The following is a 122,799-nucleotide window of genomic DNA, read 5'->3' as shown; positions in this document are numbered from 1 at the left end:
TCAATACACTTTAGACCATTAAATTTGGACTAGTCCAATTCAATATATTTTATTGATCCATCCAATCTATCCAAATTAATTTTGATTTAAATGATTCCAACCCAAAATTGGATAATGCACAAAAGTTAGAACTCCAAAAAAAAATCTTCATTTTGTAGGCTCATGTCATTCTCCAAGGGTTGGGATTTGGGAAGAAAAACAAAATAGCCAGCTGGGTGGCTCAACCTTATCCCTAAACAGTGCTCATGGGATAGTGAGAGGATACTGGATTAGAGCATGAGCCGCCTGGTATTGCTCAAATTATTTATTATTTTTTTTTGTTTTTATATCAGAAAATGGACAGTTCTTCTGAATGGGCCAAGAGACTTTTAGATATAAGACAATCTTTTTGGAACACGGGAATGAAATAATGGGCCCTAAATTAGGCCCATTTTATAGCTTAGAGCCCACCTCATGGCATCAAGGCTGTCCCCCTAGGCCTGGATCATCATCACTCTTTCCCTTGTTATCCTCTTTTAATTTGGTAACTTTCTCCAACCCTTTATGAACATAATCTCACACCGCACATTTCATACATGGTGGGTTCCACTTTATGTGAATCCCATTTGATGAAGGAAGATTTGGCCCGACCTCTTAACCACTCAATACGTGGCAGAGGCAACAGCTCGGCACGGCAGTACGTTCAAGGCGTGAGCTCTGAAAGGAGGAACCAGTGGTTCGAGCTTCCTAAAAGGAGTCCGAACTCTCCCTTTGACCCCGAGCCTTACGAGGAGCGCAAAGGGCAACAACCCGAACTGGCCCGCCCCAGGGCAGTTCGGGCCACACCTCTATCCGAACTCAAGACTTCACCTCGCACACCACTCCAGCACTTCGTCTCCAAGACGTCGAACTGAACGACCGTACCTGACCTGACACCAAAGGAGTCCGTATCCTGAGGCGGCGCACCTGACTGATTTAGGATCTGACACTTGATAACCGCACTTCAACGGCCACCTGCCACCGCCACCTCCGGTCACAGAGACGGCTCCGACAAAGAGAGTAGTGGCGGTTGTCTGCCCCAACAGAGGTGATGACACCCAAACTGGCAGAAGTGCTGAGGTAATGATACCCGACTTGACAGGAGCTTGCGAGTGAGTGCGCGAAGTGGTTATAAAAGGCTCTCTTCCTCCCCAAGAAGGAGGTATGTGATAACTTTGCGCTATCTGATTTTTTATCTTGCCTTTGAGGAAATATTAACTTGAGCTTCGAAGCACTCTCACCAAGTTCCTCCCCGGAGATTACTCGCTTTCTTCTCCGTTTCAGGCACTTTTTGCTCCAACCAGAGGCAAGACCATTGACAGCTAGGACCGGTCAGATTGCGCTCCATCACCATTCTTATAGTAAGATATGTGGTGTTAGATCAGGTTGGTGGAGGGTTGGAAGGTGTTTAGTTTGCAGAAGATCTCAACTCCTATACAACACATCAGCAATTCAAGGCTTATTATATTCATGGAAGAGAAGCCCTTTGTCAGTGGCCTTTAATGCACAGACATTACACTGTTCCATTGCCAGATGGACTTTGGAACCCCTCCTCCAGAAGATGCTTTAATGTGGCAAGGTTTAATTTACCACCTCTTTCGGAAAGGTAGGGAATAATGAATGTAGGTGGTTTTGATAGTGGAAGATGCTAATTTTTAAGAATTTGACATATCGATCAAATCGCCCATAAATTTTGATGAATTTTCATTGGTTAATGTACATCTTAGTACAAGACATTAATGCTATGTTTGGTTTAAAGGAAAAAATAGGGAAAGGAAGGAAAAGGTAGGAAAACCTTTACAAACCTTGTATAGGTTTGTACAACACAACAGCCTAAGTGTAAGAGATCCGAACTCTTCAAACATTCCCAAAGAGTGATGTATATGAATCCCAAAGCATGTGGTCAATGCTATGGATCAGAAAAAAATGATGGTCCCTTGGGACTGGATTAGCATTACAGATGATATATCATTTGCTATAATGCATCAGCAGCAACAGGAGTGGAATTAGGTAACGATGTGCATAAGAAAGCTATATTTATGAATATTCTTAATCAAGCCTTATTATATATATGAGTTCAACTACGATGCATTCACTAATATTCGCTATGTGCTAAATCTAGATCTCAACCAATCACATTAAAGTCTCGTTACTTTTCATTGATTCATGTTTCATAGAGTATATTTTCATGTTTAACAAGATGTAGTTACTATCGCATTCAACCCAATCACGTTTTTTGTTACATAGTGTATCGGATATGCACCATAGATTCTGCCTATATATAATTCTATAATTAATTGAATTCATATTTTTCCAAACACGCCCATGGAGTGTGCAGCATTTATAGAACTTCCTAAATGAGACACTTCCAAGTTCAGTATATTATCACTTCCTTATTTTTCTTTAATTTTCTCAAAGGACCTTTTGTTTTGACACCAAGTCAAACTAAAGAGATATCTAAGTAATCCAAAGGGAAAATTCCCGATTAGTACCTTGTACTTTGGGCCTAGTGCCACTTTGGTCCCTGAACTTTAAAATGCGACAATTCAATACCCGAACTTTCAAAAGACACAAATGCCCTTCGAGTGTCATCTAATTTTCTTTATCACCCATCCAAACATTAACAAAAAATTAATAGTCCTAAATCCTTACTTCTTTTATTCAAGAAATTTGGGGTCCAAAATGCCCATTGAGACGTGTGCCCAACTTTCTTGAACAGAGGAAGCAATGATTTGGGATTGTTAATTTTTTGTCAACTTTTGGATGGTTGATAAAGAAAATTAGATGACACTCAAAGGGCATTTGTGTCTTTTTAAAATGCCACTTAACGGCTGGTTAACAGCTGGTTAATGGTAGGTACTGGATTGACATGTTTTGAAAGATCGGATACTGAATTGTCACATTTTAAAGTTCGGGGACCAAAGTGGCACTGGACCCAAAGTACAAGGTACTAATCAGGAATTTTCCCTAATCCAAAATACACTTGAAAATTTTGAATTAATTAATTACTTCAAAATTGAATTTGATTATCGTCCATGGATTGCATTATTGCATATTTGTAGATATGTTTAGAGTTTAATTTTGTCAGTGGTACATTTACTGTGGTATAGCCCCATTGTTTTGGAGCTATTTAGCAAGTCTTTAAGGTAGATCTTTCAACATTCTAGTAGACAAGAGACGCACTAAGCTTTTGGGGTCTTGTCTTTAAAGATCACTGTTTGGTTTTGCATCATGGTCTAATGGGCTATTAACAACAGTTGAGAAGGCTATTTTCAACATAGAAAGACGAAAAGCTTCATTTAAAGCTTCCTGGTTTTTGGATTGATCTTTCCATATGCTCATCTTTGCGTATTTCGGTCCATGTGATACCAAACGGAAAAGACCATTTTTTCAATCTTTTGAACTTCCTGCACATGGTTTTCAAAATCGGACCGGACCGGATGGTCAGACCGAAAAACCAGGAGCCAGTCAGGTGACCAGTTTCATTTTCTAGGGCTGCAAGTCGGGCCGGGTTAGGACGGGTTGAGGCCAACCCTAGCCCAACCCTAAGTTCTAAACCCCAACCCTAACCCTAACACTAACTAAATCCCTTCAACCCTAATCCAACCCGAAGCCAATTTTGGGTTGGGTTGGGCCCAACCCAACCTTATTCTCATCCCTCAAAACCTCATAGGATTTTTCGATTTTTTATCTTAACTCAACTTTCACTACCCATATTAGTCCTATGTTTCATTAGTATTTGTTTGTTGATGTTTTTTTGTTCTTTTGGTACAAAATTCAGAAAAACAAGTGTTAGAAATAACTATAGTTTATTATGAGTTATGACTTACGATAGATCTTTCTTGGGCGGTAAACAACATAAAGGAGATGAATAATAAATTTTTCAAAAAACATAAAATAATGTTATTAAGGTTTTAGTCTTTCTGATTAGGATTAAGTGAAGTGATTATCTTAAAAGAAATACATGATACTATGTGGTGGGGGCTATACAAATATCATGCATCTAAACAAATCAATGTATGCTATATATTACATATAACATATATTTATATTTGAAATGTACTATAGAGTCGGGTTCGGGTTGGGTGGAGTTGGCTAAGGGGTCAACCCTAACCAACCCGAAGTAAAGTCGGGTTCATGAATTTTAACCCTAAGCCTAACCCGAACATCAACCCGCCCAACCTAGTCCAACTTTTTCAGGTTAGGTTAGGGTTGGGTTCAGGCCAAACCGTTTTTCCCAAAAATCGGATTTCCCCCCAAAACCGTTGATTTTGGTCAGCGAACCGTTGAACTGGGCAGTTAACTGTTCGAATGGTTTTGACCATTTTTTATTTTGTTGTTAGAACGGGCTGAGCATTCGGTTCAAATGGTCGGACCATTCGACCTGGTAACCGAACCCCTGACCGATTCGGTCACCAGGTCGGTTTTAAAAACCATGTTCCTGCATATTAAAAGATACTCCAAAAAGACATGCCAAACACCACCTTTATCTTTATCTATCATAAATTATCAAATACTAGGGGTGCAACTTGGGCAAACTCAATTTAGGCTTATGTCAAAACTTGAATGGGCCAGACTTGAAAATATGAACTCGATCTGGTGTAAAATGCCAACTTGGGCCAAATATGCTAACCCAAGTTGCACCCCTAGCTATCAAATATATATTCAAGGGGGCTCCTCTCTCTGTGGAAAATTAATGGGGTCGGCTACATGAACCCTATTCTACCATTGCATTAAATCTATTTGATGCTCAGAGATCTAGCAATATTAAATACAAAGAGGTCCATCCATGGCCTGAAAAGAAGGCAAGTGAGCAGTAGTGGATTATATGATCCTAGAGTTTCCACTTAAGTAGTAGGTTATTCCATTGCAAAGCTGGCAGCTGGACCACTGACCAAGGATCGATGGTTACGTGACCTAGCTTATATGTTGGCTCGTGTGGATCAAGTACTATTGACACATATATGCATGCATATCCACCATTACCATATAAGTGTATGACTCGCCATCATGTTATCTTTTAAGTTCACTTGTTTTTTCTCATGAGTAGAGATGGCAATTTGACCCGCACCCATGGGCCCCACTTTGATCGGAGTAGGTTTTTTGACCATTCATCAGGGTTTGGGGAAAACCCGAAACTTTGGGGTTGGGGATGGGGTGGGGGTGGTATTTGTCCATCCTATTCTGACTATATTATAGAAATAACATATATAATTATTAATAATTGGTAATATATATTATATTATAGTATAGTATAGTATTATATAATATACTATACCATATTATATTATATAACATAAAATAGTTTTAGGTAGGTTTCAAAAAAAGCAAAAAAAAAAAAATCATAAGTATACAAGTAAGAATCACCAGGGTAGGGTAGGGTAGGGTAGGGCAAAGTTGGGGATCCCTGTTCCGTGCAGGGTGGGGATGGGGTTAGGATTTTTAGCCCCATCGGGGTTCAGGGCGGCGAGGAATTTGAATTTGGGGTTGGGTACGGGATAGGCAAAACATGGCCTTGCCCCGCCCCGTTGTCATTCCTACTCATGAGGTGAGGTCATTTTGGAGCTCCGATCTCCACCAAGCAAAAATTCTATCAATATAGCATCTAGCCATACATTGGGAATATCTCTCATACATGCATGTATGTTAAATTTATGGAGAGATATTTGTGTATTCCCTATATGATATTAGATTTTCAAGCTTTGAGAGTGTGTATAGAGTTTTTGCTTGTAGAAAATCCTATTGTCACATCATCTTGCGATCGACCACATCTTGCTTTCGTGTTTTATTCTTGGAAACTTCTAAACATTATGTACATGCTATTATCGACATCTTGACCGAATGTAACTTGTGTTCCAACATGCAATTATGCAAATTTTTTATAAAGGAAATTGTAGGCAAGGATTAAAGTATCAATACATATTCTGCGCATTGCATCTATACCAATGGACCCCGAACCGTATAGATGCATCGATGCAAATAGGGTTGGGGGTTTTGAAAGTTTGGGATTAATAAAAGTTATATATCCCTAGCTCTTTCTGGCATTTAAAATAAAAAAAAAGACGAGTATCGATGATATTGATATGCACTGATACCCATTTTTAGGTATTGGGTGTATCGATATTTTGATTCTTGTTAATTGATGCCAAGAAAACTTTAGCTGTCTATCTATGCAGGCAAGACAGCATGGACTACTATCAACATGAACATTGGTATCTTCTTCCGATTAAAGCCATATCAAATTCCTTGCTTTTCACTAATGTTTGGTTTGAAGTGAAAGATAGAGAAAACCTATACATGGTTTGTAAAGATTTTCTTATCTTTCTTTTCCTTTCCCTATTTTTTTCTTCAAACTAAACACAGCCTTAAAATTAAACCAACTCTTAACATTCAACTGTAGACCTGGCAAAAAGTTGACCCAACCCGTAAACCCAACCCAAAAAAATAGGGTCAGGGTCTCATATTTAGCAACCCGAATGCGAAAACGACCCGACCCGACCCAAAAAACTGGGTTGGGTTGGGTCATGGATCAACCCGTTGACCCGATTGTCAAGTCTAATTGGAACTATTTATGTATTGTTAGAAGTTTTCACTCTTTAATTCTTTTCTAGTTAGTCTTTACTTTTTATTGTTTACTCTTTAAATTGTTAAATGTTCAAGTCTTTATTTTATATTTGAAATTTTAAGGTTAATTCTTTTAATTTTGACATTTTTCATATAATTTTTTTAAATTTCAATTATTTTTTGGGATGACCCGAATTGACCCATGGGTCAACCCTAACCCAAACATTTAGGATTAGGGTCGAGCACTTGACAACCCAACCCGAAATTCAATCCGACCCAAAATCAACCCGAAATATCTTGACCCAACCCGAACCCGACCCACCCAACCCGATTGCTAGGTCTATACTGTATAAATAGGGCTATCAATGGGATGGGTCTAACCAATAAAACCAAATATACCAAACCGGTTACATCGGTTTTGGTCCTGTGATTTGTATCCCGATTAATAATTAATGAATCAGGATAAATTCCTATTGTCATTCTGAACTGATTAAAACCCAAACTGATCGTATATGCATACACTAATTATTATTTTTATTAAGATTATATTGTTAAAAATAAAGTTCTAAATTGATATTATCATAACTAATTATAGATGCCGGGTCAGCCCAATTAATTGGGTTGAGGACTGGTTCAATTTGATCAGGGTCTAACTTACAGATCTGATTAATAATCGGTTGAGGACTGATTCGTCGTAGCCCAAGCACCCCCTACCCATGAAAGAAGAAAGCCAACAGGACAGAAAGAAATTGGCTCAGGATAAAACCAATTAAAACAAAAAATGTACAAAAAACATCTCTAAGACACCCTAACCCAAACAAAGAAGGAATTTAAGGCTGTATTTGGTTGCAATGCAAATATATCCGCACTGATGCAAAATTATGACAGTGTAAATGATTTGAGTGTAAATTATGACTTATTTTTGTTTTAAATTTTAGCTTATTTTGTTTGATTGCAGTACAAATAACGTAAATTAAGACAGGAAGCAGAATAAACTAAAACCCAAAACAAAGTTGAATGAGAATTTGCATTTTTTTTTTCATCTGCACTCCCATGTTTTTATACTAATGCTGCAACCAAACACTGCCTAAAGATCAGCAATCAAACCAAATTCCTCTCCCTACTTCCTCTACCTCTCTATCTATGCCTTTTGTACTCTTACTCTCTTAGCACCTTTTCCTAGCCTAAACTACTTTATCTACATAAAAATTTACAAGTTTCATACTCGTCAGCAGTCATCTTCACTAAGCTCCTCCAAACCAAACCATACCGGGAGGTTGCTTTCCACTAATTCTCATTATAATCTCCAATTAGTTGTTTTATAAGGATGGGATTATATAACCTATATGGGTACTAATAGGGTACGGTATTAGACTAAACCCAACTTTCCCTAATCCAAATATTGTTGGAGAGCATAGTTTATTTATTAGGTGTTGATTTAATAATATTTTAAATTTTATGTAAAGGACAATTGATAGTTTATATTTTTTTTTTTACATATCTTAATCAAATAATTAAAATTTTGATACTTATTTATGATATTTTACTTATAACACAAAATAATAAGAAATTAGATACGGGTTTAAACCCAATCCACCCTACCCTTGAATGTAGGTTTTCAAAATCCAAAACTATAGTTCTTGGACAGATATAGATTGAGAAATTTAGGAAAAATAAAATCTAAATTTATAAAATCCTCATCAAACTCGCCCTGTTGCCATCCTCCCTTAATTATAACAATATCCTTGCCATTTTGGGAGGAGATATACACAATTTCCCACTTTTAACTAGAAGAAAATTTCCATTGCCATTTGTGGTCTCCAATTATCATACCAAAAAACAAAAAAGCACAAGTACGAAAAAAGAAAATGGTTTTGTACTTTTGTTAAAAATTCTTCAAAAGCGCCAAATTAAACTGGAACATGCCTATAGGATTGACTGATTAGGCTGTTTCTTTGTGCTTAGATATTTTCTCACGTGGGACCCATCAAGTGGAATTTCTTTGTTGGATCTTTTCTGGGGTGAGACCCATCAGCTAATTAGAATAGATCTCTTCTCAGCCATAGGAATTTCACCTTATTAAGCACTAATTCCCTCTTCGGATATAGGGGGTAAAATGACAGTAAATTTATGTAAAGTTAACATAAATTTATAAATTTAATAGTAAAAATAAATTTATCTAAATATAAAATTCAATATGACTATGTTTATAATATAATCTTATAAGATCAAATTAGTCCTAGCGGATGGTTTAGCATGATCCAAATTCAATTCAATTAGTAAATGGGTCATGTTTTCAGATCCCATTTGATCTAGTACTAAATGGATATTTTAATCTGACTTGAATAAATCAAATTCAAAATTAAAATCAGATTAACTAATCTGATTCATTTGCAACCCTAATAAAATTGGAGGTTAATGTCATCATGCTCGACCCAATAAAAGAAGTGCTCTATGTAGAGAATAAGTGCCTGTTTGGGAAGGCTTTCGCATAGCAGCTTCTCGCATTTCAAGATGGGCCTCACATGAAAAATGTAGAAGTTATGCTTGGTAAAAATTCGGAATGCAGACATGAGCATTCCGGCCTAATGCCATTTTTATGATTTTTGAGTGAAGTTACCCTAGGTATAGCTCATCTGGAACACTCACGCTCAACCATTGTCGGTTCTTATAGCAGTTCAATGAATGTAAAAGCTCTTTCAACTTAAGCTTTTAGGTTGAATGGTTCTTTAAGATAGTATTAACAACGTTTGATTAAGTGGTCCAGTGTTCTATCCTTGTTAATTAATTACCCCATTATAATTAATTCGATTTTAACATAAGGTATGGATGGGTTGAACATTTATTTGAGACAACTAACATGCAAATGGGTGGATTGATTATTGTGTTTATCTCTCCTTCACTCCAAAATATAGTTGTAGTCATGCGATTGCTTTCTTCTTCTTCTTCTTCTTCTTTATGAAAGGTTCTTTTTATCATCATTACTAGTTGGATGAAGATGTAATCTCTTTGAAAAGCCAAACCCTAAAAGTAGTATAGTAGTAATGGCTATTGGCTAACCCATAGACTGAACTATTTCCATACTAGGTAGACTACATTTGTCATCATATACAAGGGATATTTTAACAAGGCAAGTCTCTTGAATATATGAGTCTCAGCCCCAGGATTTCAGCATGATAGACTAAACGGATTCTTGCTCAAATAGCTCTCATCCAAATGTGGAAGTTTCAGCCCAACAAACCACTTAATTATCATCTCCTATAATCTTATTATTGCTTATGGGTGTCTCTCAAATCACTCAAGATTTGAGAAATCAACAGCAACCATTGCTTTACAGTAGGAGATGATAGGGTTGAATGGAACTAGAATTAACATCTTTTGATCATATCTAATGCAAGCCCAGCGTATGATAGATGGTCTGAAAGAGCCACATCAGTATTATATTCCACCCAGGAGACTGTAATAATAGATAAAATGGCAGTACATGCAGCAATCTAGTTCATCACTCATCAGCTGACATCTTTAGGGAGCCTTCCCCATAGAATAAAATAAAACTGGTAGATGACTAAAATATATACAAGAAAGGTTGCGTGGTCATTTCACAAACACTAATCATATCTTGTTAAAGTCAACGAATGAGATACAGAGGAGCAGACGAGGTGGAAAGATCTTTACAGATCTCAAGAAAGGACCCAGTTGGGGTTTTGTTTGTTGGTGTTTATTACTAACCTAAATGATCAATCTTGCAATGAATTATATATATGTAGTTCAATTCATTCTCCCATTCATTAAATGATGGGTGGTCAAAATTAACCAAATCAACCCTCCACATGGTTGAAATGAGAAAAGTCTAAGGTCTAAAGTCAGTCAGTCTAGTTCTAGCTCAGTAATTCAAAGTGGATTTACCCATTTAGATTATAACTTCCTCCCTTGTGAGAAGGTAAGCTTAGTCAATTGATGTGAATCTCGATGGTACTTCCATGGAGTCTAAGTCAATGGTTAAAATTTATAACTTGAGGAATATCAGGGAAAAATGTTTTAATACAAACCCAAATAAGCAATGGCCTAATAAATTAATTATTTATCACAACTACCATCCAGCTCCTCTCCATATAACTCTATATATTCCTCTATTTCTCTCTGATATATATATACTACTTTACAAGCAGTGAAGCCACTTTGTCAGCAAAGGAGTTGCAGAAGAAAATTCTTGCAAGAGCGTAGGAAATGGAGAGCAGCCAGACCCAATATAAGGCTGCCAATACTGTGGAAGGAAAAGGGGGGATTGAGAGCGGAGGGAAGGGGACTGAAGTGGCTAACCCAAGAGGTGTGAGGTCGTCGGACTTCCTACTTCGACTACTGGCTTTGGCCACAACCCTGGTGGCGGCCACCGTGATGGGTGTTGCTAGGGAGACTAAGGTTGTCTCTTTCCCCCTCCTCCCTAACCTTTCACCCTACAAAATTTCTGTTACTGCTAAGTCTCGCTACTCCTCTGCTTTGGTGTAAGCATCCTTCTCATTATTCTCCCTCTTCTTTTGTTATTTTTGGTTTGAACTCAGATACCTTATCTTCTTCCCTTTCCCGTTTACTCAAATCTCATTTATTTAGGCATTCATCTCAGCTTTGCTGAAAACATAGCAGATTTGGTATTTATAGCTTTTGGGCTTGAAGATTTATCCCCCTCTCTTGGTTGGGCAGCTTGGACATGAAACTTAATGTCTATATATGAACCCAGTGGCAAAAAGAACAAACAGAAGATGCTTTGATATAACTATATATATATATATATTTATCTTTATATGTAGTGGAATTCTTTGCTTGTCTGGATAAATTTTGCAGCTAAGCTTGTTACTGCAACCCTTGACCACCTTAGCTTGATTCACCAATTCACCTCATAATTAACTGATGTTTGGTTGTTGAGCTTTAATGAGTTGCAGTAGAACTGTTTTAGAGTAATTTCTGGTGTCAAGTGTACAACAAAATGACAACAATATAAAGCATGGTTTGGGGAGTGTTTTTTTACCCAGAAAACACCCTTGATTAGGGAGTAGTGTTCTAAACTTCCATGGCCATCACAGCACCTGGTGTGCTTTGTTCCCTGCTGCCCTGGCACAGTGGTCTCTGTTGGGAGGAGGGAGCACTTCTGCACCTAGTGATCACTGGTTAGTGCAGCACATATTATACACGGCTCCTCACACGAGGGCCCATTGGGCTTGAACTGTGAAAAGCACAGCCCACCCAAATCTTGATTTGAAACTTAATTAATTATAATGGAGGTAAGGAGGAGAGGATCGAACACTAGACCACATCACCACCAACAACAACACAACATCATTCATGTAAATAGACCTCCTAAAAGTACTACCCTTTAGTTGATAACTTGTTATCCATTGGTTGAGATCACTAAATTAACTGGGTTTTATTGATTTTTCACTTTTGTCAAGATACTTCCTGGTGTCGAACGCCATAGCCTGTGCTTATGCAGCGTTGTCTCTGCTGCTATCACTTGCGAAACAAGCCGGAACCGACGCCTTTTCATTGGCCATCATCGTCCTCGACGTGATGATGGTGGGGCTGCTCTTCTCCGGCAATGGGGCCGCTGCGGCCATCGGCGTCGTCGGCTACGAAGGCAACTCGCACGCCAACTGGCAGAAGGTTTGCGACGTGTTCGGGACCTACTGTCGCCAGGTCACGGCCTCCATCGTCGTGTCTCTCATCGGGTCCCTCCTGTTTCTCTTGTTGGTGGTGCTCGGCGTTTTGAACCTCCGCCGGCGATCTTATTAGATTACAGCAGCTTAGTATTATGAATCTATTGGCTCTTCTGTGTTTGCCATGGCGCCGTTTGAGCTATATGGTTATGGGCTTGTGTACTACCGTAAACGTGCTGTACTTGGATGTTGACTGATCGGATTTCTGATAGGTTTGAGACCACGTAATTCATTAATTGTGCATTCAATGTTGCTTCATGGCTACGGCGGTCTGTCTACGTACCAGTCAATCAATGGTAAGCACTCATTTGATTGACCTGATCATCTGAGAATCTTACCGGTCCAGAATTCATTGGTTTTCATTTCTGTTCGGGAGATAAATGAACAACGTAATAGACAGGAGGGTGAGAAAGGTCCCATCTCCCCACCATCACTGTATTTAACTTACCCCTGAAATTGATTGACTCATCGTGAGAAGCCCCTCTTACAACTTTGGTTGCAGAGGGCCCATCAATTCAAACACGAGGAAACTTGGTATATGTTTGGCATCGATGCTGCAGTTGCAGCACGGATGTCTGTCGCTTGGAGCATCATTTTCTCAGAAAATGGTCTTTATTTTTGTTTAAAATTATTGTTATCCCGTGGGATGTTTATGGAGCAACAGCAATTTTTTCTGTTTGGTACCATTACTCCAGGAAACGTTTTCAGCACTGGTACCCATTATCCAGTGCCACATCACTGCCTTATTGGAAATGCCAAATTTAGCGTTGGTCCAAGTCGTGGCTTCCTGATTTTCGAGGCATGACTTGGAGCACAATTTTTTTTATGGAAAAACGGTTCCAAACAAATGTCTATTTATTGAAACACCATTTTTTTCCGATGTGGCGCTGATGTGGCACCGTTGCTCCAAGAAATGGCAACGATGCCAAACAGCCACTTAAGAGCTTGTTTGGTTAGGTCTAGAATAGGAATCGGATGAATGACCCATTTGGAATATTCCAATTGTTTGGTTGCTAGAATGGCATTTTTCATTTGAGAGAATGAAATCACTCCAATTTTAATTTCAAGAGATTTTGATTCGATTTTGATTCTGATTCTAACAACGAACCAAATGGACCCTAAGAACAAAAGGGTGCAACCCTTTCGGCTTGACATTCCATCAGTGCCCTAATTTGAATGTTAATTTTTCAAATTTGATCATCAAATTCATGTACCAGTAGGTCCAGTACCACAAGAATTATATGTTGAGACTTACAAATTAAAACAAAATGATCAAATTGTTGTTTGGGCGATGAAACTCGATCCCAGCTTGTCCCTTCCTTCTTAAGGATGGGTTTGGTTGCAGTGGGTGCAAAATTAGCACCCAGTTCAGTTTGGATTTTGTTTGTTTGTGATTATTATTTGTGTTTCTATATGATATAAAATTTGTATATTTTGCCTATGTTTGATTGCAATGCAAATAAATTTGTACTGATACAAAACTATGGCAGTGCAAATGATTTGAGTGTAAATTCTGACCTATTTGTTATTTCAAATTTTAGCTTATTTTATTTGATTGCAGTACAAATGAAGTAAATTATGACATGAAACAAAATAAAGTAAAATCCAAAATAAAATTAAACAAGAAATTACATTTTTATATTTGCACTCCATGCATTTATACTAATGCAAATAAAATTGCAGTACTGCATCCAAACAAAGCCTTTGTACTGCAGTGAAAATTTTGCATTCCAAAAATTGATGCAAAATTTGCACCACCTTCCTCTTGCCTCAATTCTTTCTCGTATAAAATGGGGATGACATCTCGCATTTCCTGCGGTTGTACAACAATTCTGAGACCCCTCAATAAAATGTAAATACAGCGTTTGCAATAATTTAAGGCATCACATCAACTAAACTTTTATTTCAAGTGTGTTGGTTACATTAGGGCAGAATGAGATCTGCTCCTCACACAGGGGCGCCTCACATGCACATCCACTGCGCATTGGGAACGTCTCCCGTGAATAATAACTTATAAGTACGTGAGATGTTCCCAATGCATGGTACGATGTGCGTGTAAGGCACGAGTGAGACGCCCTGTGTGAGGAGCAGATCCGGTCTCCATTGGGGCTTGCATGCTGGAAATGTCTTCTCATATTTTTACTGCGCTATTTTACTTCTCACAAACCAATAAGGCAAAGTCAAATCTAAATCAAAAGTAAACTAGAATTTACAACCCTCCTGCACACCCATGCATTTTCACTAGTGCAAATTTCATTTATGCTGCAACCAAATATTGTAGCCTAAGTTTTGATAAATAAATCAAAAACACAGAGCCAATGGTCTCTTGCTTAATTCCATGGTTTGGTGTGGTGGCGAATTGGGCCATATTTGGTTCAACTCTCATTTTTATTCATTCCAATAAAAAAAAAATCTAGAATGGATAAGAATGGATAGAAATGAGTAAAATGAGAAAATGCTACTATGAACCAAACATTTTTTTTTTTTTTCAAAAAATGAATTCTTTTTGTGACAAGATAGAGAATAGATTTTGAACCCATTTGGCTTCAAATTTCATTTCCAATAATGTTTTAATCAACCAAAATAGTAATATAGGTATACATACAACACTCATTAGCAAATATATAATGAAAACATGCAAACAAAACACCGATCAACCATGTGGGCCCTACAAGCTACAGAAAAGAAAAAGGACAAGAAACTAGAAAAGCTTTTGCATTTGGTTACATAGAGAAAATTTAGAAGAAGCAATTCACACCTATTTAAAACTAATTAAAAGGAAATTATTTTGTTGAATTGATTAGGCAATTGTACAAAAGAAGAAAAGAGCTTGGAGCTTCAAAATAGAAATGGAATTTAAATTTTTTAAAATTAAAAAAAAATTAATAACATGAAAAAGTAAAAATTGTCTAACAATTTCATCAAATAGTATATTAAATAAAGATAATATATTAAATATGTCATAAAACATAGTAAAACATCATAAAATAGAGCATCATATTGCTTAAAAACCACCGACAGATGGCCAATAGACAATGTCCGTCACCACAAGTTTCCACGATAGACTGCTGGGCATCCATTGATAAAAAATTGCATATATTGGTGGGTAAAAATTCTATGACCGCTAACATAGAATTTGTTTAAAGAATGAAAATGAGCAATATGAGACATTATTATTTTTTATGTTGCAAGTTGGCTCAATTTTTATGCTAAAACTCATTTTTTCAATCTAAAATGAATGAGGTATATGGTGAAATTTTTGTAAACAAACATTTAGAAAAAATGAAAAAATGTGATTTCATTCTTACCCCGAGTTTGTTTATGATTGTTTTCATCCTTTCGTGCATATTTTTTGGATTTTGGGTGAATTTTTGTAAATCAAGTGTTTTGAATTTTGAGAATGGATGATGAAATTTGTATTAAAGAGTCTATCGACTTAAAGCAAAGATGCATTAATTTGTGATCAAATGTTTTGATTTTTTTTTTTTGTAGAAAAAAATTTTGAATGAAGAATAGACTTTCAAAATTGCATTTGTAATTGATATTTTGATTTTTGTATTTCATTCCAATTTAGATGAATGTAGGGAAAACATGTTATTTGAAGCAAATCAGGAATAATTTAAAAAAAAAATAGGTTATATGAAAACAAATAAAGATTTAGTGGCAATCACGACTGCCACTAAAAAAATCACGTCAAACTTATAGTAACAGTTGTTCATCCTTTAATAAAAGTAGTTTCAGCGACAATCAAAGGATAAATTTCTTAAAGTACCCCCATGGTTTTGGAAATTGACTAACTCTATCCTTATTATTTATATATTGTCTTAAAGTACCCTTAAATTTTTTGACAATTGTCTTTAACTTTCCATTGGACTCTGTCACATGTGACATCACGTGATTAATATATTTTTATGAAAATTTCTAAAATACCCCCTTTTCATAAAATCCCTAGTGCATCACTTTCCCCTACTCCCCCAAACATATACTGCCCCACGATTCCTCCAACGCCATGGTAGCGTGGCCTGGCCCTAAACCGGCACCCCACCAAGTTCATCAGCCCCACACTTACCGACATTGAAGTCACCGAAACTCACTACAAACATGAACAATGCTCAGTAAAGCTCCTCCGGACCTCCCAAAATCCTCAAGTTTAGAGCCAAACCACCCAAATCCCTTGCACTTTCAGAGCCTCATCAAAGGAAGAATAGAAGCTCTCGGGTAAGAAATAAGCCACCAACTTCTGGATTCTGTGTTGGATCTACAAGAAACATTTTAATGTTGAAAAGTCGGTGCCAGGCACATCGGCTTGTGTTCCTTGGTTACAGTGCTATGCATAAAGGATATCACTGCTACTTACCCTCTACAAGTAGGATCATTGCCTGGCGACATGTTTAGTTTGATGAGAATCACTTCCCATATGCAGATGTCTCTCTATCACAGTTCCTGTTACTGCAACTCAGACACAACCTCACTCATCTGGGACCACACTACAGCTCTAAGGGATGACAACTAACTCTCCCTCTCACTTGGTCTCTCTAACACTGCACGTGACACTCATCAGTTGGCTACATCTACATGTGCTGTGGACGTTGTGGGGGGCTGATTTGAATTCCACATTCCATTATAAAAGCAATGTTCAAAGCATTGGCACATGAAAATTTGATTGCATGAGTTCAGGGATGATGGGTTCTTTGCCCCAACTCGTTCCCAATAATCCAACACAAAGAATGGAAACAGAGGTATACGTCCCAACCATGCCTTCACTTCTCCAAGTGGATTCTCCATCGGAGAAATTTGGAGGGAGTTCCATACAAGTCAGATGAAGAAATTGAGAGTGGGCTGATATTACAGCGAACTGACAATTCCAGCAGCAGTAGCAGCCAAGCTCAAATTTATTCGATCAACACTTACCCGATCCAATTAACCCGTTTGGGTTTAAATACTCTCATACTCTGTAGCTGACATCAGATGCTTTGGGTACAGACAATAAAATACTAATTTGGGGAATTATTGCGAATTAAAAGCTTGAATTATAGAAAGTGAGAGAGAGAACAAATAAGCAAATAAGAAGAAGCAGTGAAAATGAGTACAAGAGAGAGAAGGAATGGTACTTTTGGAGAGGAGTGGTATTTCTTCAGTGGCAATGTGGCATATTTGGATAAAGGCAGTGGAACACAAAGGGATAATAAGAGGGAGGTGGCGCCGGCGGGTCTGGTGGTTCTGGTGCCTAAGATTCAAGTGGATGCAAAACATCTGGTGGTGGACCCAATTTTGATATTGGTGGTGGCAAAAGGTGGTGTTTCGATGTATTGTTGCCAATAAAAATGACCGATCAGATGCCAATGCGGTGGTGGCCGAGTTAAGCTGTATTCGAATTGTACACAAATGTTTCATTTTGAAAATTTAAAGAAGAATAATGGGCAAAATAGTCTTTATCATCTTTTTGTTAATGGACTTTAATGGCAAGGAGGATTAAGTCAATTGTCAAAAAACTTGGGGGCACTTTAAGACTATATGTAAATAACATGGTAGAATTGCTCAATTTCCTAAAACTTATGGGATACTTTAAGAAATTTGCCCTTTGTATTTTACCAGCAGTGGCAAAAACTGCCTACAACTTCTAGCGACACTTCTTTTAGCGGCATGTTGCTGACTGCCGGTAAATCTTCTAGCGGTAGTTTTAAGGACCTTTAGTAAAGTCACTTTTTCCTGTAGTGTCTCATGTTATTCATTCCTGCCTAGAATGAACAAGAATTAAAAGAATGAAACCCATAACAATAAACCTAGCATGACCTTAATTAATTTCTACACTTTACAGCATTAGTAAAACATACACCCAAAAGCAAACAAAATGTCAAAATCTCACTGGTCCTAAGAAAGGTTAAAGCACTCAAAAGTGAAGAAGATGAAGTCTCCATCCCCCAATGGTGTTGAAGTAGACTTTTGGGAAGATAGAGTTGCCATTCTCCCTTTTTCTTCTTAGCCCTCTTAATTGTTTCCAGTATTAATGCATAACATTGAGCTCTCTTTCCGTTCTCCTTCTTTCATGTCTCTATCGTCTTTCCCTTCCTAGTTTCATCTCTCCACATATTTAATTTTAATGGCAACAGAGATGAGATGGCGACCAATACTATATCTAATGGAATCAATCAGGTGGTTTTCATCACAATTTACGGAGGATTGTGATTGGTCAAAGCCTTTCCGATATCATATCTTTCCAGTATCATAGATTTTTCCTTTATTTAAACTCAATAACGGACAAGTGATTAGGTGAAGAGGGTATTCAATAATAATCTCACAAAGTGACATTGGCCTGCACAAGTTAACTTTTATTTTATTTTTTTAGGGGATTAAAAAATATCTTTTAGTGTGATAAATTAAGTGTATATATAAAGTGTCATTTTCTAAATTGGTGAAAAATCAATGAAATCAAAACTAGGAAGGGGTGTTTGGTTCATGATTATTTTCATGTGATTCACAAACACGACCAGCGAGATAACTATTTTTTTAATTGAGAACAATTTTTTAATGGTGTAAGCATGACATCATAGTTATATGGTGTGACACATACCAATATTAAGAGTTTACATCTCCGCCCCACAGTACAACATCTCCCAATGATAATATCAGTCCCAATGGTGTCATCATCGAGAGATGTTCTCAATACACGACGGAGATGTACTGTGGGGCGGAGATGTAATCTCCAATATGAAACCCATGATAATGCCACTACATATGATGGTTTAGGGGTCGAGCAAAAGTCAATAGTGAATGTTTATGTACACATGCATGAACCTGTTATGGTCCCGCGCGTAGGATCCCGTCACGGGTCGGTCCACGGTACGAAGCCCTGCTTCCCCTTGCGCCTTCCCTTGCGTGCAGACCCTATTGTGGATCATAAGAATGTTGTACAGGGTATGCTTACAGTAGAGGACCTCAAGAGTGTCCTTACCGAAGAGGACCATGCGTTTTAAAATATCCTCTCGGCCTTCCCCATATATTTTTTCCTCAATATTACAAAACATAGGGCTATCCATGAACACAAAATCTATGTCATCAATATAAGCTTGGAAAAAAATTACCTCTATATCCTGCCCCTCCACCTTACATCTCTTGCGCACTCCTGTTTCTTGGATTTCTGTATAGTTACCATATGTTGGTGCCGCAACCATAACTTTATGTCCACGCTGAGCCAAGGCCTTCGATAAAGCCCCAGCAACATTGCCAAGCCCACCTGCCTTCGTCAAAGGAGCGCATTCAGCAGGTTCTACTATAATGTTCGTGTCATCGTCCCTGGCCAAAAGAGGAGACTTTACAGTTTCATCCTCCGTGCGCTGATCCTTGGAATTAACTACGGCTGTAGGGGCAGCGATCTGTTGTTCGCTGCATGCCTCTGCCCAGTCCGAACGGCGTCTATTTGTGTTGGCGATTCCCTCCGGACTCATTTCTTTATTGGAGAGGAATGCTTCCAGCAGGCGTCGCATCTCCCAGACGTCTTCCCTGACTTCACGAACCTCCATGCTGGTTTCTGCAAGTTGGTGTTCCAGTTTGTGGACCTTGGAAGACAACTTCTCCATATCGCCCATGACGTTTGGCTCTGATACCAATTGTTATGGTCCCACGCGTAGGATCCCGTCACGGGTCGGTCCACGGTACGAAGCCCTGCTTCCCCTTGCGCCTTCCCTTGCGTGCAGACCCTATTGTGGATCATAAGAATGTTGTACAGGGTATGCTTACAGTAGAGGACCTCAAGAGTGTCCTTACCGAAGAGGACCATGCGTTTTAAAATATCCTCTCGGCCTTCCCCATATATTTTTTCCTCAATATTACAAAACATAGGGCTATCCATGAACACAAAATCTATGTCATCAATATAAGCTTGGAAAAAAATTACCTCTATATCCTGCCCCTCCACCTTACATCTCTTGCGCACTCCTGTTTCTTGGATTTCTGTATAGTTACCATATGTTGGTGCCGCAACCATAACTTTATGTCCACGCTGAGCCAAGGCCTTCGATAAAGCCCCAGCAACATTGCCAAGCCCACCTGCCTTCGTCAAAGGAGCGCATTCAGCAGGTTCTACTATAATGTTCGTGTCATCGTCCCTGGCCAAAAGAGGAGACTTTACAGTTTCATCCTCCGTGCGCTGATCCTTGGAATTAACTACGGCTGTAGGGGCAGCGATCTGTTGTTCGCTGCATGCCTCTGCCCAGTCCGAACGGCGTCTATTTGTGTTGGCGATTCCCTCCGGACTCATTTCTTTATTGGAGAGGAATGCTTCCAGCAGGCGTCGCATCTCCCAGACGTCTTCCCTGACTTCACGAACCTCCATGCTGGTTTCTGCAAGTTGGTGTTCCAGTTCGTGGACCTTGGAAGACAACTTCTCCATATCGCCCATGACGTTTGGCTCTGATACCAATTGTTATGGTCCCACGCGTAGGATCCCGTCACGGGTCGGTCCACGGTACGAAGCCCTGCTTCCCCTTGCGCCTTCCCTTGCGTGCAGACCCTATTGTGGATCATAAGAATGTTGTACAGGGTATGCTTACAGTAGAGGACCTCAAGAGTGTCCTTACCGAAGAGGACCATGCGTTTTAAAATATCCTCTCGGCCTTCCCCATATATTTTTTCCTCAATATTACAAAACATAGGGCTATCCATGAACACAAAATCTATGTCATCAATATAAGCTTGGAAAAAAATTACCTCTATATCCTGCCCCTCCACCTTACATCTCTTGCGCACTCTTGTTTCTTGGATTTCTGTATAGTTACCATACGTTGGTGCCGCAACCATAACTTTATGTCCACGCTGAGCCAAGGCCTTCGGTAAAGCCCCAGCAACATTGCCAAGCCCACCTGCCTTCGTCAAAGGAGCGCATTCAGCAGGTTCTACTATAATGTTCGTGTCATCGTCCCTGGCCAAAAGAGGAGACTTTACAGTTTCATCCTCCGTGCGCTGATCCTTGGAATTAACTACGGCTGTAGGGGCAGCGATCTGTTGTTCGCTGCATGCCTCTGCCCAGTCCGAACGGCGTCTATTTGTGTTGGCGATTCCCTCCGGACTCATTTCTTTATTGGAGAGGAATGCTTCCAGCAGGCGTCGCATCTCCCAGACGTCTTCCCTGACTTCACGACCCTCCATGCTGGTTTCTGCAAGTTGGTGTTCCAGTTCGTGGACCTTGGAAGACAACTTCTCCATATCGCCCATGACGTTTGGCTCTGATACCAATTGTTATGGTCCCGCGCGTAGGATCCCGTCACGGGTCGGTCCACGGTACGAAGCCCTGCTTCCCCTTGCGCCTTCCCTTGCGTGCAGACCCTATTGTGGATCATAAGAATGTTGTACAGGGTATGCTTACAGTAGAGGACCTCAAGAGTGTCCTTACCGAAGAGGACCATGCGTTTTAAAATATCCTCTCGGCCTTCCCCATATATTTTTTCCTCAATATTACAAAACATAGGGCTATCCATGAACACAAAATCTATGTCATCAATATAAGCTTGGAAAAAAATTACCTCTATATCCTGCCCCTCCACCTTACATCTCTTGCGCACTCCTGTTTCTTGGATTTCTGTATAGTTACCATATGTTGGTGCCGCAACCATAACTTTATGTCCACGCTGAGCCAAGGCCTTCGATAAAGCCCCAGCAACATTGCCAAGCCCACCTGCCTTCGTCAAAGGAGCGCATTCAGCAGGTTCTACTATAATGTTCGTGTCATCGTCCCTGGCCAAAAGAGGAGACTTTACAGTTTCATCCTCCGTGCGCTGATCCTTGGAATTAACTACGGCTGTAGGGGCAGCGATCTGTTGTTCGCTGCATGCCTCTGCCCAGTCCGAACGACGTCTATTTGTGTTGGCGATTCCCTCCGGACTCATTTCTTTATTGGAGAGGAATGCTTCCAGCAGGCGTCGCATCTCCCAGACGTCTTCCCTGACTTCACGAACCTCCATGCTGGTTTCTGCAAGTTGGTGTTCCAGTTCGTGGACCTTGGAAGACAACTTCTCCATATCGCCCATGACGTTTGGCTCTGATACCAATTGTTATGGTCCCGCGCGTAGGATCCCGTCACGGGTCGGTCCACGGTACGAAGCCCTGCTTCCCCTTGCGCCTTCCCTTGCGTGCAGTTTTCCAGCCAAGAAAAGAGTGATGAGAGTTCGGGTGGTCTCTTGGACAAATCACCCCAAGGGAGAGTTCGGGTGGCCTCTTGGACAAATCACCCATTCAGTTTCCACAATAGGATCTGCATACAAGGGAAGGCGCAAGGGGAAGCAGGGCTTCGTACCATGGACCGACCCGTGACGGGATCCTACGCGTGGGACTATAACAGAACCATATAATCAATGCTCACACCACCCCCTTTTTTAGAATATTTAACTGAATGCCATGGAAGTCATTCATGTTGTCTGTGCAGCGAATCGAATTTGTGGACATACTGCTTGAAATGTATATTATTTGTAAATTGATTGATAGCATTGAGGTTGTGACGTATGATATATCTGTCAACTTGAAATGCTTGATTTGAAAATTAAACCAGCAAAAGACCATTAGGCAACTGTTTTTGGTTTGTGGTGTGATAATTTAGGTTTTAAAAACCGGATCGGACACGCAACCGTTTTGGGGACCGTTCACAACCCATTCTGATTAAAAAATAATAATTAAAATGAAAAGCCAAAAATTATTGTTTGGATCAATGGATCAACAGTTCAACCACCTGAATAAGTAGCTCGCTAACCAAATCAACGGTTTTGGTCAAGGAGCGGTTTTAGGGTGAAACAAAACCAGTTGCTAGACTTATTATATTTTTGGGCCAATCGGTCCAACCATCAAGTCTGGTCCAGTTTTTCAAACCATGATGATAATTTAAAACAACCTAAGAAGAAAATGATTCAAAACATCATTGAATAAACCACAGGAATAACGTGGTTATTTGCCAGCAGATTGCATAAGTTACAACTCAAGGTTTTTAAAACCGACCCGGAGAACAAACCAATCAGGGGTCCAGTTTTCAGGTCAAACGGTCCAACCATTCAAACCGAACGATCGGCCCGCTCTGATAAAAAAATTAAAAAACAATCAAAATGGTTTTAATGGTTTGAACAGTTAACCGCCTGGGTAAGTGGTTTACTGACCAAAATCCGGTTTTGAGAAAAAACAGACCTGACCAATTCCCAGTCTTTCCAGTCTAACCGTCCAGTCTAATCCGGTTTTGAAAACCATGTTACAACTTAAAAATTAAGGATGGAGTAGAAAACATAAGTGAACCAAAACACACTTCATGGTGATCATTCTCACCTTATCTATAACACACCACCCTTAAGTTAATCAAGGGAGCTAACTATGAGCTTATCATGTGTAGAAGCGAGTGACATGCAATGGTTTAGTGTAGAGGTGTAAAACGGCGTGTGCAAAGTGCAGGCCGTGTCGTGTTGGCCCGTGGGTCATTTTGGGCCATGCCACCCTTCCTAAGGATAATTTGGGGGGTTGGCCCGGCACAGCCCACAGCCTAAGCCCGTGTGTGCCCATGCCATGTCGTGTTGTGTCGCAAGCTTAGGCCAGGTAGGCTGCAAGCCATGCAGGGCCTTGGGCGTGGGCCAAACCAAGTCATACTGGTTTTTGTTTTTTCTTTTTGACTTTTTATTTTTTTTATTTCTTTGCTAAGTAAAACTAAAATATTTAACTTTCCTTTGAGAACTATTTGAAAAAAATAAGAAATCTAACAAAGAAATGAAAAAAAAAACACTTAACCAAATAAGAAGTCAAAAAGACAAAGTGGAAGAAAATAGGAATTTTATTTCATTTAAATTTGAATGATACAAAGCATACAATGGTTGGATGAATAAAATATGAAAATTAGAAAATGGAATAAATTAATAAAATATAAAATAATATAATATAATTACAAATTGAAAATAAAAAAAAAAATTACGTTATTAAAAAATATCAAATAAATTAAAGAAAATTAAAACAAAATTTATAATAATTTGAAAAAATGCTATACAATTAAGTATACAGAAAATATTGAATTCATCATTTTCTCTTATTGTTCTTGACTTTGATCATTTGCTTCAGATGATTGTAAAGTTATTTATCACTTTACCCAAAATGCCCCCCATTCTAGCAGTTATATAGCTATTAGGGGGCATTTGAGTCATTCTTTCTCCTCCCCCCCACAAACCAAAATACATAAATACCCCCTGTCTAGTTGTTCATAGCTATTGGGGTGTATTTTTGTAAACCCTCCAAAAGCTGAAGGCTCGCTATGGGCCCACGGGTCGTGCTGTGCCGGCCTATGACGGGCTGTGTCGTGCCAGCACATGGACCTAGAATCTTAGGCCCAACACGGCCCAGGCCATCATGTCGAGCCTGGCACAGCCCACGAACCGTCATGCCAGGCCAATCCAGAGTATCGATACACCCTAATTAGTGAGAATGTTAATACATCACATGCTTCCCTTTTTATTTTTATTTTTTCAAAAAAAAAAGCAAAATAAGGCTAAGAAATAGATTTAGACATGGATTAACATATAAAATAGAGGATTTGGGGATTATTCTTAACAAAAGGCATATTCAAAACCTTGCCGATACGATATGATATACACATTTCATATGGGGCATATTGTGTCGATACTTTAAACCTTAGCCAAGGAGACAAACCTAACTTCCAAAAGACAACATTGAACTTTGTCAAGCACAAAATGAAAATCCAACTTCATGTGTATGGTTTCTAGTGTGTTGAACAGGATTGGAAGCCAAACAGAAAATGCTTCATTTACATGGTAAAACATTTTTAGATTTGCATACTCTATTTGTAACCATGATTTGCACTTGTTGTGGCAAAGCAGATTTTGCATTCTAAAAACTGATGCAAATTCTGCATCACCTTCCTTCTACCTTAATTCTCTCTCATGTAAAACAAGGAATGCATTATTTTACTTCCTGTTTACTCCTTCCAAATTGAGAGAGCATATCTTTCACCTTCAAACAGGGACTTGTTCATGGGCCAGGCCAAGTTCGGGCTGGGCTTTATCTATTTATGAACAGAAAATATTCAGGTCCGAGCCTGAGTTCAGCCCTTATATAAAGTCTAAAGCCCAATCCAAGCCCAAAACCCGGTCTATACATAAAAAGTCCTATTTACAATGTAATTTAATAAACTAATAAATTAATTCCTATTTCCTGAATTATAAGTTAACATTTGGTAACAATTTAATAAATTAATATATATTATTAATTATTAATATATCATTTTTATCATTATAATATTATCGGGCCAGGCTTGGGCTTTTTCACGGGCCTAAAATTTTGTCCACGCCCCATAAATAGCGGGCCAAGCCAGGCAAGGCCACTTCGTCAGGCTACCCCTGCACTTGAACAGGTCCACATCATTCTAGTTCCCATGTTGCTCCATCAAGAAGGAAAACAAAACAAGGTCAAACATGAAAAAAAAAAGAAGAAGAAGAAGAAAAGGCCTTTTTATAGTCCATTCCCCCTCATAATTGTTTTATTAAATCCCTAAAGCTGCATTCGGAAACAATGCAAATAAGTGTGAATGCAAATATGTAAAACGTAAAACGGTTCATATAAATTGTAAAAGTGGATTAGTTTTGCACTAAAAAATTTACCTTCTTACCAAAACAGACATTTAACTGTAATGGATGCAAATATGAATTCCAATAAAGTATATGCTTTCTTTTTTATCAAAAGCCCACTTGAATGCAAATTTACTTCTTTTTTTTATTCACGTACTTTTACATCTTATTATCAATGTAAATATGCATTGATCTGTCATTTGTCAATGCATAAATGTAATGTTGCCAAATACAGGCAAAAGTGAACCAAGTGCAAATTTATCCTGAACGGAGATTTACACTTCATTTGCATTGTTTCCAAACACAGTCTAAATGTATTTATCCCAGCCCCCCATAAACACCATCCCCGTGAATTGGGAATCTTCCCTTAACACTAACCCAAGTTGTACTATTGCATTAAGAATTCTGAGATGGACTGAAGTCAATTACCCCCAAGAAAAAGAAAAGAAAAGAAAAGAAAAAGTGAACTAGATTTTACACGTGACTAAAATTTATCTTTTTTAGAGAGGGGGCCAGTTGGATTGTGGAGTAATGACATGCCCTGTTGGGGCATATAAAAATAGACATGGCCCCGTTTTAAATGGGAGAGAATGAAGTAGAAGGGTAGAAGGATAATTAAAATCAAAATCTTAAATCAATGTTTTGGATGTTCATGAAGATACAAATGATCTTGTCCTGCCATAAACTTTCCCTAGTGGTGCAAAAAGTAAACCTAATGCAAAAGCTCCTACCGCACTTTCCATTAATCATGACTCATTACATTTAATTAGACGTGCAACTTGGGCTAAGTCGGTTTGGGAAATTGTGAAATTTGAATGGACTAAATTCTAACCTAAGCCCAATAATTCAACTTTTTCTTTTTCTTTTTTTATCCATGGGGACTTTTTCTTTTTTTTTTTTTTTTTTTCATCCATGGGGCTACACAACGAGTTGGGATCATGAGATGTGCGGTGTAGGATCATGTTAATAGGGGTTGGAACATATTTTGTTGGCTGATGATATAAATTAAGGTTTTTAAAATCAGACCGGATGGAGAATCTTTTTGGGTTCAGTTTCTAGGTCGAACGATCCAACTATCTGGTCCGAATGGACAACCACTCTGACAAAAAAAAAAAGCGGTTGAAAACCGTTTCCAAACCGAACAGTTCGATGGTCTGATTGCCCGGGTCAGCAGTTCACTAACCAAATCAACAGTTTTTTACCAAAAGAGGTTTTGGGGTTAAACGGAACCAGTAAGGTGACTGGTGACTGGTTCCTGGTTTTTTCTGGTCGAACTGCCCGATCCAGTCCAATTTTGAAAACATTGATACGAATTCCTACAAAGTGGGGGTAGCCCATCCTCCAAACCCACATAATCCCCCAACCCTGGTGTGAGCGGTATTTGATACCAAGCCTTCCCTACAACACACCAGTGGGGAGACCTTACCAACTAGTGAATTGGCACCTCGCAATCAAGAATTAATGTTTCCCCATGACAAGTATATATATATATATATATATAAAGGAATTCACATCTGCGCCCCACAATGTTCCGAAACATCATTGGGAGATATTTCCAATACAAGACGTTGTGGGGCGCAGATCTGAACTGAATATAAAGAGGAAAGAGAAGAGATAAGGACGTCTCACCAAAGGCCTCCCACGGACTCCTCTCAATTTTTATACAATGCACGTGTGGACTCAAAAAGTAAAGATAAAATATTAAAAATCATAATTACTTCTTCTCCCGTTACAATTAGACACCGTCCTATTTAATTCCCACAACCCATTAAGTTCACTTTAAGTGTTATCTTTCAAGAGGCAGCCAATGCACCAATTTCTTCATTGTGGTCTGCTCCAATTTGCTACAAGGAGGTCTATATTGATCCATCCATGCACCGATTTGGAATTTATAGTTTTTGTGATAATATGTTCATTTAATATAATTTCTTTGGTACCCCTAATTTAATTTATTTTATGGGGATGGTTTTTATAGGGTGTGGGCATAAATACATTTGGAAAATCAATCAAACAATTTTCAAAGGGACTGAACTCTAAAAAAAAAAAAAACATTTATTTAAATATTTCATCTATTAATTTAAATATAATAAGTTTGATTTAAATATTTCATCTAAAAAAACAATATGTTCAGCTTGTCTGCTTTCATGACCACCATATACATTTAATTATTTCAAAGAAATTCCCATTGATTTACTCAGTGATGGGAGTAGGTTTCCCAAAGCAATCTAAGGAAGCATATCCACAAATTAAAATTAAGCCAACGCTCATGTTCAGCCTTCAGTTTTGTAGGTGTTTGGCAAAAATGCTTTTGGAACAGAAGTTTAACTAAGGTGGTACTTGGGGATCGATGCCGAGTGCCACATCAGCACTCGGTTATTTTGTTGTTTGGTTGGCTATTAATGTTAGTAAAATTGAGCTGAAAAGATGAATCACCAAAAATAACGATTCCTCTTTTTAGACCAATGATATAACATCTGACATGGATAGGGTCTAAAAACAAAAGTCAGTGCTGATAATCACTACTACCAGATAAACTCATATATAACCTATTTCGAAATTAAATCAGTGATCTAAAATATCAGACGGCCAGTAAATGTTCTTGTCTCTAATTAAATGACCATTACCATTAATTTTGAGCCAAGCATATTGAAAAGAATTTGGGTTACATCCTTAGCATATATCAGCTCAGGAAAGAATTGACGCGAGGTTTGGTTTGCTGAATTTATTACCTTTTAGAAAGTGAATAAACAATCTAGTACTCTTCAGCTCTCCTCTCAAATGTTCTCAATGTACAACTGTAGTGTCATGTGGATAGGTATGGGTAGGTTTCTTATGGGTAGGAGATCCGAACACCTCCCCTCTACTCTCTTTCACTCTATATAAGGACCCTTCAACTGTCATAAGACAGCAATAGGATGCAAGACCGATGGCTGGAATGGAGGTGGCGGAGAGCGGAGGGAAGGTGGTTAAGGCGGAGAACCCAACAACTGTCATAAGGTTGCCGGAGTTCTTGCTTCGACTGCTGGCCTTCGTCACAACCCTGGTTGCCGCCATCGTCATGGGAGTTAACAAGGAAACTAAGATCGTCCCTATCCCTGACCTTCCTCCCTTGGAAGTTGCTGTTACTGCCAAATCTGGCCTGATCTCCACTTCCATGTAAGCTCTCTAATTAATTACCTTTTCCTTTTATTGGGTAAATTACAAAGACTCCCCTTGTAATGACAAATACTCGACGACCCCTGAACTTTCACTTTGCAACAAATAGTCCATTACCATTAAGTCAGATGACAGAATGTGTTAAAATTATCAAAATGTCCACCTAAACTTTCCTTATTTTCTTTTTCTTGTCCTTTTTCTCTGAAGGCTATGTTTGGTTTGAAGGAAAAGATAGGGAAAGGTGGGGAAACCTATACAAGGTTTGTAAAGGTTTTCATTCCATTCCCTACTTTTTCCCTCAAATCAAATACAGCCTAAATGCTAAAAGAACAAAAATACCTTTGTTTTCTGCAAACAAACGAAACCAGCTAAAATAACAAGTATTTTTCATTGACATGTAAAAAAAAAATCTTTTTTAAATTCTTGATTCATTTCACTCACATAAATGCCTCTCTTCATCTTAAAATATAAAAATTATCCACTCCTTTCTCCAATAAATCAAGAAAAAACAAACAAATTAAAACCACATAAATTTATATCCATCAGAAATAAATCTGCAAGAATCCATTCGAGCAACCGCATGAGAAGGCATCAATGTTATGTTTAGAAAACGAATGGAATCATAAATCATTCAAATAAATAATAAAAGGGTAATTCGGAGATTTGAAAAACTTTAAACAACTAAATAAGAATATTTTTTTTTTTGAAGTTAACTGATGAAACTCCAAGGCTATATTTGGTTTGAAGGAAAAAGTAGGGAAAGGAAGGAAAAGACAGGGAAATCTATACAAACCAAACATAACCTAAGAGAGTGAAAGTTGAGAAGGGTCTTTCTAATTTACCCTTGTGTATTAATTTGTCCTCTGTTGATCAATAATATATTAACTGACTTAATTTACTTGTTAAGATACTTCGTGGTGGCAAACGCCATAGCATGCACTCACACAGCGTTCTCTCTGCTGCTGTCAATAATCCCCAAGCGAGTCGGAACAAATGGCTTCTCGCCGGCAGTTGTGATCCTCGACGTGATAATGGTGGGACTGCTTCTCTCCGGTAGTGGAGCCGCCTCTGCCATCGGCGTCGTTGCCTACAAAGGCAACTCACACTTGAAATGGAACGAGGTTTGTAGCGTATTTGGGAAATACTGTCACCAGGCTGCAGCTTCCATCGTGGTGTCTCTGCTTGGATCCTTTGTGCTCATCTTGCTGGTGGTGCTGGCCGTTTTGAAACTCCATAAGAAATTTAAATAGCTTAGTCTGTTTATTGATGTTTATCGATCTGTTAATCAAGTGTTCAGACTTGAAATCATGTATTTGTGTATGGTAATGGGTTGGTGGGAGAATTGGGCTATGGTGTAGTTTAATATAAATAAAATAGCGGGATTTGTTAAGCAAAAGTTAAATGATAGAAATACATAAGAGTATACAATTATTTTATATTTTTTTATTTTTTAAATAATATTTAATGATTATTTATATTTTGAGTTCGACAATGATATAGAAAATATATGATATCTGAAAAAACTTTGACCAATCAATTGGTATCATAAACATGGTAGCCAATAGGATTCAACTCAAACTGATACAACCCGAGTTGGGCGGATTCACTAATGGTTAGTTGGTTTCGGGTAGGGGTGCAAATGGATCAGATCATGATCCAATCCGAAGTCCGATCCTATATTCTTGGATTCAGATAGCCCCATTTTTGAATCTTCGGATCCGATTAGAAACTAGGTCAAATTTAAATCACTCGACCCCTATCTGGTTCGATAAGATTCGATCCGATATATATGTTATTTATTTATATATATAAATATATATATAACACCTATAGATATGTTACTTATTTATTCATTTATAAATATATTATTTATATTACATTTTGTAAATTTGTTATATTATTTATTTTTTTATAAAAAATATGTATATATATGATGAAAAAAGTTGAAAAGATACTTGTAGTTTTTGTTTAGCACGTGCACGGCATTCAACGCGTTGCTGATATACACGCTGGAGTTGTTCCCAACGTGTGTGAGGAACTCAGCATTGTCAATGGTTAGGCAAGCACTGGTGTTCGGTGGGGTGTTCAATCCAGTGTTGGTGGCCACCGAGAGGAAAGATGGATTCTTATCTTACGGGGTGTTTGGGTTGGTAATTGGGTGTTATGAACTGTTTGTGGTTTGCTTGCCAGAGACCAGAGGTGGGACCCTCTATGACATGATGGAAGTTTTTATTTATTTAAATTGTTATATTTTATTTTCATTTTAATAATTTATTAATTTTTTAAAATCAAATTAGATTCATGTGTATAATATCCGAGATCTGCAATTAACAGTATCGGGTCGAATTTGGATATGCCCTAATTCGAATATGATCTGATCTGTTTGCATTCCTAGTTTCGAGTGACCAACTCTCCAACCTAACCAGGTTGATTTGGTTGACCAAACAACTAACCAACCCGTGAACTCTCCTAATTTTAGCTAAATCCATAATCTAATCTCTAATAAATAAAAATAGTTCTTCAATGACTATTGAAAATTTATAGCAAACATACACAATTATTGAAAATATTTGGTAATAAAAATACAATAAATAACAATAAAAATACAATAATTAAAAAAATAAAATAAAACTAAAAAATATATTAAATTAGTCAATAAATAGTATAATCTCAAACAATAGTTTAATCTCTAATAAATATTAATCAATAAATTATAACAAAAATACAATAAATATAGTAAGTATAATAAATTAAACTTGAAAAGTTAAATAACTGTAGTTTAATCTCTAATAATTATTGAAAATTTTCTGTTAAATAACAAAAACAAAAATAGATTTATACATAACTATTGAAAAAATATTTATCACAAAAAACAATAAATAATTACTTGAAATACAACAAATATTGATTTTAGTATATAATAAATATAGATTAAGATTTTAAAACTATTATTAATAAACTTTAACTTTTTCTGAAAGTTATTGTCTAGAATTATTAATTTATATAAGTGAAATTAGTTATTTAGAAAATATCATTATCTAAATTTTAAAATATTAAATATTTATTGAATTTAATAATCTACAAAATTATAATTTACACTATTATTACATAATTTCATTATTAATTTTGTAAAATATTAAATTATTATTAATTTGAATATTATGTTATAATGATTTTTCTAGTTTTAAGAAACTTTTTTAATTTCTAATAATTATTGAAAATTTTATGTTAAATAACAAAAAAAAAGATTTATACATTTATTGAAAGTACATTTATCACAAAAAACAATAAATAATTACTTGAAATATAACAAATATTGATTTTAGTATATATAAATATATAATAAATATAGATTAAGATTTTAAAATTATTATTAATAAACTTTAATTTTTTTAAAAGTTATTTTCTATAATTATTAATTAATATAAGTGAAATTAGTTATTTACAATATTATTTAGTTTTTTGAATAATATCATTATTTAAATTTTAAAATATTAACTATTTACTGAACTTAATATTCCAAAAAATTATAATTTATACTATTATTACATAATTTCGTTATTAATTTTAGAAACTATTAAATTATTTTTAATTTAAATATTATGTTATAATGATTTTTCTAGTTTTAAGAATTTTTTTTTAAATTTATTACATAGTTTCATTATTTTAACCATTTAATATCTAGTTATGTTAAATATTTCACTAGTTAAAATATCTACTCATTTAAAAATTTAAATAATATATAAAATATTTGAAAATTTTAATTATTTGACTTTTATTTATTTTAAATTATTACATAATATTAAATATTTTGTTATATAATTATTTAGCTATTTTTAATATTTTTTATTTTAGATATTTAGTTATTGAAATATTTAAGCAATATTTTACTTTTTAATGTTAAATATTTATTTATTTGAATAACATTTAAATCAAATAATCCAGAAAACAACAATTTATATTTTTAGTACATAACTTATTTGAATTACATTTAAATTTATTAATCTGGAAAACAATAATTTTATAAAAATATAAAGTTATTAATAATATGAATAATATTAAATCTATTATAACTATTTTTTGTGTTTTTAATAAATATTTTAAAGTTATTATATAACTTTGTGAGAATATTAAATAATTTTTAAATTTTTTAATCCAAACATTCTTTAGATAAATATAGATAAAAAGTGGGGGAGAGGATAAATTGGACTAGAGATAATTTAGGAGAGAAATCTCTATTAAATTAGAGATAATTTAGGAGAAAGTGAGGGATAGTGGGGGAGGTAGTTTAGGAGAGGATATTATTTTAGGTTATTAGGAATGTGTGGGGAACAGAAAGAGAGAGTATAACTATTTTTTTGTGTTTTCATTAAATATTTTAAAGTTATTATATAACTAGAGAATGACCCCGTACTAAGTACAGGGTAACTAAATGCATGTATAATTTAGTTTGAAGTTTACTATTTAGTTATCAAAAATTAAATTAAAAAAAAAAACTAATATAGGTCTTGCATCTTTGTAGTTGACAATCTATTCTGACCTATTTTATTTGAAACCCACTAATTTATATTTTTTAATTTGATTTAAGATATAAAACGAGATCTTATTAGTAAACAATAGCCCACTTTATTTGGTATTTACTATATATCTAATAAATCTATTTTGAGTTATTTATTTTTAAAAGTTAAATTAGGTTGCTTCCTAAAAGTTAAATCAAGTTTGTAATTAATAAAGTATTTTCTTTTTGAAAAAAAAATCATTTAAAAACAAATGTGGGTTGATGGTAATCTTTTAATGGGTTTCACCATTTGTATTTAATATACTAGATAAACATGTGTTAAGCAAATAAATAATTGTCTATTGAGAATGTTTATGAGTGAAATTACCCACTTTTTGAACCCTATTTCTTGAATTAATAGGATGCCACGTGTCTAAATAGTGGTAGTGGATTGTGGGCTTTAGCAGCAACTTCTTAGAAAATGCCATGTGTCTAATTTTCCAGAAAAAATGAGAAGGCCACATGTTTGAATAGTGGAGGACTGTAGCATGGTAGTGGATTGTGGGCTTTAACAGAAATTTCTCAATAAAATGACACGTGTCTAGCTTTCCAAAAAATGAGGAAGGTCACTTGTGTGAATGGTAGTAGTGGGTTGTGGGCTTTAACAACAACTTCTTAGAAAATGCCACGTGTCTAGATATCCAGAAAAATGAGAAAGCCACATGTCTAAATGGTAGGGAGCTATAGCTTAAAGACCTTCCTTTAATATATATATTAGATTTCGTGAGAATATTAAATAAATTTTAAATTTTTTAATTCAAACTTAAATAAAAAGTGGGGGAGAGGATAAATAGTATTAGAGATAATTTAGGAGATAAACCCCTATTAAATTGGAGATAATTTAGGAGAAAGTGAAGGATAGTAGGGGAGGTAGTTTAGGAGAAATTTTAGGAGATGATATTATTTAGGTTATTGGGAACCCGGGAGCAAGAGAGAAAGAGATTTTATGTAATTTTTATGGGGAAGGAGAGCATATCATTGGTTGTTTAAAAATGAGATGAAATAAAAAAATAAAAAATTCAAAAAAGGAGAAAATTTCTTCACTGTTGTATTTTGGTCATGAATTTAACATTAATTACTATTAAAAAAGCACTAGTAACAATCAAAAATAACATAGTTATTGACCTAACTCTAGATAATGTTAGCAAACTGTTGAGTATCAAAAAAAAAAGTGTAATGGATCGGATTTGAATCTAGATAACGTAGGCAATTATTGTAGTAATTAATATAATCAATATTAATCAATTACTGTTTACTATATAATTGGAATAATTTTAATTATTTACTGAATTTCATTAATTATTGAAATACCTCATGATGTAATCGTTTCTGGTTACGTACCAATTTTTTTGTGATGTACCAATTTTTTGGCTAAGTACCTCATCATTTGACCTACCCCCAGGTGGCCTATGACTCAGAGGATGATGGAGCTCCCTAGTGGCGAACTGCCTGGTGATGAGCTACCTGGTGGCGAACTCCCTGGTGGTGAGCTACCTGGTGATGAGCTCCCTGGTGGAGAGCTACCTGGTGACGAGCTCCTTGGTGATGAGCTACTTGGTGACGAGCTCCCTGGTGGTGAGCTACTTGGTGACGAGCTCCCTAGTGGTGAGCTACTTGGTGACAAGCTCCCTAGTAGAGAGCTACCTGGTGACGAGCTCCCTGGTGGAGAGCTACCTGGTGACGAGCTCCCTAGTGGTGAGCTACCTGGTGACGAGCTCCCTGGTGGAGAGCTACTTGGTGACGAGCTCCCTGGTGGAGAGCTACTTGGTGGCGAGCTCCCTGGTGGTGAGCTACTTGGTGATGAACTCCCTGGTGGAGAGCTACCTAGTGACGAGCTCCCTAGTGGTGAGCTACTTGGTGACGAGCTCCCTGGTGTAGCGCAACCCGACTGCCCTCTGCATGAGGTGATCTCCTCTCCTTTGCAGGCGGCGAGAGCTGAGGGACCTGCGAGAATTGAATCAGAGGACTCGGGGGTATTTTCCCGGCGGGGACTCTCTGATGCCTAAGTTAGCATTCTGATTGTAGGGAGCTTGGAGAGAAATGAGAGAGCTAGAGAGCAAGGATTACCTCCATTTTTTCATTATCTCCCCCTTTTGTTTGGGGGTCGGAGTCCTTATATAATGGTGTCCTGTCAAACCAGGCATAACAGCCTCTGTCAAGTCAGGCGTAGCTGCCTCTGTCTCTCTGTTGCAGCCATTACTGCCAGAGCTGAGGTGGCGGGTGCAGGCGGCTGCTGCAGAGTACGGCGCTGCCAGTCAAAGGACAACTCTCAGGACTGGCAGGCACGACGCCGCCTAGCGAGAGACGTGGGCACAGACCTCCGAATCTGTCAGGTACGGTTGTCAGGCAGGAGATCTTCCTGCGATACGCCGAGCTGCCCCTAAGTGTCGAGCTGCCCCTAAGTGGCGAGCTCTTCGTAAGACGCCAGGCTGCCTGCAGAGTGGTCAACTGCCTGTGGCGAGCTGCCTATGCCGAGTTGCCTGTAAGTGCCGAGCTGCCCCTAAGTGGCGAGCTCTTCGTAAGACGCCAGGCTGCCTGCGGAGTGGCCGGCTGCCTATGTCGAGCTGCCTATGTTGAGCTGCCCCTAGCTATACCGAGCTCCCCGAGCTATGTCGAGCTGCTTGTGGCGAGCTCTGCCGAGCTGCTTGTGGCGAGCTCTGCCGAGCTGCCTGTGGCGAGCCATGCCGAGCTGTCTATAAGTGGCAAGTTGTGGCAAGCTCTGCCGAGCTGCCCAGATGTCAAGATGCTGCACTTGGTTTGCATGAGGTGACAGGTGTAACAATTTCACTAGAGGGCCAAATCCGCCCTCATCACCTCACTAATTTCATTAATTTGATTAATTATTTCAATAAGTTTAACAATTTCATGAATTTCAGTAATTTCAATAATTTCACGCATTAATTAATTTAAATAATTTCAGTAATTATTTAATGACAATAATTATCAGCAATTACTATTGATAACTATTAACGATAATAATTGTTTAGTAATTACTATTAATTATATAAAGATAATAAATATTTCAGTAATTATTATTGAATTACTCAATATGAAGTTAATGAATAAAATAACTATTGAATTATTCAACTATCTAGTGATTTGGATTGTTGGATGTTGTGTACCATCGTTTGGATGTTAGAAGTTGTCTCGAAAGCCAAATTCCAACATTAAACCAGCAAAAAATAGCATATTAGATAAAAATGATCTCTATTCTATAAAAGAATATTATGACAGATTGCGACTTAGTAGTGATTTACAACATTTTTGGCCCAATAGGACCCCATTCTTTAGTATGAAAACAATATTATGAATCATGGTTTTTAAAATCGGACCGAACGGTTGGACCAGAAAAACTAGGAATTGGTCAGGTGATCAGTTTCGGTTTTTCCCAAAATTGGAAATTTGTCCAAAACCGTTGATTTTGGTCAGCAAATCGCTGACCCGGGCGGTTAATCATTTAAACGATTTTGACCGTTTTTTCTTTTTTTTTGTCAGAATGGGTTGACCGTTTGTTTCAAACGGTCAGACCGTCTAACCCGGTAACCGGACCCCTGACCAGTTCAACCTCTGGGTTGTTTTTAAAAACCATGTTATGAATCCAAAAGTTATAATAAAAGAAGATGAACCTGAGTGAGATGTAAGATAAAATTATAATAAAAGAAGATGAACCTGAGTGAGATGAAACCCCTGATTCAAATGAAAGAAAGCCATAAAAGTGTCTACAGTTCAAAAAAAATGATGTAAGATAAAAACACAGAAAAAACTTATACGGGTATACAAAGTTGGCAACACTCTTACCTGTTCAATGCATTAGACGCTTATGCTCTTTGATAGTGAGAAGACTCTGAAATTATGGAAACTCTGAAACGATAGAAAGAGTCCTCATAAATATTGTATGTTTGGAAATGTCTCGATTTCTTAGGATGATACAATTAGAGAAGGGAACGTTAGAAGGTCTAGGTCAACTGGCAATTTTATGGGCTTTTAGAGGGAATCTTGCATTCTTCTAGAATTGCTCCTTTGGGGTAATGGAGCACAAAGAAGCCATCTGACGTGGCAAACATTGATTTAGTATATATATTGGTTCTGTTGTTGAGTGAAAAAAAAAAAATCTTCTTACCCAATTTCTAGGTCAGGTTTTGGGTTTTATGCAAAAAATGGGCTCCAGCTCAAGGTCTAGGTCAGGCTTGGGTTCGGGCATGAATGTATTCTATTAATAAAAAAGCAAAACCCAGCCCAACCCACACACACCAAAGACCCTTTATTTCTCTCTAATAAAATTATACAAGTAATTTCTTTATTTTATAAAGGGTTCATTTATGATATAGAAAAGATATGATATGGGAAAAACACCTGACCAATCAACTGGAATCATATACTTGATAATGAATCAGATGTTATTTATCAAAATTCATGAGTGGGTTTGATAACTGATTGGTCAAAACTCTTTCCATACCATATCTTTTTCATATTATAGATTTTCCCTAAAACAATTCAATTAGATCTTATTTAGATTCGGATATTCAAATAAAATTGATTGAACTCAAATGTTGGAACATTCAATCAATTTTTCTATTTGGATATTGAATCGAATCCAAATAATTGATCTTTGGAACCACACAATGCCAAAGAAGATGTTTGATTAATGGTCCATTTTCATTACCATGGTATGTGAGTATGGATTGAATGATTTAGGGTAGAAGACTTAAATCTCCCCTGATATTTCACCTAAATAATGAAAATTCCCCTCATTTTTCAAATCATCAGACTTACCTCCCCTAAAAACCTCCCATTTGTTAACTCTCGATTCACGTCTGTTAGCACATGATATCATATGCCGTTTGAGTTTTTTGAAAATTCCAATTTTGAAAAACCTTCCCTAATCGAGAAAAAAAGCAACCTTGAACAGATTCTGGTCATTGGCATCCAACCCACCACTGCAAGTGATGATTTCATCAAATGATAAGAAACACAAACCAAGGTTGTGTTTGGTACCATAGCCACCTGTAACATTTTAGGTCGGCCAATACAAATTTTATGAGAATATTTTTGTTATCACAAATGCTTTGAGTTATCAATACATTTGGTACCATTTTTGTTTATCGAAGAAACATCAAATTTGGTATTTTTACCATAAATGTCAATACCCAATCTGATGCTTATATTTTTTTTAGTGGAAGCGGTTATCTGATGTGATATGATAAGATAATTTCTCTAAAATTTGTATTGATCAACCTAAAACATTACAAATAGAAATGACAACAATACCAAACACAACCCAAATCTATGTAAACAACTGATGTATTGAATGTTTGATTCATCATGTGTTGTTAATTGCAATGCCTAAGCAAAATAGGGAACTGATGAAGGTATATGGGCTTAGAAACTACCAAGCCAAAAGCCATTTACAGATCTATATCATATCCATGAATTCTGGATTAAACATGAGGCATCTTCTAATGAACGTCTCTTATCAAAAAACAAAGCGTGGAGAATCGAAAATGGTGTTTGATTAAAATTTTATACTAAAGATTTATTTTATTAAACAGGAAGAAGGTTAGTTGATGGTCATTTGTGGCTTTGACAAATCTCTACAGTGCAAGAGTTTCCAATGCTTGAGGTTGGGAGGGAATTAGATCAAATCATTGGGATTATCCAATTGATGGGTTTAGAGTTTAGACCTAACCAGCAATGACGGGTCTCCACTCATGTGGCACAAAGTTGCTATGGATTTTATTTTTTCTTTTTTTTTCCGAATGATAATATTTCTGTAATATACAGTTGCTTAAGAGAGAGAATTAAAGTTCTATTATTTGTTCATTTGGTCATTTTGGCCAAAGGATGAGTGCAAATATTCAGTAGAAATACAAGGATGATATTAACAGGTGGTCGGTCAAGTTTTGACTGTCCCAAGGTTGATGAAGGGGTGTCAATTGGATTGGATTTGGTCCAATCCGATCCAGACCAATGTGAATCCATTAGAAATGGACCAGGTCCAATTCAATCCAATGAATATTTTGGATCATTTTGAATTGGTCCAATTCAATGTCTAGACCATCCAATTTGTTCAAATTCGTCTTAATTTAGATTGGTTCCAATCCAAACCTGGTCCATTGACACCTATATTCTTATCTCCTATCAATAGACCAGATATTGGCTCAATCCAACCCAGTTCAACATAAATCCCTTATGGATGGAGTAGGTCCAATATTTTGGACCATTAAGTCTGGACCGGTCCAATTCAAGGTCTTGTTGGTCCGTCCAATCCGTCCAAATTGATTATGGTTTGAACGGGGTCCAACCCAAAACTAGTCCATTGACACCCCTATTGATGATGATGGTTTTTTTTTTTCTCTAAATTAATTACAAATCAATTCAATCTCAAATTTGACCCAGGGATGTTTCAGTTTTCACTTTAAATTTCGGTGTCATTTTGGAAACCTTGCATTCAATTAGTGCATATGTAGGCACCGAACCCAACATCATGTTTGGACGGAAAATGTTGTTTTAGCGCTTAAACTTTTTTTCCTCACACTGATTTAAGCACATCTTAATTTCGATAAGAGCAAATTCCTTTGGAAAGAGTTCTATGGATCCAACATATTATTACCAATTCTAAGAGAAACATCATGTTTATTAAGCACATCAACAAGGAGATTTCTTACCAATTGGACCAAATGGCACCTTTGAGGCTTTGATAGATAATTTGTTGTTAGGCCTCCAACAATTGTTTATTAATCAAGTAGGATTAAGAATAAGATAATTTGTCCTCTTTTTTGATAGGTGTGGGATCGAGTCGAGCTGAGATGAACTTTGGCATGTCTTGGTTCGGTCAACTCAAATACTACTAGGTTTCAAGGTTCAAAATATTGATAAATATCAGCCCGTATCGGTCGATATGTATCGTACCGGGCGCTTTCCGATACAGAGAGTGTATCGGGGTTTTAACTGGTTCAGGGAGTGGACGGACCATCTTAAACCAGCCCCCATTAAACCAGATTTGAAGGAAAACACAAAAGAAAACTACCGATACGCCTCTACCGGCATATTGATATTTTGAACCTTGATAGGTTTGGGTTCGATATTCACAATACACGGTTGAGATGTGCTCTGCGACGCATTGTCCGGGGCGCCGATGCAATTTCGAATAGGAGATGTTGCCGTGACTTTTAGTATCCTGCGGGTAGGAGATCTGAACTAGAATCCCCCCATCTTTCTCTCTCGAGCCAAGTGGCCCAAGTTCAGAAAGCAAGAATAAGAGCAGGGAGCACAAGCTTTGTTTCCTTGACTGTGACTAGAGTATGGACCACCATCATTTCTAGAAGACCATGTCAAACACATTGTTTACAGTTTGCTTTATGGTTTGAGAATCGGAGTCTGCTCCTCTGACCTCTCAGTCTCTCTCAACCCAGAAATGGAGGAAAAGAACGCCATCGGCTGAATTATTTCTACATCTTATGGGGAATTGCATCGATTCCATTATTCTTCCCTTGTCATGATTTTCTAATGAGCCAGAAGCTATGAAACCTCGTTAGCATTAGAGAGAAGAAAGCAACAGCTTCAACAATGGATGTTTGGATCAAGTACTTCCTAAGTTCAAACCATGGTTCCCAATATCTTCCCTAATTAAGTTCAGTCAATTCTTGGTTTTCTTTCTGAATTTCTTCATCATTTTCAATAGGTTTCCCGAAACAATGCTTTCATGTCAGGCTTTAAATGTGAACAAACACAGAGGATAAGGATCAAACCCTAGACCACTTCGTTAAACAAGCTCTGATACCATATTAAGATACCTTTAAACCTAAAAAACTTAAGCTGTCAAGTGAGAGGTTTTTATTTTCTAAACAGTATAAGAGATACTCAAGGCAATGTTCAAAATATCGATACAAGCTGATACACCTGTTGGGGCGTATCAGTCTGTCTTTGCTTGTTTTTATTATTATTTTTTTTTTCAAACTGATTCAGAGGGATCAGTTTGGCCTGACTACCCTGAACCAGGTCAAACCCTGAAACACCCCAATACGACAAGTATCGGCCTATGAAATTTTGAACATTGAGTGAAGGAGATGAAGGCACAGGGAGGGGTAATGGCGAGCACATCAACAAGATCAGAATTCTTCAGTCGACGTGAAAGGTACACTGTTAAGTCTGAAATTGGAGCAAGTGAAGAATTGAGATGTAACTGCCACTCTGTTCTCACTCATCAACAAACAGAATCGAAACGTTATCATTGGTTTCCTCGTACACTACTCATTCTCTTTCTCTCTCAGGAAAATATTCCATTTGCTTCCTTAATCGGAACCCAGCACCCGCCATCGCCATCGCTCGACCATGCTCCATTTCTAACTTGTAGCTCAATAAATAATGCCTCGTATGCCCCCTTTCTGTGTGCATGACTCTCTCTCAGAAATGGAAGGAACCCAAGAAGACAAGGACGTCTCTAAGCTGTTTCTAAAGCTCATGGAGGGATATAGCGACTCTGTAATTGCCCCATTATCTGAGTTTTCTCCGTCCAGGGGAACCGACTTCAACAGAAGAGCTGCTTCAAGTTCAAGGCCACCTCATCAGCAAGAAAGCAGCCGACGAGTCCACATGAACAGACTCTTTGCAACCCTTCAATCCATGGTTCCCAATCTCTTCCATAAGGTTAGTACTGGGATCTCCCCCTTCTGCTTCTTTACATCTATTCTGCAATTTGTGTCAGAATGGTGAATGAGGACCTAATGTTATCAAATCAATTTGTGGGTCTGACGACCAAATGCAGGACACAAAGGTGAAGAATCTGAAGATAGTGGACGAGACAATTGCTTACATAAAAGAGCTCGAGGAATGCTTAGAAGGGCTAAAGCAACGAAAGGCAGTGGTAGAAGCGGCTGCAGTATGCCTGCCCACCCATCGGAATGCATCATCGTCGGTGGACGTTACGGTTTCCGGCAAGGTGTGGTTCTTCGGGGTACGCTCGAAGGTTGTTCGACGGGGTCTGGTGAATGATATTTTCACGGTATTCAATAGGCACGGGGCGGAGGTATTGGGTGCCAGTGTTGCTGTGCATGAGCAGGAGCTGAGGTTAACGGTCACCGCTCTGGTTGACAATGACACCATTAATGGAGCAGCAGCCAACTTTGTTGCAGACACAATCAAGACAGACCTCATTCTCTTACTCTTGATTCCCCCAGGTATCTAAACCTGTACAGAAAGAAGAAAAACAAAAAGAAGAAGAAATACTTTAACCCACCAAACTCTCCTATATGTAGCTTCTGTTTAAACATGAAAAAATCACTTGAAATTTCTTATTATAAATTGGTTTCTCTGGGTTCTTTGTAGTAGTAGTAGTAGTACACCTGCATTCCGTTATTATTTATCCTACTCTGTTTTTGAACCACGATTTCCGACTGTAAGGATAGAGCTGCAGAGAACTTTTCACAAACAAAAATGGATAATCTTCTCCAAACCTACCAACCCTTATCTTCCCCAAAACCTGTAACAGATTGGATTTTCAGAATCGAAATCCTCTAATTTTAAGCAATAAACAAATAAAATAATATGAACAAACAACAAAATTTTTATTTATTTGATTGAAACATGTATAAAATGCACAATCTATCAATTATATTTCACATGAGATTCAAAGCATTATTAATTTCAACACATAAAACACCATCACTAGCCACTAGGGTTATGTATATCCCCTAATATATTGGTATTTCAATTATAAACACTAAGGATATTTTAGTCAATTTAATAAATGAGTCAAGGAGGGTCAGATTCAGTCTAATGCTGTATCTTACCCATACCCATAGTTGTAAGGAGGTGGAAAATGTCATCTCTAACCTTACCAATCAATCCAAGCTCGTTCCCACAAGTAGAATATGCAGCACAGAGAATTAGTTCTCAATTCTAACAAGGATGGCCAGTAATCAATATGTGGTTAGTTCTGTGGGCATTTATAGATGGAGTGTTTATTGTTTTGTTGGGCGTTTCAGGTAACACCCCAAAAATTTACTTTCCACCTCAGCTTAAAGTACGTCACACGAGCATTTCATTTCAACAAACGCTGGGGCGTTGGGGGACGCCTCATGCACACAAATCCAAGCATTTCTATTTTTTAGTGTTTATTTGATAAGCATTAAAACCTAACAGTGGTTTCATGCATAATAAACGAAACGCCTATGTGATGCTGTTATTTGATTAGCAGTTCATGTCTTCATGAAATTTTAAAGGGCATTCTCTTAGTAAAGAAATACATAAAAATGAATATACTGATTACCTGTTTGTGTAGATCTGTTCTCTAAAGAACTCATCTAGCAATGGCTGTACCATGCTGATTACCAGTAATATCTGCCACAAAACAAGATCTGTTTCATTCTCACTACAAACCCAAAGAAGGTCTCAAACTCATCCCATCTATGTTGCAATCTTACCACGCATAGGTATAAATCTTGAACTCTTTACCCAAATATGCATTACCATGACCATGAATGATCATGGTCTGTTTCTTACAAACTGCAACTACTGCCACTACTTGACTTCAGATGCTAATATACAACATAAAACCAAAGAAGAGTATAGAGTGCACCAAAATAGATCTAGAAAAACCAGGTGTAGAGTTCCTATTCACATGTTAGCTAGTACTTCAGTCATTAGCCTTAGCAAAACGCCCCTTGATCCTTGTCCTGCCTTCCGCACGAACATTCCGGGATTCATACCAGATGTGTTTGTTGTATCTGTTTTTTCCCAATTATAAGAGTCAGCTCGTTAAATATAAATTTAATAACAACAAAGATGGAATGTACTGAGATTCAGGACAACAAAGATGAAAAAATTCCAGACTGACATGGACCTAGCCCAATTTTGATTAGGTTAATAACTAAAACTTGCGATTAGAAAAATGCTACCTAAAACCAGTGTTCTGTTTAAAAGTTACTTGACATCAAAATTTCTTGAGATTATGGGCCCCAACATTCATGAGTGAACCTCCCTGTATTCATACTGTTAAGGCTTTTAAATTTGAAAGAGGGGAAATGGTGTGATTACCTTCTTGCTTTCTTCTTTTCTTTGTACCGTGAGATCGCCAAGTCCCTGTCAATTCTGGTTGGTTCATGCTGACCAACTTTTTGCAAGCCTTGCAAGCTCTCTCTGATGATGAGATGCTGTGACTGCTCTTTGCAACCAACATTAGTATGACTTCCACTGCTACCATCTTCCCCAGGTTCACCAAGAACTAGAAAATTTTCCTCTGAACGGTTATCTGGAAAGGTAATCAAAATGGGAACCTGATCTGCTGCCTCACTATAGTCACCATGCCATTGAAATGCATTTACCTGTCATAAAGATAAGTCAAATACTTGGCTTCACTAGGCAAATATCACTTCTATTTCTAAATTGAAAAGACGAGAACATTACATCAAGTCAACCATAACCTCAGAATGCCTCAGAGCAACCATAAACATCCAAATAGTCAAACCAAACCAAAGGCTGAAGTAGAAATCAAACAACAGATTAAACCCCTACAAATGGACCATCTACATCATTACCCCATAAAAGAGTATAAAGAATTCCTTTATACCAAAGAAAATTTAAATGCACAATATTATGTAACTGTGTCATAGAAACATACACTATTAGGAGTTTGGAATAGTGGATTAAAATGAAAGCTTTATTTTAACCTTTTCTTCACCAGAATCCTTAAGCCACTAGAAGGTCAATCAAGTAACATTGGCAACACAATCAACCATCAAAATTTAATTCTCAAAAAGAATACAAATCCATGCCCATGTCTATCCTCTACAATGTGAAAGGATGAATAAAAGACAAGATAAAATCTAGTATATCTAAATGGCTCTTTGGCTGTCATATGGTCATCACAACCTAATTCCACCATATAACAAGTCTGATCTATAGTGTATGGGCACAACAGTTCACTGGGTGAGGCTTTTCCTTTCTTTATAAATTCCCAAGAGGTAGCCACCACCAATAGAACCTTGGACCTCAAAGTGGCAAGGCCAAATACCAAGGACTACTATATCAGTTATCAACTCAAGCATCATAATCCCATACCAAAAAGATCTATAGAAGAGGTCAATTCCCACCTATAGAACAGTCCCAAAACAGACTACAAACAAAGAAACAACCATTCTTGTAGACCTCCTTCCTCTCATCAGAGGAAGAGGGGGGGGATCCTGAATCCCAAGCTAACCCTCAAGTAGGTTTACCAGCCCCAAGGACTGCGACCATTTAATTAAGGAATATTAACCCTTCAAGAACTGCAACCTCAACTACTATCCTTCAGTTCTTCACCACCACTTCCCATGTAACTGATCAAGAAACAACAAAGCTGAAAATACAGGAAATTTCTGAAAACAAAACTGGAATCAAACAAAAGCACTCATATGACAAGATTAGAAATAGCTAAGAAGGAAGTGACAATAAGTAAGAAACTGATTCAATCTAATCCAAGGGGGAAAGGAACCTCACATCGAAACCAGGTGCTAAGGTTGGCCCTGTCCCATGTTCTATTCCTGTATCTACATATCCAGTCTGGAAGCTTCGTTCCTGTACTGAGGGTTGGAGTCCAAGAAATGATTCGACCACCCCATTTTCTGAACTCAAGCTTCTCTCCAACTTTGCCAGTTTGCAGAGCTGACGTAATATCTCTTCTTTGTGTTTCCCACAAGCTGATTTCCTGTTCTGATGCAAAGACGATATCCAAAAGGCTGTTAATAAATAGTTATAGTTATAAAGCATAGACTAACAAGAGCCTCTGTCCAAAAGTAAAGGAAATCAGACTACTACAGTTTGAGACTTAGAGTGAGATCAAGCGCAAATTCACATAATAAAGTGAATTTGATACTCAAAGAAATTAGAAGACGAACACAAACTGAACAGAAAAAGGGAGCTTTCTGAGCCTTTTTTACCTTGGGAAGAGGAGGAACCACCATAGGTAGGAAGTTATGAGTGGAATCACTCGAAACAATAAGATCGTCAAAACTAACAACAGGAGTGTCCCGTACTAACTCATCCGTGAAACTATCAGCCATCCCCATCGATCCATAGGGACCAGAGACCACCAAGCAATCATCCATGGCGTCCCCCATCAGTAACAGAGACTTGTTCCCCACGTCTTCAAACCCAAGAATGGAAGACAAGTCAACCGCCGAAGGACAACCAGAGAACCCCTCGAGAGGCCTCCTGTCGTGAAGAGAGGATGAGGATGAGGAAGAGCAACCACCATGAGCATCCCAATCGCAGTTCTGGCAAAGAACGAGATTGTCCGTGGAACAGAAGATTGAAGCCGGCTTAGAAGCACAAGCATCGCAAAGCTGCGAGCGAGAGTGCTTACCGAAGAGTGGGTTCCCCGAGTGGACTTCACGGTCGCAGGAGAAACAAAGCTTAGCTGTGTCGGCCCGGCAGTATAAGGGAGCTCTGGATTCTCCACAGAAATCACAGAGACCATGCAGCGTTACTTTTGCAGCCAAGTGCTGCTGCTGTTGTAGTTGCTCATCTTGTTCAGCTGCTTCTTCTACCACATATCTCGGCTGTTGTTGTTCGCGACGTCCAGGGTCCCCTCTAAAATTAACCATTTTCAGAAGAAAGGAAGGAAGAAATCAAGAAAAGGAAGGATGGAGGAGGAGAGAGAGAGACTGTTTCTCGTAAGGAGAAAGGTGGGCTTGCTTCTTTTTTGAGCAAAAGATGGGAAGATGTGAGTTTTGGCGGGTTCTGTGGATTTTTATTAGTGAGAGCCTGAGAGGTTTGAGAGTGGAGATAAGATGATGAGAAAACAGACGAAGTAGGGGTGTAGACCTTTCGCTGTTGGATTGGATGAGACAACGAGAAGTGAAGAATAAAGCCACCAACTCCAATGGAAAGAAGCAAACTTTTCGCAGTTAGATTGGATCGCTGCTACCTTGCAACTTGCAGCAAGTAGTGGAAATCAGATGGATGGCTTTATATGCTTATGTAGACTGCAACTGCCAAAGTTATCTACTCTGCCTTCTAGTTCTAGAGAGTCAGAAACGAGAGCAGAGCATGCCCACTTGTCACGCTTTCCTGTATTACGTGTCAATCAAACGCTAGGTCAGATCGCTCACATGGATGGAGGCAGCTATTAGCTACCTCCAGTCCTCCCTCAATCCCTCTCACTCTTGGGCCTTAAAATGAATTAAGCTGAAACTGAAAATCACAACTATCACAAGATTTGGGGTGCAATTTTAGTAGGCCCAATCCAGCCCAAAATTTTTAGGTAGTCCAAACCCAGTCAGAGCCCAATTTCAGTACATGCATTCATACAAATATATATATATATATATATACATATATACATACATGTATAATTTTAAAATGAATTCATTGATTAATCCGAACCCAGCTCAAGCCCGAACCCAACCTAAATACATCAAATTATTGTACGAATTGGACTCGAATTGAATAGATCAAACTTGATCTTGGGCTTGGGCCTTAAACCCAGAATCTTAAGATTGGGCCCAGGTTTACCACCTAGACACTGACTATTATTGTTTAGTAATTGTGTAACTGAACTTTTTGGCAAGTTTAACTGTCTAAATCAAAGAAATAGAACTAGAAATTATCTATATTGGTGTTGAATGGATTTAAATTATTTTTAACCAAAAAAAATCTAATAAAGAAAATTAGAAACGTGAAAGGAGGGACAGATTAACTTATCACTGAATTTGAACAAGACTAATCGACTTGAATTTAGCTTCTTTTAGAAAAAGAGGGAGTAATCAAAGTTGGCAAAATCTATAATGTATTTTGTTAAACCTGAAAATACATTTTGTGAAACTTGAACCAATGAAAAATTAAACAAGCTGGAACAAAATTAGTTGAGATGTGCATTTAACATGCACCCAACATTAATAAATGCACTATGATTGAACTCTCAAAATTTTTATCTTCTACTCCTCCCCCCCCCCAATCTACTGCTTTAGTGATCTACGTCAAGGTTCAAAGTATGGATACATATTGGCCCGTATCGGCCGATACATATCGTGCCAATGGCTTTCCAATACGTCCCTCTAGGGGTTGTATCGGGTCAGACCATGGTTCAAAGGGTAGTCGGGCCTTAAATCGATCCCTCTGAACCGGTTGTGAAAAATAAATAAATAAACAAAACTTAAAAAAAAAAAGTACCAATGGCGTATCAGCCTATGTCAATACTTTGAACCTTGATCTACATATACTATTTAATGCCAATATTTGCCTTTGGTTAACCAAAATACTTTAATAGCAACACATCATATAGGGCATATTCTTAAAGTACCCCTAAATTTTAGGAAATTGATTTACTCACCCCTACCGTATAGGAATTGATTTAAAGTATCCCCAAGTTTTCTGACAATTGACTAACTCCTCCCCTAGGATTAGTGTCTATTAGTGTTCCATCACAATCCGTTTACATAACCGCGTGATATACATAATTTTTTAAAACCCAATATTACCTTGGTGGTCGATTTTGCCCCTCTATTATTCTTCAAATTTTCAAAGTCTCTAATAATCCAGTAGTTATCTCCATGAAATTTTTTTCCATAAAATCTTAGAAATTTCAATGCTTCACCATGGAACTTGGCTTCTTCTTTTTCGCAGTCGGAATATGGAAATAGGGGTTTGGGGAAGGCTACCCTCATTGGTTGCATTCCAAAATCCTAAGTTAAGTTAATGATATTATTTATTTCTTTTGATAGTCATTGAAATCCTTATACTCCAGTTCATGCAGGTTATGGGATTAACTAAACCAGCAATGCATTCTCTTAGAAATAAGATAGTTTGGATTCCTTCTGGGATTGAAACAGGTTTCTCCCAAGAAATGAAAATGCACAACGCTTAGAAGAAGAACTCCTAAAACGTTGGTCAGAGTTTATTAATTTGATCTCATCACCAAAGATGTTGATGGGCATTGCAAAACGTTGGCAAGCAGAATTATTTGATTTTGTAAAAGAGGTAGGTCATTTATCGCAGAGTACTATTTTTTAAAATCAATAATTAAAAATCACATCTATATTAAAGATCTTTCACTTCACCAGCATTTAAAAAAGGAAAGACCAAAAACTCTTAGAGTCTAGACACATATAGCAGCTCACCCTTTGAACACTCTTGATGTTTGAAACTTGCCGTTAACATCATCCCCTTTAAAATCCACGGTTGCCATTTGAACACCGTTAATGAAGGCTTGTTGCCGTTAATGGTTGGGGGAGAAGGGTTTGAGTCTGAGAATGCCAGGGTTTGGAGTTTTTTCTCATTATTTAGTTAGTTGTTGTTTACAAAGATTTTACATTTTATTAATTTTTTACCCTTCTTAGAGCTAATCCTCCATTGGTTTTGTTTTTATTTGATCTTGTTCATAACTGGATTTGGAGTATTGACTGTGAATTAATTTGTTTGAAGATATTAGAAGTTTCTTGCTCGTAACTGGTTTTGGAAGTTTCTTGTTTAAATGTTTCATTTTAAAATTTTAAAGAAGAATGATGGGTGACATAGTCCTCTTTTTCATATTTCCATTAATGGAACCAACAATCGAAGGATTTAATCAATTGTTAGAAAAATTAGGGGCACTTTAAGACAATTCCTAAACACTAGGGGTAAGTAATTTTAAAGTAAGAAATTGATTCAATTTCCTAAAATTTAGAGGTACTTTAAAAAATTTGCCCTATCATATATAAGGTAATATAATTAAATATTAATTTTTAAATCCAATCAGTGAGTTATTTTTATCTATAATCCCATCAAATCCACTCAATGAGTTAAGATACTGAAAGAAATTTTACTCTCACCGGGTCTTCGAAGGGTTGGATTGGATATGAGCGTCGGCTAATATGTATCGCATCAAGAGCTTCCCAATACACCCCTACAGAGGGTGCATCGGGGTTTTGACCGGTTTAAGGGGTGGACAGACCTTATATCGGCCCCTCTGAACTAGAATTGATAAAAAAAAAAAAAAAAAACTACCACTACTCTACCGACGTATAACCATTTTGTTGTGCAACCCCCCCCCCCCCCCCCCCCCCTTGCACCCTTCCCCAACCCCCAACCCACCCACCCACCCCCAAAAAAAAAAGAAGACGAAAAGAATAGAAAAGAAAAGAAAAGGGGATTACTGTGGACTTTTGTCATTAATCAAACACTCAGTTTTCTTCCTGTTTGTTTCGAATGCATCCTTTCAAATCTCATCGGAATCTACAGTACTTGCCACAATTGAAAAGAACATCAAACCAGATAGCAATTTAAAGAAAACCTTACGTGATATTTCATAAACTTCAATGATTCTGAAGCCAAAATAATAGTAGAAGGGAAAGGGGCATGAAAATGAATAAATAAATATATATTGAATAACCTGTTTGACAAAAACAGAGATTATTTTATATCCAACAGATCTAATTACTTCCTCAAAGAGAGAGTTCTGTTAGGCACCGCCACATCTACACAGCTTTCGACATCTTTTTCTTTTTTTTTTTTTACTTTTTTGATCAGTACATAGCTTTCGTTATCATCTTTATCTCTAACCTAAATGCTCCTTTAGTGGGGGTAAACCCGTGCTCTTTCACATTCTCCACATCCTGTTTTTCTCCTTCACAATCGCGCAACCTCTCGGACCTAGCTAACTGTGCTGAAAATGCATACATCCTCACCAATAACCACCCACCTGCATGCTCGTATCACAAATAATGTATTGAAATATCAAGCATCGAGCTAGGAATTTTCTCCATGGAAAATCTGCAAATTTCAATGACACTTCATCAACTGATCAGCTTTCCAAATTTACAGGAAAACCAGTTCTGATCACAACCAGCAGCCCTGGAGAATTCAGTTACAGTCCCGTAATTTACATGCCTAGCAAATGGTGGTTCCATCGCAACAGGCGAGAAAATCCAACTCCACAAACATCTATAACAAAACAGCAAAAAACAGGGGATACATCAGAATATTAAAGTGCAAATATTTACGAACTCGGATTTAGAGTTGTGCTGAGTTGAACCTGTTTAGTAAGGATTGTATATTCTAAGTTTTAAATGTGATTGTAAATCAACTTAATTGTGCTAATGACAAGGTTAAATTTGACATGAAAGGTTTGGTTCATAAACCCTGGGGACTTTCAATGACTCGGAACATTAAAAATCAATTACATCCTATGAAGTAAAAAATTATTAAATTCTGTAGAAAGAAACCTATTGAGAAAATTTGGTCAAAGCCAAAATTCATCAAGTCAACTGATTTTTTATATCTTGAACTAGGAGAAAAAAGAATATTGAACAGAGAATATCCTAAATAAGTCAAGTACTCACCTCATTAAGGAATCATCGACCTTGTATTACTCTGTAATTGAGGACTAGGTCATCACTCTTTTTCCATATATATGCTCGAACTGTTGCTAAGCTCATGTCAGGAGATAAGACCTGAAAAAGTGCCAAAATAAAATCTACAATGGCCTCATTTACTAAATACAATATTTTGAAAAACAGGGGGTGGTTGCAATTGGGGCAGTTGTTCAACTCTCTAGTTAACATTTAACAAATCTGGCATTTAACTGTCTTGGTGTGTCCAACTCCTAAACATTGTTGACTTTTATGTGAATGTGGCATGGGGGTAAAGTATTTGCCCAAGGGCATCTGCCAATATTGACCTCCCGAAGTGACAACACAAGGACATCTATAAGTAAATACAAAATATAAAAGACTTCAATATAAATTAACAATAAGGATTATTAAAACAAAAACTTCAAAATCTCATGTATTGCATGCACCCAGTGATTTAAAAGACATGCCTAGGCGCTTAAGGTGAGGTGCATTTTAAGGTATGCGCCTTGCCTAGACCCCAGGCGCAGGACTTTCAAAAGCATTTTAAGGTGTACACCTGCCTTGCACTTCAGCCCGGGCATGCACCTTTTTTATTTTTTGTACTTTTTGTTCTTTTTTGAACCTAGTGGCTGGGCTGGGGGCTCCGCTCTTGGACCCCCAATCAAGCCCCACTCACCAAAGCTTCAACAACCCCCCATTTACTAATGTTGCTCATTCATCATCCTAGTAAAATATCTTCTTAACTGTAGGTTCACTCAAAGGATATGGTCCCACTTCTTGAATATGGCAGGTTACAGCTGGGCTTTTCCAAAACACATTATGGACATCTTGAATCAATGGCAAGGAACAGGGCTTAGCAAAAGGGGTAAAGTCTTTTGGCAATCAGTGCTACATGCAGTGATGTGGGGTGTTTGGGATGAAAGAAACAACCGCATCTTCGACAATAAAAGCAGAACCTTGGAGGAGTTAATCTCAGATACTACCTATCTTTGCATCCTTTGGACAGTGAATTCAGCTCTGTTCAAAGGACTTTCAGTCAATGATCTTATCAGAGATATTCACCCCTTTCTGTTTCTCCCTCATCCCCAGCAAACATCCTTGAGGCATCCTGTCTCCATCAGTGAAGGTGTGATAACCCTTAATTTTGACGGTTGTGCCTTAGGCAATCCAGGACTTGCAGGTATTGGTGGTACAATAAGGGACGAAAGGGGCAATTTTTGCTGGACTTTTAGTGGTCCAATCGGCTGGGCTGACTCCACAAAGGCTGAAGTGATGGCTGCTCTCACCAGAATCAGGATAATAAAGAATCTGGGAATTCAGAATTTGATCATTGCAGGTGATTCAGAAAATATGATAAAATGGTTAAGAGACAAAGAGGGGGGCCCTTGGAGACTGTATCACTATCTGACTGAAGCTTAGGATTCTTTGGATGGTTTGAATGTTAATTTAGTTCGGATTCCCAGGGAACACAATCATACTGCAGATGGCCTAGCTAAATTTGGTGTGTATTTGGAGCATTTGTATAGCGACAAGCTTCCTCCTTTGTAACTTGTAGGGGTTCCCCCCTGCTTTGTATATCTTCCCTTGATCCCCCCCCCCCCTCTTTCTTCTTAATAAATTCTGGTTAAATTTTCTCAAAAAAAAAAATCTTCTTAAAGGACAATTAAAATTATAAAATCATTTTTTGTAAGGAATAAGAATTTAAGACCCAAGCATCGATGTATTTGGGTTTGCCTCAAGGGACTTGGTAAAAAGGGAGCTCGTAGAATCAAGAATGCAAGATGTTTTACATTTCAAGTAATGCAATTGAAGAAAAAAAGAAATTGTGGGTTTTACATGCTTGAAAACAATTTTATGAAATAGTTTCAAGGCCAGAAATGTTGTATGGATCTGAGTGTTGGGCAATCAAAAAATGGCATGCCCAAAACTAAGTTAACAAAAATGAGAAGGTTGAGATGGATGAGTGGGAAAACTAGAAAGGACAGGATTAAAAATAAACATATTTGAAGGAAACATGTAGTAGCTCCAATAGGTAAGAAGATGATGTAAAGTAGACTAAGATGGTGTGATCACGTACAGAAAAGACTAGCTACAGCACCAGTTAGTGATCTGTTACAACTTACAAGTTGGAGGATCTAGAAGAGGTAAGGGCAAACCACAAGGACATGGGTTGAAGTAGTAAGAAGTAAGTTAAGCTCATAATTTAATAATGGACATGGAACTGATCAGAGCAAATGGTAGAACAGGATTCATGTAGCCAACACCATATAGTCAGGACAAGGATTAGTTGAGTTGAGTTGAATCTGGTAAGAAAATGCAATAGTCAAGTAGGGCCAAAAAACCAATTATCCACTTCACCCTCAATAAGGAAATAACTGCCACTAACAAGATAATTTTTCTTATCAAGAATATACTTATTAAGACCCCCACCAACTTTCTACCAATCAAATGCTTGTTTTAAGATTTTCCTGGTGAATCTTGAAATTTTTCTCTGTTTCACTTTGAGGATAACCAAACTTAAAGATTAACAACATGAGGGGAAATGGGTACCATATGACAACAAGATAAATATTCAGCAGAGAGAACACTGAAATACAAGTCAACAAGAACGGGTAACCAACAATATTTACGACAGTTAAGTTGATGAGATGAAAATCTTGGATTTCGAAGGACATGGATTCCAAAACCCGTAACATTAGAACCATGAATTTTTTTAATGGGTTTATAACCATGTTGATTCAAGAGGTATTTTTGGTTCCTTGTTCCAATATAGTCAAAACCTCCCAACTCACCAATTAACTTGCTAACAAGCTATTAAGTATTTTCTTAAATATCAGCCAATATTCACTTGCCTGGTTATTGCACAAAATCTCTATGGAAGGTTTTAGCTTTTGCCAGGGCTTCAAGCCAGGGCGGAAGGAGCCATCCCCTCCAAGTGTTGCGAGTTGTGATTGTCCTCCAGGCAAACCTGGAGCAAATGTTCCATCAGAATTTCCACCATCCAATGGCTTGTCAAGAACCATCTTTTCTACGACATAGTTAATAACCTGTAGAAACAAAAATAAATTCCTTAAACAAGTCCATATAAGACAAAGAACATCTGTAAAATATATATGTATGTATAATCCTTCTCCCAATGTTCACACAATATAGAGCATTGTTTGGAACAGGTCAAGCCTTCTAAAAAGGAAGAATGAAGATGTGATCACTGGTAGAATTGCCCAACGAGATAAGTGGTTCAATGTAAATAAAACAAAGGGAAGAAGTGGAAATGGAGATCCTATTTTTATTATTTGGAAAGAAGAGAGAAAATGAGAACAGGGACCCACTTGTAAAAAGAATAACATTAGATGCTTTCAAAAAATAAACTTTCAGTGGTTAATAGCCACTTCTGGATGGACTCTCTTTTCTTCCAACTGGGTGTACTGCAACAAAGCTGTTGCCTACTAGCATTTTTCCCAACAAGAAAAACTTATACCTGATTTTGCTTTCACACTTCACCTTTATCCATGCCTCAATTGTTAACAGTCTAGTTTTGTGCATGGTTTCTTTATATGTTAAACATCATAAAAGATTAAAAAAAAAACAATTTAGCTCATTCTCTCTTTATCAATCATTATGCATTTCGCATCTTGTTGATTGATACATGTATGATGAAATTATCAGTGGCAGGCATATCCAGTGATACAGATATCCAAAACCATTTGCCCTCCAGGCCCAATCATACAAAAATCATCTAGTCTCAGGAAATCCACTAAATAATCTACAGGTAGGATACTCATAAATAAATTTTCTGGAGAGCCATTTCAAATATCATCTGATCTAAAAATAAATTAAGTACAAGGCAAATGATCTAAATGACCTTACTTTATGTATCCGCAGTATCCGAGGTGCACTCAGTTTCCCTTGTGTAAGAACTTGGGCTGTTGAACCTTCACATGGATGTAAGTAAAAGCTGCACCTGCAGAAAACAACACTATGTCAAGAAAGAACTTCCTTTGTTAGGTCTCATTTAGGATATCCAAGATTCTTAATTATATATAAGAGTACAGATGTTTGAGCTATGAGCTATTCAGTGTATTCTAGAACACTGTAAGAATTTTTCATTCAAAATTTGTCTACTTTTGTCAAAGATTCAACATTAGAAAAACCACCTTTGTAATATAAGCCCTTTGATGCAAGGTCTTTGAAAAAAGAGAGGTGAATTAAAGTCAGAACATTACTTGGTATTTTCTTTGGGTGGTAACCGATTATTCAAAACACAATCCAGACACCACCATGGAAAGTCCTTCTCATCTTCACTGCCATCCAACTCAGTTATTTTCTTTCTCCATGGACCTCCATGAGAGCCTTCAGTAATTATAGAAGGTGGGGAAACTGTCGAAAACTCAAATGGAGGATAGACCATAAAGTCATTCTCCATGTTACCATCAATCTCAACTCTTGAGTGAGTATGGCTTCTAACAGCCATATCCCTTGCTGATGGATCACCATTTGCTGAAGCTTGTTGTCCAGACCTTTGCCTTCTTTTGGCCAACCAATGAACCAATAAACCCTTAAGGGTCTCACGTGCTAGATTGACCTGTAGATTTCATGAAATTAATAAAGAACCATTTGTTTGAATAAACCTAGATAAGAAATATTAATGTTTCATATCCATTGGAACATAACTCTCTTTACAATACTGGGGAGAATTTGACAGCAACAGATAATTATATGTTTGAATCCAAGAGATGCCCCAAATTGGAAGATATAGATAAGGTGGAGCTAGGATCTCTTTTACCTTTTTTTTTTCCCATTTTGGTGGGGTTTATAGATCTGAATTGTAATAATTGGAAATTCCATCACCCATGTACACATTGTACATGAGAAAATACAATAGTGCCTGGCCCCTTCTTATATTTCTGCAGCAATATAATACAACCTAATATAACTAATAAAAATATGGCAAATCCTATGGTGCATCCATTGCACCATGCAGCAACAGACGTGATTCGTTGAACATGATGGTAAGTGCATATTGTTAAAAATGAAAATACAGTTTGTGAAACATGAACTGATGAAAAGTAAGCAGACTTTAATGTGATTGGTTGAGATCTGAATTTAATGCGCAGCCAATATTAGTGAATGCACTGTAGTTGAACTCTAAAAATATATGTTTCATAAATTAAGCTCCTGCAAATGGATTTAGAATTAAGACTTACTCCTAGAATTGAACAAGAAATTTAAAGTCATGACAATAACAGAAACAGCAGTTTAACATATATAGAGCTTGGTAGAAGAATTAACATTTTCTCATATAGTTTTTTCAACATATAAATTTGATTTCATTAATACAAATGCATATATTTAATAGATTATACACAAAATATGTCATGTTTTTCATTCTGCATTTTTAAAAGAACATATTAGAAATATATTCATCTTCAGCCCTATCTTTTCATCATTCCATGTACATTTTACCAAATTTATCATATTTTTTATTCTTGAAATCAAAACCTTATGCAAACTTTTGTTGCATATGAAGGACTAGGGGGCGGGGCAGAAGCAAAAACGACCCAGTGGTAATAACGGTGATAGATCATAGATGGAATGTCTTTAAAATCAACCAAACAATAGCCAACAGTGATAAGTTTCAACAATTACATTTTTCCCAAAATGTTCATCGCATTACCATTTGGCCTTTTTTATAACCTTCCTTAGCACTGTAGGAAAGTCAACAATATTAAACACAACAATTCCAACAAATTAAGACCGAATAATTAATCAAGCAATTAATGCATTTCCACCACATACCAACAAGATCAATGACCTTTCACTCCATAGAATCACAGAATCCAAACTTGATTAAAACAGTAACAGCAACTGTATATTGGCATTTTTTATCAATAACTGTATATTGGCATTTACTGATCCAAAAAAACTGTATATTGGCATTTAGCATCTGTAAGAACACGGTAGCCTTTGATGAGTCAGAAAATGAAACTGAGATTGCTCTCTCAGAGTGAAATTAGCCATTTATAATTTGATACCAGTGTTTTAAAAGCACAAGGCGCAAAAAAAGCGCAAGGGCCAATTTGCGCCTGAGGTGCAAGGCAAGGCGTGCGCCTTTTTAAGCAAGGCGCAAAATTACAAAAAAAAAAATCTAAAAAAATCAAAAAAAAAGGTCAGAAAATTAAAAAAGAAGCCAAAATTTTTTTTTTAAATGCAAAAAATTCAAAAAATATTAAACATAATGTAAATAAAAAATATAAACTTAAATTATAAAATAAATGTTTTAAAAAACCTATTATCTAAAATTAAAATACATAAGCATAACATGTAAAGCGTATTCAAATGAAAATTTAAAAATAAAAGCAAACATATAAAGCATTTTCAAGCATGTAAACCCACAATCTCTTTTTTTCCTTAATTGCATTGCTTCAAGTAGCTAATGTGATGCAAAACATATTGCATTCTTGATTCTATGAGTCGCCTTTGTACCACGCCCCTCAAGGCAAGCCCGAACAAGTCTATCTTAGGGTCTGAAATTCTTATTTCTCACATAAAAAATAATGAATTTATAACTTTCATTGCTTTTTAAAAAGATATTTTATTGCAATGAATGAATGAACAACATTAGAAACTATGGGGTTCTTGAAAAAAAAAAGCAAAAAGCGCAAAATTTTAAGAAGGCGCACACCTGGGCTGAGGCGCAAAGCACACCAAGCGTGCGCCTAGGACCTGGGCGAGGTGCATACCCCAAAATGTGCCTCGCCTGTGCGCCTAGGCGTGCCTTTTAAATCACTGATTGATACTAAGAGGTAGCAAGGAGTTAGGGCAATCGGACAATAGTGACCTATTAGTTTGCAGAATAACTCCATGATGTCATGGATCTTTAGAAAGCAAGTTTCTAACACGATATCATATGATGCATCAACTATAAGAGGTAAAAGATAACAGAGAAATAAGCAAAGTACATCACTGCAGAGATTATCTATATTAAATATACTTATATACATTTACTGCCTGAGATTAGCTTTCAAAATTTTGGGCCTTCAGCAAATAAGAACAAATAAGCAAAGTACATAAACAAGATAACTAAAAATCTTCACCTTATCATCTTCAGGTTTCCCAGCTATGTTCAGATCAGCAGAGTACATCTCTGCAGAAAAGCATTGTGGCGTATCCAAATGGATGGACAAGCTTCCAAGCCTGGTATCTGTAGTAAACCACGCAGGAATACTTACCTGGAGAACCCAAAAGGCAATCAAAACAGAATGATCATCTGATGACCTAAAATTGCAAGACAAAATTCTGCACAGCATTAAGCCCAAAAATTTATTGTACAAACCATCTCAAACAGCTCTTCCTTCTTCTCCTCAAACGAAACCTGCAAATTAACCATTACAATCATCAATACTTGCTAACAAGACTAAATCCTGAAAGAAAAAGGCTCAATTTATGATTTCAGTATTTTTTGCCTTGTATCCAGAGAAATAACAATAATGTCAATTCAACCAACAATGAAACACAAGGAATAAGTTCATCACACAACCTTGCCATAGTCCTCAACCACAATGCCCCTGGTGATCTCCCATAGCTTCACTGATCCAGCAGTATCCTATGAGAAAAAAAGGTAAAAGAAGATTAGGTTATAAATATAGTAACCAAAACGACCACATTTGAAATCATGTCTGTCACTTAGTATCTATAAATAGCACTACTTGTAACATGATATCGAGGGGAAGAATCATAATCACCTTAGTCAAGACATGTCTTCTATTATTTAAAATTTCATGCTGCACAATTCCTGGAGTTCCAGGTATAGTAAATGATGGTTCTTTGTAAACAGGGACCTGGAAAGGACAAATAATAAATACTTCTCAAGGCCAAAAGACTAGCATTTGCAAGAAATCAAACAAAACCAAAAAAGGAAAAAGGGCAACTTCTAGAAACTAATAGAAAAGTTGCAATGTAATGTCAGACTGCCCATAATAGCTTATTAGAATGCTACCAGTATAAATCATCAAGAAATCCAAAATCAGAACAATATAATTACATGAAGTACAGAGAAGGGTTAAATGAACCAAACATTCACTAAGGTCACAATGACCACCTTCCCCATCCTTGAAATTGTCTTCTAAAAGTCCATATTGAAACATACCTACCACTATTCTTTAGGAGCTCACTGTGGTATAAATTAAGTCTCTGAGGATTTAGAGACACAACACTTCTCGTATGCACTTCTTGGTGACCTATTCTCTGGGTACAGTAGTTTTCATTCAAAACCTAAAGGATTTTATATTAGTCCTTGAATTGTTTCCTACATAATTTAACATTGTGAGGGACATTCAATGAGTCTCATAAACTCAAATATATATTGTTTTGGCTCTTTAGCTTTTTTCTATTTCAGTTCCAAGTGTCCTTAAGTGGTTTAAATCAACCAAAAACAGGATCGAAATTAGAATTTTTTATTTAATTTTCTTTAAACGTGTATTTCAACCAATGACCAAGCAGCTTCAATGTTCGACTTCTATTAAAGAAATATACATGGTCCCTGCTATTGCCTAAAGGATGCCGATCTATGTAATGAGAAAACCAAGCCACTAGGGAGGTCATGACATCATTGCAGCTTTGTGTTCATGGAGGTCAAATAATCAAAAATACCACTGAACTGTAAAAAACAACTTAATTATAGAGGACAAAACCATTTGCCAAAGTAAATCACATTGCATACAAAGGAATAGAAAACCAAGTTCAATAGTAAACTTCAAGAGTTTTTGACATCAAATTAAAAGATAATGAAGGAAGACAAAAAGGGGGAAGCAGTTTCATTAACTAAAATACACAACCATATGAAATCTCAAAAATGGCCCACAAGACCACAGCTATAATAAAAGAAGATGTTTTTTAGACTGAGCAACTATGAAATAGATTACTGAGAAAATTTGCATGCCCAAAGATCAACATTATATCTGAGAGAGAATAGACCTAGCTGGTAGTGGAGAATAAATCCGGGGGAAGTCTTCACTCTTCAAAACCATTAAAAAAAAAAACCACCTTTGTATACCAAATTAAAAATACTGTCACATACACCAAAAGCATCAGTATACAACAGAATGATGACTGAAAAGTCATGTTCTGCATGTTCTGATCGAATAGGGCATCAAGCCCAGGGATGAAATTTTAAACTGTTAGAGTCGGCTGTAGAAGGGTAGTATAGACATTTTATGTTAAGTTATATATTAGTTGTTTAGCTGATGTGGCTCTCACTTAAGTGAGGGCACAATAGTAATTCTTGTGTATTTTAGAAAAGTATAAATAAAAGAGTGGCTGACTAGAGAAGGTGTGTCTTTTCTCTCTAGTTCGGCTGAGACTATTCTTTCTCTCCTCCTCCTTCTTCTTCTCCTTCTGATCTGGAATCATACGAACACCTCATCTGAACTTTATAATGTCGATCTAATTGGCACTCAGATGCTAGCCACTTAGCCCTTTGTTTGTTTTATATTATTCTCTGTTCATTCCAATTATATTGAGTATTGATACTTTACCTACTAAACAAAATTTCAGATTACTGTTGCTAATCAAAAAAAATATTGCTAATAGAATAATTGCACAAACAGGGAAAGGCAGACTTACAGCAGTAGACCCTTCCAAGCAAGCTCTTGCCCTGCTAAAGGACAAGTTGCCAGCCAAGAATGAACCACCTCTTTGGAAAACCTTATGAGGGTTACGTCCATCAGCTGGCCACCTATGTACAGAAGAATCTGTTGTTGCAACCCATATGCTGTCATCATGCAAAGCAAGTTGCAAAATAGGGTGTTCTTTTGTGCAAAGCAAAACACTCTCTCTTGTTGCCAAATCTGTCACGTATACCTGAAACCACATCCAGAATGTGCACCAAACAGCAAGCAAAGCAACACAATAGTCATGTAAAAGAAAAGCGAGGTATGATGTACATGATTTATCTTTCTTAAATATTAAAAAGTCATGCAAAAGAGAAGAATTTGACAAGGAAGACCAAGCATAATTGATACTTGTTGAATGTTACTACCAGGGATATTTTTTTGTTATTTTCTTTCTATATAGTTTATAATATAAATTTTTTATAAATAGAGGAACAAAGACTATATAGTTTGTCATTTCTCTCCTGTCTTCTTCATTTTCTACTCTTTCACCCTTTTTCTACTTCTTGTTGTCTATCGTTTCCCATGGTTGAATCATTTTTTTGAAAGGTAAAAAATAAAATTCATTAAAAGGAAAAAAGGAACAGAATACAAGCAATAACCGGGTGTTAAGATAACACCCCAACAACAGAACAACAAAGCAGATCAACGATTCTTTGATACTGATTCTTTGACCTAGATAGACCAGAGGCCAGCCACTCACCTCAAAACCTCTTTAATACTGATTCTTTGACCTTTAATGTTCCCTGTGATCTCCATCTTTCTACCACTCTAAGCAGGGGTAAGTATGAATCTATTGCTCATTCCATTTAACAGCATTTATATTACAGGTGTTTGTCTCCATATCAATTTCCTTGCCTCCATTTCTCAAACATCTATATCAAAGAGTGTGACTGAGATTATGTCTTATCCCTAATAGGAGGTTGTGGACCTTGAGATAGATGCTCTCTTAAAGAATCAAACTTAGAAAGTTTTATATTTACCTAAAGACAAGGATCCAGTTTGGCATAAGTGGATCTTCATAATGACAGAGTTAGTAGGGAGCAATTGGTTTGGTTCTTCGGTTTTTTATATTTATAATATATATCATATATAAATATATAAATATATAATATATTAGATTATAAATAATATATAATATATTATATATTATACATTAAATATATATATTTATATAATATATAAATATATATAGTAATATAGTATATACAGGTTGGTTCGATAACTTCGGTTAACCACCGGTTTTTCATATTGGTTAACCAAAACCGAATCGACCAGTTCGGTTAACCAGATATTTCGGTTCAGTTTGGTTTTTCGGTTTTTGATGAGCACCCCAAGGGAAAAGCAATAGGTTGGCTCTTAAGCCACTTTTCTTGGTAGGTGACTCGTAAGTGACATTTGAAAATAAAATATACAAAAATATAATTACAACATCTACTTATAAATAAAATGTACAGAATGTACAAGATATATTTACAACCTATACTTATAAATAAAATGTACAAAATAATATTTGAAAATAAGTGGATATGTAGAGGCTGAGTATAGAACTATGGCACATGATGCCACTAAGATATTGTGATTGTGTACTTTTCAAAGAGGTTGGTATTGATGTTCTATTGTGACAATCAAGCAGCCATCAATATAGCTCACAACCCTTTCCAGCATGATCAGACTAAACATATTGAGCTTCATTGAAATTTTATTCAAGAAAGAGTTGTTTGGGAAGGTTTATTTACCTTTCATCATGTCAGAGATGCAATTAGCAGATGCATTCATCAAAGCGGTGGCCAGCTCTAAGAACATAATCTTGGCAAACAAAGGAAATGATCAACCTTTATGCACCTCTTGAGGAGTGTTAAATATTATAGGTCATTGCAACCAAGGGTATTTTAGCCCTTTTGTCCCTATGTAGTTTATAATATAAATAGAGGAAGAAAGACAGGATGCATAGCTTGCTTTTCTCCTCAAATTGTGGTTCTTTTCTTTCTCCTTCTCTTCTACACTTTCATCCTTCTTTTACTGCTTTTTATCTATTATTTTTCATACTAAACCAAATCAGAAAGATCCATAGACTTTTAAAGAAATGTTACTTACAGAAAGGTCCCTCCCACCACTATAAGCATGACTGAATGTTGGACTGCTTGCAAGCGCCCAAACAGAATCTGTATGTACAGCATAAGAATGCACACATCGCTGCTGACCGAGGTCCCACAGTCTATGAAATTAGTTAACAAAATCAATCAGCAAAGAACTTATTTTGTAATATGTGGTATGCACAGCTTATTCCATCAAACCATATTGTCAAGTGAAAATAAATGTTGTATGGCATTTCATATACATGGTAGAACTTCTGCTGGTATCAAAGGGGGCATTTTGCAGTGGCTCTTTTTTTGATAAATGTATTTTGCAATGGAAGAATGATCAATTGCAGATTCAACGAAAAGAAGCTGCTTTGGTGGGAAAAAAACTAGGTTTACAAAAGCTGTTTTCAATTAGAGAAGCTTATGTAGCACTGTGGAGCCTAACTTTGGGATTTTTTTCTTTGGTACATTGAAGGAAAAAAGGGACTAAACAACACATGGGGAACCCAAATATCACATGACATCATATGTCCCCCATAGTTAAAATCAATTAAAGTATAGCTTACAGTAACAATTTTAGAATTTTCAATAACCTAAACAAACTAGTTTCATGGTTTGGGCTGAGAAAAGCAGTGTAGCCTAGTTTTCTGAAACTGGCAACATGGAAAACAGGTCATACTGTCAAACACCCCAAAAGATGCTTTTACCACCAAAACATTTTGGGTATGATGTAAAAAATTCCAGCTCAAAGAAAAATGGGGAAAAGAACAAGACCACAAAATTCATCCTAAGGCATAAACAAGGATTTACATTAAAAATTCACACCAGGTTTCAATTTCATTCACAACCAAAATTTTCATCAAACTTTTGCTGGAATGTAAAGGTCTCATCAAATTTTCAAGAATTTTTGTAATAATGATAAATAAGAAGTATATGCTTTTAAGATTTACCTCTCCTTACTTTTTTCTCATTCTGTCTATTTTTTCTTCTTTTAAAATCCTATCTAGTTAAATTCTTATACTTATCTATATCTCATGCTATTTAATAACTATATCATAACAAAATTATAGGTATCTCAAATTCCTCGTGTATTTAATTCTGGTTGCCCTTGAAAGCAGAAAGAGCATCAAAGTTTTAATCCTTGGTCATAAATACATCTCAAATTTTACAGAAGGATGATGCTTTTATTGTATTTCTCATCTCTATCTTATAGTAAGCAAGTTATATCATAATAACAAAGGTGTGGTAGTTATTCCTTCACTTTTACCCCAGCATTACAATGTTTTCATTCTGATAATGTCTATCCTTCAAAGAAACGACAATATGTTTCATTACAAGCCAATAACTTGGCTCTGCCCTATGGATAATGGAAATGGAATTCCATGATGCAGTGCACTTTTTTTTTTTTTTTGAGAAAAGATAACCAAGATCCATTAATAAAAAAAGAGGTACATGGGGAGATGTACAAAGCAGGGGAAGAACCCCTGTAAATTACAAAGGAGGAAGCTTGTCGCTATAAAGTTGCTCTAAGAACACTCCGCATTTAGCTAAGCCATCTGCTGTATGATTGTATTCCCTTGGAATCCAAACTAACTTTACATTTAGGCAATCCAAATAGTCCCTGGCCTCTTCAAGATAGTGACTTAATCTCCAAGGCCCTCCCTCTTTGTCTCTTAACCATTTTAGAGTGTTGGCTGAATCACCTGCAATGATTACATTTTGAATTCCCAAATTTTTTATTATTCTGATTCCTGTGAGGGCAGCCAAAACTTCAGCCTTAGTGGAATCTGCCATGCCAATTGGGTCACTGAAAGACCAATAGATGTTTCCCATTTCATCCCTTAATGTTCCTCCACTACCAGCTAATCCGGGATTACCTAGAGCACTGCCATCAAAGTTTAACACCCCTTCACTGATGGGATCAGGAAATCTCAAGGGTGGTTGATGGAGGTGAGGAAGAAATAGAAAGGGGAAAAGATCTCTATTGAGGTCATTGACTGAGACTACATTGAACAGATCTGAATTCACCGTCCATAGATTGCACAAGTAAGAAATGTCTAAAATTAACTCCTCCAGGGACCTTAGTTTGTTGTCAAAAACCCTTTTGTTTCTTTCGTCCCAAACACCCCACAACACTGCATGTAACACTGATTGCCAGTAAGTTATACCCCTCTTACTTAACCCTGTTCCCTGCCACTGATGTAGAAGGTCCTTAACATCCTTTGGTATAGTCCAACTGTAGCCTGCCATTTTCAGAAAATGGAACCAAATCTTTTGGGTGAAATTGCAATGAAGGAAGATGTGATCTGCTGATTCTCCTTCACTGAGGCATAAAATACAAACATGAGGGGAAATAAACAGTCTTCCCAAAAACTTTTTTTGCAAGAGATCCCAAGTGTTAATTTTCTGGAGGCAAGCTTCCCAGACAAAGAAGCAAACTCTTGAGGGGTTGTGGCTGCACCACATCTTTTTAAAAGGAAAGGGAGGATGATGACTATCAGTAATCAAAGCCTTGAACATAGATTTAGAAGAGAAATCGCCAGTGGGGTGAAGGGTCCAGATTTGGGTGTCAGACTTGGAGGGGGAGATGTAAGCTTCTTTAAGGGTCTGAACTCAATTAAAGATATTAATTCAGAAATTTCTGAATCCCTTAGGGGTCTTCTGAGTCAAAGGTTTAGGGTGTTCACAACAGTTTGGTCTGGAAGGCAGGCAGAAATGGAGGCTTCTTGGTCAAGGGTAAGGATAAAGAGTCTAGGGAAGGAGGCAGCAAGGGTAGAATCCCCCCACCAAAGGTCTTTCCAGAATTTTATTTTTGAGCCATTTCCTACTTTATATCTTATGAAAGGAAAGAAAGAAGAATAGGTGGCGATGATACCTTTCCATGGATTTGTGGATTTTATCCTGTTCAAATGAAGATTGCTATCCCACCCGTTTGCATTTGATCCGTATTTACTTGATATGACAGCAGTCCAAAGAGCATTAGGTTCTTTAGGGAACCTCCACAGCCATTTACCTAAAAGAGAAGAATTTTTCTCTTTTAAGTGTCCAATTTCCAGGCCTCCTTCCTCTTTAGGCTTACAAGCTTGTTTCCAACTGACTAAATGACTCCTCTTTTCCCCACCTCCTTCCCAAAGAAAGTTCCTTTGAAGCTGAAAGTTTCTTCTCACATTTTTGAGAGATAGCATTTCTTCCAAGCTGAAAGTTTCTTCTCACATTTTTCCACCACTGGTTTCCAGAAATTGAGAGACTTTGGATTCCCTCCAAGAGGCATCCCAAGGTATGAGATAGGAAGACTCTCCTCTTTACACCCCAATAAAGATTTGAAGCTCTCCAAGAGTTCCACTTCCACTGAATTCAGAGCAACCATAGAACTTTTGCAGAAGTTGACCCTCAAACCTGTGACCGTTTCACCACATTCAATTATCCTTTTAGTGTTTGTGATGTTGTTCAAGGAGGCATCCAAGAACAAGATTATGTCATCAGCAAACTGTAAATGTGAGATATGAACCTTGTTCCTTCCCACTTCAAAACCTTTCACCAAGTTGAGGAGTGTTGCCTTATTGAAAAGGTAGTTAAAGATATCCATTACTAAAGTGAACAGAAAGGGAGAGAGCGAGCAACCTTGTCTGAGACCCCTACTAGCCTTGAAGTAGCCTTTCGCTTCGCCATATATCAACACCAAAAACCAAGAGGAACCAATGGAACCCTTAATCCACTTGATCCATCTGTTACCAAAACCTCTCATCTTCAGGCAATCAAGGATACAGTCCCAATTCACTTTATCATACGCCTTCTCTAGATCTAATTTCACTAGGACCCCTGGATTCCCAGTGGATTTTCTGTCTTCCACACACTCATTTGCGATTAGAATGCTGTCCATGATCTGCCTCCCATTCACAAAGGCAAATTGATTGGGGAAATAAGATCTTCAAGGACTGCTTTTAAGTCTATTGGCCAAGACTTTAGCCAAAATTTTATAAATGCTCCCTATCAAACTTATTGACCTAAAGTCTTTTGCTTCCAAGACTCCCCCTTTCTTTGGGATTAGACAGAGAAAGGTTGAGTTAAGGCCTTTGTTAACAATGACCAAAGAGTGGAATTCCCTGAAAAAATCCATAATATCTGACTTTACTGTTTCCTCTTCAAAACTTCTTTCCAACCAATCCCTTTTTTCGGCTGATAAAGTTGTGCCTTCCCATCTACTAAATGTGAATTGATATCTGCTATCCTTGGAGTAGAGGTTGTTGAAAAAGGAGAGGAAGGCTTCCTTAATTTTCTCGAGATTTTCCTCTTCCCTCTGGTTCACTTTCAGCTTGGAGCCTGCTCCTTCCCGAGGCATAAGTGTGAAAAAATCTGGAGTTATTGTCTCCTTCTTTCAGCCATTTCACTCTTGATCTCTGTCTCCAGTAAATTTCTTCTCTTCTGATTAATTGTTCCCATTCCTTTTTCAAATCTGCTCTTCTACTTCTGTTCAGAGCATCAAGGGTCCCATTTTGTTCTCTGCTATCCAGCTCCTTGATCTCTGTAAGAACTCTTTTCTTTTCTTCTTCAACAGTTTTGAATACCTCTCTCCCCCAAAGTTTCCGGTTTCTCTTTAGAGCTCTTAATTTCTTTCGGAGCCTAAAGCCTGCCCAACCCTCTACTTTGCAATCTTCCCACCATTCACAATGATATGTTGTACATTTACCTTTTTTGGAGATGTAATGTAATCCATATTACAGACAAAAGGTAAAAATAGGAGATATTTCCATGCAAAGGTACAATTACAGGCACTCATCTCACGTACAACATTTACACCAACCCCATGTAAGAGAATCAGAGATTATGCTTCCCACAATCATAACAAAATTTACTAAAAACTCCAGGTGAAATAGCAAGTCAAAACTACCAATTGCCCAACTAAAGTTGAAAGCACTTCCCACCTGCTAATCTTCTGTAATTATGTGACTGCTATTTGGGATTTTACTCTCCTGCACAAAAGAGGGGAAAGTTTCTTTGGACATGTACAAGGGCGGCAGTTTTGTAGTGTGTATGCGAGGAAAGAAACTCAAAGCTATTTAAGAAGGAAAGAGGAGTTCTAGAGGTCATAGATAGTGTTTTGATCAAGGTGGCTCACTGGTTCAAAACGTTAGATCTATTTGCCTCTTCCAACATTGATGACATTTGTAAAAGGTGGCAATTAGTGGCTGATTCTTCTACTGGAAATAAGAAACCTGTTGCTGTCTGGAAGTCTCCACCACTATCTCATTATAAGCTGAATTCCGATGGTAGCAGCCTGAGCAACCCAGGGTTGTAAGGAGTTGGGGGAGTTATAAAAAAATGCAGGAGAACAAATCGGCCTTTTCTCAGGACCAATAGCCATTTGTGACTCCACAGCAGAACTTATAGCAGTGCTAACTAGCTTAAGAAAGATAAAAATGTTTAACTATAGAAATGTTATCCTTGAAGGGGATTCAAAGGTAGTCACAAACTAGTTGAAGAGTAACCAGGAGGGCTCTTGGTCCTATAGACACGTTGTAAGGGAAATCAGAAGCATCTTGAGGCAGATGAGTAGTAACATCAATTGGGTTCCAAGAGTGACAAATAGCATAGCTAATGGATTGGCAGAAGGGGGGAAACAAGAGAAAAAATGTTACTGGTGTGTGCTGTTGTAAGGGGTGCTTTCAGTTGTTGCATTGGTATAGTGGCTAGCAACCAATATAATTGTTCGTACCTTTCTTATTATTAAAATTCCTGTTTCATTACAGTTCAATAAAAAAACATACTTTTCTTGATAGCTAGAAACTCAGAAACAAAGCCTACTTTCGAGATTTGATATCCTAATTAGGAAAAGCAAATGATCAATTAAAATTTTGATGGCGTTAACCCAAAACCAAGTTGTTTTTCTTCTTTCAAACCACTAGCTTGGACAAAATGAACGAAGGTAATGACAATAGGTGCTTCAGATGTCAGACTAGTGCTGCCTATCAAAAATAAATGTCAAACTAAAGCATGTAAGGTGGACCATCTCTTCGAACAATGCAAGTTCGTTGCTGCCTTACAGGATGTTTTTATGCAAATCTTAGGAACCCAGTTATGCATTGATGACTTGGTGAGTTTATCATGACATGGTCATCCAAGGAGTTTAGTACCAAAGGGAAATTCCTATTGTCTACACTACCAGTATTGCCCGTTTGAGATTGTGCAAGGAAGCGACAGACAAATCTTTCAAAATAATTCTTGGGTTTGAATCTCATTCCCATTTCTACAGGGAAATGAAATGGCTAAGCCTCAACTGGTTATTTTCAATTCCACTAAATTGCAGAAACCACAGGTCAAATACAATTGACACCATAAATTAAAATCAATACAGTCCAGAGGCCCAAAGAATTGACAGATCCAATTTTGCCTTCAAATCCTAAAGCACCCTAATCCAAACCCAAAGTAAATAGATTCACAAATATTAGATTACATAATTTTCAACTTGGCCTGGGCATAGATTTTTTTATTCCCTTCACTCCCCAATTTTTTACATTAAAGAATGATACTAGCTTTACATTTTGGGTCAAACCATAAGGTCCGTGTCATATTCAGTTAACACCATGGATCTGGTGCACCATATACAAAGTACGAAAGAATGCATAAGATAACACTTTTTTTTAAGGTAAAGTACGACCAAACCTATGACTAGAATCCATCTTTTGAAATGAGCAGAACCACTAATAGGGTTTTTCCTAAATATAGAAAAGTACATTTTTGTCTGTTCTATCAAAAAATGACAGGAAAAAAAGATAAAATTCCCAATTAACTATTGCTAAATCCATTCACACCTAACAAGTATCCACTATCCACATATAAGAAACATGGTGTTAGATAAATGTTGTCAAGTATTTACCTGATCATGGAATCAGAGGATCCTGATAAGCAAAACCTGAAACATAATTGTGAGAAACCTGAGTATGATACATGATATAATAGCATGAGAAGAAAAGGTCAAAAACATAAATGCAGTAAGCACACAAGGTACAAAACATTGATCAACATATATCCTATAAAATTTTATGCTACCAATCATATGCCTTCAATCCCCTTGCTTTCACAATCATGGTTCTTTCTCCCATAAGCATGCACGCCATTTTGTATTTTCAAGTGAATTAAAAATGTAAAAGCAGAACCAGTGAGCAAAAGCAATGCTCACTTCTAGGTGGAAGATGAAAATCAGTCAATGGAGAAAAGTTTTTGCTGAGTAACAAAACTAATATCAAATGAACCTGCCAGAAGGATCCAAAAGCAGAGCCCTAATATTATCTGTATGGCCTCTTAGTTTCATAGTCTTTGAACCAGTTCTTGAATCCCAAACACGCACTACCTACATGGAGAACCAAGGCCATGAGGAAAGTGGTACAAGTTATTGGGGGACAAAAAACAATCAACCAAATACCAACACGATTAAAGATAATGGTGGTGGAGGATAACACAAAACAGACACAAAATCCAGAGGAACATAGCTCTAACCATCCGTTTACCTTTTCAGTTCCCCCAGAAACAAGTAGACTTCCATTTTCATTCATTGCCAATGCATATACTGACTCTTTATGGCCTTTGGCAGCAATAGGACCATAACCATGTGAGTGGGTCATATGGAGAGAAACGGTGGTGGATGAACTAATTGAACGAAGGCTTGTAATTGGCATCCCAGAGTTGCCAGAACTAATTACACCATTTTGACAATCATCCTCCATTGTATCAACTGACTTTGAGACTGGAACAAGTGCAGCTTCAAGATCCCATATGAAAACCTCCCCTCCAAGCCCACCAGAGGCAACAATATTGCTCTAAAATGCATGACACTACAAAAGGATCAGAAACTTGTAGTGACCAAATCAAAGCAATGCTGCCAAGCATAAACAGCATTGTCAAATCTAACATAAGGAAATACTAAAAAAGGAATTATAAGAACAATGAAGGAAGCTTGCAACAACATTTTAAAATCGAGTAAGAAGTTACATTTTTCTCTGCCGAAGCAAGACAAGTAACATAGTCAGAGTGCTGACGGAGAGTTCTGCTACAAATTCCATCAGACAAGCAATTCCATGTCTGGCATATTTCAACAGAGAAAAGTTAATTATAAAAAATAAACTCTTTTTATTATGAAAGGAAACAACTTAACAATACCAATTTCTAGAGTGTATGAACCTTGAGAGTTGTGTCTGAGGAGCATGAAACAAGGGTATTATCACCTACAAGGACAACATCATTAACCTGCACAACCAAAGAACTCTGTTATAATCAGTTAATACGTAAGGGCATAGCAAAACAGGAGCTTGGGTTACCAAACATGATTTTTTTTTTTTTTTGATCAGCAACAGAAGATTAATTAAAATATTAAACTATAGAAAGTACAAGTTACAAATAGCAATCAGAGATAAAACCTCTTATGTCCAAATCGCCACAACTCTAATTTGCAAGATAGCCCAAAACATTTGATTCCTCCCAACCCTTTGTTTATGCTAAGTAATCAGCCATGCTATTGGCCGACCAATGCACCCATTGAACTTTTACAACCATACCCCTAGTCATCCATTTAAACTTTTTCAGTTCATTTTTGTACATCCATAAATTACTGATTAGGAGCCAATTGGTAAATAATTCTGAATATCCTACAATGATTAAGTTATGCACATTCATATCATATATTATGTATCATAACATGATATCTAATCTATTATACATATAAAATGAAATGGGCTTTGCCCACGTCATGTTTTTCTCTCTCCTCTTCCCTCTTTCTTCCCAGCCCCCTCAAATTGTGTGGCTTTTTAAAATTTTTTAAAAACAAAATCATCAAACATGGGGCTCTCTCTCTCTCTCTCTCTCTCTGAAAATTACCCACAACCAACTCAGTGTTATGTTTATTAAGAAACCATAGAACACCAGTCCAATGCGTTTCCTGAGAGGTGCTTTTGGAGAAAACGGTGCTGCATTGGTATGCTGTTTTTTTCTGGTTAGCAACAGTAAAAACGTTGCTGCCACATAGGCGTTTTTCAACACCATATCAGCATACTGTTGCTAGCAACAATAAAAATACAAGAAAACACCAAAAAGGATGTTTCTCAGACCACACCTTTCCCAATTTCCAAGGTGTGGTTTGAGTAAACGTTTTTCAGAAAAAAAACAGGTTTCAGACGTGGCACTGATGTGGCACCATTTTTCAAGAAAATGGCATCAGTTCCAAACACTGACCAAGTGAATAGTGGATCCCAAACAAAATACATAGCAATAGTTTCCCTGTACAGGGCGGTCATTACCCAGAATCATATAAAACCAAGTTCAAAAAACTCAAGAAAACAAATATTATGATACAATATGCTCCCACAAAGATCCACAAGAAATGGTAGTAAGGAGCATAACAGGAAGAGCTTCAATTAGCTAACTCAAAAGATCCACAAGAAAAAAAAAAAAAAAAAAACAACAACAAGGAAAATTAGTTTCCAGCAATTCGCCCACATCAATGAGAGCTCCCTTAGTCTTACACAGACCTGTGGCTAGGCCAGTAGATATTGGCGCATATCAGAAAAAGAAAGGAAAACTAGTTTCCTCTGAGACTAGAGAATCAGCCACTGAGTCAGACTAAGGAACCAAAAAATTCCGTGTTGTAACCTGAGGCAGAGATGTCTTGCTTCCTTAATTTGATGTCTGAGGTTCAAAGGTCTATCCATTTCTCCCTTCTAGCCAGCTAATGGTTGATTTTGAGTCTCCTCTACAAACAGTCCCAAAAGGCCAGACGATTTGGCCAATCTCAGCCCTTCAAATGCAGTGTGTAGCTCACCTCTCATGGAATTTCCAACACCAATTGGCCCTGAGAAAGCTAGCATCTCCTACACCTTCATGGTTTCCAAATACACCACCAATGCCGGAACCAAGGATCAAAATATCAATACATCCAATACCCATCAGTGGGTATCATACCATCAATATGACCAATACCATATTTTTCCCTTATTTTTAATTATTTTATCTTATCAGCTTTGTAGAGATGTAATCTAACATCCCAAAGTTTTAAAATTTTGTGTATATCAGTGTATCCATGCATTGCCATGGTCATCAATATGGTCAACATTTTGATCCTTGGTCTGAACCCCTAGGGTCTTTTTTAATCAAGGAAGATTTTATTAATTATATGAAAAGTTTAGTACAACATCTCGGGATATTCCAACAGCCCGAAATATAAAAGATTCATACTAAAGCTCAAAACAACTGATGCCTATTAACCCCTTGTTTTGTTTTGCTAACGAATCCACCATCCCATTTGCAGTTCTTCTAACCCAATTGTAGAATGTGTTTAACTCCCTTCAAAGACATTCTCTTTCCCTGAAAACATGCCTGAACCCCCTAGGATCTCCAATACTTTAACTCTGCCAGTGGGGGAGGGGCCCATGTTATATTGGATCTATTGCAGATAGATGATGAAACCACTATAGACCATCCTCTGAGGATTTCATCTGTAGTAAAGCAGGAGAACTCTTCTCTTGCCTTAAGCCAATGAATGCAAACACCCCACCTTTGGAAGGGACTCAAAAGTTGAGACATGTGTCAGACTGAGCTAGAGCATAATGCGGATTTACCAAAACTCCTGCCCCGTCAACTCTCCAAATTTATGAATCTTCACTTTAAATGCCTCTACGTAACAGTTATCCAACCATTTAAACTGACTAATTAGGGAAATCTAGTTTTGGTATTTTCCCAAATTAACACAATTTATGGCCCATTCTATTGGATCTTACTCAATATTGAAATTAGGAAAACAATGAAAAACAACTAGTGTGGCCATGAAGCAAATAGGCAAAAGCTGTGAATTTAACTTCTCAATTGTAAATTCTAATTAAAGCATTTAAATTGTTGTGCTTAATAGTTCTGTGAATTTTAAGAATGATATTAAAAAACTATAACATCAAATATATATAATAAAATATTTAACATGTGGTACATGTCCATGAATCCTACATTTTTGTGTTCACCAAGTCAGACTCCTTGACATGTATCAGATTCAGATTCTTGTGTCCATGTCCATGCAACACTGAATAAATGACTCTAATTCCAATCAAGCTAATTATTGATTCTCTGGACTGATGTTTATCTTGGATAATTCGCATATTTTGTTCCTTCTAAATGATCAAAAAAGCCCAACATAAATCATTTAAACAGGTGAAAATATAGCCAAAGTAATCTTCTTCTTCTGTTAGGGCTTTTTTGATCAGTATGTTAGGATTTAAATTTTTAACGACATATGCTTTCAAAAACAGATCAAAGTTTTCATTTTGATTTTGATCCATCAGAATTTGTTCATGTTTCTCAGCAGACCTTTTGTTTGAGTGTGGATTGATGCATTGCATTGTCACAGTTGTCCAATATAAAACAAAGCTCGAGCAAATCTGGTCCTGTTTATGGATGTTTTCCTGCCTCATTGAAGACTTTGCTAGCTGGCTGGCAAGTTCAGGCCTCAGGGGATGTCTAAGCCAGGCAGAGTATACTGGCAGTTGTGCCTTAGCAGTTGGCAATCTGGATGGAAAGAAATAGCAGGACTTTTGAGCATAAGACTAATCCGGAGGAGGTGGTTATTAATTATACAGTTCACATGATAAGAAGCTGGTTATCTACTCACTAGATGTTTTTAGTGGAGATGATCTTTCTTCCCCTTTTTTGCAAAATAGACTTTTCTAGGGGTCATCAATGGTTGTGTAAAATGTACAGAAACACTTTGTACAGAGGACCATACTTGTATACTTTTGATTTTATACTTTTATACAATAACTTCTTCGAAAAAATATAAACAAAAGCAATTATTAAAACAAATTTTTCAGATATATCCATCAAAGAACCATATCATCAGTCTAACAACCCCTGCAACCCTGTCAAGAATCTAGTCCATGTGGTCAATAAAACTTGGTTATGCTAATGTTTCATATGTATAGCTTGTAGGTTTAACAAATCTGCAAGGACTCTAAAGTATTGCTTTTAATGGAGTTTATTATGAAACCACAAGTTCACAAGTCAATAGTTTGAAAATGCAGTTGAACTGTTGACCTACAATGAAGTTCCTTTTTAACAGTTGAGAACCATCCTGACAGTTTGACAATGCAATTGAACAGACCTACAAGTTCCTATCTTATGGGTTCATGAACCATCCTGAATTTGAAAGCATAGATCCTTTTCTTTCTTTCTTTCTTTCTTTCTTCCTTTCTTTCTTCCTTCCTTTCTTTCTTTCTTTCTTTCTTTCTTTCTTTCTTTCTTTCTTTTTTGATCAGCAGAAGATAACTTGTTTTATTAGAGATTATTAAAGCTGTAGTTAATACAATTTGAAGAAGAGAGATGATTAAAGCTGTAGTTAATACAATTCGAAGACAGGGATGTCATCCCCAAAAACTTTCAAGCCACAGTTACAAGGAAGTGCAAAAAACTAGCAGGTTCCCAACAGCCCAAAGTACATCAGGTTACAACTTTGCCCAAAACAAACTAGGACTGTCAACTCCTTGCTTTGCCAGAACATCTGCCAATCAATTTGCAATCCTTATCCAGCCAAAAGTAGCATTGAATCTCTTTGCTAGGGTATCAATTTCCCTGAAAGCATGTCTGTGTTTCCAAGGAACCAAGCTGAAATCCTTGGACCAATAGATGACTAATTGTGAATCTCCTTCAACTTCCGATTCCCTTACTCTGAGTTGTACTGAAAGCCTCAATCTATTTAAGAAAGCCATAATTTCAGCCCAGTGTTTTAAAAGCACAAGGAGCAAAAAAGGCGCAGCAGTCAATTTGCGCCTGAGGCACAAGGCGCAAAAATACAAAAAAAAAGAGCTAAAAATAAAAAATGTCAGAAAATTCAAAAAATGCCAAAAAAATCAAAAAAAAAACAAAAAATACTAAACATAATATTAATAAAAAAATATAAACTTAAATTTTAAAATAAATATTTTAAAAAACCTATTATCTAAAATTAAAATACATAAACATAAGATGTAAAGCATATTCAAATGAGAATTTAAAAATAAAATCAAACATATAAAACATTTTCAAGCATGTAAAACCTCTAATCTCTTTTTTCACTCAATCGCATTACTTCAAGTAGCTAATGTAATGTAAAACATATTACATTCTTGATTCTACGAGCCGCCTTTGTGCCATGCCCCTCGAGGCAAGCCCAAACAAGTCCACGTTAGGTGTTAAATTCTTTCACGCCCCTATTTTCTAATGTTATTCATTCATTCATCCTAATAAAATGTTTTCTTAAAAAGCAATTAAAATTATAAATTCATTATTTTTTGTGTGAAAACTAAGAATTTAACACCTAACATGGACTTGTTTGGGCTTGCCTTGAGGGGCGTGGCACGGAGGTCTAGGGGCGGAGCCCCCAGCCCAGCCGCTATCTTCAAAAAAAGCAAAAAAGCGTCAAATTTTCAAAAGGTGAGGCGCATCAGGTGCACACCTAGGTGCATCGACGTGTGCCTTTTGAAAAGGTTGCGCCTAGGACCTAGGCAAGGCGTATACCCTAAAATGTGCCTTGCCTATGCGCCTAGGCGCGCCTTTTAAATCACTGTTTCAGCCTAGACTAAATCTCCAAAACCGATTGATCCTAAAAAACAGGGCCAACACCACTCCTTGGTGGTTTCTAAAAACCTCTATTCCTACCCTTCCTGGATTACCCAACCAGCTACCATCAAAGTTCAACTTTAGCTTGTCAATAGATGGAGGTTTCCATACCATTCTTACACTTTTGGCAGGTCTAACTGTTTGTGCCACTTCGGTTCAGGATCTTATTATGTCATTTATTGAGAATTCTCGAAAAAAGTCCAAAGTTTTTACCCAATGTGTTATTCTTACTGTTATGGCTTCAATCAGTTACTCCTTTGGTTTGCTCTTCTCATTAAAGATTCTTTGGTTTCTTTCTTCCCATACAATCCAAACCAACGTTGTTATTGCTGTCCTCCACATAAATCTTCCTCTCCTCTTCTGTTGTCTTTAAGAAATTGAAGTTGAATAAGCCTACCACATCCTATGGGGGTTCCCATCTGCAACCAAAGAGAGAATAGACTTTTTTTTTATAATTGAGTGAAATTTATTAAGCAGCAAAGATAAATAGTACAGGGTCCCCAAGGAGAGGCACGAGATGCAACCTCTCCAAGCTAATTAAGTACAGCTTTCCAATTTACAAGAACAATTTACAAGATAGCACAAAAAAGAGTTTCCCTAGAAACCCCCTGTTTGGCCAAAGAATCAGCCATAGTATTAGCCGACCTGCTTACCCATTTAACCTCAATTCTCATATTACTAGTTAACCACTTTAATTTTTTGAAGAAGTCTTTGTAGCCCCAAATGGCAGCACCCGGGTTTAGAGGCCACCCTATTACCACCTGAGAATCCCCTTCAATTGGGAGATGTTCCACCCCAAGCTAGTTGGCAATCTAAATCCCTTGTACAGCAGCTAGTATTTCTGCCCTTGTAGTGTCCTGAGAATAAGGAAATAATGTTGCCATCCTTGGTCCTCAAAACACCCCCTATACCCGAAGGCCCAGGGTTGCCTTGGCTGCTCCCATCAAAATTTAACTTGATGAAACCTTCTGGAGGCAGACTCCATTCTAACAAACTTCTATTCTTCTTAGTAGCTGCCCTAATACAGTCCTTCACTTCATCCAAGCTTCTTTCAGTGGAGACTCTATAACTTGATGTACCTTATTAGTATAGTCCCTGTTGTATATTACTTTTACATCTTATTCTTCTTTTCTCTTTCAGCCCTGTATAGGTATTCTTGTAATTGTACATATCTTTTAATATATAAGAGACTCTTTGAGGTGGGGGTCATTCATTCTTGACATCTCTAAGATTATTCTTGTTTTTTCTCTATTCGGCCAAGAGTGTTGACATGGTATCAGAGCAGGTTGCTCTCTGATCTATTTTCTCGCTCTCTTGAACCTTACTAGAAGCAGAAAAACCTGTCGTATTAGGGCTGTCTTGATCAACCCTTTTCTGTTCTTTCTTCTTTGCACAACCAGCATGAGAGATTTCCTTAGATCTCTCTTGGGAGACATTGGTTTGAGGCCAAACTTCAGATCTGGTGTCGCCTAGACCTGATCTATTCTCCCTACAAACAGCATCTGATTTGTTGAAGTTTTCGAAGGAGTTCTGATCTTTTTCTTGGGGCGGTAACACTGTACAGCTTCCTTTTTTGGACTGCTACAGCTTTGGACTTCAGATCTGGTGTCGCCTAGACCTGATCTATTCCACCTACAAACAACATCTGATTTGGTAAAGTTTTCGAAGGAGTTCTGATCTTCTTCTTGGGGCGACAACACTGCACAGTTTCCTTTTTAGGACTGCAACAGCTTTGGACTTCAGATCTGGTTTCGCCTAGACCTAATCTATTTCACTTACAAACAGCATCTGATCTGGTGAAGTTTTCAAAGGAATACTAATCATCTTCTTGGGGCGGCAGCACTGTACAGTTTCCATTTTTGGATTGCAACCTTTTTTTAGCCAGCGATTTAAGTTTTCTCTCCAAATCGAAGGGTTCTCTCAAGCTCTCCTTAACCCTACACTCAGTTTCTGTTTTGTAGTTTTTAAGGACTGCCTCAATCAGGAGAAGATACCTCCTTGATCGTGAAGAAGACGTCTCATGTGTTGGTAAATCACAGATTTCTCTCAATCGACTGACTCGATCAACCAATAACCCTAGATCTGGTGTTGTCCTAGGGTTTTCTTGCATCTCATTTATTTGATTCAGACTTCAGATTCATATTTGAAAGGCCTTAGACTCGACAGTCTTAAAAACTTGCCTTTTTTAGACTGTCATCTTGAGTTCTTGATTGCTGAATTTGGTTGTCTCTGATATCCTTGTGCCTGGACTGTTGTTTTCTTGCTGAAATGACCTCCGATAGTGGCGATTCTTTTGTTAAAGGTGATTCTCTAGCATTTATGGTTGAACAAAACATTTGACAACTAGTAACATCCGCTATTCCTTCTACTCTTTCTGCTATTGGCTTACCTGGTGAGTTTTCCGGTTATTGTGCTTCTCCTTCTCATATTTGGATCATTGACTCTGGAGCTACCAACCACATGACAGGAGCCTACCCTAACCAACCAAGTAACCTTACTAAAACCCATCACAAACATATTGTTACTGCCAATGGTGAAAAGTTAAACATCATTGGTAATAGTGATCTGTCTCTTAAGCTTTCACCCACTGCATCTTTCCCACTTACCAAGACCCTTCCTGTTCCTAATCTCACTACAAACTTGATTTATGTTGGCCAATTAATTGACGAAGGTAACATTCTCATTTTCTCTCAAAATGGATGTTTAATTCAAGACCAGAACACTAGGAAGGTGAAAGGGAAGGGGCGCAGGTTGGGCCGTCTGTTTGCATTGAAGTTCGAGAAGCCTCAAACAGCAGCATCATCAATTTATTTCAGTTCCTCCACTTCTAGTTCCTTTTTGAATCATAGAATAAAGTTCCTTCCTTGCACACCTTTGATACATCTTGTGTTTCTTGTTGCTTAAGTAAGAGTCGTACCTTACCATTTCCTCACATATCTGAGCATGCTACCTCTCCCTTCAAGCTTATACATAGTAATGTCTAGACTGCTTCTATCTCTTTCCGGCTTGGATACAAATATTTTGTCGTTCATTGATGATTGTACCAGGTACACATGGATATACTTTCTTCGCCACAAATCTGAGGTGTTCCCAACATTTAAGTTGTTTCATGCTATGGTGCGGCTTCAGTTTAAATCACAAGTGTGTATTCTCCGTTCGGATTCAGGAGGAGAATACACTGATGGAGATTTTTTATCCTATTTGAAGGATCATGGAATACAAGTGCAACGAAGTTGTCCAGATACTCCTCAGCAAAATGGTGTGGCCGAGCGCAAGAATGGACATATCCTTAGTGTTGTAAGGACATTATTGCAGGAGTCCCATACTCCACCTTCCTTTTGGGTAGAGGCAGCCAGTACAGTTGTGTTTTTTATCAACTATATTTCTTCCTCAGTTCTTGGTAATATGTCTCCCTTTCAGAAGTTATTTGGTCGTTCTCCTTATTTATCTATGCTTCATGTCTTTGGATGTGTGTGCTTTGTTCATCTTCCCTCTCGGGAACGTTCTAAATTGTCTGCACAATCTATCATGTGTGCCTTTGTGGGTTATAGTCCTGACCACAAAGGATTTCTTTGTTATGATCCCTCTATTCGTTGCACTCGTATATCACGTAATGTTGTTTTTCTTGAGCACATTTCATTTTTTGTTGGAATTGCTAGACTGTTTGCATCGTTTGTTTCTATTTTGCCAAACTTTGATTCACAGGATGCTCCACCTCCTTTTGCTAAGGACTTTCTCGTCTTATCTTGCAAACGGTTATGTGCCCCCGCCCTTGCGCCTGCGACTCTCCTTCCTCCTGGTTCAGATCATCATCCTACCACTGCTCCTATAAGTGATACCTCCACTTCAGGCACTGTTCATACTTATGTTCCTCTTCGCCATTCTACTCGTATATCCAGACCTCCTAACCGCTATGGTTTTCCTTCAAACCATAGCTCTTTGTCTGTTGTCCTATCCTCCACAGATGTTCCTCGCTCCTACCAGAAAGCTAATAGTAGCCCTCATTGGAAGGAAGCCATGGATGCATAGATCTTCATGCTTTATATGAGAATGACACTTGGGATCTTGTGCCTGCTCCTCCAGATGCATCCATTGTTGGGAGTTGTTGGGTTTACAACATTAAACTAAAGTCTGATGGATCTCTTGATCGATACAAGGCACGTTTAGTTGCCCAAGGATATAGCCAGGAGTATGGTATTGACTATGAAGAAACCTTTGCTCCTGTTGCGAAGATCACCACAGTTCGTGTTCTTTTAGCAGTGTCTACTGCTCAGTCTTGGACCATATGCCAACTTGATGTGAAAAATGCCTTTCTTCATGGTCAATTGAAGTAGACGGTCTACATGAAGCCTCCTCCTGGATACTATAGCAATCCTTCTTTAGTATGTCACCTCAAAACATCTCTATATGGTCTAAAACAAGCTCCCCGAGCATGGTTTGAATGCTTTCACGATGTTGTAGTTGTTGTTGGATATAACCAGAATTCTTCTGATCACTCTTTATTTGTTAAGCGACGACCTCAGGGTATTACCATTCTACTACTATATGTTGATGACATTTTGTTGGTTGGGAATGATGCTGAAGGCATTCATGAATTGAAACTATTACTTCATAATTCCTTTCACATGAAGGACTTGGGCCCTCTCACATATTTCCTGGGACTGGAAGTACATCGCAGTGATCGAGGGTATTTTGTTTGTCAGCAGAAGTACGCCTCTGACTTTGTTAAACTTGCTGGTCTTAATGATGAAAAGCATGTTGATACACCTATGGAGCTAAATCTTAAGCTATCTAAATCTGAAGGTCCATTACTTCCTGATGATGCCTTATATCGCCAGCTTGTGGGGTCCTTCATTTATCTCACTATGACTTGACATGATATTTTTCATGTTGTCCAGGTTGTTAGTCAATTTGTTTCTGCTCCTCATCAGCCACATATGACTGTTGTTCATCGCATCATTCGATATGTTAGAAGCACAACTTCCCAGGGACTGTTCTTCTCCTCCTCTCCTATTTAGTTGAGAGCATATGCTGATGCGGATTGGGTTGGTTGTCCAAACACTCGTAGGTCCACTTCTAGGTGGTGTGTTTTTATGGGTGATTCACTCATCTCTTGGAAGTGTAAGAAACAACAAACAGTCTCCAAGTCTTCCACTGAAGCAGAGTATAGGGCCATGTCTTCGGTTTGCAGTGAGATTGTTTGGTTACAATCTCTCTTTATGGATCTTGGCATTCAGGTTCCTACTCCTATTCCTCTCTATGCAGACAACACGAGTGCTATCAAGATTGCATCTAACCCTGTCTTCCATGAGATGACCAAACACATCGAGGTGAATTGCCACTTTATCCGAGATCTCTTCACTATTGGGTCTATATCGCTTCCTCATGTAGCCTTGGATATGCAGATTGCTGATATCTTCACCAAAGCTATGACTAGAGTTTGACATCTCTTTCTTATAGACAAAACCGATGCTTATGTCAAGGCATCAATTTGAGGGGGAGTGTGGAGACTCTATAACTTGATGTACCTTATTAGTATAGTCCCTGTTGTATATTACTTTTACATCTTATTCTTCTTTTCTCTTTCAGCCCTGTATGGGCATTCTTGTAATTGTACATATCTTTTAATATATAAGAGACTCTTTGAGGTGGGGATCATTCATTCTTGACACCTCTAAGATTATTCTTGTTCTTTTCTCTATTTGGCCAAGAGTGTTGACACTTTCCTTCTCTAAGAAGACTCTTGCATTCCTTTCCTCCCGGAGAGTCTATAAGGTAGCTGCCCTAATACATTTCCACATGAACTTACCTCTTCTTGTGTGCCACACAACAGTAGATGAGTTAAATAACAAACTCACATCAAATGGCGGAGACCACCAACCTCAAAATAAACTAAGGCTCCAACTCCATAAGGCTGTAGCAAAGGAACAAGAAATCAGCAAATGGAAACAGTCCTCATTCTAGACCTTACACAAGGAACACCAGTTCGGGGAAAGACAAAGAAGAGGTCTCTTTTTCTACAAGTTTTCCAAAGCATTAATTTTCCCATAGTAAACTTCCTAGCAAAACACAGCAATTTTTGGAGGAATAGGTCTCACCCAAACTTCTTTAACAAGGAACACCCAAGGACTAGGGTTGGAACTAAGGGATTTTATAAAAGAAGCACAAGTAAAGGTACGTTTTGGAAGAGGAGTCCAAAACTCTTTGATCAGAAGTTGTGGGGTCCAAACAAACTGACTCAAGTAAATGAAGCAGCTCAATGACACAAGTCAACTCACCATCCCTTAATCCCCTACGAAAACCAAAGTCCCAGTTTAAAGACAAGGGAATAAACGGGTTCGGAAGATACTTTGCAAACACAAGAACAAAGGGAAAGGCTAAAAGTAGATGAGGAAGGGTCTCACCACTCTCTTTGCAAAGGATGCACACATGAAGAGAGAGGCACTTATTTGGCCTTCTTTTCTGTAGCAAGTCATAGGTGTTGATCCTCCCAAGAAGCACTTCCCAACACAAAGCTTGTAATTCATGAGGGATAGGTATGTACCATGTTTCTTTTACTCGAAAATTTTCTCCCAAGGGTTTGACATGACAAGAAGGTTAAAAAAGGAAGCACAAGAGAAAAGGCCATCAAGCAAGGGGAACCAAATTCTTCCATTTGGAGAGTTAGAGTCAAAAAAGACATTTTCCAATTTTGACAATAAGATAAGCAATCCCTTATCTTACTCTTACATGGATGATGGAATTGTGGTAAGCAATCCCTTTTTTATAGTAAAAGAAAAGGAACTTCATTAAAAAAAAACTTAAGAGTCATGACACAAGGCATTCCACTACCCGAAGGCATGAGGCATAGTTCGGAATGTAAGAGGCATAAGCCTCCCGAACACAAGGAGGCATAACCCTCCTTAAGAGGAGGGGGATGAGGAGGAAAAAGAAGGAGGATCTCATCTTTTTTTAATGAAAGATGTACTATATTAAGAAGAATGAAGATACATAACACTAGCTGAAAGGGGGGTCTTGTCAAAGCGGAGACAAGCAAGTGAAGCAAGTGGGTTCTGACCCAAATTTTAGGCCGATTTTTCATATTGAATATCTATACTACTATAAAATGTACGAATGTTCTCATAGAATATCTGAATTTTGGTTGGACAAAAAATATCCACTTATTTGACATTTTCTATGGTCTAAATAAGGATAAAACAGGTATTCCACAACTGTTAAAACCTATTTTAAAGACTGAAATTAATGACTGTAATTGCACAACACGTTTTTTTTTTTTTTGATCAATAACACTTTCATTAATTCATCAGTAGAAAATTTACAAGTGGAAGACAAACACACTTATCTTCCAAGAGTCACAAAGAACTTCAAGAAAAGAAAGAAGAAAATACAAAGATACAAGGACACTAACATTACAACTTAGCCCAAAACAAGGAATCCCTTTCTGCCCCTTGTTTTGCTAAACCGTCAGCTAGGGAATTAGCTGATCTCTTAATCCAACATGTCTTAACTTCTATCTCCCGCACCAGTCATTTGAATTTCCTCTTCTCATTGTTATACTTCCAAAGATCATTTTGTTCTTTGGTCAGCCACCCTATCACCACCTCTGAATCCCCTTCAATTATAAGTTTCTTGATGTTCAATTCCTTAGCTTTCCGGGCTCCTTCCATAACTGCACATATCTTAGCTCTAAGGGAGTCACCCACTCTAATTGGGCCTGAGAACAAAGCAGAGATGACCCCATTTTCATCTCTAAAAACACCCCCGATCCCTGATTGTCCCGGGTTTCCCCTACTGCATCCATCAAAGTTTAATTTCAAGAATCCACTAGGTGGGGGGGTCCAAGCCACACTCATTACTGACTTGGTCTGCGTGCAACTTGCAATTTCACCCCACTTCCTCAACATGTCATCCACAGTGTAATCTGTGAATATTTCCAGAGATTTCAGCCATTGTACCGCCCTAAACTGTATGATAGTCCTCAAATCTGCTGTCCCTCTCTGAGTTTCTGAGAATATCCTGGAGTTCCTTTCTTCCCACAATGTCCAACATACTGCAGCCCTTAGTCCTCTCCACATTGTCCTTCCCCTTTTTAACCGCCACCTGAAGGAGGGGGCAAAAAGACCTTGCATGTCTGATGGGGGATTCCAGCTGCATCCAAACAAGGAGAAAGCCCAAACCCACAACGACCTCGCGAAGTGGCACGACGCCATTAGGTGAAAACCGGTCTCCCCGTCTGCTTGGCACAGAACACACCACTGAGGTGACAAGCAAGTATTGGGTCTCTTCTTTTGGAGTAGATCACCAGTGTTGATTCTTTCCAGATAGGCTTCCCAACAAAAACTACCAACCCTAGGAGGTATAGCTCTGCACCAAACCTCACCAACAGGAAAAGGGGACAGGGTAGGACTGGTGGACTGACTTAAGACTTTGAAGAAAGAAGCACAAGAGAAAATGCCATTGGGGTTAGGTGTCCAAATTCTAGAATCCGCCCTAGTGGGGTCTAAGACAACGTTATCAAGAATTGCAAGAAGGCTCGAAATACAGTCAAAGTCTGAATCCCTCAAATCCCTTCTTAGACCCAAGTTCCACCCAATCCCAGAAGTGGAAAAGGACGGGGTGGTGAAAGACGAGATTGGCTCATTTTTCAAATCAGAAAGAGCGTACAAAGACGGAAACTGATCCTTTAGAGGGGCGCTCCCCACCCAGGTTGTTCCCAAAATTTTATGGAATTACCGAAATTCAAGTCATACCTGATATTAGGAATGAAAAAAGGTAGCAGATCATGAATGGCTTTCCAAGGAGAATTGCTTGTGATCCTAGCTCTGATTCCAGCGTCCCATCCGTTGTGCTCCAGCCCATGAATACTTGCCACTATTCTAGCCCATAGCTTCTCCTTCTCCAAAGGAAACCTCCACAACCACTTCCCCAGCAGAGTCATATTCCTTCTCCTAATACTCCCAAGCCCCAAACCACCACACGACTTACTCCTGCACACTATTTCCCAGCTAACTCTATGATCCCTCTTCTCTTCTCCCGACTCCCACAAGAAATCTCCCATGAATAATTGCGCAACACGTATTTAATGGTAATCATTCCCAAAGTATATTTAATTGTTCACTCCTCTTTTGTGTTTGGTCGTTGCATATTTTTATTTCATGTATTATTCTCTTGAATTATCATCAGGCCCATGTGTTCTCAATTGGCTCTTGTGTTGAACTAATAATTTTTTTATTAAATGGGTAGTGCTAAAGTATTGATCAATGTCCATAATGTCTAATGATAACATTTTAATTATGGTTTGATTGGTCTTCCACCTCCCCAAAGGGCCAAAAAGATAAAAACAGTCGTGCCAAATTAATTGGGAAATGACATACTTGTAGCTTTGTAGCATATTTAGTTAATGGTTCACATGATCAATTTTCTTTTTATATAGGATACATTACAATGACCCAATTCATTGCTTATTTTCTTTTATGAACCGGCAGCTTTTTAACTAATTGTTCCAATGTTGAGATGTGCTTAACTTTACAAATGTAGTCTTGGCCGCTTGGGTCTATGCAGGTTCACCACCCAACCCACTAACATCCTTCTTGGGATGAAAGTAGATTCTAACCTATGAGAGAGTCCCACCATACATTTAAGTCCACACTTGAATTTCCCTTCTTCCTTTTGATAGTTTATGATTTTTACTTCTAAAATTTTGAAAGGAAATTATAAACTATAAAACTGTGTGAAGGAAAGACATATTGGATGTGTTTAGCATTAACAATTGTGTTTGAAATGGTTTTGAGTAGAAATTGTGCAAATATGAAATTTTTGCATCAAAAACTTGAAACTTAACATAAAGGTCCAAAAATAAATAAATAAATAAACTAGATGTAGAAAGGTCACTAATTCAATCATTTTAACAAATCCCAATCTGACAAAATAATAGAAATGCAAGGAAAAAACATTGATAAAAATAATAGAGGGAATGAAGATGCCAAAATATTGATAAAAAACTAATGTTTTAAAAATCAACTAGAACCACATTTGCCTCCTAATTTAGCAAGTCAACTTATTGTGATATTATAAATTAAATAATAAAAATAAAAAATATAGAAAATGTTGTAATAAAACTTATAGAAAATTTAAGCATGCCTTTAACATTTTTTTATCAGCAAAGAAGAATTTTATTTGAAATTAGAGTTAAAAAGTGTTACAACTTTGTGTATGGGGTTAGAGCTCCCACACTATTACATATTTCTGTCCCTCTTTACATTGCAACCCAAAACAGTTGGTGCCTCAAAGCCCCTTTCCGTCCCTCTTTACATTGCAGCCCAAAACAGTTGGTGCCTCAAAGCCCCCTGTTTAGCAAGATAATCAGCTAGCCCATTTGCACTCCTTCTAACCCATTTAAATTCAGCCTCTACCTCCCTTGCGATCTTTTCCACTTCCCTTATCACTTGTTTGAAAGTCCACGGAGTAGTTCTATTGTTTTTAGCCCAAGAGATCACCTTGGAGTCCCCTTCAACCTCAACATGCCTCATTCCTAGTTACTTAGCTATCTTCAATCCTTGTAACAATGCCATTAACTCAGCTTTTAGAGAGTTGCCCATGCCGATAGGTCCAGAGAACAATGCTACTATTCTCCTTACAGAATTTCTGATTACTCCCCCAATACCTGAATTCCTGGATTTCCAAAGGAGCTTCCATCAAAATTCAGTTTAATCCTGTTACCATTTGGAGGTTTCCATTCCATCATTACTCTCTCTTTTACTCTTGAAGATTGTGGCATTGCGCTACTTCTGTCCAAGATCTTATAATGTCTGTGACTGAGAACTCTTGAAAGATATGTAAGGATCTTATCCAATGAGCTACTTTAACTTTAATTGTGTCGATTACCTCCTTCCTTGTTCTACTCTTATCCAAAAATATTTTGTTATTCCTTTCTTCTCATATTACGCAACAAATAGCTGCCTTTGTAGTTTTCCACATAATCTTCCCTCTTTTCTTTAACAAATATTCATCATATTTAACAAAAATATGCATGGAAAGTAAAATTGTTGTTATTAATGACGGAAATGGCTAAAATACAAAAAAAGGAACAAGAAAATTAATATCTTGTTCATGCCTCATTGACCTGACCAAATAGATTAGTAGTTCAACCAATAAGGTCATCTGGTTATTGACCAAATCAATGGTCTAGGTTAAAATACACTTATAAATTTGCCTGTGAAATGGGTTATCAATTGAATTGTTTGGTTTAGTTGCAAGTTACAAACAGTTACATGAACTACAAAAAGAAAGATATAAAGATTGGTCATTAGATTAAAAGCAACAAATCCATTATTACACCATGCTTCAATTACTTGTATTTGTTACATAGGTAATAGATTTTGACAAAAACATTAAAATTATTATTATTTTTTTATGAATCATTAAAATTATTATTATTATCAGTAGTAGTATTTGAAATTACCATGTGCAACGCACGTCGACATTTACTAGTTATAAATAAAAGTGTCAACTGTTTCATCATGTTTTCCGTTACATATTAACGTGATACAAAGGAGAAAAACCCATCAAACTTGTTTATTATAATTTTTATAATAAAATACTATAAACACAAGGCATATGTGACTTGCGCCTCAGAGGCATCAACATTTCTGGAATATGCCTCAAGGCATTTTGGGGGCGCCTCCTCCAGGCGTATGCCTCCCACGCTTTTTAAAACACTGCTCATAGATACATCCAGAAACAGAATTGTGCAATATGCCACCACTCTCTCTATGTTGCAAACCTTGTCCTCAAACAGTCTTTCGTTCCTCTCCTTCCAAAGACCCCCAACATACTACCAATGGGATGCAACTAAATATCAATCTGGCCTTTTTACTGCCTCTGAACTTTGACCAAGTAGAGAAGATCCACTGGAGTCCCTGGCTGAAAGCCTCCGACTCCAAAATAAAAGATCCATTTCCCTTTTTTTAATATTTAAGATCCATTTCATATTCAAATTAAAGAAAAAGAAAGCTCTTCAAACAAATTCTAAAATAATTGAATCTTTAAATTTCAAAATAGCCATCCAGGCAGGATGGAAGCTTGCAATATTTCAGGAGAATATGTACAGAACAATGGAGAAAATGAAGGCTGGGAAAGAGAAGTACCCAATCAACATGAGACTCAAATGTGGCAGAGCAGGTTGCAGCATCTTCAGCCAGTGCCCACCTCTTCAAAGTCCCATCTCGGCTTCCAGTATATAGATAGTCACAGCCATCAGGTACTGATGACTTCAATATAGCCAAGCAATTTATGCCTGCACAGTGCTGCAAATAGACACATTCCAAAGAACGGTAACACATTTAGCAAGAAAACATGCTTATGTCTACTACAGAGTATACCATAGAAACATAATTGCAATAGCATGCTGTCTCTATTTTTAAGTCTGGGGAAGAAATTCATTATGTGCGGAAGTAAGAAAAACTTCTTCCCAACAGAGGGCAATTAACACCATATGGTCATAGAGAAAATGATAGAAGAATCATGTCCAACTGAATAACAGAGAACGATCAAGTATATACTTATTATGGTAGATAGGGGCCATTGATTGGTGCAAGGTAAAGTCTCAGGCAGATATGCATGAGAATGAGTTCAAATCTGACAGTAACCATTTTGTGTAGAAAATTCCCTAGTTTATGTCCATATCCAGTCCACCACTCCCATGATTGCAGATAATGGGGGCCAACACTCAGTAATGATCCTTAATGCATAAAGGTAGACAAATTTCAAAAAACATCCTCCTTTCTTGACCACCAAAAAAAACAGTGAAGGAACTCTCTACAACTTCCAAGGCTCCAAAAAGAGATCCGAGATATAACAGCAATTAGCAAATAGAAAATTTGACTACACCTTAGTGTCATCAGCATCACTGATCACATATGTTAACCTCTTCTCCTTGCGAGGACGAGTTGAATTGGATGTGTTCCCAGCACTGCCCACACGGTGCATCGCAAAAATCCCTGGAATGAATAAGATACCAACTATAAATATCATAGCTGCTCATCAAGTTTGGTTAAACTCTTGAAACAGGAATGGACTAAGAGCTTTGTGGTTCTATATTTGCCAAACAACAGAAATCACACTGTGCAGGTTTATCTGGTAAATTATTGAACCATCCGATAAACAGAATGGGTAACCCTTGGCCCAGAAACATGGTAAAATGAAGATTTTTTTTATGGTAGACCTATCCATCTTCTATAGGGTTTGATTGGGTAATGTGGTTCATTTAACAGATAAGTTGCATATGAAGAGAAAAATAAGCCCTACTATGAGGGTTTTTTGGAGCCATTTCTAAAAGAATAACACACAGACATAGCTAAAAACTTAAAATTAAAGTAGGTGCGAAAAAATTAAAAGGGGCATAAATCATTTCCTATACCATTGTGCATAATTGACAGAAGAAATAAATGCAAAAATAGATAACAGCAAAATAATATAATAAATGAAAGGAAGTAACTACATAAACAAGAAGAGAGAGATAAATCACTTTCTATAACATTTTACAGTATTATCTGAAAACCTCAAAACTATAAAGTCAAGCCTAACACTAAAGTCAGTTGCTATAACATGCTGGATGGTGCTCCAAACCAAAGTGGGAAGAGAAAAATCAACAATTAAGAAACTTACACAAAAAACGTCATGAAAAATGATAGATAAAAGAGGTAGTGATACTTATTTATTTCTCTTCTTTTTTAATTTCTAGAGCAATCAATTGTTCAATACAATTAATAATTGCCTGGATTGCAATCATGCATTATTCAAACTAATGAAATCTTTCTGTTAGTGATCAAAAATAAATAATTTATTTCTATTACTATTTTGGGGGGCTGATCCCCTTATACAAATATTATAAACTATGAAAGCTATTGCTTATGTAGGGGTTCTTGAGGGGATCTTGAGGATGTAGAGACTTCTAGGGAGGAAGGGGAGAGAATATGGGAGATAATAGTGATTCTTTTTGAGCAGTTGGTAGAGGTGGAATTACATTCCAGGATAGGATCGAAAGAAGGAACTAATTTGGAAAAGGGAAAGGAGATTAGTAAAAGTGATGCTGGAGCTAAAAAAGGCAAAAAGAAAAACTAGAAAAAAGAATTTAAAAAAAAAAGAACAAGAAGTAGCTCAGACAAAAACTCCAAACAAGGTGGAGGGAGAGGCATCTAGAAGAAGAAAAAAGAAACTGAGCAAAGTGGAGAGATTAAGATGTGAAGTAGATTATGAAAGAGGAAGTATAGGGAGGAAGGAAAGAAAGTTGGGTTAAAATAAGGTGAATCTTTGGGTTTTTACCAGTTCTATTGTTCCATGAAGATACTCAACTGGAATGTAAGGGGTCTAGGGAGCTCAAGAAAAAGGAGTGTAATTAGGGAAGTCCTTAGGAAAGAAAAGCCAACCATTGTGTTAATCCAAGAATCAAAATTGCAAAATGTGGATAGAAAATGGACAAGGAATATATGGTCAACTAGAGGATTAAGTTGGGCATTTGCACAATCTTGGAGAGCATCAGGAGGCATCATTACAATTTGGAAGAATGAGGAGCTGGAGTGTACTAAAGAACTGATTGGAAACTTTACAGTTACAATTAAGTTAAGAAGGAAAGTGGATGGATTTGAATGGGCCTTAACCAATGTTTATGGACCTAATTCGTATAAGGAAAGGGGTGAGTTTCGGGAGGAGTTAGCAGCCATCAGGGGCCTTTGGGATGGCCTGTGGTGCTTGGGGGTGATTTTAATGTCATTAGTATCTAAATGAAACCACCATTCCAAACCATAGGATTACCTCTAGCATGAGAAATTTCAACCTTTTTGTGGACTCTTTTGAGTTGAGAGAGCTACCCATATTGTAGGCAAACTACGCGTGGTCCAATTTCCAAGAAGAACCCTTGTGCTGTAAGCTAGATAGATTATTATTCTCTTCAGATTGGGGATCTACTTGGAGAGGATTGGTAGTAAGGGCTCTCCCTAGACCTACCTCAAATCAATCATTGTCCAGTTAGGTTATCCCAAGAAAACTTAGGAGGGGGACATTGTCCTTTCCGGTTTGGGAACAAGTGGTTGCTTCATCCTGATTTATAAAAAAGGTACAACTGTGGTGGGAAGAAGACCAAATGGACTTCAGGTGGAAAGGATATATGCTTTATAAAAAGACTACAGGCTCTGAAAGCTAAAACAAAGCCTAGAATGAGGAATTTGGAAGAGTGGAAGAAAGAAATGATAGGATTGCCAACAGGACTCGAGAAATTGATGTAGGTGAGCTGTGAGGCAGAGAGAAGGTTGACAGTACAAGAGAGGGAAGATCGTTAAAAGTTGAAATAGGAATTGGAGGAAATCATTAGGAAAAAGGAGGTAAGTTGGAGACAAAAAGCTATATATAAATGGATGAAGGAGGGAGATGGGAGTACAAAATATTTTCATACCCTGGCTAATGGAAGAAGAAAAAGAATATACTATGGAAAGACTGGATTGGAATGGACAATGGAGAAGTGATTACAAGAGAGAAGGAAATAGCAAGAGCCTTTGTGGAACACTTCAAATCCATTTATGACGGCCCAAAAAGAGAGAGAACTTCCTAACTTTGATGGGCAACCGGGTAACAGAGATCTAATGGCTGCACTAGGAAAGAATTTTGAGATCCAAGAAAAAATGTTGTTTTCTCAATGGAAAGATCTAATGCCCCAAGCACAAATGGTTTCACAATGGCCTTCTACCAAGGCTGTTGGGACATTATAGGTGGTGACTTATTGGAGGTTTTCGCTGAGTTCTTTGAGAGAGGTAAGATCAATTTAGGAACCAATGCTACATTTATAGCTTTGATTCCTAAAATGGCAAATGCAAGTCAGCCAAAGGATTTTAGGCCCATAAGCCTAATTGGTAGTATGTATAAGGTAATCTCAAAGGTTTTACCAGAGAGAATCAAAAAGGTGCTACCATCCCCGATTCCCCAAACCAAGGAGCATTTATACCAAGAAAACAAATTATTGATTAGATCCTTTTTTTTTATAAATGAGAATAGATTTTATTAATTCTGAAGGTATAAGCATTACAAGCATCCCTTAGAAAGGCACAAGATGCTACCTCTCTATAAACAAAAACAGAATATAAAATATTACAAGAATATTACAGGTGAGCCCAAAACAAAGATTGTCTATCAACCCCTTGTTTGGCTAGAGAATCAGCAAACCATTAGCCGATCTCCTCACCCATTCTATCCTCAAATTCATATCCTTGGTGATCCATAAAAACTTTTTTATCTCATCCTTGTAACACCATATTACAGAATCTGAATCATTTAACCAACCCACCACCAATTTTGAGTCCCCTTCAATCACCAAATTGGTTGTGTTCAGTTCATTAGCAATTTGTGCTCCTTGTAAGGCAGCAACCAATTCTGCCTTGAGAGAGTCCCCAATCCCTACTGGGCTAGAAAACAAGGCTAACAGTTTGCCATCCATGTCTCTCACACCACCTCCAAGGTTAAGCGTGCTCTGATTTCCCTTGTTATGAATTATTGAACTAGAGTAACAAAATATTTGCATTGCATATATTCTGTTTTAGTCCTACTTATTTAAAACCTATTGTTTCTAAGGCATTTGTCCATAAGCTCAATGTTCCATTTAGTCCCTCTCTAATTCCATTTAGTCCCTCTCTAATTTCATCAATTAATATTATATCCTGATGAAGGTTGATTGAAGCGGTAGTTTTTGCCTTTTTATGTGGTGTTTGTTCCAGATAGTCCATTACTAAAAAGTATCGTTTGGTATGCCTGCTCCTTTTGGGTTTCTCTGCCTGTATTTTTCGCCCTTTTCTTTTGCTTTCCTTACTTCATTACCTTGGTAGTCTTTACTTCTCATTCATAGAAATATTTTGTTATTGGTAAAAAATCACTGAAAGTAAGAAACTTAAAAACAATATAGCCAAAGGGCTGCAAGAACCTGGAACCCTTCAATATGTTTTGAAGCCTCTGAAAGGAAAAGAACTTTGGATCTTTAATGGCAAGAGGTTCACAAAGCTTATCTAGATTGGAAAAGTGGAGCTATTGATCTATGTTTGGTTGTCTATTTTGGTGGATTTAATGATTTAAATTTCTACTAGTGTTATAACAACTAGCATGATGCTGTGTATTCATCATTTCCAAAGGATTAGATGCACGTGTTGTACATAAGCAATAGCTTTTTTATAGGAAACGGTAACTTTCATTAATTAGAAAAACAGAATTACAAACTGTCACTTACAGAAGGAAAAGGCGACCCCTGAACAAAAACCAAGTTACAGTACAGCCCAAAACAAAGACTCTCTATTCACCCCTTGCTTTGCTAGTAAGTCAGCTAAAGCATTTGCTGACCTCCTAGTCCAATTAACAACTACACCCAGCTCCCTGTCTCAATCATTCCATTTCTATCATAACACACATTCCATTCCATTTCTATCACTACTAAGCTTACACCTAATTTCTAATTTCACAATTACAAGTTAGTATCAAATGCCTTGTTAATTTTAGCATAATTCAGACTCAATGTTATTAATTAATATTTGACTAACTTGTAATTGTGATTACCATTTCTGTTGAGTGATTACCATTTCACTAAATATGACATTTCTGTTGAGTGATTACCATTTCACTAAATATGACATTTCTATTGAGTGATTACCATTTCACTAAATATGATTCCGTTGGGTGGCAATGCCATCATGGGGAGCCTCAGGGGGATTAATAACAATGTGGAGGAATGAGATTCTAAATCCACTAGAGGAATTGGTTGACCAGTACTCAATATCTATTAAATTTAAGAACTTGGGGGATGACTTTACTTGGGTGCTTTCAAACGTCTACAAGCCTAATAGGTATAGAGAAAGAAGTCATTTCTGGGAGGAGCTTTATGATATTAAAGAATTGTGGGACGGACCTTGGTGTCTAGGAGGGGATTTTAATGTGATAAGATTCACAAGTGAGACAAACAATCCCAATCAAGTGGTGTTCACAAGTATGAGGAGGTTTAATGAGTTTATCAAGGCTTGTGAGTTAAAAGAGATTCCTTTCCAACAGACCATCTTCACTTGGTCCAATTTACAAGCTTCCCCTATTTGTTCAAAATTGGATAGGTTTGTTTTCAATTCTACGTGGGAATACCATTGGGGAAGTTTGATGGCTAGGGACATGCCTAGAGTTACCTCAGATCATTGCCCAATTAAAATGGGTTGGGAGGAGTTTTTGAATGGTCCCACTCCCTTTAGGTTTGAAAATATGTGGCTCGCCCACCCGGATTTTCTTAATAGAGTGGAAGAATGGTGGAATGAGGAGGTGAGGAGGTGAGGGATGTTGAGTGGAAGGGAGTGAGGTTTCATAAGAAAATACAACATATAAAAGGCAAATTAAAGGAATGGAATAGAGAACATTTTGGAAGAACTGAGGAAAAAAAGATGAGTGACTACTAAAATACAACAGTTGGACATGAAGGAAAGTCAGGGGTTCATGACAAATGAGGATAGAAGAGTAAGATGGACATCAAGAAAGGAGCTAGAGGAGATTTTGCTAAGAGAAGAGATTTGTTGGAAGCAAAAGTCGAGACATAAGTGGATCAAGGAGGGGGATGGTAATACAAAATTCTTTCATGCAATAGCTAATAGTAGGAGAAGGAAAAATTGTATAAATAAATTGGAAGTGAATAGTGAAATTTCAAGGGACCAAGAGAAAATTGCAACATGTTTTGTTGATCACTTTAAGGAAGTCTATAAAAAGGTGGGTGAGGGAGGAGTCATGGTGGAAGGGTTGGATTGGCCTAGGTTGGATCCAAGAATGGCAAATCAATTGGAAAGAGACTTTGAACTGGAAGAAATTAGGAGGGCCATTTTCTTGATGGATAGATCAAAAGCACCAGGGTCGGACAAGTTCACAATGGCTTTTTATCAGGATTGTTGGGAGGTATCAAATATGATTTGTTGGCAGTGTTTGAGGAGTTTGCAGAGGAACATTTTATTAGCCCTGGAATTAATTCGACTTTTCTGGCTTTGATACCCAAGAAGGCAGATGCCCTAAGGCCGAAAGACTTCTAACCCATAAGCTTGGTGACTAGTATGTATAAAATCTTGGCTAAAGTCCTCTCACTGAGATTAAAAGTGGCCCTCCCAAATATGATCTCTCAATCTCAAGGAACTTTCATTCATGGGTGACAAATTACAAACCAAATACTGATAGCAAATGAATGGTGTGGAGGATTTTAAGAGAAGGGGGAAAGGAGGCTTTGTGTGTACGTTAGATCTAGAGAAGGCTTATGATATGGTGGACTAGGTATTCCTTTGGAAGTCTTGAAGTGTTATGGTTATGGGGAAAGATAGTGCAGTAAGATTGTAGGGTGCATGAAACTTGTCATTATTCGGTGCTAGTGAATGGTGTGGTAAGGGAGTTTTTTCCACCTACAAAGGGACCCCCTTTCCCCTTTTCTTTTTACCCTCATAACGGATGTCGTTAGAAAAATTCTCCAAAGGGCTGACAAGTTGAGTGTTTTTAGAGGTTAGAGAGTGGGTAGGAGTGATACGGTAGTGACTCACTTACAATTTGCGGATGATACAATCATTTTCTGTGAGGGTGGAGATCCTAGAAAAGCAAGGCACTTGAAGGAGGTGATTAAGTTGTTTGAACATATCTCCAAGCTAAAGATCAATTTTGAGAAGAGTTGTGTGGTAGGGGTAAATTTGAAGCAGGAAGAAGTGATTGCAGTAGCAGTCCCTAGGTTATGCTATTGAAAGCTAGCCTTTGAAGTATCTTGGCTTGCCTTTAGGGGATAATCCAAGAGAATCTAGGTTTTGGAACCTAGTTGTGGAGAGGTGTACCAAGAGACTAGCAGCTTGGAAGAGAAATTATATTTCATTGGGAGGCAGAACGCAGAATTACTTTGATAAAGTCCACTCTAGCGAATTTTCCAATCTACTACTTATCAATTTTTAGGATGCCTAGAAGGGAAGTGCAAAAATTAGAAAAGCTGATGAGGGATTTCCTTTGGGAGCCTGGGGAAGGTAGGAAGGATCACTTGGTCAGGTGGGAGGTAGTGTGTCATAGTAAAGAACAGGGAGGTCTAGGGTTAGGAAATCTAGATAAGAAAAATACTTCTATGCTAGGTAAGTAGTTATGGAGATGGCCGTTGAAGAGGGGACAGTTGTGGCAAGAAGTGATAGGCAATATTCACGGTGGTGCAGGCAATGGTTGGGATGTTGGGGTTTCTTCGAGGGCTACTTTTGGCTTCTTCATGGAAATCCATTTGCGGAGTGCTCCCTCAGTTCCTTAGCCTTATCAGGTATAATGTTTGCTCTGGAGAAAAGGTTTAATTTTGGAGGATCTCTGGATTGGTGACTCAACACTTAAAGACCTCTATCTTCTCTTTATTCCCTTTTATTGCTTAAAAAAGAACTTGTACATCATTTTGTGTCCTATTCTCAGTTGTCTGGGGTAAGCTGGGACCTGGGACTAAGAAGAAACTTGAGAGACAGTGAGCTTGAACAGGCAACTTCGCTCTTGCAAGTCCTTGATCATGCTTTTCTAGATCTTTCAAAACCTGATGGCCGTATTTGGACTCTACACACCCTAGGGGTTTGTTTTCCTGTGCTTCTTTTTTCTCTTGCTTGTGTTCAGCCCCAATTCACTCCTCTTGTCCGTTTAAAGAATTCTGGTCCAAACCTGTTCCTCCCAAGGTTGAGGCTTTCTGTTGGGAGGTTTTTCTTGGAAAAATAAACACATTAGACACCTTACAAAAAAGAAGACCTACCTTGTGCCTTTCTCCAAACTGGTGTATCCTTTTCAAAGCTTGTGGTGAAAGTCGTTACCACCTCCTAATTTCTTGTCCTTTTGTTGTAGGCCTCTGGGAAAAGGTTTTTGATCTTTTTGGTCATAGGTGGATTGTGCCTCTGCAGATTGGAAATCTCTTTGATTCCACGACCTTCAGTTGGCCAAAAAAAAGAGGTAAAGTCATGTGGAGATGCCTTAGGGCTGCTGTGATATAGACGGTGTGGGAGGAGTGAAATGGTAGAGTCTTCAATGACAGAGAAAGGAGTATGGAGGCAGTTTGGAAGTGTATTTTTAATAGAGCTATACATTGGGTTAAAGCCTCAAACTTGTTCTCAGATTTCTCTGTTGATGACCTGGGGAGAAACTGGGGAGCTGTAGCTAGAAGTTCTACAGCAAGGAACAGGACAGTGGTAGCCTGGGAACCCCCCGATGAAGGCTTTATTAAGTTGAACTTTGACGGCAGCAGCCTAGGGACCCAGGTCCAACTGGTGTAGGATGGGTCTTTAGGAATAATGAAGGACTCATTGTTGCTGTATTCTCAGGCCCGGTTGGAATAGGGGACTTAGTTTTTGCAGAGTTCCAAGCAGTCTTGCAAGGGGTAAAGATTGCGAGACAGCTAAATTTTGATAAGACTGCTCATTGAAGGTGACTCTAAATTGATAATAGGGTGGCTGAAGGAACCAGAAACAGTGAGTTGGAAGTACAACGAATCTATTAAAAAGTTCAAATGGCTAGTTTGAGACATGACAGTTCTTGTGAAATGGGAAAGGCAGTCTGCAAATGGAATGGCTGATCATTTTGCGAAGATGGGGGTGTTTAAGTCTGAACTGTTCTTTGCTCAGTTGTAATTTGGGTCATTGTAGAATGGGGTCACACCTCGCGTCCCCATTGGGATAGTTTGTATTCTAAGTATTGATGTAATCCCTCTTTATTAATAAAATGCTATCATTTATCAAAAAAAAACAAAGCTTCTGTATGTATTTTCTTAATGTTTGCATGTTTTCATCATTACATCATACTTAGAATCTTAGATATTCTTATAATTGGTCAAAGTTTGGATCTGCCCAATCTCATTAAATTTAAGATCTGATTCCACAATATATATTCATTAGCAGATGGGAAGTAATTGGGAACTTGCAGAGTGGTGCAGATCTAGTCTATTATGATTTCGATTGGGAATTCATTTCACTTGGGTTGAATATAATCTAATCACTAACAGACATACCAAAGCTGCTCCAATGGGTTGATGGTGGTCTTGGCTATTGCCATCTCTACCTGGGTCCATAATGTACCCCCTCAACTTGAGCTGCTTAGTAGTGGATGACCAAAGGTGCTGATTCTTGAAACAAACAGCCAATGTTACAAGCCCCAATTTGATTTATTTCGTTCTTTCTTCCTTTGTACTTTTTCATAGAAATTCAGGTCTAGAAATGTATACCATGACCATGAGCATTGGTCAAATAACCCAAGTAACCTACCAGAATAGAGTGAATTCATCATGATTTGGAAAAGATGGATAGAAGGGGGGTGACTGGTGAGTTGATTTGGATTGACAAGTTTCAGCCCAATTCAAACAAGCCAACTCACTGGGGCCCTAGCTAGCCATCCTTCTCAGTTTGATCCTATCTGGCTATCCCAAATTGTTGTTGCCGTTTTCTATTGTACCAGTCATCCACATAAACAAAAAAAAAAATAGTAGTAGTTGAAATAATCCCAAGCAACATAAGCCTGTATTTGGTTGAAGTTTTGCTCCAAAATTCGTTATTTGAAGAATGAATTTTGAGCCAAAAATATTTCTTTTTTTCAAAATTAACTTAGCAGCTTCAAAGATTCAGATCTTATAAAATGAGCTTCGAGTTCAAAAAAAAGAATTAATTGCAACAATTTTCATAAATCCAAACCTAAAAATGGTTATCATAAAATTCACCAAAACTAATTCTCTGAAAGCCTGCCAAACACAGTATTAATTGTAAATTAAAGTAGCTTTCTCACGCCTATATAGCCACTTCCTTCCACTCAATCAACCAATGAAACCATGCATTAATTGTTGCTTTGTTAAAAATTTAATTGGTTATTTTAAACGGATGGATTTAGTTGTAAATTGATTTTTTGTTGTAAACTGGTCAATCATTGAACCTATTCACAATTAAATATGTTGGAGTTTTTCACCCAAAATTAGGTTTCTCTACAATATTTTCCTTGAGATTTACTGATGTTTTAGCTTAACTTCATATGTTCTACACTTCTACTGTAGTAGTGTAGTATTGCATGATATTTTATCTATTTGTAAGATTGTCATGAATACTTTGCTTTCAACTAAGCCATTAATTAAGTTATTCGTTTTGGACCTCAACATTCTCACACTCAACGATTTTGCATTTAACATTGATTATAGTTATGTCTGCACAAGGCACATATGCCCAATGAATCTGAACAGAAATCATCCTGAACATTAACAGTGAACACACGACAAAATACCAATCGATCTAAAACAAAAATCTGGGAGTCAAAACATGCTATTCGTCACTTTTTCTGATTCACAAGCAAAACATCTGGGAGTCCAGAAACGAAAATACTGATTGATCTAAAACACCAACCTGCTGCGATTTCCACCGCTGGTAATAGATCGCCGCCGCTGGTTCGATTCCCGCCGCTGGTTCAGTAAGAGGATGAAGGAGAATATTAGAAATCGCAGTGAGAAGATGAAGGAAAATGATAGGAATCAGTGAATGAACGGGGAACAGTCCGCCATTAATGAAATCTTACCTCAGTGTTCGCCAGGAGAAGAAGCCAGGTTACAGAGAGCTATGGAAGGAGATTGTGTCGATGGCCAAACCCTAGGCTTTTAGATTCGAAGGGCATTAACGGTATTATAAACATTTGTTGGGGATAGTTTTGGTAGAAAAAATGAAATAATTACCTGCACTTAAAAAACAAAAAACAAAAAGTAAAATTGTCTTAAACTCATTTCTCTTAAAACTCACCGTAACTTTTCAAAACGTCCAAAAACCCCATGAAATTTTATTTTCTAAAACTCATAATCTTTAGAGAACAGTTAGTATTCATTGACATCATTGACATAAGTTGTCCAGCGTAAATATAATTTTTATAATCAAACTACCCCTGAATGAGGATTCAGCCTTATTAAACATATTTTTAGGACTAAAATGCCTATTATGTGTCTGACTTCCTTGTACATTTAGGCCTTGTTCATAAATTATTTATTCAGGTAAATGCATTTTCCTAGGTAAGTTTTTCCTAGTAAACAATTACCCTAAGTGCATTTATCCATGTTTGTTTATTTCTCATTCATATAAAGCAATGACCATTTTATCCATAAAAATTCATTATTAAAAGGGGTATTTGTGTCTATTCAAGTGTTGACAATTTCCCACTAGGTAGGAAAGTTATTTACCCACCTAGAAGATAATTATCACCCACGAAAATAAACTTTCCTAATCCCCACATAAATCTAAAAACAGAACACGAGATTCTTGGTCAATGAATAACCAAAATCCCATTGGCCAACTTTCCCCTCTCAAAATCCGAAAAAAGAACGCCCTCTTAATATAAAACATTTGCGAAATAATAAAATAATTAAATATAAATATAAAAGAAAAACTGTAAAAAACATTAAAAATTGCACAAAAATCACAAATATATTTTCAGCCAAAAATAAAAAATGCATAAAATGATAAAAATAAATAAAAATATGTATTTCAACTAAAATAGCAAAACATTGCAGAAAACAAGTACAAAAAATAAAATTCACAAATATATTTCAGCCAAAAAAATCAGAAATTATAGAAAAATACATGAAATTATAAAAAACTAATTTATGGAAGTTTTATAAATAAGATTATGTGAATTTTAAGGTATTTTAGGAATTGGATTATGACAAATTGGGGGTATTTTATAAATGAAATTATAGAATCTTATGATTATAAGAATATGTAGAAAATATTTTCCCTATCCTCACATGAATTATAATATTTTATGATAATTTTCAAAAAAAATATTGAAATTGCTATTGATTAGTAGTATTGTATAGTAAATTAATTATTTACAATAACAATAAATTAATCTAAATTATTTACTTTTCAAGCCTAAATTATTTACTATTTAATCAAAATAAATGTAACTATAGTAATTATTTTATTTTTAAATAAAAGCAAAACATTTGTTGTTAATTAATGTATAACCTGGTATGATCGAAGTTAACCAAGTTGTCTAGATCGATGTGGATAGACTTAATAATATTTCCAAATTATTTAATATTTATTTACTGAAATAATAATAACATATTGTTATTTAGACAATTACGAAACAATTTCTAGTAGATAAATTTTCCTAAATTATTTAATAATTATAATAATGGATTATTATTATTCTTTAAATAGTTTTGGATAATATTTTTCATATATTAATTTATTACTTATTTAAAAAATAACTATGGATTATTAGTTAAAGAGTTTCCCTAAATTATTTGATAATTGTTAACCATAATTATTAATTTTATAGAATATAGTAAATTATGTTAATTAGTAATGTCATTTATCAATAAATTATTATTATAAAAAATTAATGAAATTTTATTAGATTACAATGGTTGGTGTAAATTATGCTAAATGTTGAAATTTTGAACATTTATTAATAACCAAAAATTATTAAATAATGAATTGTTTATTAATTTTTGGTAGATTATTAAATTATTTAATATTTGTTAAACAATGGATTGTTTCTAAAATAATCCATTATCAATCCCAATCCCCATTCTCAGTTGGGTATCATTATCAATCCCCATCCCTACCAACGTAATATCCATCGAGTTGGGGAAGTTGAGTATTCGATGGGATGGGGAACATTGCCATTCCTATTCATATTCGAATACTATTAATTGGTAAATTGATAGAAAACAATAATTCAAAACCTAATAAATAAAATTGAATTTTAGCAAATTTTATCTATCAACTATTAAAAATTAAGAAATTAATAAAAAGTCAATAGTTCATATAATAATAATAATAAATAATAAATATATTAAAAATAATAAAATAAACCACTTGCATCCCATATAAAAACTATATTTAATTAAAACATTAAAATTAATGATGACCTAATTATAAATGTCTTAAGGCTCCTACTTAGGGATGATCATTTATAACTTAGCCTAAATCTAGCTAAACCAACAAATTTTTGGGTACAAACAACTATTTTCTTTTGAGTTAGGTCTAGCATAGATCTACATCAACCCCACATAACTTAGACAATGAGATTGTAAATGGTTTGGATTCAAATGAGAACCAACTATATCCGTATTTGCATTCGATTATGAAATCTGGATCCACATTCGCTTCTGATTATTATGTTGGGTTTTGGATCACCTTCACATTTAATTTGCAATAATTTTATTATGTTTAAAATGACAAAAAAAAGTTTTAAAAAATCATTTATTTTCAAAGCACATATGTATAATAAATGTATATAAATATAAAAATATTAAATTTATCAATTATAAACTTCATATAGTTATACATAATATATATGTATACATAATTATTGGATTCTGATTGTTGTTGTTTGGTTCATTTGGAGTTGGGATTAGAATCAACTAACAATTTTATTAATATTTTATTAGTAATTTTTTTATTATTTTATTAGTTCTTAATAATTCGTATCTTAGTATTTATAATGAATATTTTATATTAATATTTTATTTTTAAATATTAATATTAATACTTTTATTTTATTAATTATTTATTACTTAGTGATGAGGGGTGATTTGGCATGACCTAATAAGTAAAAGACACGTGGATGCGGCCTACCAGCCAGACGACAAATCAGCATGTGGTGCCACGTTAGTAGATCGGGGGACCTCGGATGCTTGGTCACTTCGGAGCCGGAGCACCTCAGTACCCACGTATGTCGAGGTGCCAAATAACCGAACCTAGAAGCTTGCCAGTTGTCTCTGAACTTCTCGGGATCACACCGCGTAACTGTAGGCCTTATCCTCACCCCGCCCGAATCGGAGGGAAACGGTAAGCCTTATTAACTGATACGTTACCCTCCTTCCAAAGCGGAATGGATCCCTATGTCGCGGGCCATGGATTCCGGGAGCGTTTCGCGAGACCCACGACAGCCCAACTATATAAAGGCATCAACCCCCAAGACTCAGGAACGCGCGATTACTTACTCACTAGCTTACATGCATTCAAGATTTTAGTTCGCAATTAGAGTATGATACTAACTTAAGCATCGGAACGACCTCGCTAGGTTAGCCACCTCGAATTCTCTAATCCTTTGTCTTGTGTCTTGGTCCAACTCACTACGTGACTAGTGTCCAAGTAATCTTCCAGCCAGGAGCTTCCAGATCGCGCACCATCAATTGGCGTCGTCTATGGAAACCGATCAAAAGGTCAACCTTACACCTCATTCATCACCTTACTTTTTCTTAATGGCATCTTCAAGCAACACTAGCAAGGGCATCAACACGAGCGTCACTGGGGGGCAGGACCACCCAGAATCACTCCCTCAAGGCGCTTTAGTGACTATTGGGCAGTTCACCATCCCCCTCACCACCTCAGTGGTCTCAATTGTGTTAATGCAGCAAACGATTCAACATATAAATGTCCCACTGCCCCAGGTAAGCACCACTTTCTTGAAACCCTCGGTGATTCCTCTTGGGGTCGGGCGTCACCAATTCGATGATCTAGTTCAGAGTGTCAGAACCATGCAAATTCAGATGCATCAATTCTAACAGCTTCAACAATACTATTTCTTACAGTAGTAGTTGAACCAGCAACTAGGTCAGTACTAGAATCAGATCCAGAACCAGCACCCGCACCACTAGCAGCCTCATCAAAGTGTTCGCATATCTCCCCATCGGGGTGAGGGAAACTCACAAGTTCTAGTCCCTCCTAGGGGCTGGACCCCACCTCGGGGTAGGACCGACGGCCAACACCCCCCCAGTTTCTCAAAGGGGGAACCCGAAAGATAGGCCAGAGGTTAGCCAGCATGAAAGGACATAGTCAGCAACAATACTCACGACCTGAGAATCGCGAGTCTTGGCTCAACAATCGCCAGCTTGGGGCCCAAGGTGCGGGTTCGAGACGAGACCCCTCGGCACCCCGCAACAGCCAACACCGGTCTCACGACCAAGAAGAAGCATGAGGAAGGAACCCTAATCCACCTCGCAACAGTGTTCAAGAGCGAGAGCAGATCAGAATCGAAGTACCCAATCATATTGAAGCCAGCAGGACCAATGCAAAGCCAGTGAAGAAACAGCAGCGGCGGCATCACAAGACTCACCGTTCCTCCACCAGAAACAGTCCATTGACAAAAAATTGCCAACTGCAGGAGCAAAGCAAGGAAAGGGAGGAAGAGAGCTCGGTGGCTACATGATCAGCTCTAACATTGTTGAGCCGACCCTCCCCCCTGTCACCCAAGCTACTAGTAGTCCCGATGTAGAGGACTTCAAGGTGCCCCCATTAGAAAGGTACGACGGAACTTTCGATCCTAACGACCACGTAGATGCCTTCTAGTCTTAAATGCATCTCGCCGAAGTAGACGAAGCGTGCATGTGTGTGGCTTTCTCCACCAATTTCAAAGGACTAGCTCAGATTTGGTATAGGAACATTGCACCGGGCTCGATCAAAAGTTGGGCACAGTTCGTGGATATGTTCACGACCCACTTCATCACTAGTAACAAGTGCCTGAAGTCACAAGAGAGCCTTCTAAACGTGGTGTAGAGGGAAAATGAGTCAATTCGGAGCAACATCAAGCGTTTCAATGAAACGTGCCTGTAGATATCGGATCTCGATCCAGCAGTACGCCTCACCGTAGCACGGAAGGGAGTTACACACAAGGAGTTCAAATGGTACGTCAGAGTAAATCGCCTGAAAAACATCACAGAGTTCCTAGCATTGGCAGAGAGGTTCAAAAGCACGAAAAAAGAGCAAGGCCAAAAACCACAAAGCCAATAGGGCAAAAAGAGGAAAAGAGAAGAAGAAGGAACAAGCAACGACAAGCACAAAAGAAATAAGTGCAAATCACCGAGAAGAAGCAAGTCACATCGCTCAAGAAGTAAGTCCCCCACTCGGAGTTACAGGTCAAGTCGGCGATCTAGGACCCCTCTTGTAGAGAGAACAACCTATACCCCCCTCAACATGAAGCGAGGAGAAATCCTGATGCCAATAAAGGACTCCTCCATCATTAAGTGGCCACCCAAGCTACGGGGAGACCCAACAACTAGGAACCCGAATGTCTACTGTCATTTTCATCGGGACCACGATCACAATACAGAAAGATGCCAGAATCTTCGCGACGAGATCGAAGAGCTCATTCGTCGCGGTTACCTGGAGAAGTACATTTTGCATGAGGAAAAAGAACAGGAAGATCAACAAGGAGACTAGAGGAGAGATGCTCCAGAGTCAAGTAGACAGAACGAGAAGCTACCTCGGCAACTACCTGAAGAGAGATCAATCCACAGGGTAATCAACATGATCCCCAGCGGATCCATTGTAGTGTGGTGCACCACAGCAGTGGGGAAGGCCTCGGTCAAAGAACTGGAGCATGAAGCAGAAAACCCACCAAAGCGACCTCGGGTGGAAGAGCCCATTTGTTTCACCGAAGACGATGTGCGTGGGATACAGTATCCTCACGACAATGCTCTCGTTGTGAAGCTTGTCATAAATGATTTTAAAGTGAAGCGGATCTTGGTGGACTTAGGCAGTTTGGCAGACATCTGATGTAGAGCGACTTGAAACCAACAGATACACCATTGGAGGGGTTCAGTGGCGAAGAAGTGAAACCCCTTGGTCAGATCACAGTACCAATAGAGGCAGGGATGTGGCCAAACATAGAACGGCCTGTCCAACACGTCTTACGTGTGATAGTATCAACATACTACTTGGCGATGAAGTTCCCGACAGATTACGGAGTAGGGGTTGTATGAGGCGATCAACTCGAGTCTTGCAAGTGCTACATGGCTGCACTGAAAGGTAAGGCGAAGTTGGTGGATGATGTCAAGCTAGAGCAACCAGCAGACTACACCGACCAGCGAGCTGGCCCAATGGAGGAGATAGTCCATATACCGGTTTCCAAAATCGAGCCGACCAAGACCCTCCGAATCGGTGCTTTGATAAATGAACTGCTTCGAACACAACTACTAAGTTTTTTACTTAATAATTTATATGTTTTTGCCTGGTCCGCGATCGAAATGCCTGACAATGATCCTAGTGTGATTACTCACAAGTTAAATGTGGACCCTTTAGTTAAGCCAGTTAGACAAAGAAAACGCAACCTCACGACATAGCGATGGAGGGTAGTCGATGAGGAGGTTGGGAAACTCCTTGCCGCAGACTTCATCAGGGAGGTCCATTACGCGAGCTGTGTAGCCAACCTCATGCTGGTGAAGAAGGCCAACGGAAAGTGGCGCATGTGCGTCGAATACACCGACCACCTAGTAGACGCGAACATGGGGCACGAGTTGCTAAGCTTTATGAACGCTTACTCTGGCTACAACAAGATTAGGATGGACCTAGATGACCAGGACAAGATCGCTTTTGTAGCTGAGCTAGGGTTGTAATGTTACAAAGTCATGCCCTTTGGTTTAAAAAACGCTGGAGCAACTTTCCAACGACTTGTAAACAAAATTTTTGAACCGTTGATCGGTAATAAGATTGAATGTTATGTTGATGACATGGTCGTGAAGACCTAGTTTTCGGACTCTCTAGTTAATGATTTAAATTCTGTTTTCCAAATTCTGAGAAAACTCAACATGAAGCTCAACTTGAACAAGTGTGTCTTCGGGGTCACGTCGGGCAAATTCATTGGTTATATAGTGAACCAACGTGGCATTGAAGCTAACCTTGATAAACTCAAATCCATATTAGATATGAGATCGCCCCAGAAGATAAAGGAGGTCCAAAGACTAACAGGTCGGCTGCCCTAAACCGGTTTATGTCCAAATCGGTGAGTCGGGCCTACCCTTCTTTAAAACAATAAAAAGAAATGAAGATTTTGTATGGACCGAAGAGTGCCAGCCTGCGTTTGATGAGCTAAAAATGTACTTAAGTACCACACCGGTTTTGACCTGACTTGAGGAATGAGATGAAGCTGTACCTCTCCGCGAGTGATAAAGTGGTCAGCTTGGTACTAATCAGAGAAGTAGATTAGGTCTAACGACCTGTCTACTACATAAGTAAAGTTTTGCAGGATGCGGAGACCAGGTTTCCCAACATCGAGAAGTTAGCATATGCGCTAATGGTGGCAGCTCGGAAACTACGTCCATATTTCCAAGCCCACACAATTGTCGTCCTCACCAACATACCTCTAAGGCACATTTTGCTTAAGCCTGAGGTGTTGGGTAGGTTGACGAAGTGGTCCAAGCTGAGCGAATACGAGATCCGGTTCGAGCCACGTCCAGTGATTAAAGCCCAAGTCTTGGCGGACTTCATAACAGAATGTTTGTTCAGCATGCCTGCCCTTGGGCTGATTGAGCCCACTAACGTGTCAGATGCATCAACCAGCGCGACACCAGTCCCGGCTAGGGTAGGACCGACTTGGGACGAGGAGCCCTAGATCCTCCATGTAGATGGCTTGTCTAACCAGCGAGGAAGTGGTGCTGGCCTGATATTGTATGGCCCGAGCGAGGTGAAGTTGGAATATGCTTTTCGGAACAATGAAGCGGAGTACAAGGCACTGATTGTCGGGCTAAGTATAGCGAAGGAAATGGGTGTGAAACACCTCGTCGTGTGTAGTGACTCTCAGCTAGTAGTAAGCCAAGTCAATGGTGACTATGAAGCTCGTGATTCAACCATGGCAGCTTACCTTGCCAAAGTCAGGGAAATCCTACCGTGCTTCCATTCATGGTTTATTAGGCATATACCGAGTTCCGAGAACGCTGAAGTCGATGCCCTATCACGATTAGCATGCACTATCGACAACACGATGCGGACTGCATACATAGAAGACTTGTCGCGGCCCAGCATTTTCGGGGGGGGGGGGGGGGGGGGGGGGGGGGGGGGGGGCAGAAGAGGTCGCTCCTGTGTTGCAAGCAAAACCAAGCTAGATTGACCCGCCCATTGATTATCTGCTCTATGGACCCTACTAGCAGAACGCATTGCACCTTGCAGGGTAGAGCGACAGTCAACTTGGTACGTCCTTATCGACGGACGGTTGTACAGGAGGTCCTTTATGCTCCCCTACCTATGTTGCTTGGGACCTTCAGAAGCCAAATTAGTACACCCATGAAGGACTATGCGGAGGACACTTGGGGGGTAGAGCACTTGTCCAAGAAGCACTAAGACAGAGCTACTACTGGACCACTATGAAGGCAAATGCACTCAAGCTCGTCAAAAAATGCGACAAATGTCAAAGGCACACCAACACCATCAACATGTTGCCTATCTGAAGTACTTGACCAGCCCGTGGCCCTTCGCGTAGTGGGGGATTGACATCCTCAGACCATTTCCATCAGCAATCAGGCAGAGGAAATTCTTGGTCGTAGTGGTAGACTACTTCACGAAGTGGGTGGAGGCTAAGCCGTTGGTGAATATTACAACTCAGAACGTGCATAATTTCTTTCGGAAGAACATTGTGTGTCATTTTGGACTACCCAAAGTGCTGATCTTGGACAACGGGAAGCAATTCAAAGTCATCAAGTTCTAGAACTGGTGTGCCGAGATGGAAATTCGGCAAAACTTCACTTCGGTGGCACACCCGCAGGCGAATGGACAGGACGAAGTGATGAACATGGCTATCCTCTGCAGACTGAAAGCTCGCTTAGCGCAAGCTAAAGGGTTGTGGATGGGCGAGCTGCCTAGTGTCCTTTGGGCCTATAGGACGACCATCAAGACTGAAACCGGTGAAATGCCCTTCAACCAGATGTATGGAATGGAGGCCGTGATTCTAGCAGAGATAAAAATACCAATGTTGCGGCTCGAAGCATACGACGAAGAGCTTCGGACCAACTTGGACCCAATTGAAGAAGTACGCAACCTGAACTATATCTGGATTGTGGCCTACCGACAACGAGTAGCTTGGTACTATAACGCCCGGGTCAAAAGATGACAGTTTCGAGTTAGTGACCTGATGCTCCGCAAGGTAATCGTACCTGAACCCGATGTAGGTAAGGTTACACTGAACTGGGAAGGTTCGTACCGAGTGAGACGAGTTTTTGGAGAGGGCACATATGAGCTCGAGACTATGGAGGGGAAACAAGTACCTCGAGCTTAGAACGTTGACAATCTGAGGAGGTATTATCTATGAGCACGCGACTTCAATACAACTAAAAAATTTACTAAGTCCACAAGAACACCGAGCCGTCAAAAGGACATCAAGTTGGTGAGAGGACAGTAAGTCACTCCCAGAGCCTAAGAGTTATGGTGCCGAGCTGACAAAAGACCTTGACACAATATAAGTCCCAGTCGCCTATTCGGCTTCGGCATAGGCAACCAAGAACCCAGCTTCAGCATGGGCAAATAAAAAAGTAGCAGCTCGTGCGTAGGCAGGTCGGGCATATACCCTACAGTGTTTGTTCACTTCGGCGTACATGGAGATCGGGTTATTCCTACTCAGGCCTAGCTCATCAGCTCGACACTTTAGGAATAATCCATACTTAGAAAAGTTTTGCACAACAAAGATTTTCGAAACTACTGCATTGTATTAACGAAAAGGAGTTCAAAGGTCATGGAAAAAAAAGGGGTTACATCTACTCAGCCTCTTGGAGGTTCGGGACATCATATATATACAGGAGGTCCAAGAAAAGAGGCACGATTTAGTCTTGATGGGGCTCCCCGCCCCCTCCTTCAGCGTTCTCGATATCCTTGTTCGGGTCTACCTCCATGGATGTGTTCACAACGGCAACCTCATCGGCCATTGCGTCGGAGTTCCCTGACTTGTCTCCAGCTTCTAGATCCACTTCGTCATCATCCTCCTCCTCCTCAGAATTTGGGTTCTCGCCCGCCGCCTGAATAACTATCTCGATCGAGAGCCTGATCATTGTGAGCGGTCGAATGTCGAGCTGGGGAAATGCACGCCTTGCCAGCCAGCAACAGACCTTGAAACCCTTACGGAAGGCCGAGGTAGCTATCTCGCTCACAAAGTTATTGAACTCCAGAGAAGCCTTGTAAACTTGAACAACGCGAGCACTAGCTTCCTTCAGCTCTTGGGAGAAGATAGCCTTACACACAGAAAGGAGAGCCTTCATCTCCTCAACTTCCTTTTTCAGCTCGCGATTGCACTCTTCCTTCCACTTCACTTCTGCCTCCCGCTTTGCCGCTAGCTCCACAGCCTTCAATCACCTGGACTAGCACTCTGCCGCTTTCAACTCAGTAGCCAACACCTTGGCCTCCAAAACCTTCACCTTTGACTCCAAAACTTGCAGTAGCTCCATCTGATAGTCAAACTGCTCCACCAACGAGTGAATCCTCGAGTTCGTTTGCAAGAGAGTCATATTGATCAGTAAAAGCGAGAAAAGCACAAAGGACAGAGAAGTGTAGTAGGAAGCATACCACCATCAGATGACCCCAAGTAGTGGCAATGAGCTTGGAGTGTGGAATCCCTGCATACTTCGACACCTCGGCAGGAAAGACAGCTTCCTTGCTCTTGTAGGTGGCAACCTTGGCATCAAAAGTGTTTGGCCCTTCTGGGAGGTTGCGCCGGAAACGATGACCTTGGGTTGGACAGGATGGGGCTCTGACTTCTGGGCCACCTCGGGCTCGCGAGTTGGCAACCTGGTTCCCTGGTCATCCTCAACCAGGTCGATGACGGGCGCGTCTTCATTCCTCCTCGGGGCTGCAGGTGCGACACGACTGGCGACGGGCTCGACAGCTTGGGGTTCAGTTCGCGACACCTTCCTCTTCTTCATGTCAGTAAAAAGCTTGGAGACGGGGATATCCGCCATGGTACCTGCAACACAGATACAGACTTAGCAAAAAATCGATGAAAAAGAAACAAGTCTAAGTGTGTGGAACCGAAGCGAAGACCTACCCGAACTCAGCCCTGCACTAATTAATTTCTCCTCAGCTAAGAAGGTCACCAGCTCGAAGTTGAGCTTCACCCTATCACAAATTTGCTTCTTCATGTCTTTTTCTAGCTTGATATCGAGGTCACCAATGGCCATTCTCCAGTGTGTAGGAAACGGCCATCCCCCAGCTACAGTAATAACGAAATAATGCCTCTTCCATTTCAGGACCTTACTGGGAAAATCGTGCAAGATTTTGTATCCAAGCGGGGAGTCAGGTAGTAACTTCGGGGCTCAGAAGAAGGAAGACCAGCTGGATTTTTCTTAACAGAGTAGATTGAACTAAAAGTGTCCATGAACAAGGGTCTACCGAAGTGATGAAACAAGGAAATTGTGCCTATTATGGAGTGAACTGAGTTCGGGTGGAGTTGACCTATGGCGATGTTAAAGATCTTAAGGATTTCTACAATGAATGGGTGATGGGAGAAATGCAGTCCGACAGTAAGCTACTCCTCGAATACGAGAAGTTCGCTAGGGTCATGATCCTAGGGTACTTTTCCATCAGAATACTCCAAACGTGGTCATCAGGAAATTTGTAGTGTCGAGTTAGGGTTCGAAGCCTCTCCGCAATCATCACCGAAGGACCGAAGCAATCCGATCTCGGCTTCCGAGAACCGTGGGAGGTCGACGCCTCCTTCCCAGAGACCTCTCGCTCTTTTGATGGGGAGTCCTCTTCGAACAGGTTAAGTTTTGCACTATGTGTCAAAGTACCCACCTCGGCAGGACCGGACTCTACTATCTGGCCTGAGGAGTAGACCTGTTCATGGGCCGGGTGGCCCGACGGGCCGGCCCGGCCCGGCCCGGCCCGACCCCCGGACGGGCTTGGACATTTTTATAGGCCCGCGGGCTTAAATTCGGGCCAAAAAGCCCGGCCCGCAATAAATTCGAGCCGGGCTCGGGTTTTGTCAAAATAGACCGGCCCGACCCAACCTAATATTAAACTTAAAATTATTTATGTGATTATGTCCATTTGAATAATTTTTTTTTATTTAAGAATGTAAAATTGTGTTTTAAAATATAAAATAAAGGGAAAAATACCATCTTGTAGGTCCATTGTTCATTTAAATAGAAAAAAAATACTTATCTGAAATTTTAATTCTAATTTGAATAGGGAAAATTGTTTTTTTTTTTCAATTTGGTCGGGCTTCGGGCTCGGGCTCGGGCTCGGGCCTAGTATATTTTCATTAGTGACAAGTGAAAGCCTGGCCCGACCCGGCCCATGAACAGGTCTACTGAGGAGTCCACCTTGGCACCAATTGACTTGCCACTAGCATCCAACAGGCTACCAGTGCTAACACTCGACATCGCAATCAAAAGGAAACAAGCCGGAACGAAGAAGGCTTACCTTATCCGGAGAGAATAGGATATGACTTCGAAGAACGAGAACAGGTGACACCGACCTCGAAGCAGGCATGCAAGCTCAAAACACGTATGCACAATTCATGACGAAGAAAATGGGGACCCCATGGCCCCTATTAATTGCTACTGTGAGTAGTTTTGGACGGACAAGATCGATGTGACCCGATGACTCTCGTGAGAACTAGCCGCACTCCTATCGAGGTCAAAATCAATTGAGCGCCTGTTTTGAAGTCCGCAGTGTTAATAATCCACGTGGTGTCCATGCATTCCAGGCATGCGATCTAGTTTCCTGGTCGAACCAGAGTGATCGCTAAGATCAAATCGCCAGACCGAATAAAGCCAAATCCACCTCAGCTCGACGTGAACTCCTCGCACCGGGTTGCGACCCACGTGCGAGGAGTGGGGGGTGATTTTGCCCTGCATAATAAGTAAAGGACACGTGGATGCGGCCTGCCAGCCAGACGACAAATCGGCATGTGGTGCCACATCAGTAGATCGGAGGACCTCGGGTGCTCAGCCACTTTGGAGCCGGAGCACCTCGGTACCCATGTACGCTGAGGTGCCACATAACCGAACCTAGAAGCTTGCTAGTTGTTTCCGAACTTCTCGGGATCACGCCGCGTAACTGTAGGCCTTATCCTCACCCCGCCCAAATCGGAGAGAAACGGTAAGCCTTATTAATTGATATGTTACCCTCTTTCCAAAGCAGAACGAATCCCTACGTCGCAGGCCGAGGATTTCGGGAGCGTTTCGCGAAACCCATGGCAACACAGCTATATAAAGGCATCAGCCCCCAAGACTCGGGTACACACAATTATTTACTCACTAGCTTACTTGCATTAAAGCTTTTAGTTTGCTATCAGAGTACGATACTAACTTTAGCATCATAGTGACCTCGCCGGGTTAGCCACCCCGGGTTCTCTGATCCTTTGTCTTGGAGCTTGGTCTAGCTCGCTACGTGACTAGTGTCCATGTAATTTTCCAGTTAGGAGCTTCTAGATCGCGCACCATCACACTTAGTTAGTAGCAATAATATTATAACTAAAATTATTTCTCCTACCCAAAATATATTATATTAATATTTTATGTATACATTATTATTATATTTAATAATTAATATATTTGTTTTCTATTATTATTTTAATAATATTTTATTACTTTATCAATATTAGGGTTTTGGGGGATTTTGCATCATGAATTCGTTGATCTTTAAGGGGCCTAAAATACCCAAATGTCTTTACATCACCCCTTCTCTTAGTAATAATGTATAACTTTAAATATTAATGATATTCAGCTTTGTTAATAACAATGATTATTATAATATATTATATTTTTAAAAAGTGCCAATAATTTTATTTTATTTTATTTTATTTTATTTTATTTATCTCTTGTTATCTAGGCTTTCAAATGCATTGATGCCATAGGATAAAGTTTGTTGTCAACACATGTAATAATCCATTTCATTTGGAAACCTTGATCGATTTCATATATTAAAGATTTCTGGCTATCATGTTCACCTTCTTCAAATACAAATTTAGTGATGGTGATTCAAGTAACGATGAGCCTATGGATATATTTTTGTAGAGTTAGTAATAAGTTGGAATAATGTATAAGTAGCATATAAAATAAAAGATTGATTAATTTAATAATTTGATAAATTCAATAAATAAAAAAATATGGGTAATAATGTATAACTAAAATGAATAAATAAAATTCCATTTATATTGGCATGAAATAAGTACGGGCTATCCCAATGCAGACCTAACTCGTCGATAGCCCCAAACCAAACCTAACGTGTTCTTTTATTATTGGGACAAGACTGGTCCAATCTATATAGAACAAAACCAGACTCATCCAAGCTATGTAGAACCAAACCTAATCCGTTGACAATCCTAAATATTGGGATCATTGTAAATTAAATAAATAAAAACTGTTCCATTGACAACACTAGAATAGATAAATAAAATTTCATTTATTATTTGACCAAGACTTGTCCAAGCTATCTAGAGCCAAACCCAACCGTTGACAACACTAAAATAAATAAATAAAATTCCATTTATTATTGGGCCAAGACTAGTCTAAGCTATCTAGAGCCAAACCCGATCCATTGAAAACCCTAATTAAATAATCATTAAATCAATTAGTTGTCATGAGACCGAACAGGTGGGTTTCTTACATTGAGATGAGGCCCGTTGGATCAGTTTTGTTGTGGATTAATGCATAGAAAATAAAAAGAAAAACAAAATAATAAGATATTTTTAAAGTTCTTTCTTTTTGGTATTTTATGCAACACATGTGGTCATAGAGTCTTCATTTCTCTCTCTCTCTCTCTCTCTCTCTCCCCTGTCACAAAGGGGACTCTCTTTTCTTTGAGAGAGAGTCTCCATCTTGGGGCTGTCCTCGAGTTTTTCTATTCTTTCAATTTCAATCGTTCCTTTTCTTCGCACTCCCTCCCTTTCTTATCAGTTTTCTTCTTCCCTTCTCCCTTTCCCTCACCCCTCTCTCTTCTTCTTGGTTAACTCAGTCCAATCACCCACTCTCTTTCGTTTCTTCTCATTTCTTCTTTTTCTTTGTTTTTCCTTTTTGTTACTATTTTTTTGTAGGGATTTTAGTACAGGAGGCGGAATGTTGGGTGGTGGCCTTAATCTCTACTTTGATTCACCACTAGTGATTGTTTCCTTATTTTCCTTCATCGACACTTACAGTTCTAGATGGATTCATTTCCGATGATAACAAGTCTGGCGATTACAATTTCGAGTGGTTAACGTTCCAGTTGATACCAGTTCTGGCAACAACAGTTTCGACAATTTCAGTTTTGGGTGGTTAAAGTTCTTGTTGATTCTACTTCTGGCGATAATAGTTAGGACAGTCTCATTTCCGGGTGATTAAAATTCTAGTTGGTTCCACTTCTAGTGATAACAGTTTCGACGGTTACTTTTTCTGGGTGGTTAAACTTCTAGTTGGTTCAAGTTTCAAAGATAACAGTTCTGATAGTTATGGTTCTAGACTTTTAAAGTTTTAATTAGCTTCAGTTCATTAACGTTCCGACGGTTATGGTCCCGGATGGTTAAAGTTATGGCGAATCGCTACTGTATTTATCCCTCTCTTTCCGTGGTTGGAGATGTGCTCATTTATCTCTTCAATTGGTGATCTTGCCTCACCTTTTGTTTGTTGCAGAAGTTTCTTCATTTTCTCCTTTATCCAATGTTAATATTTTGTTATTTCTAGAAACTTGTATTCTTGCTTGGTATTGTTACCACGTCTCTGTTTTCATACAATGTTTCTATATTTTCTTGTTTAGTACTCTTACCACTACTCTGTATTCACACAAGTTCCATAGTTGAATGAAATACAATGTTTTGCCTTAAAAAAAAGTTGGTGCTAGTAGCGGGACCTGATTCAACTATCGTACTAACTGAGCCAACACTTAGATGGCAACCTCACATAGAGGAGGCTAGCAGGGTACTTGATTGTTTGACACCTCATTTTGCGATTCTTTAAGATATTAAGGTAATGGTTGGCATTTGAGACTAAAAAAAATAAAGAATATAGATATTAAAAATAGACCAATATACAAAATTTTAGATATTAAAAAAATCACTTTTATTATCACATGCCCAATTCGTTTATGTCGAATCCTAATTAAAAATGAACCACTCAGGTTGTCTTTTCGCACATATATTTTGCTCTCATCTCCGCAACATACATACCTCATACCATCAAATTGCTTTTACTCATGTCCGATGCTTGTAGTGAAGCCCGGATTGTGAATAAACACAATCATAGGAAAATGGTCAAAATAAAACAAGAAAAACAAATGATAAACTTTGCATGTGTTTAGTTTTGTGGGCATTTATAGATAGGTTGTTTATTTGTACATTTTCACTTTAAACGTTTATTTATATTTTTTTCACTTTAAATGTTTCTTGTTTTTGTTGTTTGGTTGGGCTTCACTTGAACGCTTTTTACTCTCCACCTCACATTAATACCCATTAAAGTGTGCCACATCAGCATTTGGCATGAAGAAATGCTGGGGCATTAGGGGGAAACAAGAATTTGACGTTTCTCCAAATTCCCCATGCACAAAAATCAAAGGATTTCAGTTTTCTACCATTTATATGCTAAACAGTAAAACCAAATAGTTGTTTCATTTTGCTTCATCTGCAATAAATGCCAATGCCTATGTGGCACTGATGTGGCGGCGTTTTTCAATGGATGCTCACTGAACCAAACACAACCTTTCTTCACCACAAAACAATCCAAACTACCACCTCCTTCGCCGCCCCCAATAAACCCCACACAACCCAAACTTCCATGAGCAAACCCCAATAAATAAATAAATAAAACTTACGAAAAAGGAAAAACCATCTAGTAATAGTGGAAAATCATAACCGTACAAAAAAAATCCAAGAAAGAATAAAAAACATATTAGAATAGATAATCAAAGAAATCCAACCAAGAAGCAAACCCTAGAATCAGGAATCGATAGGAAGAAAATAAAGCAAAAAATATAAGCAAGGAAAACAAAACAATAAAAAAACACAACAAGAGAACGGAAATAGTATCAAACATGAGTAAGAAAGAAAAAAGACAGTGTTGAAAGAGAGAGAGAGAGAGAGACAAAAATATAAGTAAAAAACAAAACAAAAAACATAAACCACCATCAAACGCCGATAGAAACCACCATAAAAAGGTAATCTCTTCGATCAATTTCTTTGCCAACCAAATAGAAATAGTGCCTAAAACCAAACAAAAAAAAATAAGTGAGAAAAATGAAAAATAAAGCTAGGAGAAGTAGAGAAAGAGAGAGAGAGAGAACAATGCAGATTCTCGAACAATAGAGATGAAGATAGTGATATAGAGAAAGATAAGGGTATGAGAGGGTTGAAACGAGAGAACAGGGAGGCAGAGAGTGAAGTCGTAAACGTTTTTGAATGATGCACACATAACACACACGCTGAAATTCCTTTTAGCGAATGTTGAGAGCATATTAGATTCCGTTCTCTAAACATAGGGGCACCATTCACCACCAACGTTGGTAACCACCACCATCCACCACCCTTAAGCATCACCATCGTGTGGAGAACAAACACAAAACAGGGAGAAAGTACCCCATCATTGATGCCATCAAGTTGTAAAAAAGAAATGGAAAAGATTACAAGAATAACCCCCTAAAAGCTGACGAGAGGAGGCTTTTAGGTATTACACAGTGGACACAAAGAGTTTTTCGGGTATCTTTCCAATTAAAAGATTGGTTCCATACATGAAAAGGAGAGAAATGGTGGAGAAACCACTAACCGGTGTTTATTCAGCAAAAACTTTCACATGTTTTATGGTCTTCGTATGTGGGATACCATTTCTTGCAAAGAGAAAGCACGATCATACACTCATTTCATTGTTTGGTTGTTATTATTATTATTATTATTATTATTATTATTATTATTATTATTATTATTATTATTATTATTATTATTATATGTCGTGTATCACACGTTACAAGTTTTTAGATAAACCCATTTAGCTTGTCTTCTTCGCATAAGTGATAAAATGGGTTCTACATTTTAAATTTTCATTTTTTTTTATTTTATATCATTTTTAATGGGTCTTATATTTTATATAAGTCTCTTGTGTAATATGGGCACTATGTGCAATAAAGGTCTCAACTCATAAAATTATTAATTTTAACAGTATTGTTTAATTAATTAAAAATATATCAATACAAAATATCTAGTAAAATAAAAAAGAATAAACAAAACAAAATATAACATTAGAACACATGTTCTATTTGCAATATATTAAGCCCATTTTTAAATCATAATATTATTAAAACTATCAATTAATATTTTTTATATTTAAATTTCTTATTATTAAGTTTGATTTTTATTAGTGTCTTTTAATTTTTACTAAGTTTTGTTGATATTTATTAGTTTTAAGTGGAAGTTTAGTGGATGAAAATTAAATTAATTAGTTGACTTATTAATATTTTACTTTATTATGTTGTATTACTACTCCCTCCCCCTCTTCTTTCTCTCTCTAAGGCATTGGAAAACCCAAAGGTCTCTCTCTAATAGTGTGCAGCTTTATTAATCTAATCAAAATAGACAATGATTATTTTTTTATATTTTCAAAACAAAAGTAATTAGGAAAAATGCAAAAAAATGAGAAAATAGATAAATAACTTATCTCGAAAGAGAGACATGTTGACATTGACCATCCAATTTTACTTTTTATTTTTCTGATAAAAGGAACCATTAAAAACATTAAGGATACTTGATTAGCCCCCAGTTACATGAAACAAAAAGTGAGTTAAGAGCTATAAGGGGGTAAGATGCTAAACCAAAAGATCTATGCAATCTAGCTTGTCTAGCCATTTTGTGGGCTTTAGCAACTCCTGCAATTCCAACATATATAAGTTTTATACTAACAAAATATGAAAGAAGTTGTTTAATGTGCTTGTAGAGAGCTTGAACATCCCAATTAATGTTTCTCTCGGTTTCTTTTAGAAGAGTTGCTTCCGCATCGGATAGTAAAGAAGCTTTAGTGAGGCCTAAGGATATCAGCCGCCTCAGTCCTCTTGCAATCCTCCATAATTCTGCTACTATTGAGGAAGAGGCCATGTAGGGTTATCCTTCTGCAAAAGAGTGATTAAGAGTATGAGATACAAGGAATAAGTCTATTGAAGCATAATTTGTAGTTGGATCCCATGGTCCATCCACTGTCACTATTGAGTCTTGCATAGTGTCCAATGCAGTGAGATCCATGGGAGTCTCCTAATCTGAAACTTGTTGACTTTGAGAGTTCAATCCCTATAATTTGTAGTATAAGTTTGCCAAATTAATGACATCTAAAGGATCGGGTTTTCCTTGTCTATATACGACTTCTTTGTTGATATCCCATATTGCTAGTATAGGTGCCATATAGTTATTCTTGTGCTCTCTCCTTATATGTTCCTACTATAGCAATACCACCAGTCCAGAATGTCACAAGTGTTTACCTCTAAAAAAGCTTTTGGACAAAAACCCACATGGGCTTGTATCCACACAGCTCTAGTAAAAGGACATTCCAGAAAAAGTTGAGTTTGTGTTTGAGTCGCTTCTCCACAAAGAGAACACTGAATATCATTAATTTGAACGCAACTCAATGTATTCGGTTTGGTTTTTATAGCAATGTGTAAAGTTTTCCACATAAAGAGTTGACATCGAAATGAAGCGTTAACCAACCAGAGCCTCATCCATTTGATGCCTGATGATAAAGATTGTTCATGACCTTGTGTGAATATCATGTATGACAATTCAACAGTGAACTCTCCATTGTTCATTGCCTTCCATAGCATTTGGTCATCTGTTACAGAGCCACTGATTGGTATGCTCGTTATAGCTTCCACTGTTTCTTCCTCAAATAACTCCTGTAAAGACTCAATATTCCAGTTTCCACCATCTGTAATAAAGTCACTAATTTTATGTGATCTTAGAGGGTGACTCCTCTTAGTTTGGGTATGTTGTTTGGCAATCCAAGGATTTGTGGGTCTATTGTGGCCTTAATTTGATCTCCCATTCCCACTTTCCAACATAAAGAAGGTTTGATTTATGCAAGCACATTCAAGAAGCACTTCCACCACCAGGAGTCTAATGATTTCTTCTTGCACTCGAATATACTATTTGTTTCTAAGTATTTGTTGTATCTAGAGCTCATCATTTCCTCTCAAGAACTTCCAAATCTACTTATAGAAGAGGGCTTTATTTAGAGCTCCTGATAAGAGTCTAGCTTGCCACATGGCAAGTCTCGTTTCTATTATATAAAGGATTTCTCAATGAATAGCTATTTTACTCTTCTCTTCTATTAGCCAGGCACCCAAGTATCTTGAGTGGAAGCTCATTATTTTCATACCCATTAATCTGCTAAGCAATATTTTATGGACCCTATGAGTGTTGTTGCTGAATAATATGCCTGACTTACCATAGTTGATGAGCTGCCCTAAGAGCCTTTCAAAAGTATTAAGGGTTTTCTTTAGGGTTTCTCGATCCGCTCTACAAAGAATGAGACAGTATGTAAACAACAAGTGAGTGATTGGTTGAGTGTTCTTTGCAATATTTACTCCATGGACCTTGCCACTCCGTTCTTCATTGTTCAATAAAGTTGAGAGCACCTACGTTCCTATAATGAACAAATATGGTGAAAGGGGATCTCCTGGTTGGAGTTATCTCTTTGCTGTGAACCATTTAATATAAAGGAGAATGAGGTAGTGGAAATACATTGCTTGATCATTTTACACCATTCATTAGGGAAACCCATTTTTCTCATAACTTGAATAAGAAATTCCATCCCATACGATCGAAGGCCTTCGGCATATCAATTTTTAGAGCTGTCAATTTGTTCTTGCCTTCTTTTGGATTTTTAGTTTATGAATAACTCTCTTGCTAATACGATATTGTCCACTATACTTCTCCCCTCAATGAAAGCTACCAGATTCACTTGGACTATGTTTTTTAGGATGAGTTTTATTCTGTTGGTCAACACTTTGGCAATAATTTTGTAAAACACATTGTTTAGGCCAAGGTTTTAAAAAATGCCATGGAAACAGAACTGGTTAGGGGACCGTTTTTCGGATCGGCGGTTTGACCTATGACATCATAAATCAATTAGAAATAGAAAATATATTTATAAATAATAAAAAATAGCATCAAATTAAATAAATACGAAAAAATGCAAAAAATAAATTATTTAAATACAAAAAAATAAAATTTAGAACCCATAGAAAATACAAAAGAATTATAAAAAACACAAAAAATAAAAATATATAAATACAAAAATAACAAAGTACATAACACATAGAAAATACAAAAAAAAAGTATAGAAACATTATAAAAATACAAAAAAATAAAAATACAGAAAATATACAAAAATAAATAAAACTATCTAAATACAAAAATAATAAAGTGCATAAAACATCGAAAATACAAAAAAAGTATAGAAACATTTTAAAAAATACAGAAAGAACACAAAAAATTAGGAAAAATATAGAACAAATAAACATAAATTAAGATGTGTTTAGTCATACTCATGCATGTGCAAAAAATCCAAAAAACTATAGAATAAAACACAGAAAATTGTAAAAAATAGAAAAAACACAGAAAATACTGAATAAATACAAAAAAAATAAAGTATGATGTTTTAGTGATATGTGTTCAATCATATGTTTGTAGAAAATACAAAAAAATGTAAAACTACAAAAAAAACACAGAAAATTACAAAAGAAAAAGAAAAATACAGAAAAAAAACACAAAAAAATTGAGTTCATATAAACAAAGAGTTCACTAAACTTACAAT

General features: G+C 37.7%; 4 protein-coding genes across 9 annotated transcripts; 2 read left to right on the top strand and 2 right to left on the bottom strand.

Annotated features, from left to right (window-relative positions):
* The first annotated feature begins 10,723 nt into the window (after positions 1–10,723).
* Positions 10,724–12,538, top strand: LOC104588943 (CASP-like protein 1E2). The gene is made up of 2 exons (XM_010247083.3): positions 10,724–11,084; positions 12,027–12,538. The coding sequence occupies exons 1-2, from the start codon at positions 10,810–10,812 to the stop codon at positions 12,364–12,366; spliced, it is 615 nt and encodes a 204-aa protein (XP_010245385.1). The 5' UTR covers positions 10,724–10,809; the 3' UTR covers positions 12,367–12,538.
* A 16,250-nt stretch (positions 12,539–28,788) lies between these two features.
* Positions 28,789–30,437, top strand: LOC104588948 (CASP-like protein 1E1). The gene is made up of 2 exons (XM_010247092.2): positions 28,789–29,041; positions 29,949–30,437. The coding sequence occupies exons 1-2, from the start codon at positions 28,812–28,814 to the stop codon at positions 30,289–30,291; spliced, it is 573 nt and encodes a 190-aa protein (XP_010245394.1). The 5' UTR covers positions 28,789–28,811; the 3' UTR covers positions 30,292–30,437.
* An 11,247-nt stretch (positions 30,438–41,684) lies between these two features.
* LOC104588942 (zinc finger protein CONSTANS-LIKE 13-like) lies at positions 41,685–47,517 on the bottom strand. 5 transcript variants are annotated; one of them, XR_016084612.1, is made up of 8 exons: positions 46,514–47,511; positions 46,074–46,286; positions 44,634–44,920; positions 44,218–44,323; positions 43,867–43,937; positions 42,941–43,077; positions 42,412–42,785; positions 41,685–42,287 (listed from the first exon to the last, which is right to left on the bottom strand). XR_016084612.1 is itself a non-coding variant. In XM_088902144.1 (5 exons), the coding sequence occupies exons 1-4, from the start codon at positions 47,177–47,179 to the stop codon at positions 44,233–44,235; spliced, it is 1,257 nt and encodes a 418-aa protein (XP_088758270.1). In that variant the 5' UTR covers positions 47,180–47,511; the 3' UTR covers positions 43,851–43,937; positions 44,218–44,232. The 5 variants fall into 5 exon arrangements, 2 of the variants coding, with proteins under 2 accessions (XP_088758270.1, XP_088758269.1); XR_016084611.1 differs by having other exon boundaries at positions 42,412–43,077; XR_016084613.1 differs by lacking the exons at positions 41,685–42,287; positions 42,941–43,077 and having other exon boundaries at positions 42,648–42,785.
* Positions 47,518–50,912: 3,395 nt separating this feature from the next.
* Positions 50,913–100,953, bottom strand: LOC104588940 (uncharacterized). Of its 2 annotated transcripts, XM_088900526.1 has the most exons (21): positions 100,854–100,925; positions 100,685–100,740; positions 90,168–90,277; positions 89,426–89,584; positions 74,997–75,194; positions 71,832–71,897; positions 71,643–71,732; positions 71,162–71,470; positions 70,907–71,004; positions 70,531–70,566; positions 63,670–63,790; positions 61,526–61,762; positions 59,647–59,742; positions 59,442–59,507; positions 59,238–59,276; positions 58,999–59,133; positions 56,128–56,486; positions 55,772–55,865; positions 54,757–54,951; positions 51,893–52,003; positions 50,913–51,494 (listed from the first exon to the last, which is right to left on the bottom strand). In XM_088900526.1, the coding sequence occupies exons 5-20, from the start codon at positions 75,021–75,023 to the stop codon at positions 51,905–51,907; spliced, it is 2,067 nt and encodes a 688-aa protein (XP_088756652.1). In that variant the 5' UTR covers positions 75,024–75,194; positions 89,426–89,584; positions 90,168–90,277; positions 100,685–100,740; positions 100,854–100,925; the 3' UTR covers positions 50,913–51,494; positions 51,893–51,904. The 2 variants fall into 2 exon arrangements, with proteins under 2 accessions (XP_088756652.1, XP_010245379.1); XM_010247077.2 differs by lacking the exon at positions 74,997–75,194 and having other exon boundaries at positions 100,854–100,953.
* Positions 100,954–122,799: the final 21,846 nt, after the last annotated feature.

The sequence above is a fragment of the Nelumbo nucifera genome, chromosome 3 (assembly GCF_055504915.1).
Source record: "Nelumbo nucifera cultivar China Antique chromosome 3, China Antique-T2T, whole genome shotgun sequence".
Taxonomy (NCBI): domain Eukaryota; kingdom Viridiplantae; phylum Streptophyta; class Magnoliopsida; order Proteales; family Nelumbonaceae; genus Nelumbo; species Nelumbo nucifera.
This window is presented reverse-complemented; position numbering and strand designations above follow the sequence as displayed.

What these genes read in the sequence shown, in the direction of transcription:
- LOC104588948 (XM_010247092.2), top strand. Translation starts at nt 28,812, where the DNA reads ATGGCTGGAATGGAGGTGGCGGAGAGCGGAGGGAAGGTGGTTAAGGCG. An exon ending in GGCCTGATCTCCACTTCCAT is followed by an intron (nt 29,042 to 29,948) that starts GTAAGCTCTCTA and finishes TTACTTGTTAAG; the next exon opens with ATACTTCGTGGTGGCAAACG.
- LOC104588943 (XM_010247083.3), top strand. Translation starts at nt 10,810, where the DNA reads ATGGAGAGCAGCCAGACCCAATATAAGGCTGCCAATACTGTGGAAGGA. An exon ending in CGCTACTCCTCTGCTTTGGT is followed by an intron (nt 11,085 to 12,026) that starts GTAAGCATCCTT and finishes ACTTTTGTCAAG; the next exon opens with ATACTTCCTGGTGTCGAACG.
- LOC104588942 (XM_088902143.1), bottom strand. Translation starts at nt 47,179, where the DNA reads ATGGTTAATTTTAGAGGGGACCCTGGACGTCGCGAACAACAACAGCCG. An exon ending in TGGTTCCTCCTCTTCCCAAG is followed by an intron (nt 46,287 to 46,513) that starts GTAAAAAAGGCT and finishes TCTTTGCATCAG; the next exon opens with AACAGGAAATCAGCTTGTGG. An exon ending in CCTTAGCACCTGGTTTCGAT is followed by an intron (nt 44,921 to 46,073) that starts GTGAGGTTCCTT and finishes TCTTTATGACAG; the next exon opens with GTAAATGCATTTCAATGGCA.
- LOC104588940 (XM_010247077.2), bottom strand. Translation starts at nt 90,266, where the DNA reads ATGCACCGTGTGGGCAGTGCTGGGAACACATCCAATTCAACTCGTCCT. An exon ending in TTGAGTCTCATGTTGATTGG is followed by an intron (nt 71,898 to 89,425) that starts GTACTTCTCTTT and finishes TTGGTTGTGCAG; the next exon opens with GTTAATGATGTTGTCCTTGT. An exon ending in CTTTTGGATCCTTCTGGCAG is followed by an intron (nt 70,567 to 70,906) that starts GTTCATTTGATA and finishes ATTATGTTTCAG; the next exon opens with GTTTTGCTTATCAGGATCCT.